The following is a 105,678-nucleotide window of genomic DNA, read 5'->3' as shown; positions in this document are numbered from 1 at the left end:
TCATTCTCATCGACTTGTATCAGACACTGTGACCCAATTCACCATGCGATTATATACACAAATGAAATCATTAGTTTTTTTGAGTACTGCAGATGGTAAAAATATTAACGAAGGCTCAACAGCATGGGGTTCAAAACCAAACTTGGGCTTTATTTTACTAAAACAAATTTGATATTAGACATGAAGTCTTTCCCGTAATAAACGTAAATATTAGATTTAGATAAAAAAGCTTTAAAGCCTGGAACTGGAGAAAAAAATAAGGGGATACCCATTTGCATCATGATATTAAGTTGTAGCTTAGATAATATGAGACATGTGGCCGAATACCGCAGACCCTTGACACTTATTCTTATTTATATATTTAAAAAAAACACCAAAATTACATAACCATATTTTATTATTCATCCACGTTTTTTCATCAGTCGGGGTTTAAAAAATTCATGGAACCTATACTTTAAAACACAATATTTTAAAAAGCTATAAAAATTAAAAATAAATGTAATGTTAATCAAATATCACCCAGAATTCTTCAAAATTAAGCGGAAAGGTGGATTGATCCTTTCCTCATGTTCCTAAACACTAAGACAATTTTGGCTAATTCAGGTCTTGATTGATACCCATATAAAATTAGAATATTCCTGCAAAACTTCTTTTGATATAGAAAGAGGTATCCTATTTTGAACAAATAATTAATTTCAATATTATTTTTAAATATAAATATATATAATTTTATAATAATAATGGCCATCTTGCGGATTAATATTCATGAAGTTAATTTAAAATATTTTTGATTGAAGTTTTATTTATTTTAACAGGCAAAAATTGTTTACACTAACAAATTTTATAGTATTTTTTATAAAAATATATTAATAATAATGAAAATATAAATTTATAAAATAATCAAAAATTCGATTTGTTAAATAACACACCATAATTTAGGTATCAATTGATCACTATAAATAATCTTTTGATATGCTAACATTTTTATCATAATGTAACATTTTCCCAATAGGGTTGCATGAATTAGTTCAATTTTCAACGCTCAAGGCAACCTGGGGAAAAAAAAAATTTAGACCATCAACTGTATTCTAAATAGATTACATAACGTTTTCTTTTTAAATAGTATATACATTTTATTCATTCTATCCTAACACAGTTAAAAACCATTAAAAAACTAATTTGACAATTCTTATATAAAGGATTGGAAAACAAAATTTTCTATACCACGTGCACCTTTAACTTCTGAGTTCAAGCTCACTCTCAATTGAAACTACTTACAACACATTATCTAAAAAATACACCACTCACATTCACTATGCATAATTAATTATTCTGATTCCATCTACAATAAAACCCTTATATACCAACTTACCAGCAAATAACCCTACTCCAATGTTTTGGTCTTAGACTCAAAGTAACAAACTTAGGTATTAAACCATCTTCTCGTCATTAGCATGAAAGGAATCTGCCAACCTGTCATAAACTTATTAATTTAAAAAGAGATGACCATCTATAAAAACATGGCCCCCAAGCCCTCCCTTGCTCAGGTTCTTACACTTTTTACAAAACTAATAGAACCCCCAATTAATACCAAACACATACATGTAAATAACAAATCACTAGAAGAATTTATCTTTATTAAAAAAAATATCAACAATAAAACACATCCTATCTTGTGTTAATTACCAGATCACTGACCATCTTACTAAATTATATGATAATATTAACAAAATTTGTCAAATTTAAAACATTGGAATAATCTCTTCACATTCCCTCAAATGCCTCTCAATCCCAAAAGATAACAAATATATCTAACTACCTAACCTAATAAAAGACAGACTTAAAAATTTGGAAAATTTGAATACTATTAGAATACGTTAAAAATCCCAATAATTCTAATGAAAGTTTCAGTAATACCTGCAACAAAATATCCAAAAAAATAAATGAAGGCGACATATGTGGTGCACAAAAATTAATCTCTTCACAAACAAAACTCGTCCCATCTAACGACGTGACCCTTGACAACCTAAAATCCCTTCATCCACATGCCTCTTATACTAGTTTACCAAACCCACCGCTCAATATCCCCCCCCTTTTATAATTACAAACCAAGATATTCGCGGAACAATAAGTGAATTTAATAAATTTCAGCAGCAGGCCCGGGGCTATAGACCATCTTACTTCCAAACATTTCTAAAATCTCATAATTCCAATAATTTTTTTAACTCACTTACCACCTTCCTTAATAATATAACTACTAAAGATATTCCAACATTAGCTCATCAAATTATATTTGAAGCTAACTTGATTGCTTTTGAAAAACCTAATGGAGGCATCTCTCAATAGCAATCGGTACATTTTTCAGACGCCTGATAGCTAAAATTATTGCAAAAATAATAAAATCCGATATTCATTCCCTGCTTGGCAAATACCAATTAGGATGCAAGGAGGCTTAGATATAGCCTCCAGCCTACGAATCTACCTTCAACATCCACCGATAAACTCCGTTTTATGCAAAATCGATTTTAAAAATGCCTTCAATACAATATCACGATCCTCGAAAATCTTTTTACGATAATTTCCCCAAATACTCGTGCTTCGTAGACATTTGCTATAGCAATAGCACGCCCCACATTTTTAAGTAGAGTTATACCTACCCCCTCGGCCCTATTCTTTTCTGCTTAGCTATCTACAATATGATGAAAGATTTTAAATATGATTTTGGCCTAGACCTTAACCTATGGTACCTAGATGATGGCACCCTTTGCGGTAATCCACATTAAATTATCAAAGCCCTTAACCACCTCGAGAGAGAATGCTCTTCTAAAATTGGTTTAGAATTAAACAGAACTAAAATTGAAATATGCTTCATCAACCTTGAGAATTCCTAAGATTTATTTAAAGGTTACACTATTATCGAAAAAGAAGAGATCCACTCAATAATAATATATCCGAAAAAATTATCGATCTTTTCTGAGATGCAAAACTCGGAAAAGTTCATCAACCACATTCCATCGCACCAGCTTTTTTACTTATTAAAAAATGTTTATATCTTCCTAAAATCTCGCATCTCTTCCACTCATCCTCCTCCTCAAAATTATTCAACACAATATTCGCTTAAAGACCTTTATAGAAAGGATTCTCAATCTTTAATTATCAGACTTTAATTGGCACCTAGCCCAATTAACCGCATAACTAGGTGGTATCGACTTCTATCTCTTTTTATATCAAATCGCCTATCGCTCAATTCTGCGATATTATCATTCATAACTCCCAATGATGATCTTCTAACGGCAGCAATTGAAAGATGGAATCTACTTACTCCAGACGGTTATATATTTCTAACCGAAATTTATAATAAATCTATCATCGAAGCCCTAATAAAGAAATTACAAGGTCTTAACCCTACCGATATTAGCGATATACAACTATTACAATTCAACGATAAATACGGCGGGCATGAATGGCTCGAAGCACTTCTAAGCTAAACCTTAGATAATCTCTTAACCAATGAACAACTAGGTTACTATAAAAATTAGACTTGGATGTTTGCCTACACAGTCACACACTTGCCAACACAGCTTATCCGTTCTAACTAACGCCATACACGGCCTAAACTGCGCTCGCAGCCAAGGTCACCATCTCCGCCATAAAGCAATTAATAAAATCATCCATAACGCTTTAAAAAGACTTAACCAACATCCTTGAACCTACCAACCTCTCATTACAGGACGGCCTCAGACCCGACGGTTTAACCTGCATCCCCTAGTCCAATGGGAAATCCCTTATTTGGGACGCAACCTGCGTCTCCCCTTTTCCTTCATCAATTAATTCAAACCCTCTTGTGAAAAAAATAAAAAAATTAATAAATATTCAAAATTAAATAACTTTATATTTCAGCCAATAATCATATCAACTAACGGCAATTTTTCACAGTCTACATATTTTTTTTTAAAAACTTACGAAAAATTTTAACATAACAAACGAAAATCGATCCTTATTTCTTAAACAAAAACTTCAACTAGAAATTTTTAAACACAATTATACTTGTTTTTTAGGTATATATTCCGTGATCCGTGATATCTTTGACGTTGAATAAACAACAGAGCTACGCTAGGGTTTCCTCATTTCCATCTAATTGTAACATAAGTTAATTGGGGTGTAAAGTTAAAAAAATATGAGGGGCCCTCTAGACGTTTGTGGACAAGCCGCACGTACTTGTACGCGCAACATTTCGAAAAATGTTACAGACATACATAGGCTTTAAGAAAAAGAGAGGGGCAGAAAAAGAGCCTATGCCCAAGAACTGCAGTATAAGTTAATTACTTTAAAGGTGGGTGGTGGCTGATTTTAAGTTTAAATTATTTAATGTAAGTCTTTATGATTGCTATCAATATTGAGGTTTAAGGTTCATAGAATCTGAAATAAAGATGAGTAAATAAAAAAAAATTGCCTGGTCAATATGAAATAGTATAATTTTTTTTTGATGACTATTCAAAACAATATTATTACTTATACTTCCAAATCTTCCAAAAATTAATTTTCCAATACATTCATTATTAAATTAAGCTCTTTTTAGAACCTTCAATATATTTATTTTTATTTAGTAATTTTACATATTTTTATATACTTGTTTTAATATTTTAGTGTTTTGTCATTTTTTTAAATAAATAAAGTATCAATAAAAAAACAGAAATGGGATAAAGATAACAAAGTTCCCCTAAAACAAGAATTATTTTTACCTCCATTTTTTCTAAAAAATCTGTAAGTTCCGCTTGACATCTATCTAATGGAAGAGAATACGACTAGTATAACACAATGAGTTAATTTAGAGAATTTTTCGGCAATATCAACTGGATTCAAATAAAACATAACATCTGACTTCAGGTCATTATCTAATTATAAATTATCAGGTATTAGTGTTCTAGTCCTCGTAAGATAACTTTTATTATTTTTAGAACTTAAATATTTTACATCTCGTGTGTTAATAAAGTACGAATTCTTATGAATTCTCGATAATATTGCACTAATTTAAACATGAATATAAAATCATGTTTAGCTCTTCAAGCTGATTCGGAAAATGTTAATATCACTTTTAAAATATTGGTTATTAAAATATAGAAAAAAAAGATTTTAACGAATCAACTAAGAATATAGAATAATATTTAGATTTTCAAAGGTATCAGAAAATGGTGACACCGTCGGCGAATCGCGGGCCTCTCATAAGCTGGAATGTCATTCCACTGTTTAATCTATGTTTTAATATTTTGGCCCAAATAATGAAAAATTCTTCTACTCTAATTTTATCTTTAAGGAAAGATATTAACTCTTTTTTAATTTCTATTGAATTTAGAAGATATGCCAAGAGCATCATAGTATTGGTAACAATAAAAGAAAACCTATTTTCAAATAATAATTTTACTCTCTCATTTGTGCTCGAGTTGTTAAAATTAGTGACTTAGATTTTTGAAATGAGCGCTTTCTTAGATTCCATCAGGGATTTTATACATCAAATAAACAGTTCCCCATAGGGCGGTTTATATTTTTTTAGAGAGATGAATTTGCCATATCGCCGTTTCTGTTGAATCTCTAATTAAAAAAGTTTACCAGTTTCTTACCTTTGGTACAGATTTCTTCAATCCAATTTTGTAACATAGTATATGCAGATAATAATTATACGTTGGCAGCATTCGCTGTTATTTTGTTTAGACGCAGTTCTTCGATTACTTCTAACTTTTTTTACTGATAAACTCTACAGCATGGGAATTACCAGTTGCATTTGAGTGTAGAGTTGCCATAAAATATTTGCTCTTTAGCATATTAAAGGAATATTTGTTGCATATCTGAGATCTGTTTAATACTCATGACAACAACGAATTTTAATTAAATTCCGTTGCAAAAATTTATTTGACGATGTAGAGGAGTAAAAAGAATTAATTGGTTTATTGAATTTTGTAAACAAGATTGCAAAGAGTCAGTGGATTTTTGTGATGTTAGAAGTAAAATATCATTTTATGCCTCGAGCATCTCTTATTTTAAAAAAGGTTTATATATTTCTTTAGTCTGTTGCTACTTGAAGAAGAAACGTATTTTGAACATAATATAGTGTTGATAAAGTAATTAGTTACATTTATACAAAATAACAGTAACTAATAATATTTGAAAAATTGTAACTATTAACAGTGTTATATTTTTTAAATATTTGATTCTGTATGTGGACCTTTTTTGTATAGTTAATTAATATTGATAAGTAAATCAGACAGATATAGAATCATAGCCGTAGCCTAGATTTTTCTAGAGGAAAAGCATTATTACGTGGGTTTTAGCTCCTAAATTTTATTGGTAGGCTTTGTAGGGCATCGGCTAGGTTATATCTGTATAAAAATAATTTTGGTTTATCACTTTTTTTAAAAAATTTTGAATTATAGTCTTTATTTAAAAAAATTATTGCTTTCACTTATTTTTCTTTCAAATTCTTGTTTTTGTCTTTTAATGAGGATGATGAAATAGAAATTGTACCATGTCTTTCTAAAAGTCTATTACCCATATAAGATGTTAAAATATCTTAGCCAAACTTCAAAAATTATTTTAAATTTCACATAGAGGAGACTGGTAATACAGACAATATTAACATTGTTTCCTATGTATTTATTAAATGCATCGATTTTTAAAATGAACCCGATTAAGATTTTGCTCATAGATGACAGAAAGGATTAGACCACTAGTTCAAATCCCATGGCTTACATAATATTATTTTGACTAAAATCATAATCGGACCGTTTTTAAAAGTCGATCCATATCACACTTTTAACAACACTACTCATATGCTTCCAAAAAATATATATTCCGCATCTAAGTCATCCTGTGAACACATCTCAGTAAGATTATTTTCACATACTATGTCTTAAATAATTGTACTAAATTTTAGTTAGATGTACATGTAACAAAATTTTTGTTTAACTAAATATTATATAGAATTATCAATTAAATTAAACTAACTTAATAATTAAAATTACGACTACCTTCCGAGGGAATGTAATTTCTTGTTACAAATTATACTCAGTAGTACCATACGATGTCAATAAGATCTTTTTATATAATTATAAGAAATAACATCGCGATATGAAAATGCCAACCTTTGCGGACTTTACAAAATAAATCTGGTCATCATCTGAACTAATTTAAAAAAAATTAAATTATTACTTCTTATATTAAATATAATGTTGTCCTAACATCAAGTCTCCCAGCCCTAATAGTAATGAATATTTATTAAAAAATAGTTATTCATATAAATTTAAAGAGGGAAAATTCATAGGGAAACATTACGAAGTTTTTGGGCGTTTTCATCTCTATCTTTCTATCAAACAATATTGGTGGAGGGTTGGAGGACTAACACCTACATAGAGAAGTTACCATGATATATTAGTCCATATTTTTAAGTTACAAACAATTATATAAAGTCCATTTCCCTAAAAGTTAGAAGATATAGGTAAACCTACAGAGCCGGGGTACCTTATCTATCTCCTCTTAAAAATATTTCCTCAAACTCTATCATATCAAAGTTAGAGTTGTAAACTGCTAATCATCGAAAATTACCTGTCAATGTTTTGGTAAGAGTCCATACGTAAGGCACCCATTTTTTAAAATTATAAAATAATACTAAGCTTTATGTCAAGCTACTTTCCCAAGTTATACTCTAGGTAGTTGGTTTTGGCAAAGGTTTGATAATTTACTCATGTGTTTTTAGATATTTTATGAAAAACATATTTAAAAAAAGACATCGTACTTATAGATCTGTTACTATATTATACTTAAATTTTAATATTTTATCTTGCACGTTGGTCACAAACCTGCCCAGAGAATGTGAATCATATGAAGGCCCATCCTCCATATAATTATTCCGAGTTTTTTTTATCAAGGATAACACAGATGCAGAGTAATAAATGGAACTGCACCACAATTTGATGAGGTCAATAAGAAGCCATCCTTATAAGCTAACTAATTATAATACATGTATTTATTAATTAAATTATTATTGCAACTCAAATTAATAATACCGTTAGTGAATAAAATAAAGTATATAGTTAAAAAAAATGTCAATAAATTCTTAACACTTTGATTTTTAAATTAAATATTAAATCGAATAATGAGTTTCAAAATTATTTGTGCAACATCTGATACCGGACACTGCCGATTACTGGGAAGAGTTTAAAATTCTGCCCAGTTTCGGTTAAAATTTGAATCTAGTGTACATCTTTAATTTTTAGGCTTTAAATTGTAATTTTGCTATAAGATTTTTTTAAACTTTATTTATAATATAATTTATTTACAAATAATAATTCACAATATAAAATATGTACATAATTGCAAATAAATTATATACATAAATAATAACAATAGTATGCTTGATTAGACATGATACTCTGACAGCCCTGAATAAAATTTTGAAAAAAAGTTAAGGTACAATAATAATATATATAACGCGATAATTATTATGTAAATTATAATTTTTTACCTAAGAAATCATCCATTAGTGAACCAATGGCGAACTAGAGGTTATTTTTTTTATAAAACACAAAAATTGATGGTTAGAAGTTTTAAAGAAAATGAAGATATAATAATAAAAGATTATTTTTGGCAAATACTAAACTTTTATAATACCCTCAATATATTCATCACATAGATGTAAAAAAATATATTTAAAATAATTCAATTACAATATCAGATGCATTTATTCGGGTGCCGACTATTTTGACCCTTATCTCATTATGCTCTTTGATGGATATGCCCTAAAAATAAATAATTTAAAGTGTATCAGATTATAGGTCTTACATCGTCTACTGTTTTATAGCATGGTTGACCTAAATTGGGATCAAATTCCATGTTGGAAGGAATACTCTGATGTGTTAAGTTTTAATAAAATATACATATACAATATATAAAGTAATTTCAATAAAAGTTTGTTTTATGTTTGAAAAATGGAATTGAAGATACTCAGACAACCCCCCCCCCCCCAAGGAATATTTTTCAGAAGTATTATTAATCCTGTTTACTTATCTTTTTACACGAGAAATTATTTTTACGGAAATTCCCAAATAAGATATAATTATATTTTGTTGCTAAATTTACCACAATTAAGTGGAGTGGTATATAACATACGTTTAACAGATGGTGATATTAATATTTTTTTGTATCAGAACGAGTTCAATTCTGATTTGTAAGGCCTAGCCAATGACATCGAATACTTGCTTAGACTGATTAATGTTGTTAAACGGCTCAATTTGAGTCATCCTGAGGATACATTCATTAAAATGCTCTCTGAAGCGTGGTTGAATACAGATCATCAGCTGGTAACACGCCAATTTTGGTATCTTTTATAATTTTTTTTATATTAGAAGACCGATTATTTTAAAAAAAATTTAATATGGGGAAACCAAAATGACGTGAAATCAGCTGATTTGTATTGAGACATGTTTAAAACGGCCGAATCTTCAGTCTATGCATTATATGTCATTAGTTCATAACTAGGAGATAAAAAACCCATTTTTGCAGGGGAAAATATTTTCCTCCCTAACTTTAACTCACTAATATTGGTATTTACAAACCGATATCATTTAGCATACCATTGGCTGATACCCTTAAAAATTTTTTTTAAATGGCCTACATTGAGTCAAGAATTGATTTTTGAAAAATATTCTAAGCCAATAAAATGATATATTCTTTTAATTGTTGACAAAATTAACTTTATTACGAAGAAAATATTTTTTTTTTCAATTTAAAGGTATTTAACCAGCCTATATCCATATGATATTAAAATTTTAGCATGCCGCCCAAGCTCGTTCAAAATATGGGTGGGCATGATAAACATCCGCCCATTGCAAACCTCTAATCAAAGGTAGTGTGATGTAAAAAATGTATGCTGAAGATTTGTAAAATATTAGATTGTATGCAAATGTTAGAAATTTATAAATGAATACATTTTGTTTTTGATATTAAGTTGCAAATGTTAAAAGATATTTTTTAAACGAATCTAGCTAAAAGATACATTGTCTAAAAACGTATCTCGATAGATACAATTTTTATCATACTTATATATATGGTTCGGCGTCTTTCTCGAACATAAACTTTTACTATGAGAGTATAATACGTAAGCAACATTTTATATTTTATTCTATTCGAACACCATATAAAAAAATAATAAAAAAATGCTAATACCCTTATTTTATCGTTTTTTCGAGCAAATTCTCATTTAAAACGAGCATTTATTAAAAAAAATTTTTTTTTTATACAAACTTATAATTTATACATTAAAAGTTAGCGATCTATAAAATTATTGTGTGCACCAATGATATTGTTTTTAATAATTAATGAGCGTCATGGCTAAGCAAGGATTTATATATTTCTTCACATGATAAAAATATCCTTCACAAGATTTATGTGGGAAAAAGTATTATTTAATGAATATTTATATATTTTTTTATATATAAATTTAAATATTTCATATATATATCAGAGACCTGCAAACTCTAAATTTTTAAAAAATCCGAGCCAGGCCGTGCAAATGGTACAAATGCTGGTCTTCTCAGAAATAAATATTTATATTAATATATTAGTCTAAATATTTTTATTTTTAAGATAAAAAAGCGTTAAATAAAGGTATATCAAAATGTATCTTTAAGCAGATAGAGATACGTCTAAAATATTATCTATTTTGTATCTAGATACTTCAACACCTGTTAAATTGTGTATGAAATGTAACCAATGATCATACATTTTATAAAATAGAGACAATAAAAATTATGGAGAAAACATTTACGGTGCTGCAAGTGGAATTCTCAGGAGGTGCATATTAAAATTAAATAGGGGAAAATATATATATAATTAATTATATTAATACCTACTATTAAAATCTGCTAAACAAAAATAAATACTCATGGAGTTATGTGATTTTCAATATTATAGTATACATTTTTATAATGGCAAACAGTGAGGGAGAATTGAGGGATAAAGTTATTAAATGGAAGATGACTATGGAAGCAAACAAAGGTGATGATTGGTGGGGAAAATCTAAAGATGGAGGAATCCGGTAAGTGGCCTTGTCATGTGTGGGAAAGGAGTTGCTAGAAATTCTATCCAATGCACCAGATGCCAGAAATGGGTATATAAAAGATGTAGCGGGAAAAAAGGCAGTTTGATGTTAGAAAGAATGACCTTTATTTGTAGAACATGCATGAAAGGGATACATAATAATGATAACCTAAAAAATGGTGGTCTGGATATTGGCAATGGGTTAACCCTAGAAAAAGTGGATAAGTTTTGTTATTTAGGTGATATGCTAAACGCAGATGGTGGTGTAGATTTTGCCGTTGTTGCAAGGATCAGACAAGCTTGGAAGAAGTTCAGAGAGATGTCGTCTATTCTTACAAATAAAAAAGTTTCTCTGAAGTTAAAGGGGAAAGTTTACGTAAGCTGTGTGAGGAGTTGTTTAGTTTATGACGGAGAAACATGGGCAATGAAAGCGACTTACGAAGCCTAATTAGAAAGAACAGAGATGAGGATGGTTAGATGGATGTGTGGGGTAACTCTGAGAGAGAGAACAACTAGCAAGGAATTGCGAGCAAGATTAGGTATAGAAATGATTGGAATGGTAATGCGACGAAATAGACTAAGATGGTTTGGGCATGTTGAACGTATGACAAAAGATGACTGGGTAAAGAGATGTACAATGATGAAAGTAGGAGGATCAAGACCTAGAGGAAGACCCAAGATGACATGGACAAATGTGATAGCGGCGGATATGAGAAGCATGAATCTTACAAGTATTGATGCTCAGGATCGTCAAAAATGGAAAAGAAAAATCAGAGGGAAAACTGGCCTACCTGGGTAAACCTGGAAATCGCCATAAAACGGAGAAGAAGAATAGTATACATTTTTATGATTATTTCATATTTTTTATTAAGTGATATTAGTGGAAGATTATATGTTATTTGGTGACAATTAGCTGTTATTTAGTTATATATATTTTAATACCACAGTTTTTATTTAATTATGATACTGGTGTAATAATAGGGTTGGCCAAAAAAATAAAAAATAAGATTTATTGCTCGTTACGTTTATTATTACCCCACCCTCCGACTTAGTTGTGCATTATTGGCGAACATTTTTTGGAATTTAAAAAATGATTTTAATGGGTATAGTTTTTTTTAGAAATCGGAACAAATGATAAGGTATTGATGCTGAAAAAGATTTTCAAAATTTGGTGGAAAAAATAATTTTTTCTATGGGAGGATTGAAATTTTTTCAAAAAAAATTATTGGGAAAGAATCTTAGAAAATTTTAAAAATTGTGAGAGAAATTAAAGAATTATTATTGGGAGTTCTCCCCGGCAATGGATGAGACCTGAGAACCTTGGATGTTAGTCTACAAACATAAAATAAAGAAGGTAATACAAAGTTGCGGAAAAGATGAATATAATTCTCAGATATTTGCTGGGGAGGGGGGGGTTGTTGAAATGAATAAATTGCCAGACTTCTCCGTTTTATGGCGATTTCCAGGTTTACCCGGGTAGGTCAGTTTTCATTTTGATTTTTCTTTTCCATTTTTGACAGTCCTGAGCATCAATACTTGTAAGATTCATGCGTCTCATATCTGCCGCTATCACATTTGTCCATGTCATCTTGGGTCTTCCTCTAGGTCTTGATCCTCCTACTTTCATCATTGTACATCTCTTTACCCAGTCATCTTTTGTCATACGTTCAACATGCCCAAACCATCTTAGTCTATTTCGTCGCATTACCATTCCAATCATTTCTATACCTAATTTTGTTCGCAATTCCTTGCTAGTTTTTCTCTCTCTTAGAGATACCCCACACATCAATCTAATCATCCTCATCCCTGTTCTTTCTAATCTGGCTTCGTGAGTAGCTTTCATTGCCCAGCCACCATAAACTAAACAACTCCTCACACAGCTTACGTAAACTTTCCCCTTTAACTTCAGAGAAACTTTAATATTTGTAAGAATAGACGACATCTCTCTGAACTTTTCCAAGCTTGTCTGATCCTTGCAACAACGGCAGAATCTACACCACCATCTGCATTTAGCATATCACCTAAATACCAAAACTTATCCACTTTTTCTAGGGTTAACCCATTGCCAATATCCAGACCACCATTTTCTAGGTTATCATTATTATGTATCTTTCATGCATGTTCTACAAATAAAGGTCATTCTTTCTAACATCAAACTTCCTTTTTTCCCGCTACATATTTTATATACCCATTTCTGGCATCTGGTGCATTGGATAGAATTTCTAGCAACTCCTTTCCCACATACACCACAAGGCCACTTACCGGATTCCTCCATCTTTAGATTTTCCCCACCAATCATCACCTTTGTTTTTGATGCATTCATTTTCAGGCCCTTTGCTTCCATAGTCATCTTACATTTACTAATTTTATCCCTCATTTCTTCTTCACTGTTTGCCATTAATACATGGTCATCTGCATATAATAGCTCCCAGGGAAGTCCTTCACACATTTCTCTAGCCAACACATCCATTACTAAGTAATCAGCATGGATCCTTGATGAAGGTCCTACCTTCACCTCAAAGCTGTCACTATCACCATAATCCGTCCGTACTGCTGTTTCTGCTCCAACATACATTGCCATCACTGCGATAACCAACCATTCCTCCACACCTGATTTTCTCAAAGCCCATCTAGTAACCTCACACGGCACCCTATCAAATGCTTTCTCCAAATCAACAAACACATAATAGAGTTTCTTTCCTTCGCAAGATACTTCTCCTACATTTGTTTCAACACAAAAATTGCATCTGTCATGCTTTTCTCGATGTAAAGTTAAACTGCATTTCATCAATTTTAATTTGTTATTTTTTAAAAAAATTTCAGGCTGGGCTGTGCTTAAAAAATTAGGCCCAATGCAGATCACTACATTCAATTTCTTTAGCAAACTCGTGTCTTTTTTCTTCTTGAGCCTTTGGTATTAATTCTTAGCATTTCTTTAAGCCATCTTGTAAATATCATTATCACTATTTTCTTTGCTATTATACCATACTGTCATTGAATTTAATTAACACTACTATAAGTATACAAATTATTTCTATATTTGAATAAATGTATAATTGAGATTATGAGAATAAAATAAGTTTAAAAAAACAAAGAAAAAAAACTAATTGATAATATAGTGAAATTGTGGTCTACATGGGGGAAGGGGGGGGGTAGAATTGAAGAATATTTGTCGATTTAGATATCAAAATTCTTGTAAATTCTAATAACTACTAATATAAATGTTTTTAATGTTTAATTAATTTCGTTTTTATAATAATTTATTTGAGATAATCAATTTATTTATTTGAAATAACATATATATATATAATACACTTTTATTTATTTATATAACATAAAATATATATTATATTTTTTAATAAAATAATAAAAATGGCAAATAGAAGCCAGATCATTTCTGTTAGCTATGAGCAAAATCTTTAGGCTTACATTATGTTATTTTGGTTATAATCTTAATCGGGCCATTTTTTTAAATTGACCCAAATTGGCTTTTTTACAACACTAGTGCCTACAAGACCCTTAAATTTTTTTATGATAGTTTTTTTCTTAATTTGATTATAAACTTAAAAATTAAAGTAAAACATGTTTTTATTTTATTATTTTAAATTGATGCCATGGCCTAGGATAAAAGTAATTAAGAACAGTAAATATTATATTATAAATGATTTTTAATTTTCTTTGATCATTCCCTATCCAGTGACTTAAATTAGTATATTATTTTTTTAAAACACTATGTAAAAAATCAATAAAAATTTATACAAATTATTTTAGTTAGAGGTCTACATTGCCCAAAAATTTTGTTTTATAATTATTCTTTTGCTTCATAAACAATTAAAAAGGCTCAGGCAGGCATGTTGTAGTGTTAATAGGGCATGATAAAATACGTGCCCCCTATGAAAGAAGCTTAATTTAAATTATATTATGTATATCTCTTATATTTAATTATATTTTCATACTTACATGCTTGGAAATGAAACAAGTTAATGGACCAATTTCACAAAAGATACCCACCTAAATATAATATTAAATAGTTATAAATTCTTTCACAATAATTAAGTATAAAATTAAATAGATGAATAATACTAACTTTGTTTATCTGAGTAACAATTGCATCTAAAATTTCTCCTTTAAAGGGCATAAAAACAATTGCATTATACTTAACTTTATAAGTGCCATATCCTCTGCCTGGCTTAATCATGCCTGACCCTATGCTATCTATTGATGTTACTGCTATTATAAATCCATATCTATAATTATTTAAAAAACATATAGAGGTAATTTAAAAAACATATAGAGGTAATTTAAAAAAATATTACTGTCCAGAACATGTGCCCTCAACTTCAGAAAATAATTTTTGCTTAACAGTATTTAGTAAATTAGGTCCAAAATATCGAGGATGCAATATAATTTCCTGTTCTAATGGCATCTATAAAATAATATAATATCATTAAAATTTAGAAATAATTACATGATAAAACATAATTTTCGTAGAAACCACAAGTAAAATGCCTGTGAATATACACACTACATTACGATCTAAAATTAAAAATGACAGTTGATTGAGTATGATTTGAAGGCTTGACAATTTATATATCAACACTTACTAACGAACGATACTTTTTAAACATATCGAAATATACTGACACAAATTTTAACAAAGCACATCGATACAGATACAAATAAATTTCTTAATACATTTTTCTTAAATGCATTTAGTACCGATACATAAAATATAGATGTTTTTGATACTTTTATTATAAATAAATATTAAAATTAACAAATGCATACATATAAAAAAATATAATAGATATCAAAGAAATGAATACTTTTTTTTAAATGATAGTTTTATTTTTCAATATTTATTTTTGTTTAATTAATCAATCCAAGTTATTTTTCATCATATTATATGTTATCCTACATTATAATTCATTCTTACTTTTTAATATAGATATATGAAAAATATTTTATTTTCACAAGATTAATAAAATTGTCTATTTATTTTTTTTATGGATATGACTCTTTATTAAATTGATAAATACTAGCTATTTTAATTTTATATTTAATAAATATTAAATTAATGTCATTGATTAAATACATAATTTAAATATAAAACAAAACTTTTATATTTTTTGAAAAGGATTTTGCCATTTTGAATAATTTTCTTGTTAATAAATAAAACACTATTATTCCTTCCAGCGCATCAGTTGAACGCTTATTCAGTCGGTTAAAATCTTTTTTTTACCTACTTGATAAAACTTTGAAAATGTTTTATTGTTAAAATCTAATACTAACGGAAGAGACCGCTGATAGGCGCAATTTTTGTCAAATTTTTAGTATCTCTAAAAATAATTATTGTATTTAAAATAAATATTAATCGATATCTTAAATCTTTCCCTATAATTATACATTATTATGTTTCAGAAATTTATTAAGTAAAAGTGGATTTACTCTACAAGTCCAGAACTCATGGGGTATTCGATCCTCGTAAGGCTTGCCGAATAAATGGTTTATAAGATTTTCTATACAACACAAAAAAATTAATTCAGATTAGATACATTGTTTATTATTTCATACAATACTAGATCTTATAAACAATAACATTTGATATAAAATAATAACACACAAAATAACAGAATTTTTGTTATCACTCAAAATTTTTTATAATCCCTTTTACACATAATACTTTTAAATACCTTTCTAATAGATAAGCCATCAAAGGTCTTAAAAATTGAGATTAAATATTCAAATAATCTATTTTCCCAATCATCATCAAATATTTTTTATTGTTATTTTGCTCTACATTGGACATAGGGCTAGTCTAGTCTCTTTAAGTTTTAATAATATCAGAGCTTAAAATTTATATTTCCATTGCCTATTATTATTTTAAATATTTCCGGTTTGAATACAAAGTCCTCTTTCAAATCTTTTGCTATCAAATTTTACTTCTTTAATTCGAATAACAAAATTTGAATTTGTAAAAAAAATATGGAATTTTTTTAAAATAGTATTAGGATTTAAGATAAAAGGTATCAAAGATATATCAATCTTTTAATTACAATTTTAATCTTAATGTATTAAGAGTAAAATAAAAAAATCAATTTTGTACTAGTGTTGTCAAAAAGTCGAGTTTTACGACTCCTATTTTAAATTGAGAGGACCAATGAGCCACATTAGCTCCTTTAAATTCGGATCTAATTCATTTTGAATCGCATTGCTATTATTATTAATCCACGAGAAATATTTTTAAAAATTATAAGTCGACTTATCGAGTTAACTCATACGACTCATTGAGCCCCCCCCCCCAATTTGATTGAGTTTTATGACTCAAAACTTAAATAGAATTTTGGCATTCGACCCCGCTAAGCCGATTAACAACACTAGTTTAGATCAATGATGTATATAAATATTATTAGATTGATATTCATTAAAAGCATTTAGAAAATCATATTAATGTGCGTTCATATAAAAATAAAATAATTAGACAATTTTAAAACCATAAAATGTGCTACAACTGTCTGCTATGCATGTACACTTTTAATTAATGAATTGATAATCTAGTAGTATATTATATACATAATTGGTTTGAACTTATCCTTTAAAATATAGAAATTTTTTTGTTCTACGTTTTCTACATTTGAAGAAAAGATTGAAAAAGTTTTTGTTTTTAAAAATCTACTTTCTTTTCCCTCTTCTGACTCATTCTTATAAAAAAATAGAATAAAAAATTAATAAAAATTTTAAAAAATGGGTTTGCTACAAAAATAAAAAATAGTTTATTTCGATTATTATATAATTTGTAAAAAATTTTTTTAGATTGGATCTGTTTCTTGAAATGATATCGGCCGATCCATTATTTCTCGAATCTCCCACTATAAGTGACGATTCCGATTTGATATATCCAACTGATTTAGAGGAGTGTAGTACTGGAATATGGTTCCGGGCACAATTAGGTTTTTTGGAATATAAACGGCTTGCCATAAAGAAAATTAGTTATTGCCCTAAAATATTATCTTTTATCCTATCGGCATTATAGGAATAATGTTTTTGGTTATATTTTTACACCGACCCTTAAAAGTAATAATATATAAATGTAATATATATTTATTATAGACTCCTGCTTGAGATCTGCTAAATTAATTTTTTGGCTGAAGATCACCTGACGTTCAGTTTTTTAAAGTTTAGACTAGGCCCTAGGTTTGACTTACTCTAAAATATTTTATTGTATGCAATAAGTTATTCTATTTTATAAAATGCGATATGAGCATGAAATTATTTCCCACTTCTCTGGTTTTTGTAATTTTTCTCATTTTATTCTTAAAATTATTTATCTTATAATAAGATATTCAATTAGGTAAAAAAAAGAAGGTAAGAATAGGAAAGAAATATCACATAAATATTTTTTTTTTCGGGACCCAGTCTATATTTTATTAATGGTGTTGCCAAGCTCCTGCCAAAGTCTACAACTTAACGCAATATTACTATACAAATGTAACAAATAATTATTGATGTATAGTAGAAATAAAAATAAATAAATAAGGAATCTTAGAGTAGAGGAAAGGCTGCAAACCAGACGACCAGACAATAATTAGTGTTGTTAAACGGCTCGATTATCGATTTTTAAAAACGGCCGGTTTAATATTTTGGCCAATATAATATTATGCAAGCTTCAAGATTCGGCGAATAATGGGCAAAATCTTCAGGCTTAGTATTGTTAAACTGCTCTATTTGAGTTGATTTATAAAAACGGCAAACTCGATATTTTATCCAGAAATTACGCAGGCCTAGAGATTATGCTCATAGATGGTACAAAGATTTGAACATCTATTAGTGAAATCTCGAGGCTTAGGCAATATTTTTATGAGATATTGAATTAGCTGTTACTAAAAATCGGTTCAAATCGAGCAGTTTAACAAATTTAACATGCTTAAATAGAATTAAATTTGAAGAAAATATATAACATACTTTTTTTTCGTCATTAAAATATAAATTGGATAATCAATTCATTTCTGCCTCAATTGGTAGTTTATACTTTATAGTTAGTACTGTAAATATTTCTAAAAAAAATTGAACGCGTTTGCTTTCAACGTACAATGACCTAAGCGTTCATGTACTTCAACGTTTATCTTCAATAAAAAGGTGTTCGTTCAAAATTTTAAGAATAAATTATTTTTTAAAATTTTATTTAATATAAATAAATGCCATATATTTTTTAACACAATATATTAGATGTTTAAAATTACTAATTTTAAGTGAATAAAAATATATTTTTATTTATTAAAGAAATTTCTTATTAATTTTTAATATATACAAACTTATATATATATATTATATATAATATAATTATTTATAACGTATATTAAATTTTGTTCAACTAATATAAAACCCTTGTAAAACAAAATTTAAATAATCACACTAAAAATAAATAAATTATAAAAGTTACTATTTTATATCTATGAATACAATATATATTATGTATCTATAATAATACATAAAAATTTAATAACCCTGTTATTAACAGGAAGCTTATAGTTTATTATGTAAAATAATAAATATTACAATCAAGTATCTTAAAATTAGAACTTGAAGATTTTGAACCTGATATTATACTTTTTGGACGCATTTTACATTTGGTAAGGATCAAATTAAATTATTGAATATATGATATTACTGTAAAGTATTTATTTTGGGCCATAATTCAGAATTAGATGATGATAAAATAACAACATCTAAGCTTAGGCTTATTATATATAAAATATAAATAATAATATTCAAATTAATTAACTATACTATAGGGCAGAAATAATGGCTGGTTTTGGATTAATATTAATATTTTTTATTTTCATATGAATAAAAATTAGGATTTTCTAAAATTGAACGAAAGTAAAAAACGAAAGCTTTCACGTTCAAAGTTCGATAAGGAACTCATCATTTTTTCAAAGGAAAACATTCTTGGTTCACCAACGCTACATTACAACATTACTTTATAGCGATTATTAGTGCTGCAATTTTAGGCCATGAGCATTTTTGTATAAATTTTACTTAAAAATTGAAATAACTATTAAAGAAGATAAGATTGGTGAGACAAAAATAAAATTTTCATTAAAAATATCTTCATTATTTTGCTATCAATACTTTTGATTTTGAGGAGCTTGCGAAAACCATAAAATACCTTTACAATTTTTCTAAGGCCGTAACCAAACCGGAGTCTTTCAAAATTTAAGCAGCTGAACTTATAACACTATAACTAGCCAAGATCCATTTGATTTATTAACTGTGACCCTAACCAATCCGATAATTTTATAGAAAACGGTTGGGGTACTTTAAATACAATCACATCAATGAATATATAGCTACACTACAATTTATGCCATATTTATATTTTTTTGTGTTAAATAAATAAAATATTTTATATAATTAATTGTGAAATCGATAGACTTTAAAAATATATACATGAAAGTAATAATTAAAATTTAGCGTGAGTGATAAACAAATAAATTAGATATAACTCTACAATATCACAGTTTCTTTAATATAGGCAATTATAAAACAAAGAAAGAATGGCTATTAAATATTCACTTTACTACATTTGTTGCTTATTGTAAAAGTGTAGATATATATCAACTTCTATAATTAATTCAGATAATTTTTTTTATAAATGCTTATACGACTATAAGTAAAAACTTTTAGACATTTGGAATAAAGAAATTACTTAAAGTGAAGCTAAAACAAAATTCGCTAAAAATTGAGAATCTCGCTTATATCTCCTTGAAAATTTTAAAAGCAATATTGAAAAATAATGTCAATAGATGTTAGGGAAGTAAATCTTTGTATTAAAATTGAGTTTTTTTAAAAAAAATGTAGGAAATGGAACAACTTTTGGGAATGTTATTAATATTTCCATGCGATTTTTTAAAAAACTCAATTTAAATACAAGTGTTTACTTCCAGTAATATACATTTTCAAATTGATTTTAAAATTTTTCTAGGAGATATTAAGCGGAGATCCTTATAATTTGTTTTTAGCGATTAGAAAAGGGAGCCATAATAACTCTAGTAGAATATTTTATTTATAACAAACATATATAAAAAATTTTAAAGTGCATTCAAGATAATCATCAAATAAGAAAATCGAAGCTATTTTTTACAAGATATCAAAGTTTGGAAAAACGGAATCAGATGATCATAATTTCTTAAACAGGTTGAAGATGGCCGCGCGATCAGTGAAATAATGTTTTTATTATTTTTCATCCTCCAAAAAAATCCTTTCAAAACATGTTAAAAAAAATTTTCAACCGTTTTGCACAAATTTTTCATTTTAAAATTTCAGTTTTTTTGTCATGATCCTTTATTAATTTTGATCTAAATTAGAAAAATGGATCTCATTTTGCTTTTGAAATATAAATTTATTAATTCTATAAAAAAGAAAAAATTGCTGTTTCTTTATGGGAACATCAATCAAGAATTTCATTTCAACATGAGAAAACGGTAAAAATAAATTCTTTTAAATAAATTTCATCTCAATAGAAAAGAAACAGTGTAAATTTTATCATTTTCCCATTATATTAAATTTGGCATATTTTTTAAAATAATTATATATTAAATCAAAAGATATATTGGTAAAAAATCATTTAAATAAATGAGTTTAAATAGTTATTCTTATCCATCAAAGGAGAATATGATGATGTAGTTAGATCTAATTGAATTAATTACTATTCTTTGTATAAGTTAAAAGTCTTCATTTTCATTTTCGGTCTTTGATGTAATGGTGAAGAAGGCTAGGACGTGAATGTCCAAAAGAAGTTAGCATTGTAGCAATTATTGGTATAAAGATATAGGTGTAAGGTAAAACAGAAGAATATTTGGCAGATTTAATATATTCTGCGTCGAAAATATCCTCATGGATTAAGTGGGAGTGGATATACACAGAAATAATTATAGGTTAAGCTTACCACTCTTCTATGGAATCTTTTATAAACCATCAGGAGGTTTACCAACTGCGTTATATAACTAGTCGGGTCAATGGTTAAAGAAATTCCAGCAGATTTCATGGCACGAGATAGTGTCATAACATTTTGTATGTCGTAGAAATTTACTACTACATAGTTGCAATGCAGGGAGTAACGACTATAGTTTTTAATATCTTATTCACATTGAATAATTTTAATATGAAATCTTTTATAAGTATTAAGGTTTCCATACTGCTTTAAAAATAGGATTTCAAAGATTTATAAAAATTTATGTTTTTTTTAGTGAAAATAGATGAATAAATAAAATATATGATCAGTCATCTCAACAAAGGAGTTTTATATTAATTAAAATATTGAGTAGAAAATTTTCCACATCTCCATTCCGATATCGGAACACCAGGGTAAAACGAGTCAAACATGTTTTGTAGGTTTATTGGAATAAAAAAAGCCAAATTATCAAAAAAAAACTTTTTCGAGAAGTGGAGAGAGGGTCAGTCTCAAGCTCTCAAGTGTAAAAATCTTATTCTTTTTCTTATTAAATCATTATCCAGCTTTTAATTATTATCATATAAGATTTTTTTTTCTTCTTTTCTTCTTTTTGGAATTTAAATCTGGGCTTACACATTTGACCTCAGATTTGATATTTATATTTATTATTCATATAAAATTGATGGAATAATTATTTTTCACTCAAATAATAAATGAATAATTATGAAATATCGAAATACAAAACAATTTACCAAAATAAAATTATAAGAAAAAGAGTATATAATTTTTTTTTAGTAAAAAGGAGAAAGGAAAAGGTAAGATTAGAAAATTATTTGATGGTAATAGGGATAAAAAGTCAATTGCTTTTCCCAACTCTTTTTATTATACCCTACAGAAGGCGTATATTAAACAAAAGTTTAAGTATATATTGTTTGCCCACAAACTTGTAGAAAGCTCCCCATTTTCAATTTTTCCACCCAACTTAAATTATTTCCAGTTGGATGAAAATAAGGATTACCTAACGTAGATCTGTTCAAACCTTTAGCGATAGAGGGCAAATGCGCCATAAATCACATATAACGATTATTTATTTATCATATTTAATTTTTCAAAAAAAGAAGAAGAGAATTAGTAAATTTTACGACAAAAAAATGCAACATTAGATCCATCCTTTTTTCCCTATTTCCATGTTACATTATGACCAAACGATTAATAGTTTGAAATATTTATTAGTTTTTTTAAACAGGTATAATTGATCAAAAATTTTTATCATGGTTTGGTTGCCAATAATTTTAATGTGATTTTATATATTTTTTTTAAAAAAATAATATTTTAATACACCTATCTCACCCAGTGAAATCTATCTAAAAAAAATATGCATTATTTATAAAGGGGATTATAATCTATTATAAACGTGATTCAAAAAAAAAATATGATCCATAAAAAGTTGTCCAATTTAAACTTCATAAATTTAAATAGCCATAAAATCATATAATTTGTACAGCTTCTTTTTTTAAAAAATAAATAATATGATGATTATATTATATTACGTCAAGATTTTGCTATGCCTGAGCATCATAATGACAAAGTCAGAAGCCGGTAATCTCTCCCTTTACCATAACAACGAAACTTACGCATGCTCAATTAGATTTTGGGATCCGAACACTACTAATCAACCTAAACTAATGGACCCGACAAAGAACACCTGGTCATATCTTTATGTCATCGCGATGTCTTACTCTCAGGGGTTGGCAACGATTTTCAATGAAGGCAAGATTAAAACATTGATAAAGACCGTTGACTCGTACCGAGCAAAGATGACACTCCCGAATGTTGGACAAATTTGTTTTTGGTCCATTCAAATTACGAACCAAACTCAGAACCCCTCGAAATTTTTCAACCCTTTTACTTTGCTAGATGCTCAAATCACGGATGGATCTTATGTGGAAAACTGGCCCGCCAATGATAAAAATGTGTGCTTAAACGCACTAAATGGCTATGAATTAAGCTCCTCATCTTATAATAAGGATAATATATTTTTCACGTTCGTATGGGACGTTAACGTAACTGAGCAAGTAATGCGAGACATTTCGGGTTATGATTTTAATGAATACCCTAATTTGGGCTTGATTGATAATGTCTGCTCTAACTTACCCATCGTCCAACATTCGATTTATTCTCGAATTCCAGCCGTGATTATTTATCCGTTCGGTGATTCGGGGTGTGAAACTCTAAAGCCTGAAAAAATGCTATCGGTTAATTACTATTCGCTTACCAATATCTATACCACCATTTATAAGTTTGTTAGGCTTACTAATCAGAGAAGTGTTGTCATCATATACAACCTCAATATACCAGGGACTTTGACCTTAGTAGAATTATTTCATGAAGAAATTATGAAAATTAGGCAAGACATAGATGATACAAAGCAAGATGATAAAGTCTACAGAAAAGGTAAGCCTAACGTTTATTTGATTCCCTACACTCGCATTGGAATAAGTTCGTCATCTTTGTATGCAGAATTTGTTAACACATTGGTGTTTGTCAAAGAAATCACACGATGTAAGATAAATTAAAATTCAAATATTTATATATTATTTATATATATGTCGTATGGCATTTCATTGAACATTTAAGCAGGGACCCGAACATTTATAACGGTTCAGTTTGGTTACGGTTTAGTATATAAAAAATTATAATGGTTTATTTTTCTGGATGTAATATTGAGTTAGCCGTTTTTAAAAATCAATTATGAATAAGGAAAAATACTATGTATCTTTAGGTTGAGCCAAATAGGGTCAGACTCATTTAGAGATTGTAAAACTAAATTATTTATAACAACGAACAAATTTTAAGTTGAAATTATCAAAATGTTTTTTAAAAAAAAGGCTAAGGATCAATATATATTTTTATTTAGTAATTCCATATATTTTTACATATTTTTATATAGTTTTAATATTTTAGTGTTTTATCTTCTTTTTTTAAAAATTATACCAATATCAATATTATCAAAATTAAATTTTAAAAAATAAAACAAATAACAATGGCAATATTTTTAAGTTTTGGAAGCAGGAAAATTTATTTCCTTTTTTGAAAAAATTAGAGAGTAAAATTTTGTCAGCCCTGGCAAATTCGGCTTCTAGTGAAAGGTTATTTTCTGTAGCCAATCGCCTATTAGAGGAAAGGCGTACACAATTGAAATAAAAAAAATAGACATTCTTCTTTTTCTAAGTAAAAATTTGGATTTATAATATGTATTTATTTTTTGTTATTATGGATTATGGAATTAAAGAAATAAATAGAATAAATTCAAAAAAATGTAAAAAAAATATAGCATTAAAGTTTTGAAAAATTTAAAAATACCGTGAATTTTCGGGCGTGAAACAAAATATTGCCTACGAGTATTTAATGATTTAAAGCATAAAAGTAATACATATTAATTATCTCTAAAAAATAAATTCTGGTGCCAGCCAGGCGGCAAAAAAATATAATTTAATTGTTTTTTTAAAAAAAAGATTCCAAATCCCCTTAAATATTTTTTTTTAAAAAAATTTATTTTTGTTATAAACCGATATAATTATTTTTTGAAGGAGTAAAAAGAATCTTTATAAAAAACGATTAAACCGGTTCAGTTTTTATATTTTAGAAATGGAAATAATTTGAATATCCAGAATTATATAAACGTGCTCTTAGTACTGGCGGTTCCCACAACACAAGTTTCTGTAGAAAGGGCTTTTTGTGTTATCGTCAAAACGAACAAAAATAGACCATTTATACTTGAAAATATATTACTTATAAGTTCAAATAATATATTTAAAAATGAGTTATTTTGAATCTTGTATATTTTTTTTATATATAATTCATAGGTGCTTATAATAAAAATAAATTAGAAGATGGTGTTGCTTCAATAAAAAAAAAATTTCTAACAGTAATGAACTTTTATAATTAGCTGAACCAAACGGAACCTTAATATAAATTTCTTCTCAAGAACCGTAACCAAAACGTAACCATTATAATTTTTTATACACTGAACCGTACCGTAACCAAACAGTTATAAATAACGGTTCGGGTCCCTGCAAAGATCCCGAATAAAACCGTGGGAATTCCGAATCCCACATGATTCCATATCCCAATACGACATATATATTATAATATATGTTAATCTTAGGCTCAAATAATATTTATATGGTATAATCATAATCTTTGTATATTTATCATTAATAATTATGGATATAATTGTTAGGTATAACATATATGTTATTGGATCATCTTTTATTAATGGAGCCTAATTGCAATTGTAATATTACATAAATTATATGTTCGGCGACCTTGAAGAGAGAATTACTCTGTGTTCACAGTTAGTGCGAATTCGCGGGGTGTGTATACAAAATATGAAAATAAAATAATTCTACATTCATTTTTGCATGTTTCACTGCGAATTTGCGTTAACTATGAATGCAGATTTAGGCTTCATTAATACATACATAAAACATTTTTGAAAAATTTCTTAATCATTTTTCATTAAAAAATAAAATTTGTCATATAAAAAATATATAATATAAAATGCTATCAATTTAAAAAAAAAAACAAGTATATTATCAATTATTAAAATATTAAATAATTAATTGGTAACATAGTAATTAATAAATATTATTTATAATTCCGAAAAAAATAAATTGCAAATGAAAACTGACATTTTTATCCTAATTTGATTGATGATTCGTATTCCCTACATGGCCTTTTTTTAAAAAAATCTCTCAATAAAGATTTATAAGTTTTAAAGTTATTGAAAGAGTTTAGGTATAGTTGGGTAATAGTTAAATGTCGGCTAAAATCCGTTAACATTAAGGCGCTTTAATTTATTTTAGTTTTCTAAATTTGAGCTGCTATCTTTTCAAGAAAAACCCCGAGGTCAAAGTGATAGTTTTCGTCAAAAAACCTGGTTGGCTAAAAATATAGTAAATACCCAAATAAACTTAGAAAGTGGTTAAAGTGGAGATCAAAAACGTTGAATGAAGATTGTTAAGTTAGATTTGAGTATTTTTCTTCAAAATAAAAGGGATTTTGATTTCTAAAGATTTTTTTTCAGAGACCTGGAGATGTACTATTTGCATAGCCCTGCTTAAATTTTTTTTAAAAAAAAATCTTTTTTGGTTCGGCCATCAGGTTTTATATTTTCAAGTAAACCCGGATTTTTTTAAAAATATTTTTCGGCCCGGCCTGGATTTTTTAAAAATATATTACATTTCTTCTAATAATGGCGTTTAAAATATTCGCTTTTAAAATATATGGCCTAGCCTGGATATATTTTTCTAAAAATTTTTTAGGCTCCGCTTGGGCATATTTAAAAAATTAACACGCGGGTCTCTTTTTTTAGATGAAGATTTTTTTAAATGAAGATTTATTTAATAGAAGATTTTTTTGAATAAAGATTTTTTTTTTAGATGAAAGTTTTATTTGAATGAAGATTTATTTTAGATGAAAGTTTTATATGAAAGAAGATTTTTTTGAAAATCTGCGTTATTAAAAAGCCGATTTTTAAAATGGGCTGGATTAGATTTTTAACCTCATGCAAGTTTTATGATCAAATTTTTCATGATGAAACAATTTTTTTTAGAAAAATATTTTGATCTTCTTATAAAAAAATCTTTCATTTTGTGATTTTCAAAAATTTTTGATCAAAATTTTGGACAAAAATCTTCAGAAAATCTTTGAAGATTTTTTTTTTATCAAACTCTGTTTTTCAAAGTTACATTTATTTCTTTAGTATAAATGGTACAAACCTAACCCTTTATGTTAGAACTTGGAAGTGAAAAAGGATCAATATAACATTGTAGAGGTACCAACTTCAAGGCTTGGCCTGGATTTCTAAAAAATAAATTCGGCCCTGCTGTGTTTTATATTTTTAGATCCGGCCCGTATTATTTTTTTAATTTTTTTTTAAGACACGGGGTTTAAAAATAAATACGGCTCGAAAAAAATATATCAATTCGGCATGGTATCTTAATAACTTTTAAAATTTCTTGATTTTAAAAAAAGAAGATTACCTTTTATTTATAATTAAAGAAAAGGAGTCCATTTGTTTTCATTTTTGTCGAAATTTATTCTATTTTTGTAATATTGAATGTTTGATTGACTAAAAATCAAATTATGATAGTATCTAAATTAAATTATTTAATACTTAATGAAGTAAAGTATATATATAAGGACAAATTAAAAGGATGTGGTTGGCTATTTTGTAAGTTATTTTCTAATAATTTATAAAATTTGATAATCTATATAAAAAAAATTACTTGTATGTCATATTAGTTGAATTTGGATATTATATTTGTAATTTAAATAGTAACTATTTCTTTCTATATTATAGTTTATGTAATTTTTGATTAAAAATAAAAATTATAAAATTAGTCTCAAATTAATATAATATATTTTATAAAATTGTGAGATTTTGACTAAAAATTATATAGTGGAAAAAAAAACAGATTTACCTTTCTCTCATTAATTAAGTATTTATTTAACGAGAGATAAATAGTTTTGAAATGGTAAAGTGAATGAATGTATATCATTCTATAATTTTTTTAATATATTACATTTGAAATAGGCCCGAGATTGTAAAAAATTAATTTGTTCGGCCCGGCCCAGGTTATAGGAATAAATATTTTTAAGTCCAAGGTTTATTTTAGAAAATAATTTATATGGACCAGCCTGTATAACTGGGCCGGGTTTTGATCCGGGCAAGCAAGTCTTTGATATAAGTCCTTATTTATGAATTGACTAATTTTCAAGGAATTTTGATCAATCTGAGGACTATAATAGATTCCTAATGTACTAGAAATGCAGATTTTCAATATTTGAGGAAGATTAATACATCTAAGGTTGATATTTATAAGTACATAATAAAGGGTATATCAGTAAAAAACAATTAATTTTTAAATATGCAACAGGTATAATATTTTTGGGGATTGATCAGGATATAATCGATTTTATAGACGCGTCGCAAAAAATTACGATGGAAACCCAATCAAATTTTTCATTCTATGTTTATAATTTCAATGTAACGCCTTGGAATATTGAAAAAGATGGCATCCTGTTTGGTCTTAGTAAAATATATCAATTTAAATATTATATTTTAAATTATAGTGTATGAAGAGTGTAATCTAAAAATATTCCATCGATATAATTTATTTATAAATGTTAATATTTTAAAGTGACTATCTTAAAAACAGCTACTTCTACACCCCTCCCCCTCCCCAAGCTAATGACGATATTACCTTAGGAAATTTTAATAACTATCTTACATCATATCATTCACTGTGTGTAAGCGAAAGCTCTCCAATCTAATGACATATAATATTATCTTGCCTTATGATACATTCATTTAAATAACGCTTTCGCGGCTAATTATACAAAACATGTTATATTTTTGAATTCTTCGCCCACTAATTCGCGCTAATTGTGAAATCAAGGTTAGGCATTTATAAATTAGATTTTTATGAAAACTTAGAAAAAAAATTTATTCAAAGATTCTCATTTATTTTTTAAAAAATCAAGTTTTTACATGAGCAACAAAAATGGCGTCACCAGTTGATTTTTATTTTATTCAACGACGCTTCAAATACAAATTTATTTTAATTTAGGAAACTTTAATCTAGTTGATGTTATATGTCATTGGCAACACGACAGGAAAAAATATTTTGTTTTCTTAATTCATTTCATAAATTGTGGTTCTTGAAGAGGGAAAATTTTTTTATCTTTCTTGAGTGCATATAATTTTTCTTTAAATAAATCGTAAGGTTTTCCTAAAACAATTCTATTTTTATTTTTGTTTTCTAAATCTGGCAAGATCAGATCTGAGAAATAGGGCAGGGCTCTAGTTTACAAGCTCTAAATAGAAACTAGGAATGTCAATTATTGTGAATTAAAAAAATTTTAATTTGTAGAACGTTAAAAAAAATTAAATTTATTATCAATTTTTATGTTTTATAGACCGTTCAAAAAAATCATACGATAATCTCCTCATCAAGTTTTATTGGATAGATTTGTATTGGGATTTATATGCAAAGAGATCAACCCAGAATAATGTCAAGATTGGAGCAATCAAAAATAACACAAACTACTTGGGAGATGTACATTATATGTTCCCCACGATGTGCGTAGGCGATACGTGAGTATTGACTGGTAATATTTCGGTCAATCAGTGTATTGCTAGTATATACAAATAAAATGACTCTATAGTTTATGAACATATTTTCTGAAACATACAGGATAGGTCTTTTACAGTATACTCCAATTGAAGCCGTGCGCCGGCAGTCCTTTTTTTTTAAAAATTTTGATTTTTTATTTTAAAAAATAATTTACATTTTAATGGAAAAATATTTTTATTCGCTGAAAATAATATTTACGAGAACAGGCAATCCAAAGGGGGAAATTTAACCCTTGTCTTACCCCTCCCGGTTACGCCTATTGGCATTATACGATAGAGAAAGAAATCACTTTTATGGTAAAAAATATTGAGAAAATAAAATATAAAGAAATCCGGACTACACAAATTTTTTTAATTCAACACCGTGTTCCCCAGAGTGAAAAAAATTAGTCCATCCAAGATATTTTAAATCGTCTAAAAGTAATTTGTCGAGCATGCTGTTTCAAGACAACGATTAGCGGAAGAATAGGGAACCAGTTTATTCTGAGTGTTGATTAAATTAAAAGTTATAACCAGATGGCTGGCTTTACATTGAAAGCGAAGATAAAAAAATCTAATGACATTTCAAGATATCGTAACATTAGTAATCTAATAAATAGAGCCCATAAAGAAATAAATGATATTGTAGGGATTTTAAGGATCGAAGTTAGACAATAATTAAAGATATTTATTTAAGTGGTAATAAATTCATCACAATTTATCATTATAGATCTTAGGGTCAATTTGTAGATAATTTTAAGGATAACTTTAGAGTCATTTATAATTTAAGTTTAATAGTTCTGGAAAAATTGTCTCAAATTCATAGGGTAGGTATTCAACATGATGTCATGCATTTTCGGTAAATTATATTTTTAAATTTTAAAAAACGCGCTCAAAAAATGATTTAAAGATGCAAAAATAACAAATTGTCGGAAAAAAAACATATTGAAGCTAACATATATATCTTTTGGTAAAGGTTAAATGTATATAAAGAACATTTGAATATTATTTCAACAAGAAAATAAATTAACTTTTACAATTATCGATAGTTTAAATATTTGAATTATAACCGCAAAACAATTTACAAACAAATATAAAATTATAAATAAAAGACCATAAAAATATCATGCATCGAATAAAATTTTAAAAAAATGTATGTTACATGGGGAGAGGATCAAATAACAATAATTAATATGTCAACAATTCTTAAACTATATGGGGCGAATTGATATTAAAATTGTAATATAATAATATTTCCCAATAATGGGTTATCTTTAAATATTATTTAAATTATAAAAAGCTTTAATAAACTAATTTAAAATTAATCATATAATTTCCTATTATGAATTAAAATTATAAATTACATTTTAAACTTACATTATAATACAATGAAATACTAACAATTGTTAGGGGTATAGGATCGAATTAGACAATTTTTTTAGCGCAAGAATTATACGGAAATTGTTTTCATGTCTCTAAACATCAATTTTTTTTTAATAAGGGGCTTTTCGTATTTGGTAATATACTATGCGAGTTCAGGAATAAATAGTCTATTTCCCCACCAGCTTGCACTAAGAAGATATATATTTAAGGGAAAATAAAATAATGAGCTCTATCACAATTATCAGTATATATATATATATATGTGTTAGCGTCAATGTGTTTTTCCCCGGCAATGTGTTATTTTTTCAACTTTAAATCATTTTTTGAGTGTTTTTAAAAATTTAGAACAGCACTTTTAGCATACATAACTTATGAATTGTAAATAATTTATTTTACAGATAACTTTTGAGTCATTTATAATTTATATAAAAAAAATGGAAAAATAAATTATATTGAGTTTAATAGTTCTCGGAAAAATTATCTACAATTCATAAGATAGGTATTCCAAATATGATAGAATATATTTCCGGTAAAATCAGATTTTTAAATTTTGAAAAACGCGCTCAAAAAATGATTTAAAGTAAAATTGACGCTAACATATATCTTTCGGTAAAAGTTAATTGTATATATAAAAAACATTTGAATATTATTTCAACAAGAAAATAAATTAACTTTTACAATTATCGATACTTTAAATATTTAATTTATAGCCGCAAAACTATAAACAAATAATATGCAATGTTGTGCAGATTTGATTTAAAATATTTCCAAATAACATATTTATATATTCTTATCAATTTTTACAAGTTAAATAATTTATTTATAAACGAATTAAAGAAATATGTTAAATCTGCACAACACTGTAACTATATATATAATCACCGTAATCAAGAAATGAACGTTTTCGTATAATTTTTATTTTTCCTATCAACTTTCCTATCATCTAAATGTTAATTTTTATTTTTTCTATCAACTTTCCTATCCTCTTATTGTTAAATAAATCGATGGAGACTATCTCTAATGTTAAATTTTAAGAAAATTTTTTGTATATCACGGGATTCGAACCTATAACTTAACGTTTTAAAGGCAAACGTTCTTCAACTCAGCCACCTTCGATATATGGTAAGAATGAATATTATTAAATTTAAAATAGCAAATTAAATTATATTTAGCCAATTGAAAAATAAACATTTATCTCATATTAATTTTAGCGTAGGCCTATTCAAAAACGAATTCGAATCGAATAATTTACTATTTGAATTCGTACGAATAATAAAATCTACTATTTGTATTCGATTCAAATTATTCGAATATTTCGAATTAATTTTTTTAATAAAATAAATCATACTCAAATATATTGACAAATTTTTTTATTACAAATTTGATTTTAAACAGAAAAAATTATAATAATATGTAATCAATAATCTGATAATAAATAATATATAATCAAGTTATAAACAAAATTAAAATATATATTATTAATCTAATTTAAAATTTAAGCCAATTTTTAAGGCAAAGAGTTTTTCTTATATTTTCTTCCTTATATGACATGCGGTTTTTTGACAATAAATTAGTTCCAACTGAGAAAAGCCTTTCACAAGCAGTTGATGTTCCTTGTATAGATAGATAATCCCTTGCCATTTTCGATAGTATGGGGATCCGATATGCATTTGCCTTCCACCACATTAACGGGTCAGTATCACTCTTTGCTCTTGGTTCACTCAGATAAAAATCTATTTCACACAGTTGAATATTATTTTGTTTAAAAACAATGTATAGCCTGTTTTGTTGAATTTTATCCTTATTTGTTTGACAGTTATAATTATGAGCTTATAAAATAAAATCATATTTAAATGGGGGTAAATTAAATACCTGTATATCTTTTGTAAATCTCTTTAAATTTGTCCATTAACTTGGATATATCAATATCATAATCAACAGATATTGATTTAAAATATTCTACTTTAAGCCTGGGATCTAATATTGTGGTTATTATTGCATCATCGGCAGTTAAATTATAATAGCCCAACAATTTATCACTGCTACTTTGGAACTATTGTTAAAGGATTTATGGAAACCAGGTTTTTCATTTTTTAGATGTTCAAGAATTAAAATATAATAAGGTATAACCAAATTATAAGTAGGATAATTCTCCCCACATACCATATTTGTAGTTTCATTTAAAGGCAATAGTATAGCTTTAATTTTTATAAGATCCTCCCATTCTTCCTATGACAAATGTTAGATTTATTAAACAATTTATTAAATATTACGAATAATTCGTTTTATTCGAATCGAATAAATGATTATTCGTATTCAGATAAAACAAATAATTTATTATTCGTATTCGTAATTATTTGAATCGAATCGAATCGAATATTCGAATTATTTTTGAATAGGCCTATTTTAGCGTGTAAGTATTTATATTCAATTAAAGTAAAATTTATTTAATTTTTATAAAATTATTTTTATACAATTTAGATTTAACAAATAAATTTAAATTATTTACCACCCCAAAATATGGCAGTAAAATTTTTTTTTATCTTAACCACAATATGGGGGCTCTGCAAATAGTATAAAATACCTATATATCTTTCTATGCCAGAAAATTAACCTCCCTCACTATCCTAAGTACTTATTATAATTTAGATTTAACAAATAAATTTAAATTATATTTAGCCAATTGAAAAATAAACATTTTTCTCATATTACCACCCCAAAATATGCTAATATATATCTCAACAACAATATTTGAACTCTGGAAAATACAATACCAATTTATCAATATCTACCCTACATTTTTAATTACAATTTCATATATTTTACGCTAAATTTAATAAAATAAATAAATAATCACTAAAATTTGTCATTTATTTTATTTTAAAAAGTGTATTTTAAAAAAAGTTTCATCTAATAGTTTAAGATTTTATTATTCCCATCATTCTTGACGGGTTATCAACTAGTATTATAAATAAAAGACTAGGCGCGTACGCAGCGGGGGGGGGGCAGGGAGACAAATCCCCCCCCCCCTCCAAGCCAAAAAATGCAGATGCCGGATTATATTTTTCAAAAATATTATTGTTTATATTAATTTATATTTTTTAATATTTATTTATATTTGTTAATATTTATTCCTATCTCATATATATATATTTAATTATATTTATTTATCACATTCATCTACTAAGTTATTTTATCAATTAATTTCGATTTCAAGTTTTCCTTGGCGTAATTTACATATTATTTTCAAATTTTAGTGCCGTATTATTTATCTAAATTTCTAGTCAAATATTGATTATTTCTAAAACTCCTTGTCCAACAGGGAGAAAGAAATTGCAAGCTTGTCCAACGAGATCGAGTCTCCGCCATCATGCATAACACTTTTATGGAGTTAGAGGAGCCGATTATTAATGCTATTACTAAAATATCACAATGGCTTGAAAGAAATATTTCCTCAGAGCAAGAAAATTATTGGATTCATACTTATTCCAAATTTTTTTTCTCATTAGAATGTATTATTAAATTAGACAACTATTTTATGTAATAATTTTCAAAAACATGACATTGACTTGATTAAGAAGATGAGAATAGCGGAGAGCATTTTATTAAAACTCAAGGAAATTAGAGCTAATGGTGATGAAGAACATATTTTATATGTTATTGTTGAGTCAAAAGCAGAGCTATACATGTTTAATATTTGTCTCCCTCGACTTGCAGCAAGCAAGCTCATCGTCAAAACATTAATATAGGATCAATAGAAGAGTATTATAAAACAAATGCCCCCTCTCTTAGATACATTTATAACCCAAATAAATGAATGGTTTTTAATTCATCATGCAGCATTTACAAATCCGCTGATATTACTTTCACAAAAGCCTTTCCAACCTTTTTGATGATGATAGAAAAAAAATATATTTGTTAGATTTTTATCATGAAGATGTTAAAGTATCTTATGATGCCTTATTAGCTGAATAACTATGATTAAAAGATTAACTATGGTTGATACAGTCCCAAAAATACTATGGATGCTTTGCATTATTTCAAATATACATTTTAGAATATATTCCCAATGTATTAAAATTATATATATTAGCAACTCTTCCCATTGAGAGAACATTCTCTTTTTTAAGAAGAATAACAGAGCCCTGCTCAGGTACCATTTGCAGGGCACGGCCCGGATTTTTTTAAAAAAAATTTTCGGCCCGGCCCAAATTTTTTTAGAATAAATTTAATTTATTTTTGATTTTTATAGCTAAAAATGGCGATTTCAAATATTTGGTTTTAAAATATACAGCTCAGGGCCCGGGTATGTTTAAAAAAAATAAAATACGGTCCGGCCCAGGGGCCGGGCCGCAAGTCTTTGAAAAACATACCTATGAAATACAACTTCTAAAAGTAGATTGAATGATTTGGATCTTTTGAATATTCATAGGCATTTAGCGCCAAGCAAGGATTGATAATTATAAAATTAGCTCAAACATACAAAATACAATTATTCCTAAGAAACTTTTTGTGTATTAATTTATATTTCCACATTTAAATTTTTTATACTTTATATATAAATTTTAAAGGCTCAAAAAATTCAAATTTCAATTTTGGGTCATAAATTTATGCTTGATATTTTTAAATAACAATAATATTTCTTAAAAAATTTTATTCCCCCCCTCCTTGCCCCCAGACCAAATTCCTGCGTACGCGCCTGTAAAAGACCATAAAAATATAAAGTAGAATATATATAATATTACTATAGATATAAAGAATGTTAAGCTAAAATTTAATAAAAAAAGGAAAAAACAATTATGATAAAATAATTATAAAATTAGTTATAATGATATAAACTTCGACTATAATTACAGAAACAATTATAATGTTACCGGTAGAAACACACCAATATAATTGTAATAATAGTTATAGAATATAAATTCAAAACATGTATTTTATTTCACTTAATTTCGATTTATATACATAACCAAAATCATTTCTTCCAGAGTCCAATATCACGATTCTTTTTTTTTACTACTTTGTATATTTAGTTATACCATGTAGTTTTTTTTAAAATAAATTTTTCGACCAACGTTTCCATAAATTCTGACTCTGGCATCCTTCTTTTTCAGTTAAAGTACCCATTCAATTGGAATGGTCTTTGGGTCAATAGCTTCTGGGACTTTATTCTTCGATAACCGATGTATTTATTGTTCCGTCAGTTTTCCTAATGTGAAAGACGAGTGTGTAACTTGGAAAGTTTGTAGGCTCGGTATTTTCTTTTAGGTGGATTTTGACCATTTCATTATTTATCCTGTTGTTGGATATTATGGTATGACATATAATTGTTACAAGAATTTATCCATTAATTAATGTATTATCTATCAACCGAGAATATGAAATGGATATAGTTATTTATAGTAATTTCCTTGTAGAAGGTAGGTAATAGCGCCTTTTTTTGGATTATTGGTTAAAAAGAAGTTAGCATTGTAACTATGATTGGCATAATTAAATGGGTGGGAAGGCATTGCAAAAGAATATTAGAATTTGCTTCTCGTTCTATAAATTGGAAATTTATTTGAATTTATTAGTTTTTTTTTCAATAAAGAATAAAATACAGTATTACTAATTAGTGTATATTATATTTTTAGCTTCCTGAAAAAAAATCAATAGCTTATATAAAAAGTAATAGTTTATATAAAAAGTAATATTTTATTGTGTATGTTATCAAAAAAATATGTAGTCAGATTCACGCTGCCCTTAATGACGGCGGCTGATTAGATTTTACATCGCTCCGGTCGCCGATAGTTCCATCGGGGGAAAAAGTCACATTTTTGCAAACGCACACTTAGTGATATATTTTGATCGTTTGATGTTTTAAGGGTATCTAATAAGCAAGTGAGTGCCTTGTTTGAAACATGCTGCTACATTATTTCCTACAAAAAAAACGAAATAAATTAAATTTGAAGTTTAATAATTTAATGAATGTGATATTTTTCAACATAACACTTATTTAGCGCGTTAGGCCTTCTATTCCAGACCGTGTAGAATACCCCACCCTATAAATTTGAAAAAGAGTTTCTAAAAATATTACGCACATCGCCTAGGAGCAATCCATGTATTGCCTATTTAGATTAAACGCATCGTCGGTAACGAAAACATATATAATTATAAAGTTTATGCTCGTTATAAATAATAATAGAATAGTGTCATATTTCCCAAATTCTTATTTTAGGCGGATTTATACATTTTGCAGGAACTAAGGAAAAATAAAAAAAAATTTTCCCTGGCTCTAATAAAAGAACAAGTTATTCCAATTCTGTGTCTTTTATAAAATTTAGAATTTTATTATTTGTAACGCGAGCTTTATTTAATAAGGTGCCAAATTATACAAATTATCAAAACTAAACTATAAACTTTGATATTAGACGATTTTAGCGGATATGATGAGTAGAGCTTTGGATATCCTGTTCCACAAATACGATCGTGACAATTTCAGATGCGATTTAAAAGCGAATAAATGTATCGTGAAGAAAAATAAAATAACCATCGTCAATAAAAGTAAGATTTTTTTATTATAAGAATTTATCGGAGATCTGCACAAGGCTCAAGCATTATTTTTTTTACATTATATCATTTAATCAGTTAGAAAAATGTTTGGAAAATTATATAATGGAGCATTAGTGTTGCTAAACAGCCCGCTGTTTAAGATTTTAACCAAATTAATATTACCTAAGCCTGGAGATTTTGCTCATAGGGGAGCAGAAAGGTTAGACCTCTATTTGACAAATCTCGAGGCTTAAATTATATTTACCCGCAATGAAGTATTTAGTTTAGCAATACATTTATACTTATTGCCAAACAGAGTCAAAATTATTTATAATATGTGAGTTTAAGTAATCCGGGCCAGGCCGTAAATCAAAAATAACAAATTCGGAACTGGGTACGAAAATAAATTTTAAAAATTAAAACCGGCCGTGTTCGAAAATAAAAGGCTTTTAGGCCGGCTCGGGCCGGTTTCGAAAATTAAATTTTTTAAATCCTGGTTGGGGATGTAAATAAATTTTCTTCCAATCCGGGTATGGCCTAAAATTTTGACCTGTTTAATTCTCAGATAGTTAAATTATTTTTTTTTTTTGAAATAAATAAAATGAATAATAATTTATCATCACATTTATGAATAATAATTATTAAAAAAATAGTTAATTTTTTTAAATCTAACAAAAAAAATTCTCCTTTTATTTTAGTCTGAAGTTGAACCCGTTGTCATTTTTTTTTTTAAAAAGTTTTATTTCTATAAACATTTCAGCCATGAAATTATGAAAGCAATTATTAGGCTCGATTATTAAAAAATTCTGATACTTCATAGAAATGATAATCCATAAAATGTAGTGTTTTTAATTTAAAAACTCTCCAATAATAATTGTTTATTTTGGTTTTCAACTTCTATAATTTGGGTTCCACTTAAGCCGAGCCTGGCAACCTTAGTAAAATAAATTGGAAATGAACTGGGCCAAGCAAAATTAACCCAAAGGGGCCTAAAAATTTTGCCATTTTCAGACCTCTAGAAGAAACTTATTCCTCCAAATTTCAAACCTAACATTTTTTTTTGATTATTTTTTTTAAGAAATAAATATTAAAATGAAAAAATAAAATTGACGAGAAAAAAAATAGAAAGGGTAGCAATCTCCATTTGTAAGGTTTTTTCAAAGATAAATGAGAAAACGGGGTATGTTCCCGAATTGCAATTCCCATTTGTAAGGTTCATGTTTTCAAAGATAAATCAAAACCGGGTTATATTATCGATTTGCTATAAAACCGCCAAAAGGCAAAATTTGGAAAATCATTCATTACCGATTTCTTTTTTAAAATATATATAGCTTATTATTCAACCCATTCATTTAAATGAATTACAAGCAGCTCATTACATATTTCGAGATTTCGTGATAAGAACGTTGGATCCTATAACGCGAAACTTGAAAGATATACTGTTATATCAGGACGATACCCAAGATTTAACTATATTAGACTCTAACATGATAAACCTTAGGTTTTCCGCCGCCTTTAATAATGATAAGGAGTTGGTGACTGGAGATAAAACTGCCAGAGTTCTCACGAATGGCAAGGGCCGAAATAGTTCGAATATCTTGTATAAGATTTTTATCGGATTCGCAGTTTCTATCGCTATAATCACTATACCATTTTTATATAGGTAATTTCAATTATAATGTATTTTTTTTAAAATAAATAAATAAATAACGCATTATTTTTTAAAGTTTAAAAATCACACTGGAGTTAATAGCAAAATTGTAAGATCGTCTCACGATTTATGTTTTTGGTTTACCACTCTGCCTATATAAAAAAAACGACCACCTTCTATCTTTCTCATGATAAATAATATTTTAAATTTAAAATAAAAAACAATTTTAAACGAGCTTTTTAGGAAATATTATGGTAATCCTTCAATTATATTATATATAAAAAACTAGAAATATTTTATTTTCTTTAGCCATATCATAATTACAAGGAAATTAAAAATTGCGTAAGTGTTGTTTAACGGCTTAACTCAAAATTTTAGCCAGAAAAGTATTGCCTAAGCCTCGAGATTTTGATAATATATGTTGAGCATAATCTTTAGGCTTGCCTCATATTTTTCTGGAGGTAATATTGAGTTGGCCGTTTTTAAAAATAGCTCAAAACGAGACGATTTTCAACACTATATATTTCAATAAAAAAAAATGATATCACATAAATTCATACATTTAAAAACTATGTTCATCCTTTTCTTAACTGATCCCAAATATTATGATCGTAAGTGTCATTTTATTCTACATACAAGGACTATGCGTTTGCAGCTAACTGTTCATAATTTCTCATATATTTCCGATTTGATGAAGATCGAGACTACCCTTTCCGTTGCATATAAATTTTGAGGAAATTAAATCACGTTATATGAGATGTCTCACAGTACTTTTAAACATTTTTTTTTAAATCAAAATTTTATCTCGATTTTTCTAGTAACTATTCCAAACAATGTATAACTACTACTATTTGATCTTAAATATTTTTAGATCTAGCGATTTTTATTCATCTTTCTAGGGTTTTCGTAAGTCATTAAAGATCACCAAAAGAATAAACAAATTAGGAAAAATTAATTGAATCACGTCCCAATTTTTAATCTTGCCATAATCCTAAAATGATTTGAGGACATCAAATGCTTCAAATTATATACTCGTAAAAGATTGTAATTGTGTTCATTACTATAACTATAATGATCCAAAAGCTCATTTAATAAATTTAACCTTTTTATATATTATATGAATTTTTAAAAATAATGATGTACGAAGAGTGGTTGTCCTATATTGAGGCAGAGTAGTAAAATGTGACATATTTGATAGTCTAAAATGCCACATGAAATTAAAATGGCAGTCAAATTATACGTAACATATAATATATAATTATAACAAATAAAAATTTGTTTTGTGAAAAATATGGAACGTTAAACGTACCAAGGAGATACAAAAACCGGTTCAACGCAGAATCCTGGTTCATCAACATGAAGGAGATCGTGGCTAACAAGGATGAAATGGAATCCAAAAATTCTTTGTTGAATTTATCATATTATAACTCTGTATATATTTATAAATAACATGTATACCGACACCGTACAAAATCAGGCAATAATTGTATCGCTAGTATAGTTGGGTAATGGCTATATCTTTAGCCGTTTAAGCCAATTTTTAGCCGAGTTGAAAACTATCACTTTGGTCTCCGAGTTCACCTCAAAAATATAGCCGATCTAATTTGAAAGAAACTAATATAAATTAAAACGCATTAGTTCTAACGTATTTTATCCGACATGTGCCTGTAGATTGAACCGATTTAGCCGACATTTAGCCCTTACCTAACTATTGCCAGTAACCTAAAAAAAATGACTCAAAGGTTTATGGCGAAAAAATTCTGTGATATTTATAGTGATATAGATAATCTACAAATAATGGAATAGATGTTTTTGGAAAGTGAGATTTTTTTAAAATCAAAAATAAACGTATTCAACAAATGATCAGTTATATTTTCCAACTTTAAATAATTTATTTTAGCCCTTTTTTTAAAATCTGATTTTAACCGAAATATATTCAATAACTCAGGGCTCTATAAAACCATTTTCATTATTAGAATCTTGGGGGAGGCGGGGGGGGGGTGGGTATAGTTTAATTTTATGATAATTTTGGACATAATTATTTTTGGAAGCAAACATAACCCCAAAAACGATTCCTCCCCCCCCCCTCCTTCTTAAAAAAGCATTTACATTTTAATAATTAAAACAATTCAGAATATTATTTATAAAATTTATTCAAATTAATTGAGCCACTATTTAACACACATTTAATAAAAACCTAATCATAATTATTTCGTGTATCATAATTTAGGATAGGAATAACAAAATAAAAATAGATGATAATCAACTGCTTGACGTAATCTAAAAATTAGTCCCACATGTGTAACATTTTTTCTTCTTAATTAATCTCATCTTTTCACTAAAACAATTTGCTATAAACTTAAATATTTTGAAATAATATATAAAATTATGAATTTTTTCCAAAATTAAATCTAATAATTTTTTTTGCATCATGTAAGCAAATCGTACTGTTGAGTTATATATTTTTTTTATAAAATTTAAAGATTTTCAATCTAGTTGAGATAAGAATAAATTTTATAGAAGGTAAAAGGGTAATTTTCCACTTCATTGAGCCTCATGGGGATACCCTGCAAATAGTGTTGTTAAACGGCTCGTTTTGAGCCGATATTTAAAAACGGCTATCGCGATACTTCCTCAAGAAAAATATTACCCAAGCCTGAAGATTTTGCTCATAGAAGGAACAAAGGTCCAGACATATATTGCGAAATCTTGAGGCTTAGGTAATATTTTTCTGGCTAAAATATTGAGTTAGCCGTTTTTAAAAACCGGCTCAAAACTAATCGTTTAACAACACTACTGCAGAGGGTAACCTATAATTTAGAGATACTTTGTTTAAATGATGTAACATGTATATTACCTGATTACAAATATAACTATTAACATTATACCTTTCTTTTAATATATAGATTGATAAATATTAATTTTGTTTAATATGATTACTTAAATTAGTAATAGTTTTGTGATAAATACAAATTAAAGGGTATAACAATATCCTCTGGACCTCACCACTAAAGAAAATTTTTTTACGATGCAAACTTAGTGTAAACATTAGGCTTTTCTACCCCCTAGGTTCCCCTTAACATGTTGAGTCAGCGGGGAACCTTTCATTATGCCTTATACGAATGTTAATTAGGAATATTATTTATATATACGAGTTTTGAATTTTGTTTCGCGTCCTAAATAAAAAAATAATAACCCCTAATAGATAATTTCGGGGTCCAGATTATCACCAGCTAGCTTGAACGATGTGATCCATGGTAAAATTGTTAAAAAATATGGGCTATATAAAGGACAGAAGGTTTACGTTAAATATATAAGGACTAACGAAATCAAAATAACCAAAGCTCTGCTTAAGGAGATCGCTATAATAACCAAATACAGCAACGAGAATTTGATCAAATTCGTGGGGGTATGTTTTGAAATCACAGAATTAGCTATCGTCACTGAATACATGGACAAAGGAAATTTGCAGACTATTTTATTAAGCGATTTGTCATTGGACTGGGATTTAAAATTCTCGTTGATTTATGACATAATAAAGGTATACCTAACTTGCTTATTTATCAAGGGAAAATGAGTCCGCTTAGATTTAATGAGTTGCGCTACGCTGCATTAATAGTAAGTGCGATTAGCTTGAGTGATGCTAAATTAATCGCTAGCAAAATCACAAGTTGATTTATTAGCCATAATACACTTTGCTGAATAATCGCTCAGCATTTTTCAGAGACCTGCAGGCCCGGCCCGTCCCTAAGCCCGGCCCGTTCCAGTCCTATACTGGCCGGGCCGTATTTTAATTTTTTAAATATACCCGGGGCGGGCCTAAATTTTTTTTTAAATACCCGGGCCGGGCCTAAAATTGTTTTTTTTAAATTATCTGAACCCGGCCGGGCTGTATATTTTATAACCAAATATTTTAAATCACCATTATTATCTACAAAAATTATATAAAAATCCGGGCCTGACCGTGCAAATGGTACCTCTGCAGGTCTCTGGTATTTATTTCACATTGCTTGAGTAAATCGTGCTTACAATAATGCAACGTTTAAAAAGAAATAAATTAAGATAACCTTGGTAAAAAAAATATTTAAAACTATATCCAAAATCATTTTTAAAAAATTCGAAAAGTTTCAAAACTTTCGCACATTTTAAAATTTTAATGAAATCGAAGGTTAAATTTTTGAAATTTATTTTACTTAGAATTATGTTTTTGGACTGTGTATGTTTTTGTTTTTATATTTAAATAAAATGGGTTATATATTTATTTTCATTAAAGTATCAAAAGTTTGTGAATTTAATTTCTCGATATCTTGGACACAGCCAAAAATAAAAATGCGATTTTAAATCGTTTTAATGGCTATTCCTGATTATTATAATTGAAAATATTCAATAATGGTGATTCTCTAAAGCTCTTCCAATAATTCAGTCCAATTAGATTGAGCTTAAAATTTAATATTAAAAAAAAATGTTATTTAAATAGGTTAGGATGTAAATTAAATTTTACTTACTTTGAATATTTGGCTATTATAAAGTTAAATGTAAAGGTTGGGGAATGTGGCTTAGTTTAGTGAAAGTCAAAGACGAGACTGAAGAGTGGTAAGACCGATATCAAAAGACTTGCAAACCGTCATGATCAAAACAAATCCTTAAACTATTAAATATTTTATCTTAATTTTTGTTTTAGTTGTTGTTTTTAATATTTATAAGAATTTTTTTATTGACTCTAAAAAAAAAATTCTTATTTTTTATAAAATGGGGTAGAAAAAGGATATTTTTTGTTTTTTATATTAGTTTTTGTTTTTATGCTGTTTTTTTTCCCCAGCTCTACCAATAAGTGACCACTTTATGTAGGTTATGATTTGGTCAATCAATTGCATTTTGCCGGTATTTTAAATAGGAGAGCAAACCACCTTAATAAGTCAATACAAAATAATAAGGAGAAGTGGTCATTATTATTAAAAAAATATTTAAGACATTTTGTTTTTATTAATTATTTTTATTATATTACCAATAATTTACCCAGGGTATGGTTTTCATTCATAACACTGCCATAAAAGTTCATGGTCATTTGAGGTCCGATAAATGCCTTTTAGATGATAGATTTGTGCTCAAAATAACCGATTTTGGACTCCCTACAATTCATTCCTTACACAGTCAGGAGATTTTGCGAATGGACAAAGGCATGGAGATGGAATTAGAAGAAGAGAGAAACACCAACTCTCAAAGTCGTAAATACCATAAGCTTTACGAGGTCAGAAAACTATGGGTCGCTCCAGAAGTGCTAAGATCTTCCATTGATTTGTTTCACAGTTTGTTATATTAAATACCATTTATATTTATTCCAATTTTAATATTTGGTAAATGGGACACAAATTTTATTCATTCAATCATTTTGCCCTTTTAACCCAATATTTTTATTCATATATATTGTTTGTTTATACTAGAATATGTTGATTAAAATTAAAATGGACAATGTTTTTACCTTATTGTGACGCACGTCAGAGGGGAGGGAGCAAAAATGGAATCTATTAAATATTTTTTTGAAATTTGTTCTATTCGGGTAAAAGATTTATTACAAATTAAAAAATATTTTATCGTTACGCTTTTATTGGTAAACATTTTATTTTTTATTTTAAAACCGATTTTATGTTTTACCCCATTCTCCCCCTCCCTTCCATCCACTCGGGCTTTTTTTAAAGTTTAATTTCTCCACTGCCTTAGAAAAATTTTAAAATATCATTAATCCATGCCTACCATTAAAATTTTGATAAGCTTATTAAAAAAAATTTTTTTTTTAAAAAAAAAAATTTTGTTAAAAGGTTTACCAAAGGCTGATGTTTATAGCTTCGCCATAATACTCCAAGAAATTATTTTAAGGAAACCGCCGTATTCTATCAATAGAAAAGAAATAGATAAAGCCGCCAATATAACGGATATAATTACGAAGGTAAAAGCAAGTTTAATTCCGCCTTTCAGACCCATAGTAGCGAGTCATGATTGTCCGGAAGAAGTTAGGGAATTGTTGAAAATGTGTTGGAGTGAAGATCCGGAAAGCCGACCCAATTTTAATTACATACTTTCCGCCTTTAAAAGATGCCTCAAAAAGAATAATATGGGGGAGAACTTCGTGGACAATATAATGATCAGGATGGAGAGATACGCGGAAAATCTGGACGTGATACTTAAAAGAAGAAATCAGCATTTGAACGAGGCTCAGGAAAAATCTCAAAAGTTGTTGTACAAGATTTTGCCCAAGTTATCGTTTAATTTTTTTTTTAATTGCATGATATATTAAGTTTGCAGTTTTTAAAGAGGGCGGCGGCTCTTTAAGAAATATAATTCCAGAATGTTCTAGAGAAAAGCTCTAATAAAAAGTTGAAATTAAAATGTATAGATTTTTAATAATATTTAGCTAAATCCGTCATATTTTATTTATAGACCCATAGCGGAAAATTTAATTTCCGGAAGGACGATAGATTCTGAAGCGTTTGATTGCGTTACCATATATTTTAATGATATAGTGAAATTTACTGATTTATGTTCCAAATTATCACCTATAGAGGTTTAAAGCAAAAATAATTAAATTTATATTATAAGCTATTTTTAGAAAACATCGTGTCTCTTTTTTTTTCAAAGTCGTAGGATGACATGTAACACTCAACTAAACTGACGGTTTATTCGTTAAAATGCTCTTTGAATAAAAAATCAGCTAGTCACATGCTATTTTGATTTCCCATATATTTTTGAAAAAAAATGAAAATGGGAAACCAAAATGGCGTAACACCAGCTGATTCTTTGATTCATATTTAAATAAATAAATCATCAGTCTAGGTATTACTATATGTCATTAAAAAATCACTATTCTGAAAGAGGACAATATATGAAAACACAAGCTTTATAAAAACTTAACTTACTCCATTTCTTGTTAATCTGTAAAAACAACATCGTTATGTTTACTTAATCTTTTTAAAATAACGCCGTTATGTCAAAGCCTTAAGATTATGTTGATAGATTTCCAAACCTCTCTGCCATCTATGAGCAAAATCTCCAGGCTTGAGTGATATTTTTTTGGCTAAAATATTGGGTTAGTCGTTTTTATAAAGCGTTTAGCAACAATAATTTCAAATTTAAACCTACCTATTAGTCCTTTCTTTAAATTATATTTGTAATAATCAAAATTTTAAGATCATAACTTTGCTAAACAATCTTTACACGATGTTTGACAAGTTGATAGAGCCAATGGATGTTTATAAAGTAAAACACTATCATTATTTTTTGTTGTTAAACAGTTATGCATAATTGGAGGTCCGTAGGCCCGACCCGTACCCGAACCTAACTTTGCCGGACTGGGTCAGGCTTAAATTTTGAAATAAACCTGATATATACTTTTTTTAAATTTGTAAGAAGGAAAAGGGTCAATATTTTTTAGAAAAAAACTCGATTATTTAGTGAAAAAATTTAAAAATATATTGAAAAATCGGGCCGTAAAATTAGGCCCGACATAGGTCACTAATAACTTCAATATCATGTAAGATATACATTATCTTTGAATAAATTCTTGATATTATTTTAAATATATAATACATATAAAATGATAGATTGAAACAATCGGAGATGCTTACATGATTGCCTCAGGTGTTCCCATTAGGAATAAAGATAATCATGCCAATGAAATATGTAAAATGGCATTCAAAATTTTAGACTTGGTGCGGGAATTTAAAATTAATCCAAATGGATCTGACACTAAAGAGAATCACATTGAGATTCGAATAGGTGTACATTCGGGTATTGTTTATATAATACTAAATTAATTTTATTTAAATATTATAGCTCAATATTTTAAAATAAAATCATTATTATTTTCAAATAATTTTTTAAAAAAAATAAATATATATAAAATGAATAATTAATTTTAACCTCCGCCTCGCCTCTATCACAAATAAGGTCCTTGCGCAGCTGGTGTTGTAGGAACAAAAATGCCTCGATATTGTTTATTTGGTGAGAGTGTCAGAATAGCTTCATTGATGGAATCAACGGGAAAAGGTTTATTTGTACTTTGTTAGAAATACACACTGGAAGATTTTCCAGAACAAAAATACCCCTGGAACAACCAGACAAAATTATCTTTAAATTAAAATAAAATGGGGGTACATAATGGTGCGAGATGTATGGAAATGTGAGGGTTTTAGAAAATCTGGGATTGGAGCATATTTTTAAAAAATAATTTATAGTAATAACGCCTTTTTTTTCCTTCAATATTTTAAGGTATGATTATGCCGGAATAGTATTCTGGTTGTATAAAGTACCTACCCTTGTGAATTTCTGACAATTTTGCTGTAATACTCTTGATACTTTTAATTTATGTATATTTATATTTTACAAAAATTAACTGAAATTGTCTGGAATGCTCTGGCATAGCCTAATAATCTTTTATATTTTTTTATACAAACATGTCCATGTCTTTTTTTTGTTTAATCTTAAAAATTATTATAATTACTAAAAAAAATACACCCTTTTTTGGTATATTTCGGTCCATAGGTAATTTTTCCAGTGTCATTTTTTCCGGGGGTATTTGCCTGATGTCTTTTGACCAGACTTTTGTTTGGGACATTTATGGCCGATTACCACACTTGAGTTAGTATGAATGGAGCACATACTGAAAAATACATATTGATAAACAACGACTTAAATTTTATAATGCATGCCAAGGTCGGTTATGAATAATTGAAAATACATGGTAATTATGACAGAAAAATTATTATTTAATTATCCCATGTTATTTTATTTATTATCTCATAAATATCAAATGAAATCCTAAACCCTGTTCTATCATCCGTGTGAATTTGTTGCTATAAAAATTGTAACTATATTTTTAGTTTCAATATTTATCAAAGTAAGGGACTAGGGACAAGTCGGGCAGAGGTATGCAAGGCCATTCATGTCAATCTAATCATTATTTATAAGTAATTTATATGGTGCTAACTTATACCCAAGAAAAGGGTTGAATTAAATTATGATGCAAATAAAATTAGATTAGCAATTTAATTATAACGAATCTAAAGTAAGGGTTTTTGATTAAATACATTTCATTTTGTTATTTATTCTGTCTATTATCTAAGTATCCGCCAATAATTTTATTTATACACAGATATTACATTAGTCATTATAAAGAAACAAATGAAAATAAGTTAAAATATTAGTTACAGCTAATAGAAAGTAGTTATATATTTACACTTGATAATTTTAAATAAATTATTAGGTAAATAAGTTAGCTACAAATAAAGTCATATATCAGTATTTTTTGTTAATAGGGGAGATTTGGTATGACTGCTCATGATTTTGCTTTTTCCAAAATTAGGGATTAATTTGAGTTCAAATTTAATATCAATGTATAGCCAATTCTTAATCTTTATAATAACTTTAAATCAAAGCTCTATCTATAATCATTTTTGAGGTAGGTGAGGTTATGTGAAAGTTGTTTTTCTGGCTAGACAATACATGGCATGCTTTATCTGGCCATATAACTGGTCATAATATATTCTTTAATATATTTATTATAAATATGAAATATTACAATATAAAATATACTTGTAATAGGACCTATGTTAATTTTTTTCCATTTTTTAAGTATTTACATCCCATAGGGTTAGGGTTGGGATTAGATGATTTGTTTTTAAACATTTCCTTTTATTGTTTGACTTACTGTAATTATATATAATTACAGCAAGTTAAACAATTTTTTAAGAAGTTATTAAAAATATACACATTTTGACCAATTTAGACAGATTCGTTCAATGGATAAAAAAGTTAAAAGGTGGTGACTTACAAAATTCTGTCTAATTTTCCCTGGTTTCCCTATATTTCCTTAAGGAATTCTCACATGTGAAGCCTATCCTTTTTATATATTTTTGCAAAAAAGTTACATCTATAAAAAATTGGCCGGCCCAATATAATTCCCAACCAAATTACTTAAAAACATAATCTCACTAACTCAAACCTCTTCTTTCCCTGCTCAGAAATCTATACTAAAATTAATTTATCACAACATTTAACTCTTTAATTATCTATCTTGAATTTCAAACCACCGAAATCCTTAAGGAAATAATTAAAATTAATTAGAAAATGTTAGAAACTTTAATTTCTTTATTAGATACCCTAAACCACCTTCTAAAAATTGAGAGTTGAAGGCCCATTTTTTACATTCACTCCCAAGGCTTTATTATTTATTCGCTACGATATCAAAACATTTTCAGCTATTCTTACATGATTTTATCCAACAAAAATTTATTTATATAGCTATTTTTGTTAAAAGGAAGTACATATTCCGTTAATGCCAAGGTTGGCAAGTCGGTCAATTGACTTGTCAAATTCAGACAAATAACCGGTCAAATTCAGTTAATTGACAGGAGCAGTATTTGATTTGGTCAAATACGGTCAAATACTCTAAAAAAATCTAAAGAAAAAAAAATTTAAAATATGTTTAAAAAAGGAAAAAACGATATAATACATGTGATCACAATGTTGCTTATTTTTTGGGTTCCCAATATCAAGAGGAGCATCTCACTAGTAGTGAATTCTATATGATATAATCCAAGAATTAGCCAATTTACAAGGTGGTGATGACCAAAATATTTTAAGTGACCTAATTAATTTCAGAAGCAAATGCAGCATGTTTAATAACAAATTATGTGGAAAACAGTAATTTCCATAAGAAACAATCAATTCCAACATCAAGTTAATATATTAAACTTTTACCAACCATGACCCTTAAGAGAATAACAATTCCTAGTTCTAATTCTTCTTTAGAAAGAAATAGGTCGATTTGGATTAACATTCTTATGAAAATAGAAATCGAAAGATCTCTACATCAGAAAAATTGATTAAAAAATATTAAAGAAAATTATCATTGAATATGAATCAGAACAAGACTCTGTTACAGAGAGCTAAACGTCAGTTATTGAATGACAATGAATTTAAAAAATTAATATTATAGATTCATTTTAATTATATTCATAATAATGTTAATATTGACTTAGAAAAACATATATTTAAATTTGACCATATTTGACCTTTCAAATATCGGTCAATTGACCGAAACGTATTTGACGGCTCAAATGCACAACCCTGGCTAATGCTAAATAAAATTCTGGTCAATAATATTTTTTAAATGGATCTATCTTGGTTATTATAAATGTATAAAATTGTATAAACTAATCAAATTATAGTTCGTTGTTTATCAAGTTGCATTATTTAGTTGGCGTGTTTATACTATCTACTTGTATATGTAGGTCGATTCAGGTAACTTTTAGCACCAGCCTTTGAGTAGTTATAAATAATTCTGTATCTGATCGAAAATTTTTAATTTATTATAACAATACTAAGCTATGAAAATTCAAATATCGGAGATGACAAAGACAGTTTTGGAAAATTTCCCGGGTTACATATTTATCGAAAACACTTTGTGGAACGAGGAAAAATTAGTAAAATAGTTTCGTTAAAAGTTACTTTTAGAAAATAATAATAAACAGTTATGTTACAATTTTCAAATAGCTAATTAGAAAAGTTACATTTCTTCACACTTTGAATCATATTTATCAAATGCAAATTTTTTAATATAAATTATATTGTTAGAAATTCTTCTAAAAAATTTGATGCATTGCGAATGATAAAATTTAACTAAGAAAAAAATAAGATAATACATAAAATATGAATAGATTGAGCCAAGACTAACTATAACGCAAATGTCAGATAAGAAACTCAAACTTTTATTTATAATTTAGCATGGTTTTCTTAAGACACATTATTAAATTTCGAAAAAAAATTTATAGATAACCTTCCATGTAAGACAATTAATTTATAAGATGCAAGTGTATTGAATTATAGTAGAGCCTGTCCTGGGTCACTTCTTTTACGCGTCGCCTCAAAATTTAACAATATTTTATATAACAAATAGAGGCGGCGTTTTAGGCCCGATCTTCCTATTTTAATTAAAATTTAGCATGGTTTTTTTTGGACAAGTTATTAAATGCAAAAGAAAACTTATATAGATAAGCTTTCATAAATTGGTGAATGATTTAGAATTCTTTTACAAAACACTCGAGATCTTTGATATATTATGAGATATACAACAGCCGCTTTAAAACGCTACGCTTAAATTAATTTTTCAGAATAATAAGCTGTTTTAAACGCTACATTATTCTAGAATGTACACATTTTCAATAAGCAATCTTAAATTATGTCTTATAAAAATCACTCGTGAAGGTTTCCTTTTATGTTTGGTTTTATTAAAAATTAAGATTATATCATTTGTTAATAGCCTATTAAATTGATAAATATTTATTAGGCCACTTAAAATTATTTTGGTGCCATTTATAAAATCTACAGAACTTTATATATATTTTAAAAAACAAATCAGCGTGTTAAATGATGGGGTGGGGGGGGGGACTGTTTGCGTTTTAAGCGCAGCGTAAAAGAGGTAACCCAGAACGGTCTCTGAGAGGCATTTAGGCTGCATTCAGTGGAGACAGTTCCGTTTTTTACATCCGTTCCGTAAATGTAAAAAAAGAGAACTATTTTTAAAGTTAGAGAAATTAATAAAATTTAAGTAATTTTAGCTTAACGTTGATAAAGTTGTAAGATTTTTACAAAAAGTAAGCAATATTAATGTATATTTTTCAAATTATGCTAAGAAATGGGCAGTTATATTAATCAAAATGGGAAGTATTTAGATTAAATGGGAAGTATAAATAATTTAGTAAAAATTATCTATCTCAAAATTTACAAAACTTTAAAAATAATTTAATGGAAGATTTTGAATGTTTCATAATTTTATAAAGTTATGATGGTTTTGAAATTTTGAGGTTTCTTTAAATGTATTTGGTCATAGCCTCATATAATATATTTTTTTATATGTGCCCTTCTGTGCATTGCAAGTCTTCTCCCAGGGGATTAATAGGGGAGAAATTCAATCAATTTGTTGCAAAAAGGAAGGGGGGGGTCAAGAAGTCTCAAATTATTGGGAGGTCCCCAAATTTATTGTATTTTTTGCAGGGAATAGGGTGAGGTAAAATATTTACGTTTCTTACCTGTCTCTCCTCACTAACCCTGAATATAATCTATAGTTTATATATATAATTTTAATAGATTTATGAGAAAAAACCATAGATTATTGAATGTTATTAATGATATAATATAATATTATATAATTTTATTAATATAGGAAGATCGAAATTTTAAGACATATTGGTTGGAAAGGGATGATAGCGATATACCAACTACTTCAAATTATGATAATGATATCAATTAGAAAATTTCAATGCTATTACCTATTTTTTTTTTATAATATTCAATTTATCTTAATGTTTGATGTTAATGCACATGTATTACGATATTATTATATTTTATCAATAATTTATTATAATTTTAAAAATATTTATATAAAAATCACCACAAATTGAAAATATTCAAATGTAATTTAAATTAAGATGTTTCCTTAAAAAAATGAGCTTATTTTAATAAAAAATTAATATATTCGTATTAAATGAATAATAAGATGGGTATAATTATTCGTTGAATATTTTTGTAAATATACGTTTGTAGTTTGCACTTGTTATGTTTTAGTAAGTTTTAATTCACAATTTGAGGCATCTTTCTTTCTTTCTTTCTGTAATTTTCAACGGCAAATTGAATATTTTTAAAAACAATTATTAGACTAAAGATATGACTACAGGTCATTTTTGTTAATTCTGAAATGACACTAAAGGAAAGTAAGTATTTTCGTTTTTTTTTTGTATTCATAAAGGATTGGCCCCATAATCTCATTTTTAAAAAAAATAATAACTCTCCCATGAGTATATTTTTTTTCACCTTCATAAATTATATATATTGAAAAATTTTAAGTTGCTTATGTTTATTGAATTAAAGAGGTATGGTATAAACTTATGTAGAATGTGTAAAAAATTACCTTAATAACACCATGTTAGATATAGATCATGAATATGAATAATATAATTAAACTAATGTTGTAAAGGAACGCGTTTGGAACGAAGTTCGTATTTTTGAAAAAAAATTATGAACGGTGGTGTTCCTTTTATTTTTGATGAACTTTGAACATGAACGCGTTTCTTTTTTATATAATAAACGCGTTCGTTCTTCTTATTTTTATTCATTTGAAAATAAAAAAATATTAATTTACTATTAAATTTTTTAAGAAAATAGGGTTATCACATTTGAATTTTTTAACTAGCTACTATTTTTGTCCTATGGCATAGTTTATTCATTTAAATATTATTTATAGATTAGCGTATACATGGATGTTGTCATTTCATTGTCATCAACTGATTCTGAAAATTCAGAATCATATGAATTAACATTACCATATGGCCAAAATATAATAAATACTTTACAGTAACATTCTATATTCATTAAACTAATACCATCCTTACCATATGTAAAATGTGTCCATAAAGGATAAATCTTAAAGTTCTTATTTAAGGAGTACTTGTTTGTAATATTGATTATTTTATATAATATAACTATAAGTATCCTGTTAATAATTGATACATAAAGGATAAATCTTAAAGTTCTTATTTAAGGAGTACTTGTTTGTAATATTGATTATTTTATATAATATAACTATAAGTATCCTGTTAATAATTGATACATAAAGTAAAAATCATCTAGTTATATTATATAAAATAATCTATTATATAAATAGATATAAAATAATTAATATCTTTTAGAATTTATTTACATTTGGTGATTATTTAATATTTCGCTATTATTTTTAAGTTTTTATCAAGGGTTTCATATTTTAATAGTTGAACACTAATTAAAATATTATGAATTTATATATATTAATATGTAAAAGTTTTTATACATTAAAAATTAATATAAAAAGTTTTAATAAATAAAAATAATTTTTTATTATCTAAAAACTATTAATTTTAAACATGACTAATATATTTTATTAAAAAATATTATGTATTTATTTATATTAAATTAAATTTTTTTTAAAATAATTTATTCATAAAGTTTTTAACGAACGTAATGGCGTTGCTATTTGTGGAGGTTAACATGAATGTGAACGCGTTAGATTTTTGTCACTGAACGTTGAATGAGAACGTGTTCGATTTTTAAAGAAATGTTCACAGCACTAAGTGAAACGATATGGCATGATGCATGACTACATTAAACAAAAATTAGCTTCTCAGTTCTGTAGAACTTATAAGATAGATCATAATCTACTGAAATTATAATCTTATACTTCCATGATTAAGTATCAGGAATAGTATCTACCCTCATATATCAATAATGAAAAAGCATAATGTCTTGTGTTAATTTTAAAAATTTAAATTCTTCCAAGTTTGAAAAGAAACATAATATGAGTTTATATATAAATAAAGATTAAAACATAACTAAGGAGCAACAATCTTACAATAATAATTTTACCCCAATTCTATACGTTTTTAATTTAAGAAATTTTCATAACGCCAAGACCTATTTGAAAAACACGTATTTTTATTTTTATTATAATAAGTTTTATTTTTATCTATATAAATCAGAGACCTGCAGGCTTGGTCCTAAACCAGGGTCAGGTACATTGGCTGAGCCGTTTAATTTTTTAAATAAACCCGGGCCAGGCCTAAAATTTTTTTAAATACCCGGGCCGAGCCATGTATTTTAAATCGCCTATTAGCTATAAAAATCAATATTAAAAAATATATTATTAGACTGAGCCTAAAAATTTTTTCTAAAAAAAATCTGGGCCAGCCGGGCCGAAAATTTTCGCTGTGCAAATGGTACCTCTGCAGGTCTCTGATATAAATAAAATAATTTTTTATTAATATTTAAAAAAAATAAGTGGTATCATGTCATGTGCATACCACCACCCACCAGCCATATCAGGAGCATTGAAATTTTAAATAAATTTTGATAAAGATATTGCATTGATTAAACCTCCATCTTATTAAATCTGTTTTAATCGTCAAAATTAGTAAATTTATAGCTTTAAAAACATAAAATCTTATTTTTATAAAATTTTAACACTGATTAAATTTAAAAAATAAATTTCATATTTGATTAACCCCTATTTTTAAATATAAATTTCATATAACTTGTAGTATACTAAATTGAAATGATTAAAAAAATATTTTAATTATAATATTTTTTAATAGAGATGTTCTAAGCATTAAGTTTAAAATTTAATATTTTTTAAGTGGCTTCCAATTCAGATTATCAAAGGGTTAACTAGTAATAGATAAGTTAGAGAAGAGGTTCACTAACATTTCACATCTTATTGTTTTAATGCAGAGAAGTAGCTAGGAATTTACTTTGGTGGATGACAGTCTTTTTAAAAATATTCTATATAAATATTAATTTATTTATGCACAGATTCTGTTATAAAATAATTAAATTTATATGAACCAGCGGTTCACTGTTTTTGAATCGGGTAAAATGGCTAAAATTTATTTTACGGCTAGGTCAGGCTTTTTCTATATGCTCCCATTTAATGGTTCGTCATGGGTTTTTTGAAATTTAGTGAGTCTAAATAATTATGGCTATATCCTTTTTATTTTTAGAATGTTTGCCAAATATGAGAAGCGAATGTTTAATTCGTATCCATCATACGATTTTTCAACTGGTTATATTTAATATCATTTAAATTTATTTCAAAATATCTTGGCCTGGCCTGATTTGTAATCATACCAATTTCTGAGATGACAATTTTATAGTTGGTTTCGGCCTGCAGATCTTTTTTTTAAAAAGCAAAGATTAATCTTTTCCGGGAAAATAAATTTATATAAATCCCCATGATTATGACATGTTATTCATTTTTTAAAAAAACTCAAAAAATTTTTTAAATTTAGTTTAAAAAATATATATTTAATTTTCTAACTTTATAAAAGCAAAAAATGAATTTTTTGTCTCAAATTTTTATTAATACTTATTAAAATTATTCTTACATTTAAAATGAAAATTATTCAAAAATATTGATTTATTTTGAAAATAAATTTAGTAAGTATTTTAATTGTAGAATTTATTTTAAATCTTAACATGACAAAATTATAAATAATTGAACAATAAATAAAAAAAGGGCTCGTCCGGGATTTGAACCCGGGACCTCTCGCACCCAAAGCGAGAATCATACCCCTAGACCAACGAGCCAGTTGTTTGATTTGCCATTTTTACTAATTTTATATTATTAGATGATATTTCTAGAATAAGACAATGATCATAAAATTTATATAAAAAACCGTAATTAAACTTAGTTTTATGAAAAATCAGCGATTTATATGCTACAAAAAGGCTCTTATATCTTTAAAGGTTTAATTTAACTCAGAATCTTTAGCTTTATGAATTTAAAAAATGAACATCATGAAAACATTTTTAACATTTACTATAAATGGTTAAGTTAATAAAGGTTCTAAACTAACCTTTTTATTTGAAATTGAATAAGTTATAGTTTAAATTCATGATTGACATTTTACGACACCCACGTTTTAGAAGGAAATTGTATCGTTATCTAGGTACTTTATTAATTAGGAGCATTATTTAATTAAATTTACTAGTAAAAAAAATTCATTATTATAAGTCATTATATCATTTTTTAAGATTTTTAATATAAAATAAAATGTCTAATTTTGGTGGTACTTGAGTTTTGCTGAAATCATTTAACAGCTATATGAATGCTAGAAATATTTTTGTCGATTTATCAAAAATTTTAAAAAATTATTGTAAAAATAAAATTAGTTAAATCAAAATGTCATTATATAAATTATAGGATTTTGTAACTTTTCTTTATTAGCCTATAGACGTTTAATTGTGCATACAAGTACATGCGGCTTGCTCACAAACATGTAGAAGGGCTCCTCATTCTTATTTTTTCATCCAAAGTAATTAAATTCCAGTTAGATGAAAATGAGGAATACCTAGCGTAGCTTTTTTAGCCTTCAATATCAGAGAGTTTAAGCGCCTTAAATCATTTTTGAAATTCTTGTAACCAAATTTTGTATTATTGCATAAAACAAATAAAAAGGTAAAGAATGTTTATTAGATATAAATTCCTAAATTATATAAGTAAATTCTAATATCAATTTCGATGATATAAATATTACTTGTGATTTTTAACATGTTATATCATAATCTTAACTAATTGACTATTTTTATTTTATCATAAAGAAATTAAAAAAATTAAAATATGTGTAAATTTTTAATATTAGTTTCGTTTTACATTTAGAATATTAAATATTTGAATAGAATCAGCTGCTATTTTTCTACTATGTCAAAAATTGAAATAGAAAATAAAATTTCATGTCTAGCAAGTGGTGATTAAAGTGGAATTTGTTTTAATTTAGATTTGGCCTATCTAAGTTTTTATTTTTCGCTATTTTAAATTTTGATTTAAATCATTGATTATTTTTTAAAAATTGGGGTGATTTACATCAAATCCTTAGTTTAATATTATTACTATTAGTTCAAAATATAAGATTATAAAAATGAAAATTAACTGTTCAGTTTTCTGGATTGCTAAAAATTTTAGAATTTATTCAATTGAACAATTATTTTCTTAAGTAGGTTACTTGGTAACTAAGAAAGAGAAATAGATTACCAAACAACACAAAGGAATATTTATTGGAGAAAATTTTCAATCAAATCTTAATGAAGATAAAAATAATATTGTTACAGTTGTATATTATATTTATAATATTTTATTATTAATATTTGCAAATAAATTAAATTTTTTAATTTTATATAATAATATATTGTTTTATAAAGATATTCAAAACAATTTTTATAATCAGTTTTACAGCTTGTTTCATTCTTAAACAGGGCCAAATTGTTGCCTACCTTGACTAAGATAAAATATAACTTTTTTTGATGAAGTGTGATAAGTTTGCAGTGTTGACAGAATTGCAGGAAGATAAAAGTAATGGAATATAATCTAAATTGTAAATAATTAAATTTTTATAAATATAGGAATAGGAGAGAGGGGGGCAAGCAATAAGTGATAGAATGTTTGGTGCTAGTTAATATTTTTTGAAAAATATTCCTAAGCTGGGCCATTTTTTTTTTACAAATCTGGGCTGGAAAATTGGTACTTCTGCAGGACACTGATATATATTATAATCTAAAATTTAAATATCAATAGATTTGTAGGATGAGAATATTTGTAAATTTATATGAATCAATTTTGAAATAATATGGCAACTCTCGATTATTTGGTCTAATAACTTAGAAAATGTCAAGTCTTTTCTAAAGATGAATGAAAGAGAGGTATGGCTCAGAAAAGATTAGAATAAAAGAGAAGTAATATGTAAAATTTTAAATCTAATATGCTTATAATTTTATATATTTTAAAGGAAATAATATTTTTCATTAAGATTTAAATATTTGGAAAATCTTCAAGAATTTTTGAAATAAAAATTGAGTTTAAAAAGAGACACTATATGGCTAAAGATGCTGTACATAATCTTTGTAATCTATCACAATATTTTCATATAAACTCCTAAATTTTAGAAAAATTTAAAATTATTGAATATAATGATCATTTATATTGAAACTTTATTAAAAATTAAAGAAATAAACAAGCTATTTATATACAATCATAGTAACAAAACATATTTATAAACATAATTGTAGAATACATATCTTCAAAAAAAATTGTTATTTTTCCTTAATAGAATCTTCTTCATCACATCCTCTTATATACATAACATTATTACACCTAAAAACATTGAATTATAATTTATAAATATTATTACCTAATTAAAACTTCACCCAAGTTTCCACTTAGTAGACCATCAATATATTCTTCGGTATTAGCCAACTTGTAAAAAGATAAAATAAGTTGGAAAATTAATAAAACCTGTAAATTCATGTAACCATCAAGAGATACTAAAAAACCTTTATATTCCATACCCCATTTTAATTTAGCTATAACTTTTTTGCCAGTCAAACTATTTAAAAAAGGTTTAGGGTTAAGAGGTAGCTAAAAGATATATAAGATCATTAAAATAGAATTAAATTTACCGTTGATGACATTTTTTTACAAGTCTACTAGATAAGCTAAGGTAATCGCAAAATGTAAAATGTCACGTGACTGTTTTGAATGAAGGGTTAATTTATATTTGACATGTCTCCATTGCTTATCTCATAAGGGGAATCACATAAAATGGAAATGTTGCAAAATATAGTGATTAAATTAAGGGATAAATAGGAAATAAATTTAAAAATAGGACGTTTAGTGGGCTTATTAAATCGATATACCTTTAAAGGAGGGGTATTTACCACAGTATTAGTTCGCAGGATGCCATTCTAATGGAGAGGCGAAATTGAAAATGAATTAAATATATGTTAACATGATAGAATTATTTGCCCTTTGGGCAGCATAAATTTAATTAGGGGGGGGGGGAATTAACATATTTTATTAGGTGAAAGGAGAAAGTGTCATTGATGAAATTAATTATTTATGGTGGTATCATTTAGGTCAAAGATATGAAATAAATATAAATATTTCTGAAGAAAACAAGAAATAACAAATTATAATTTTGTGTTTTGGATTAAATTTTATTTCTACTTTTAAAAAATCAAATAATAATAATCATATGTATAATAATCAACTGGTATATATACTAAAACATTTCAAACAACTGGTATATGCAACAAAACATTTAAATTAATACTCAATAAATTATTTCACAAATTTGAATAAACAACACAATATGTAACAAAACATTTAAATTAATGCTCAATAAATTATTTCACAAATTTGAATAAACAACACAATTAACATTCCCCTCCTCGACAAAGCATCAAGTTGCTGCTCGGTGGGCGCATAAGTCTGTCTCAGTCGCGTGAGTCCATACGTTTTCGTAGGTTTGTTAAAATTGTTGTACGTTATCATTATCATAAGGAATAATTGATCAAATTTGAATATATGGAATATGGAATAAAATTTTAAATTTGGAAAAAAGAATTTGGAATAAAAATTTTGGAGTATGGAATGCTAAATATGTAGATATCCGTAAGAATGATAAATCAAAAAAGATTATATAAAATTTCGCGTTTTTTTTTTAAATTTTGCGTTTTATTTTGATAATTTAAGTAGCGTTTTAATATTTTAATTGTAGCGTTTTAATATTTTATTTTAATAATTTAAGTTGCGTTTTAATATTTAATTTATTTTTTTTATATTCAATCTCCGAGGTTTAAATATGCAAATAAAATATTATTTACATTTGCCTCTCTTTAAATAAAAAATTTAATTTCACACCACATTATTTAAATACTTATCTAAAATGAAGATGTTACATAACTTGTCTTCAAAAGCTTTATTTCAAAAACATTTTTATCATATTAAGTATTACTTATTAGAGTTATTTAAATCAATCATTGACGTACGCAGCGGGGGAGGGGGCAGGGGGATAACCCCCCCCCCCCAAAAGCCAAAAAATGCAGATGCCGGATATATTTTTCAAAAATATTTTTGTTTAGAGTGTTGTCCAGATTTAATTTAAAACATTTCCATATTTTATAATTCGTTTGTAAATAAAAATTTTAACTTGTAAAAATTGTTAAGAATATATAAATATGTTATTTTAACAACTTTTTATAAGTCAAATAATTTTATTTTCAAATAAATTAATAAATATGGAAATGTTTTGAATTAAATTTACACTATACTATATTAATTTATATTTGTTAATATTTATTCCTATCTCATATTAAATATATATTTAATTACATCTATTATCACATTCATCACTAAGTTAATCAATTAATTTAAAATTCAAGTTTTCCAGCGTAATATTAACTTATTATTTTCAAATTTTTAGTGGCATAATATTTATCTACCATATATAAATTTCTAGTCAAATAATAATTATTCTGAAATTGTCCAACAGGGAGAAAGAAATTGCAACCTTGTCCTACGAGATAGAGTCTCCGCCATCAAGCAGTAACAGCTATTATGGAGTTAGAAGAGCCGATTATTTGCTATTACAGACATATCACAATGGCCTGAAAGGAATTTTTCCTTAGAAGCAGGAAAATTATTGGATTTAATGCTTATTCCAAAAAATTTTTCTCATTAGAATGTACAATTATTTTATGGATGACATTTCAAAAACATGATGACTTGATTAAGAAGATGAGAATAGCGGAGAGCATTTTATTAAAATTGAAGGAAATTAGGGCTAATGTTTATGAATAATTTCATATTTTATATGTTATTGTTAAGTCAAAAGCAGAGCTATACGTGTTTAATATTTGTCTCACTCGACTTGCAGCAAGGCAAGCTCATAGTTAAAACATTAATATAGGATCAGTAGATGAGTATATCTTAGATACAAATTTATAAACCAAATAAATGAATGGTTTTTAATTCATTATGCAGCACTTACCAATCTGCAAATATTATTTCCATAAAAGCCTTCCCAACTTTTTTCAGATGGTGATAGAAAAAAAAATATTTGTTGGATTTTTATCATGAAGATGTTAAAGTATCTTATGATGCCTTATTAGCTGAATAACTATGTTTATAAGATTAACTATGGTTGATACAGTCCCAAAAAATGCTATGGATGCTCTGCATTATTTTAAACACATTTTAGATTATATTCCTAATGTATTAAAAGAGTTTATATTTATATTAGCAACTCTTCCCAATAATTAACTAATGAGAGAACATTCTCTTTTTTAAGAAGAATAACAGAGCCCTGCAGAGGTACCATTTGCAGGGCACGACCCGGATTATTTTAAAGATTTTTACGGCTAAGCTCAATTTTCAGGCCAGGCCCGGTCTTTTTTAAAATAAAATTTTCAGGCCCGACGCGGATTTTTTTAAAATAAATTTTATTTATTTTTGATTTTTATAGCTAATAATAACGATTTCAAATATCGGCTGTTTTAAAATATACAATCCGGCCCGGATATTTTTTAAAAAAAATTTCCCGGCCTAGATGTTTTTTTTTAAAATTCAGGCTCAGCCCTGGTGTTTTTTTTTAAAATTTCGGGCCCGGCCATACGGTTCGGCCCGGGGGCCGGGCCTGCAGGTCTCTGAAAAACATACCAAGAAGTACAACTTTTGAAAGTAGATTGAAAGGTTTGGATCTTTTGAATATTCATAGGCATTTGACAACAAGCAAGGATGAGATAATTGAAAAATTAACTTAATCCCAACGAAGATTGGATTTTACATTGTAAATAATATAACATACAAAATACAATTATTCCCTAAGATTTTTGTTTATTAATTTATATTTCTAACATTTAAATTTTTTATACTTTATATAAATTTTAAAGCTCAAAAAATTCAAATCTATTTTTGGTCATTTAAGTGATTCTTTACATATAATTTTTTTATAATTCACATTAATTTAAAATTGTGTATTAGAAATAGTTATTAGTCCTAATAAATTTATGCTTGATATTTTTAAAAAACAATAATATTTCTTAAAAAATTTTATTATCCCCCCCCCCCCCAGACTAAATTCCTGCGTACGCGCCTGAAATCAATCATGTGATTTAAACATTTTAATTCATGTTTTAATTACATTTTAATATATTTAAAATTAAAGTTTTATCTTCTAGTTTAGGATTTTTAATGGTTTATTTTTAATTATATCTAAAAATTCATCTTTAGGTTTAGTTAATTTACAACAATTGGTCATCATACAAGAAATCAAAAAAATATCAATATTTCACTAAGAAATTAAGTAAATAATTTTTTTAAGGCTTTTTATGTATTCAAATATGTCCATTATTGATTTACATTTATGTTATTTTAATAAGTAAATTTACAACATGCCTTTATCTCGGCATAAAATTAATTTTTAATAACTTTTCTTCTTACGTGGATTAGAATAATAAGTAATAATCATTGGTCTCACAATATAGAATTCATAACCTAACGTCCAACTTCCATATTGGTTCTTTCTAGGTTGTCACATTAGGTTAGGTGCTGGTTATCATATTCCAGTCCAACATCCATAGCCAGGACGTCATGAAGAAAGAAGCTTTTTGCATGAAAGAACGTGCTAAGGTATGATTCTTGGTCATATATATAGATAAGGTAGTCATCTCAATAGATTAGGTAGTCATCTTAATAGGTAGTCATCTCAATAGGTTAAGCAGTCGTCTCAATAGGTAGTCATCACAATAGGTAGTCAAATCAATAGATAAGGTAGTCATCTCAATAGGTAGTCATCTCAATAGGTTAAGTATCACAATAGGTAGTCATCACAATAGGTAGTCATATCAATAGATAAGGTAGTCATCTCAATAGGTAGTCATCTCCATAGGTTAAGCAGTCATCACAATAGGTAGTCATATCAATAGATAAGGTAGTCATCTCAATAGATTAAGCAATCATCACAATAGGTAGTCATCACGATAGGTAGTCATTTTTTTTAATTTTAGGTAAATTTTATATATTTTCTTCTTTTTTTTACACAAAAACGTAACGGGGCGCCATGAAGAAAACAAGAATAAAAAAAGTTATATTTTGTGTTTTGGATTAAATTTTATTTCTACTTTTAAAAATCAAATAATAATAATCATATGTATAATAATCAACTGGTATATATACTAAAACATTTCAAACAACTGGTATATGTTACAAAACATTTAAATTGTTGCTCATTAAATTATTTCACAAATTTGAATAAACAACACAATATGTAACAAAACATTTAAATTAATGCTCAATAAATTATTTCACAAATTTGAATAAACAACACAATTAACAATTTCGCATATAAATCAAAGTTTAGAGAAAATCCAAAAATAAAAATTGGAAATATTTTCGAGGCTTAATGATTTATTGTATTTTTTTTTAAAAAAATAATTAAGTAGGTTAATCATTAGTATTGTTAAATAGTCGAATTTTTACGACTCTGAACTCAAGTTGGAGTCTCAAAAACTTATTTCAAATTAAGCGACTCAATGAGCCGCATGAGTATGCTCGATGAGTAGGCTTCAGAGTCAGCAGGTTTATTTTGAATAGGCGTGCTATTATTTTTACTCAAGATGAAATATCAAAAAATTTTAACCATCTTGTTTGTGAATTTAAATATTTTTAAATTCGAAATGACATGTGTATTATTTTAAGAATATGACCATACTATTAATAATATTTTTTATCGACATTTCGCTGATAAATGTCCAAATTTTGTGTCATCTATGACCACAATTTTAAGCCTTGCATAATAGCTTTCTGGGTAAAATGTTGAGTTAGCCTTTTTTTAAATAGGCTCAAATCGAGCCAGTTAACAAGACTACCTATTAATATTAGTGTTGTTAATCGGCTAAGACGAGTCGACTTAGCCTGAATTCTTGTCAAATTTTGAGTCGCAAAACTCAGGGTTTCCTTAAGCTAACGTTAATCATTTAAAATATTATAAAATTTCTCTTTTCACTACTTATTTGGAAATATATTTACATAAAATCGGTCAAATATAATTTCATTTGTATGGCATAATTGCTTTAATATAATAATATATATTTTAAATCTCCCTTTTTGATGCAGTTATACCTCACAATTTGCTAAATAGATAAAATGTATCTTTTTTTAAGGGCTGCAGAATTGCTTTTCCTGGACACATAAAACCCTATGCAAGGCCCTGATTCTATAGATATTCAACAAATTAAAGAATATTTTCAATCGTATAAGTAATATATTTTTTCTCAAGTTAACAAATTTTTTACATCATTATAATGTTATTATCTCATATATGAATTTAATTAATTTTCCAATAATTTCTGTTACCTCATATACCTTTATAAATTCTGCATGATCAAATTTGTATGATAGATTAATTTGTCACAACAATTTGATTTTTATTTATATAATTATGAATATTATAATTTTTATAAATAATGTAAAAAATATTATATAAATAGTATGATAATAAATAATTATTGCCAAATATTATCACAAATAGTTAAAAAACCCAAATATTTTAGAATATCTTTCTGATATCAAAAACGCTACAACTGAACTAGTTTAATTTTCTATATATTTTGTTGGCCCAGCTCAATATTCCCAATGGGTCGGGTAGGGTCTTGGTCTATTTTTCAACCCTGACTTAGGGTTGGGCCGATTTATAACTACTACTCGGGTTCTGGATTGAAAAAACTAACAATTTAAAATTACTATTTTATACTGACATGCCTCTTCTATCTGAATTTTATTTTCTCAACCTCATCATTTCAATAATAGGCTTTTGTTCCCTTGGCGATACTAACATAAATGAAAGTTACTATTGACATGTTTCACCTAATTCATTTAGGTCCTACTACTTAATGGTTAAAGTAATTCCTTGTATCCCAAGCGTTAGCTGTCCCACCGAATCTTGTAACCTCCGTAGTTTCAACGTTACATATTCTACTCGATCCTTTAATAATCTAGGCCTGAACCATTTATTTTACCTGAAGCTGAAACATCATTAGATTTAATACGACATTAGTATTAGTATATATATTAATAAATTATTTAATCTCTCAATAATTTTATGAAATATTTCAAAAATATGATATAATTTTGGCTGAAGTTATGAGAATCGCTAATATTATCATATAGCAAAGAGCTAAGATATCGACCAGGAATTTCGCGAGGTTATATGATAGTTGAGGCCAAAGTAAGATTATATAATTTGAGATTCGCAACTCGGGCTTCACCTAGGCAAAAAATATGTTAATTTATTATTTTAAATTTAATATTTAAGCTTAATTGATTTCCCTATATTTTCCAATATATGTTTATAAATTAATATAAAATTATTAATTATGTTGTATATTTAATAATGACACATATTTCTAAGTAATCAAACAGGGGCATCGCTAGTTTACAATCTCAGGGGGCTCAACTAAAAAAAATCTTCTAATTTGCGGGGCTTCGGCCTGTTTATATATTAATATATTTGAAAATTGCTACTCTGAATTATTCTGAATTTCATATTTGCCATTTATTATATTATGCACACAAAATAAACTAGCATATAAATAATGAAAACATTACAAGACATTTCTAAAAATAATATTTTTTTTAATACAAAATCTATTCATTACAATATAAAATAATTTGGTTTGCTGATATAAAAAATTTTGCGTCTAAAGAATTAAAAGTAATAAAAAAGGTTATTAATTCATATATATGTCTCAATTGATAATGGTTTTTAAAAACCTAATATATTCTAATTCTTAGCAACTTGCATTGAGAAAAGGTCATGAAACTAATATAAATCTATGTTCCCATTTTATACAATGTTTTATAGAATGGACTAACAAGGAAAAATTTATAGATCTAACCAAATCAACAATTCTCGAAGAAGAGAATATAAACGACCAATCCAAATCATAAAACTATATGATGGTTTGAGCTTCCTCTAAGTAGACATGGAAGCTAGATATAATCGAGAAAAATTTTGTGAGATATTAAATTTCCAAAGGATTTTCTTCCATTTTTAATGATATATAAACGATAACACAGTTGACAATTATTGCTTATCTAAAATATGCAATCATATGCTCTCAGCTGTATTAATAATTTAAAATTATAGTCACCCAAATAATAGATTCTGGTTAAGTTAAGTCCTAGCCATGACACCCACGATGTTAACTCATATCAGAATTTAGTATGTTAGATAAATAACACTTAAAATTTTAGAATAAATTATGCCAATATATTGAAGCGTTAAGTTATTTACACGGCAAGGATGCCACATTAGAAATGAAACATTTTTTAATTATAAAATAAGAATGAGAGTAATATGATAAAAGCAATTTAAATTTTATATATTATTGTCGCACCGCCTCTAGTTGGTATATTATATCTAATAATAGTAGTTTGTAATATCAAAAATATACTCGTATTAAAAATTTAACTCGATGGATGAATAATAAGATGTTTTATTTTTAATAATATCAAATAATAATAGATGACGTTAATAGATTGAATGCAAATTGTTACTTATATTAATTATCAAAAGCATTTATTGGTAAAATTTATTAAAATATAAACTGTAATATATTATATAACTGTCAAATAAGTCTGGAAAAGTGGCATCTTACCTATTTACCAATTATATATAATAGAGGATTATAACAAATGACTTTCATCTGTTAGTAAATTTTGCCATTCATACATTTATATCGAAATGCAAAATTTTGTAAAACTAGCGGCGAAAGCTAAATCTTTTAGTAAATTAAGTATTAGAACATTTGTTTTTAATGTACAAGATAATGAAGACTTTGAAAAGCGTATCATAAAAAGTGATAACCCTGTTCTTGTTGATTTCTATGCAGAGTAAATTTTAATGAATGTTTAAATTTTATATTAAACTAGTTGGTGTGGGCCATGTAAAATACTAACACCACGATTAGAAAAAGAGATTAGTAAAAATTCTAAAAATATAAGTTTAGCAAAAATAAATGTAGATAATTTGACGGATCTGGCTGATAAATATGAGGTGAACAAGTTTACATACATTTTTAGTGTATAATGACTCATTATTTTAGATATCTGGACTTCCAACTGTTATGGCCTTTAAAAATGGAAAAGAAGTTGATAAATTTATGGGCGTTAAAGAAGAAGATTTTATTAGAAGTTTTATAAAAAAAATTATTGATGGCCCTTTATAATATTTCATATTGATAATTTTACTAGATTGTTATTTATAGTAAATTTTATTAAAAAATTGTAAAATTCAATTTGGTAATTAGCAAATGGCTCAACAAATTGTAAAATTATTGGTTCATTATGGTATATTTTATTTATTTGTAAAAATTTATTTATAATTGTTTCTGATTAGATTTATAAATTATATATAATTAAATGGATATAACATGATTTATATAAAGTCAATAATTTAATTGAAATTTATTTACATTACATCTTGAAATTTAAATAATTTAATGAATAATTTTTTAAATTATGGTTTTATCAATATCTCAATTTTTTAAGTAATATTTTTATCAATTATTTTATTCAATTTTTTCTTTGTCATGATTATATTCGAATTTTGCCTTTGATTGATTTTGCTGAGATAGCTGAGTTCTCCATAACCTATAATAAAAATTATCGAATTTCGCATTTAGACTGGATCTTAAAAGATTTTCGTGAGTGCCCTTCTGCACAATTTTTCCACCCTCCATAACCAATATTTCATCACTGTCCATAACAGTAGCTAGTCTATGAGCTATAACTATGGAGGTCCTTCCAGCTGTGGCGATTTTTAATGAATCTTGAATATGCTATATAAATAGCACCAAATTTAAATTTTATTATGAAACATTTTTAGTTTAAAGTAAGATAAAGGAAAGAGGTAAGATGACTTGAGTATGCATACTTTTTAAATAAGGTAAAAAAAATAAATGCTGAACCTGATTATTAAAAAATTGTGTATAGCATAGCTATGATTATTCTGTTGATTTATGTCTAGCTGTAACTAGTTTTCACAGAAATGAATTATCCATTATCAAATTACTCTTTTTTTAAAAAATTCATAATAGATTATTGAAAGTAATTCTTGAAATATATAATAACAATTAGACTTAATGACGATTGTAAATATTAATATGAAATAAAAATAATTGAACGTCATTTTGATTTGTTATTAAGTTATAAGGTAAATTTAAATGCCGTTCAATTTAGCCCCGTTTTTAATGCATAGAATCTATATATATAATATCCAGGTCAATGGCCATAACTCCATATATTTTCGGAGCTCTCAATTTTATTTCGTATCGAATTTAAATCTTACATCTATTAATAAAGTTACAATTTGTTCCCCACAATTGTTTAAAAAGTTTATAAAGAAAGTATTAAGTTATTAAAGTGAAGGTACACGTTAGTTTGTCGTTAAATGACTGCAAATAAAGTTATATTATATGAAATAACACTATCCCACATGAAAGTCACGTGATCCTTAATTCTACCCATATATCTATAAATTAAATGAATAAACTTTTTCTGTGATGGCGTCTAACGATGACGTGGCTTCGTCGAAAAGAAAAATGGCCGGATTTTTTAGTATAACTCTAGCTATCGCTATTCTCTGCTTTTCACCTCCTAAAATAATGTTGATTAATATCTCTTTTAGAAACATATGGAGGTAACCAGATAAAAGGCTTGATTCGGGTTTATAATTCTTTTTAAAGTCCAGTCCGTTCCTCAAAAAAAAATAATTTTATCTGCAATTCGTTAGTAGTAAAAATTATTTTATCCCCTTTCAAACTAGACCTACGCAATTCGGATCTGAATGAATGTGTGCTACTTAACCCATTAATGGTCAAGATTTTTCTAGTGGATAAAAATGCTCAATTTTTTCAAATTATATTGATTAATGCTCAAATATGATATTCTAAAAAAATCAGCCAAAAAAAATAATCCTAAATAGAAAATCTAGCCTGGTGCATATATGCACCGTTAACCATTAAGAGGTTAAAAAAGATAAAAATTATATAAAATACTATAAGATCAAAAAACAACAAATATCTTTATTCTTTTTTTGTAATTTATAATAAAAACGAGAAAATGTTTATATATTATGAAAATCCTTGAAACATATGGAGTGCGATTTGACATGTTTGGCACATATATCTTGAGTGCGTATGGCAATATCTGCATCTTCGTCTTTTTCCATCTATAATTTTGGATAAATAATGTCCAGATGAATCAATAGGGTTTTCACACTGTAATGCAAACTGGCTGGCGTGACCTGTACTTGAATTTTTTTCTATTTTACTGGCGATCGAAGGAGGTAATTAGTAACTTCTCATCTAAATGCAAGAAACTCTTCTTGTCATCTCGATTCGCGAATTTCCAGATTTTCCATGAATTTACCAAAGCTACATCAATAAAATTGGTGAATATTGGCCACCACCATTTTTTTCCTCTTATTTTTATTCTATAAGTAGATATTAGATTATCACATAGATCAACTCCACCCATGTGTTTGTTATAAGCAGTTACCATATTTGGCTGAGGAATTTTTATTTTAGAAGATATTTTCTTAGAATACCTTGAAACATTAGAAAGCAAAGAGATAGTGTGGCATGTCGATGCAACGGTCACCACCGAATTATCATTCCAACGAACTACAAATATTTCGTTTAATTTTTCAAACCTATAATCATAATATCCTCTTTCTTTTTTTGCTACAACCTTTATAGATTCAACTGGGCAATGCTCTATTCTATTGTCCCTCACAGTTCCAGTTGCAAAATATCCCATTTGTTTTAAGTATGACAAGAGTTTAAATGATGTAAAGAAATTATCAAAATATATTTTATGATAATTTGGTTTTTGCAATTTAATAATTTTATGATTACATTTCCACCTAATCCATATTCATATTTATTTTCGCTTTTTCCTTGATATATATCAAATGAGAATACGCAACCGTCGGAAGAAGCCAATATCCAAGACTTGTATCCGAATCTAATTGGTTTTCCTTTTATGAACATTTTGCAAGAATGTCTTCCTCGATATGGTATCATCTGTTCATCTATTGATAAATGATGTTTGAAAATTCCGAATTGCTGAAATTTATTATTCAATATATTAATGTAAGGCCTAACTTTATAAAATCTATCATGTATATCTGTTTTAGTATTGTCTGTGGATATTATATTTCAAATTTCGAAATTGTAATTGGGTCATTGTATCCCGGATTATTGGAATAGAAATATCGCTATCATTAGACCAGTACATTCTTTCTTGTGGGAGAGAATGATATCCAGTAAATAATAGAATTTCAATAAATCTCTGAATATCTTGGATGGTTATGCATATGTTAGGTCTATTCATTTGTTTAGCATAAATATTACTTTGTTTTACAATTAGTGAATATAAGTCTTCGTCGAAAATTAAAGAAAATATATCTGATGGACTTTTACCATGTAAATCATTTTCAACATCCGTTTTTCTCCATTTTAAATTGTGAGAAATTCGAGAATAGCTTCTTGTAGAATATGGTTCTGGAAGGTCGTCATCAACTGAATTATGAATCTCCAATTCTCCAGCTGTATCTGAAGGCAAAACTCCGACATTTGTTAAGTCATTTTCATCGAAATCTTCTTCATCACTAACTGCAGAGGGGTTTGGCGGAATTATAACCATATCTCTTTCTTCAATTGGTTCCTCTTCAAAAAGTTGAGCAAGCGTTTGTTCAATTGTTAGAAAACGTTTCATTAAAAAAATTGATTAAAAATTAAATATCTAGACAAATTATTTTCGTAGAATCTTGATTTTTTTATTAGTCATCTATTATTTTGATAATTTTGATTGAATTGACAAAACAGGTGCATAATATTTTATATAAATAAAATAAAATCTTCAGAAAGGAAGAGGCTAAAAATAATTTTAAACTTTTGAATATTTATGAACCTAATAATTTCATATAATTTGATAGGGATAAAAAATTATAATAGGAACAATATATTATTCGATTTAATCTCAGGGGGTTAAAAAAAATTTTTTAATTATTTTCAAAAGGTCTTTTTTTGGGTATAAAATTTTTTTAAAAAAATTCTTAGGGGGCTCGAGCTACCCACCCCTCCTCCCCTCACCCTTAGTGACAATAGTGGTTTTAATATAAAAAATTATAATTCATTATGTTAAATTTCATTTGTTTGAATTATTTAAATAATTTATACTGCTAGATGGTTAACGGTGCATATATGCACCAGTCAACTTTATGTGGTTACCTATTAAAATTTTAATTATTTAAAAATTCAAAAATGATTGATAAATATTGATATATCTATAAAGAATATATACACACTAGTTTTTATCGAAATAATTTTATAATATGCTTGTGAGATCACTTAAAAAATTTTGCATTTTAGACCTCATAAATTCGCAAAGTTTGAGGGTTTCTTAGGGACATAAAAAAATATTTTTTTCATATTTTTCTTTTCCAGTTTTGAAGTACAATGTCTGAACTATATAAAAATCTTTTTTATTATTTTTTAAAATAAAAACTACTATGTTAAAATAAGGTATATAGGAGGTGGTGCATATATGCACCGTTAACCAGTAACGGGTTAAGCGAGTAAGAAACTGATCATTCGGGAAATTTATTTTTTAAATAATCCGATTCGATATATCGAAAATGGCGGATAAAAAATTATTAAATTTTAAACTCCCAAGTATATACTAAAATTTGATTAATATTTAAATTAGAAGGACCGTAGTTTAATTTTTTTCAATTTACCTAGGTCGGGCCTAATTTTTTTTAAAATACACGGGGCCAGGCGGTATCTTTTAAATCGTAATTATAATCTAGAAAAATTAAAGATAAAATAATTTTTAAATAAATCCAGAACGGGCTGGGCCGGGTCGTGCAAATGGTAAATCCGCAGGTCTATAATTTAAATTATTTATTATATAAAAGGCTATATCAAATTATTAATAAATTAATAAAAAAAAATTTTAAGTTATACAATTATTAAATATGCGATATCGGTTATCGGGTCAAATCCTAAAAAATTCATAAGCTATTTTGATTTTTAATAGAAGTTAGCTCATTTACTTGTTTTAATACTATCATAGTTTGCTGGTCAACATCCTTCTGCTTATCGGGACAACTGCCAGGCTCCAGAATATCTTACTACCTCTATTAATTTTTTAGCGTCCATCAACAAATCACACATTCCTTTGATTCTAATTATATTTCTCTAAATTCACATAGCATGAATAGCATCAGTCGTTGACTTACCAGAAATAAGAATCAAATAGGTTATACTTATAGTTATAATCAATTTTTATAATCCTTCGCAATCGAATCTAATTCAAGATATTTACGAAGGATACACTAAAGATAAAGACATAGGCGACTTTTGAATAAGTGTAGGAGTCCATTGGGGATTAGCATTAAGGCCGTTCTTATTTATTATATAAGATGCCATTTAAAGATCTCGGAGGAAAGGTATAAGTGGAGATATTATTTGAAGATGATAGACATTAAGTTAAGTTTAAATATTAAGAGAATATATAATTGTATTATAATTTAAAAAAAATAGGTAATTTAATAAAAAGGGTTGATTGAAAAAGATTATCAAACAAATAAAAAGTAAACTTGTAAAATAGAACCCAACAAGTCGGCCCAAAATCAGGACGGGTTTGGGTTTAAAAAACGGGACGGGATGGAATTTTAAAAATGTATAGTAGAAAATAATGTTTTCGCACCTTCATCAAAATAAAATTATGACAAAGGCAATTTAGTAATTTTTTTTTAAATTTTAATCCACTTTATAAAAATGCGTTTAAATTATATTATTTATTTTTTTTAATTAAAAATTTTAACCAAAACGACAACCGGCTTATAAAATTTTTATAAATTTTGTATGGGTTAAAAAAAATAATTAATTAAAATTAAAAAAGCATTCAACTAACCAGAAAGTTTAAGACCTCTTTCCCCTACCATGGTATCGTATTGTTTGGGCATAAGCATTATAGCCTGGTGTACCTGGGCCAATTTAGACGCCTCATATACCTTTTCCAGTGGAGCTTTAAGGTTTCCGTACCAGATGTTGTGTAATATGGTATCGTGAAATAAAACTGTATCCTTTTGATTTTAAAAGATTTGAAAGAAGAAAGCGCTCATAATAACATTTCAATTTGTCTTTATTTAATATATTTCGTGAAAAATATTTTTTTACTAAAGAGAAACATAAAACCTTTACTTTTCATATTTAAAAAAATTAGCGGTTTTCTCTATTTTCTATCTTTTTCTAAAGTCCTGCACTCAAGTTTGGATCTAAAATAATTTCGGGAATTTTATCAATTTTTTTTATGGTAATCAATTTTGCAAAATAGTTTTGAGCCATCCCCTGCCTATATTACCCCGGGTTCAAATGGTTGTCCAAAAATTGGTTCCTGTTTTCACGATCGCAGTGGCCAACTGAACAATTTTAAACAAAACGTCTCTATAACTCTCTTTTTCTTGCATAACATAGAAACGAATACAGACAGGCAATATAAATAATCTTATATTTTCTAAACTAGAAATCTTTTTAAATAGATATTCAAATACTTTTAAATTTGAGCACGAATTTTTTTTTAAAAAAAAGAAAAAAAAATTGTTATATTCATTTCAAATAATTAATTTGATTTTTTAAAAGAAAGTATATATATTATTAATATAAACTTGAGGCACTACACCGACGCATTCCCTTAAACTTTCCAAAGTAACATTTTTGATATTCTGCCCATTGATGCTTATGATACCAAATTTAGGATCGTAAAAACGGTATAGTAAACGTATTATAGTGGATTTTCTATGATAATGATAATTTAAAATGAGTATAAATATTAATTTTTATTCCTTCGGGGCATTCCATCAAAATAAAAACAATATGACACATAAACAGCACACTAATGGTCTGTGGCAATATCTTCGGGTAAGGTGGAGGAGGTACAGTTCTGTAAACAGGCTTCTGGACCCGAATTACGGTAGAGAAAATTTAAAATTTATCCAGCGGAAATTTTGACAAAAGAAACTTAATCGGGATCGATGTCCTCAAAAGGGGTCAGAACCCATCTCTATTTCATATTATCCTTGGTTGGATAGGTCGTCCATAAATCAATCTCTATTTAATGCATGTTCTTAAAATGTCCAATCAAACAATTTAAAATTTATGAACAAAAATGTCGGATTTAATAAGTCTACCAAAAATTTAAAATTGTGAGAGGTCGCCAAAAATTAAATATTTGCAAGGTTTTTAGTGGCGTTGTTAGCTTTTTCGTGGACTTCGACCAATAGTGATTTGTAATTTTGGGAAATTAAGGTTAAAAAAGCTAGTTTAAAAACATAATTTAAGAATATTTAATATTTTCAAACCCGCATCCGCTTCCCCCAACTATGGCTACTTTCTTACCGGAGGGAACGTGGAAGGATAGGCCTTGAATTATGTCCCTCTCTCGGGTGTACCCAAAATTAACGTTCGAAAATTCGATAGTGGCGTTAAAAGGGTGTTCCCTATTGAAATCAATGTCGTTATTGTGAAGTGCATAATTAGGAAACAAGGGAGGGTACGTCTGGATATCCTATTTAATTTAATAAAAATATAAAGGGCGATAAAAATGAGTTGCCAAAATTTACACATCTTTATGTCTTTATTATATAGTAGAGAGAGACCTGCATCCGATTGAATCAAATTTGGATCGATAATATTTGCCCGGATTCGGTATTTACATTTTAATTAAGATCGGGCCAAATTCTGATAAAATTTTCTTGGATTTAAAACTCGACAAAATTTTAAATAATTTTGTTTTCTTAATACCTTAAGAAAGGAAAAAGAAGAAGAAATAAATCAATTTTTATTAAAACTAATGGTATCATGTTCTAATACTTATATTTTTATATATTTCATTTTTTCTTAAAATACTCCATGATTAGCTAAAATTCTTAAGTGACTCGATATTTAGTTTTTAACCAATACTTTTAATAAGATATTAACATTTTCCGAATGAGCTTGAAGAGCTAAACATGATTTTAAATTAAATTGATATTTTTAAATTAGTGCATTATTATAGAGGATTCATAAGGATTCGTATTTAAGTCATACCCGTGATGTAAAAAATATTTAATTTCTAAAAACAAATATTCAATAAATAGGCGTAATTTTACGAGGACTAGAATACCGAACTACCTACAAATTTATGATCAGATAATGTGAGACCAGATGGTATGTTTTATTCGAAGATATTGCCAAGACAAAATAAATCCTTTAAACTAACTCATTGTATTATACCAATCCTACTCTCTTCCCTTAGACATATGTCAAGAGGAACAAAAATTATAAAAATTATTCCGCCAATTTTATAATATTTATTAAATTCAAGTTTCTTTTTAGAAAATGGAGGCTAAAATAATGCTTGTTTTGTGGGGAACTTTGTTATCCTTATCCCACTTCTGTTATTAAAGAATATCTGTTTTAATGTACAATAAAATATATATTATTTAAAAAAGAAACATTTACATTTGATTTTCTTAAGACATATACTAATGTCTTACATTAATCGATCGTCTAAATTATTTTTTTTTATTTTTCCCCAGGTTGCTTTGAGGAGGCTCAAAAATGAACTATTTCAAACAACCCTATTGGGAAAATAGTATTGCTATATTATGATAAAATTATTAGTATATCAAGAGATTATTTATAATAATAAGTTGATTCCTATATTATGGTGTTTATTTATCAAATCGAATTTTTATTTTTTTTATAAATTTATATATATTAACATTATTATTAATTTCATTATAAAAAATATTTAAAAATTTATTCGTATGAAACAATTTTTACCTGCTGTTGTGTTTCAACACTGTTTATAATTTATATAATCCATTGTTTTTACTATAACTTGTTTATCATTTATATTTTTCTCTTTGTTTGTACAATATACGTATATTACCAATTATATTTTTCCTTGTTCACTTATACCGAGCCTGTTTTGATTTCGTCCTCAAAACTGGTTCTAGCGAGTTTTCGTGATGGACAAGAATGAAATTAATATTTGTTTATACTCGTTTAATTAAAAAAAAGGGAGAACTATATAGACCTCGGAAAAATAAATTGCGATAATTAAATATTTAATGATTTTTTTTTCTGTTTATAACATAATATGAAATTTTACTGTTTGATTAGAAAATAAAGTAAATTCGTGTTACATTTATTTCTCGACGTAGTACCAGGGATACCATGACAAAAACGATACCCAAACCCGATCCCCAGGATCCCATCATCGACCATCCTGGACCCCCGAACACTAACAATATCATCCTCTCCGTGGGACCCGTCAGTCAAAACCCAACACCTGCTAATTTAAATAAAACTTAAATCAAAAATAATTAAACTTAATTTCATGAATATTAGTCCACAAGCTGGCGCCTTATTATAAAATTATTTTTTTTACAAATAATACTGAAATTAGGTATTTGTTAAAATATAGGATAATCTCTTTCTATAGCAAAAGAAGTTTTGCGGGAATATTTAAATTTTATATGGGTTTCAAAGATCTGAATTAGCCAAAATTGTATCAGGTTAAGGAGCATAATAGCGGATCCATCTATCTTTCCTTTAATTTTGAAAAGATTTGAGGTAGATCTATTGACTAATATTACATTTATTTTTAATTTTTATAGCTAATGGCGATTTAAATTTTAAAATATATAGCCGCCCCTGCAGCTCTGATATATTAAAAAAACGAGTTTATGGAATAAATGTAATATTTCCAAATGATAACTAAAATATTTTTGAAAAAAACAACTAAAAAAATGAAATTTTATAAAAAGAATAAAATATAAGCAAAAGTGAAATGTTAGCTTGAGAAGAAAAGGGGCGGGGGATTTCGACCGGGAATCTAGCAAAAGGCAAATTTATGTCTTTACTGGGCAACTTGTATAAAATTATTGTACGAGTGTCAAAGCTTGTTAAAAAAAATTCTATATATTAAATTTATTTAAAATTTTACCAAATTTATTATCACCTTTAGGCTCACTTGCCGACGTCCCTTTCAAAGTTAAAGATCTCCCCCCACCAACCCCCTCCCCGGCCGATAAAGTTTTTCCCCCAACCTAAAGGCCACCTCCATCCTTCCCCAGCTTATTATATTTTTTTTGAAAATGGATTAATAATTATGTAATTTCAGTGTTTTTTAATATATAAATAAGGTTAAGTGCCAGATAATTGTGGTATTCGGCACATCGGTGAAAAGAATGCTATTGGTGTGTCTCTGGTTTTGGTTTTCATATCGATTATATAATTAAATTGTTAATTTGTTAGATACAACTTAAAATCGTAATGCAAATATGTATACCCCCTTATTTTTTTCTCCAGTCCCAGTCTTTAAAGCATTTTTTTTTTAAATTTACGTTTATTAGGGGAGAGACTCCATGTCAAATATCACATTTGTTTTAGTTAAATGATGCCATTGGGTTTGAACTCCATGCTGTTGAGCCAACACAACAATATATATATAATATAAAAATTCTCATGAGAAAGAAAGAAAGAATATATATTCATTTAAAGAAATTTTTTCTATAGTTTATGATCTTTCCGATTTACTAGAAAAATCGTATTTTTTTTATATTTTCATATTAATGTAATCTTTATTATAAAAAATAAAATAATTTTAATATATATAATATAAACGAATTCTATATTAACAAATTAAGTTTTCTGAATTATTATTTTTTTAAATATAGGCGGCAAAATTAGAACCCTTACATTAGAACCCTTACATTAGAACTTAAGGAATTTTATTTTTTATAAACTAAAAAATTTTAATTGCTATTTTAAAATATAAATACTCCTGTTTTTTTGGGAACTTATTCTCCAAATTCCGCTTTCATAGAATAAGCCTTTTTTATTTTTATTATATCATAGTTTATGATTGAAATACAGTTATATATAATGAATTAAAAAAAATTACCTAACCTAAAAAGAAATATATATAAACGAAATAGGTATCTATGTAGTATCAAAAATAAAAAATTGTTTATTTTTCTTAAAAAAAAACCTTGATACGAGGCTGTATTTTCATCAAGGTAAACATGGCCTGCATATCGATCATGCTCTGTCTTATTTCCCTGTAAACAGTGCCCAAAAAATTTAAGGGTAAAGAGAGTTGGAATATGAGCCCGTTTACCAAAACAAGATCGCCAACCGTCATTTCACCTAAAAAAAATGGTTATATTTATTAAATAATATGTTAATACATGTCACAAACTATGAAAGAGCTAGAGTTCTAATCCCAGATTTTATTTTGTTCGAAACCCGAGCTAGACACAATTTTTTTTTAAATTTCATGCCCCAAGTTCGTTAGGGCCCAAGCTGGGATTTGAGGCCCATTTTAAAGGGACGCTCCGACTCGATCCAATAAATTTTTTAAAATTTTTCTTCTAAAGAAAGTTTTTTTAAAATAAGAAAATGCAATAATCAAAAAAAATTTCCATGCTTACAGACAAATTTAAATTTAAATAAGAAGTCAAGTATATTATAGTGAACTCATTTTTTTGTTCTCAAAAATTTTATCTATATTAAGATAAGGAAAATGGATATTTGATTTATTTATATAATTTTATTTTTAAATTTAAAAGATATTTTGTTTTGGGAATATGGTTATGGATGGCATTAGTTTTGTTTGATATATATGAGAGCAAGTTAGTTTTGTTAGTTTTTTGCTGTAATTGAAATAAACTACACAGAATTAGAATTGAATTACTGTTTTTATTTAAATTTTAATCTGCTTTTATATGTATAAAATTTATCCACTTCAAACAAATATTCAAATTATAATGCGTATGTACAATAATATACTTAGATCAAACAAAAGTCATATATAAAATATTTCGTTAAGACAAAATTATAATACGAAACGTAATATTCAAATTACATATATTTATAAATATTGGTCTTAACAAAAATTGGCTTTTCAGATTATGAATATACTTTTTCAAGTATACTTTATTCTAATATAACAGTTAGCTAGCTTAATGGTAGCCCCTTACTGGTCTAGGTACTATTATTATAGTTGGGTAATGACTAAATGTCAACTAATCCGGTTCATTGCACAGGCGCATTCCGGAGAAAATCCGTTAACATAAGGCGTTTTAATTCATAATTCCATTCAAATTTGAGCTACTATATTGTGATAGTTTTTGTCTGGCAACTGGGTTAGCTGATTTTTTAGCCGGTTAAAAATGGGCTTAAATATAAATTCAACTATAGCTCTTATGCTTTAATTTATTAACCATCAGCATCAACAAATAGAGATGCCTTGATGAAATTTGTATATAAAAATGTTAACTTTTATAGTGCTTAGCTTATATTAGACTGGGCGGGATCGGACTGATGGTCTGGTCACATCCGACTTAACAGCCCAGTCCTGTCGTAGAAAAAAGACCAGACCAGACGAAACGGCTGTAAACATTAGCTTAAATATAACTTTATGGTAAACTCGCATAACAACATTTATCAAATATTTTTTAATGGAAGAATATCATATTTGCAATTGGAATAGAATCCAATTTTTCATTATAATAAATTTTAAATAACCAAATACCCCCACCCCATTTTTCCTTCTGTAAAAAAAAATACTGTGAGCTAATGAAAAAATAAAAATGAAGGCGGGTGAAAAACCTTTCAATATTTCCTGGCTAACGAGTATCATGGTAAAAGCCAATGCCCCGCTAAATACGATGTTCTGCCCGAAATTGAGAACGGATAAACTAAGAGCCGTCTTGATGGAAGCGGTCTCGTAATTCGCTTGCAATTTATCGTATTGGTTCGCCTCGTAGGCTTCGTTGTTAAAATACTTAACGAAGAGGGGGATGAAAAAATATATATAGTTTAGTCAGTGTTGTTAAATAATCGAGTTCATTCGACTCCGACTCAGAGTGGACTAACTTAGTTCAAGTTATAAACTCGAGGACGAGTAGTTTATAATTACTTTAATTAATAATAATCATTAATTTTTATTTTCATTTTTTTTTATAAAAATAATACGGGAAGACTCACCCTAGCTAATTTTTTGGAAAAACCCATTTTTCTGTATAAATCACGTTTTTTCGGTAAAAACCTTGATTTTTATTGTGAACTCGTGTCGTTTAATTCAGAATTAAAATCAAATAAAAATATCTAAATATTTTAGATTTGGCACCTTTTTTAACCAATCACTTTACTTTGCCCAAATGTAAAATATTGTTTATATCTACTTTACCCTTTATAAATATTGGAAGCAATTATAGATTGTCCAGACTAGTGTAAAACTGCTAACTCAATATTTTAGCCAGAAAAGTATTGCATAAGTCTCGAGATTTCGCTAATAGATGGCCAAACCTTTGTGCCATGCCATCTACGAGCAAAATTATGGAGAGTGCATAATATTTTTCTGATTCAAATATTGAGTTACCCGGGGCACAGACCCATATATTCTAAGTTGTTTTTTATTGACCTTATAAAAGTGTATACGGTTATTATAGATATCGTATCAAAAGATCTATTGAAAAGGGAACAAGCCAAGCACCTCCTCTCGATGGGCCAAGGGATTACTAGAGGGGTCAGGAATAATTTAATCGCACCAAATATTGATATGATGATTGATGGGTATCAAATAATAGTTAATTAAAATATCTTCTGATTAGGATACTATAATAGTATTCAGAATTATAACATAGCCTTACCTTAATCTCGTGTACAAGTACGACCTGGAGAGGGAAGGGGGTAATAAAAAAATAAAAAATTTAATATGGTTACTCAAATATATGATCATGAAAAAATATTTTCAAGCGCATGGCTCTAAATGGGCTGGTCTAGATCTCAAGGACAGGAATAATTTTAACTTTTTGATTACATATAAATTCAATATGGGTATTATCGTCAATGCTAATGGACGAAGATTTTCAACTATTTATTACGTATAAAATATTATTAAAGCAAATATTCAGGTTTGCATAATATTTTTTGGTTTAAATATTGGGTTAGCCGTTTTTAAAAATTGAGCCTGTTATATTTCATATATTTTAAAAGGTTCGTTTAATATATTTGTTATACAATAATATAGCGTATTTATTAATATTAAATAAAAGGTCAGTTAAATTGAATCATTATAGATTAGTGTATATAAGAATTGAGAATAAAAAGTTACCATTGAGATTGACCATATATTATGAGGTTTATTCAAGTTATAAAATTGGCGATACAATACAATATATAAAACCTTCACAAAAATGAGGGCTGGGAGTTTTATTATTCTTTTTATTTTTATAGACAATAATTTTTAATTATAAACTTTTATATTTTTTTGAGTTTTAGAAAAAATGTCATTTTAAATATTAAGTTATTTATTTTTAATTTTATTATTTATTATCCCGGAGAAAAATTTACTATTTTATTTTAAAAATATATAAAATGTAATGAAAAGAGAAGAGTAGAGAAAATTAATTTAATATTAAAAATAAAGTATACAAAAAATATATAGGCCTTATTAGGTAGGATAACAATTAATAAATTTAAAAGCCCTCACCTCTACTTTGAATTTTACTTCAGGGTTACTAATACTGGGAAACAGTGACGACGCGTCAGGTTCACTACTAGGGAAGCAATCAAAAAAAATTTTTTGGTCAAACTCAAACTATGATAACATTAAGATTTATAAATAAGTGGTATTCGTCTTTGTTTGAGTAAAATGATGATAGTAGTAGTACTGCATCATAAAAATTATTGCTAGATTTTAAATTTTTTTTCAATCGAAATCAAAGATAGAAATCGATTTTGGCTCATCCTGTTTCTGCAATAAGATTTGATTCTTTTTAAAGATGAAAAACTCTGTTCTGCACTTGATTTTGTTGAAGCTAAAGTTAAGATGAATTTGCATAATTTAAAAAACTCTTTAAAACTTTTCATCAAATTGGTGCATATGAAAAATTCAAGTTTTTCATTAACATTCTTTTTCTTTCTAAATTCAACATCCCGAAATACTGCCTTTAATTCGGTTTCCAGCTTGTGCAAGTTAAAAAATTGAAAATATGCAAGTTTTGATTTCTTTTTTTAAGTTTTGTAAAATTGGGGTTGGTCTTCCTTTTTCAATAATCAATTTTTTAGCATCAAAATTTCTTGAACTAAATGATAATGTTAATAAATTTTCAATAATACAATTACAATTATTAAACACTAATTAAGGATTTTAAAAAAGAAAAATTTTTTATTTTAAAAAAATAAGGAAAAAAATATTATATAAAATAATTTATTTCTCTTTTATTTATTAAAAAAAATTAGCATTTTTTTATTTGCCTTCCCAATGCTTATTTTTTAATGGTAAAATTACACAATACCATGGCATGATTTTCTCTTTATTTATTAAAAAAATAAGCAATATTAAATTTGCTTCCCTCATGTATATTTTTTTTAACGTAGTAAAAATAATAGTTAATTTTTTAACGTACTAAAAATAATAGTTAATTTTTTAACGTAGTAAAAATAATAGTATTTCTTAATATAGTAAAATAATATTAATTTTTAACGTTACAAAAATTATATTAATCTTTTTAACGTTACAAAAATTATATTAATCTTTTTAACGTTACAAAAATTATATTAATCTTTTTAACGTTATAAAAATTATATTAATTTTTTTACAAAGATTATATTAAGTTTATTTAAAAATTTTGTACAAAAAATTTCAAGGGAAGCAATGCTTCCCTTGCTTCTATGGAATGCTGGGAAAATATATACATTACATGAGAGATCTAAAAGGACTGTTGAGAATTTAAAAATTTGCCCAACAAATCCCATCCCGTTAAATTTTTATTGTTAGATTAAGTATTTTAAGTTAGGCAGTGCAGTTTTTAAAATACAAAGAAATTAAGATATTGTAATTTAATTTCAAATAGTAAATAATAATCAATATGCTTCAAAATTAAAAAATACATTATTATAATGACCAGTGCGGCGAACTGCATTAAAATTTTACGAAAAATCTGAAATTTACAATACCTTACTTGATTTTTATATAAAAATTGTCAGGCTCGTAAAGAAATTTTTAATCTAATTATTAATGATTAACAGATATAAAAAAATTCCTATTCTAAGAAAAATCGATGACGTAGCATGGGCAGATTTTTATAAAATTGCAAAACAACTTTTTAAAGATGAAAGAACTCTTAGTATGAAGAATTGATTTATTTAGATTAGGTTGCGGACCAACAGAATCAGTAATAAGTTATTTAAAAAATTATAAAGGAACTAGCCCTTAGATGTGAACTTTAGTACTAAACAATTCATACCTGTTAAAATAAATAAAATTTCTATCAATAATCTTATAAAAAACTTAATTACATGAATATTAATCCGCAAGATGGCATTTTATTTATAATATAAAAAGAATTGTTTTTTTTTGATATTTGAAATAAAATACATATAACATAAATTAATCATTTGTTAGATTTTAATAAAACATTTTCAAAATTTTTATTACATGAAAAATTGGGGGTTTTTACCAAAAATTAGATAGGCAAGTCTTCCCAGATTCTTAATTTTATTTCTAAAAAAACGAAAATAAAAATTATTTTTTAATTTTAGGTAATTATAAAATACTCATCCTCGAAGTTCACGACTAGAATATAGATTTTTTAAAACCAAAACTTGGAGTTTCCGGCTAAGTCGATTAGCAACTACATATGTTAAATGTTAGAACCATTTTACCCCTTCCTTATTTTGGCATTAGCATATTTATTGTTTAACCTTAACGGTCTCGTAATTGATCATAGAATCGATAGCTCTGTTACCAGCCTCATTCTCGGCCTTATTCATTTGTATCCTGTACTTTGTTCTGGGGAATAGAATAAAGAATTCGAAAATACTATCATCTATTCATTTATTATTAATAATTTTATAATGATTTATATTTAACATTCGGCAGTTGAATTATTATAACCTTCCTAACTATTTTGCTATTCGTCCCTATTTTTTTCTAAAATATTTTATTTAAGGCCCAATTTTTTTTTTTTGGGGGGGGGGGACCGCTCGAGTGATAATCTTAAATCACGCCTCTCATTAACTCCTTACATCTCCTGCTTTAAATAACCAGTCTTAGCTCAATAAAAATTGGCTACCAATTTTCTGACCTAATTTGATAATTAAATTGCTAGTTAACCGAAAACTGGTTAAATTTTGGTAATTTTTCTCGGACAGGCAGTTTCATTTTCGGTACTAGGCCTCTTCAAAAAAAAGAATACGAATATAATGAATTATTCGATATACATCTGTATATAGAATTTACTATTCATATTTAATTGATGTATCTACAATTAGCAAATTATTAGATACGTTTTCAAAAATCGTATATGAACAATTGACTATTCGATTTGTATTCGTTTCTGAATAGGCCTCTTCGGTATCAAATAGCTGAAGAACGAAAAAGCGATAATAGGGAATCCGCTTAGAGAAAATTCGCATTGTCGAAAATTTAATTCCCAAATTCGGCGAGAAAATTTGCAACTTATTTTATTAAATTAAGATAGGGGTTTTATAAGTACGTATTCGCACAATAAGATACATAAATAAAAACCTCCAAGCGGTGATGGATAAAGTCCACGCGGTGTACGCTGACATGCAGGTCAAAACGACTAAAGCGTATTCTACACCGCATTTGTACCACTTGTAAATGTAATATAATTTAAAAAAATGAAATTGATAAATAAGCATTAGAATAAATAATTTACAAGCCAAGGTTATAAAAAAATGGAGAAATTTAAAAGAAATTTAGCTGTGGGTCCTTAAAAATAAAATTGATAAATATAGCAAAACCAATCTAAAATTGAAATAGTTTTTTAAAAATTTTATAAGCCTTTTTGCATTCATTTAGCGAATTGGTGCAACTATGAATGCATGTAGTGTTGTTAAATGGCTCGTTTGCCGATTTTTAAAAATCGCTAACTTAATATTTCATTCTAAAATAATATTACGCAGGCCTGAAAATTTTGTTCGTATAAGGAACAAAAGTTTGGACATCTATTTAGCGAATCTCGAGGCTTAGGCAATATTTTTCTAGCCAAAATAAACGAACCGTTTAACAATACTAAATGCATGGTTATTTTCTAGATAGTAAATCGACAAATATAAAGAAGTCTAGTTTTAAAAAGAGATCACAAAGGTGACACTGACAGCTCTGTTAGTATCACGAGCTAAAAAAAAATTGAAAATTTTTACCAAAAAAAATAACACACCAAAAATTAATTATATTTATAAATTCCAAAGACAAAAAAAATAATCTAATTCAAAAAATATATATCCATAACGACGTCGTTGGTATTTAAGATATAAGTGTTTAAACTTTTTTGATTTTGCGTTATTTCAAATCAAAATATTTTAATGGTAATGTGGAAATTAATAAACTCTTTTTTTGCGTTAAAAAACATGAATCAATATAGTTTGCGTTTTTTGCTCCAATTCAAAACAGCGTTTTTTTAAAAAAAAATATAAAAACACAACGCTAAACGCTTCTTACAATCTGTAAGCACTATATTGCGTATAAAATTTGTCATTATGTTATACTCACTAAAATTCCGGTAACGAATAACACCTCTAGGATGGTAGGTACCAAATTGAAGACCAAGGCACTCAACACGAAATTTATACCCCTAGTATTCATTTATATATTTTGTTATTAATAAAATATATTAACTTCCGCATTATTATTACAAATCTGATCTAATAACAAATAGTTAAAAAAAAATTTTGATATTTTATAATCACAATTAAAGATTGCCAAAAAAACCTAGTTCCGCGATCTATGGCTTTGGCCAATGCTCCGGTCTGCCTGGCTAAATGGAAATCGAGGTCCAACGAATGCAAGTGTAAAAATAGACTCTTAGCTACGCGTCTGATAGAATTTTGGGCTACTTTGGCAAAAATAGCCGTTCGGAGCTCGTTGAATAAGGAGGCACCGGTTCTGGCTATACCGTCTATTGTATTTTAATAACACAATTAATAAATAACATATAATTTTAGCATATAACGGGATTAGGAATCCCCCTTCTTCGAAAATCTTTTAAAAGCCATGAGCATTTGGAATAATTATAAATCAGATGTTTTTTTTATATAAGCCTTATTTAACTACTTTTTTTTAAATAGTGCGCACAAATAGAGCGTTTGCGCTGCGCAGTACCTTTTTCAATAAAAAAAAGTAACGTATCCCTTGTTTAAATTGAGGTTGCCTTTTTTTTATTAGTTTCGTCGATCCAATATTTAACTAAAGACTCTTTTATAGTAAACGCGTTTTGTTTAAGCGACGCTGTATTTAACGCTGAGTTATTTACAAAATCAAGCCAATAAATTGGTATACATAAATATGAAGCAAAACGTTGAAAACGTTATGATAAATTTTGAAAAACATATGTTGCAACGTATATTTCAAAAAGTTTATAATAATCCGCAGGCGATTATTAGAAAATGCCCAAAATTTGTGATCGATTTTCTGAGGATGACACATTGCTATAGTCTTTATATTAATCAATAATATTTGGAAGAAATTAAATTCATCCAGGAAATTATTCCAGGATATCATAATTTTTGCTGAGATATGCTTAATCATGTTTCTATAGTATTTAATTATATTATTCGCAAGAAAATCTTATTAAAATAACTACCAAAATAACTAATAACAATAATCACAAAATTTCAATTTTATTTATTAGATGTTTTCTATAAGTTTCATAGAAAGAAAAATAATAATCATATAATCTCTTCTATATTTTTACTCTCATAAGATATTATATTTAAAAACATTGCAATACGGTTATGCATTAATAATTTATTGCCTTTGTCAATTCTGGAATATTAGAAATTTATAACCAGTCATTTAAGTACTGTCACAGCCCCAATAATTATGCATATTAAATTGGTCATTTAGTAGAAAAATTCATTATCATGTGCTGAATTTACTTAATTCATATTGTATATTGATATATTAAACTAATCTATTACTTTTAAACTTATCTTAAGGTTTTTAATGGCTTAATATACCACCTATCCATCTAACATGAAATATAGTTACAATGTGATTAAGTAATAACATTTAGTATAGTATAGTATCTTATTTACAGGCAATGATAATAAACATCACATATTGAAGAGTTGATTGGAAAGGTTCAAACTTTTCAGGGATGTTTAGCATACCATTTGTGCATTGATTTAAATAATCTATTGCATATTTAAATATAAAGGGAACTTGAACATTTAAAACCTAATAGAATAAAGTTACAATAAAATATTTAATATATAAACTTTTGATCCAACTAACAGTGATAAAGCAATGATAACTCTATATCTAATGTCTGGAGATTCTTTCGGCCAAACATAGGTAAACATTTTTTTAACTATCTCCCAACCACTAATTTGAGGATTAGTGCTAAATATATTATTGTTTTCATTATTATCTTTAACTGAAGCATTAATTACGGTAACTTTTGATTTACTTTCATTAAAAATTTTCTGATTGCAATAATATTTGCAATTTATCTGTTTTAAAAATAAGTGTTACTAAACAACGTTATAGTTTCTTACATTGGAATGAAAAGTAAATTTTAATCTAACAAATAAATTGTGTCGATGAATAAATTTGGGAGAAACATAATTGAAATTCTTCCGATAGAGTAAAAAATTTAAAGTTTTACACATTTTGCATTTAAACATATGTTTATAAAAATTGATAAAGTTCACCTAGGAACAATAATATTTGGTACAGGCTAACAACAAATTAGAAATCAAAATCTTACTTTCTATATTTATTTGTTTTTTCTAAGAAGTGAATAAATATTTTTTAAATCTTTTGCTTAAATTATTTATGATTAGTTTAATTTTAGGAGCTGCTATAATTTTTATCAAGTTAAAATTTCTAGACTGAAAAAAAATAAATATTTATTGATATTTTACGAATATAGTTCAACAAAATATTATAATTTATTTTCAAATTATGTAATAAATATTTATATAATCTATAGCCTACATTATTTATTATTTGTTTGATTTTAGAATTTACTATAATTATCAAGTAAAGACTTCTGGAAAAATTTATTCTTCAATTTATGAAATAAATATTTTTAAAATCTTTTGCTTAAATTATCTATGATAAATTTAATTTTGGGATATGCTATAATAATTATCAGTTTAATATTTATAAATTGAAGAAAATAAATAATTAATGATATATCAGGAAAATTGTTTAACAGAAGAATATAATTTATTCTAAAATTTTTTATTAGAAAAACTTATATTTTTTTATAAAAATCATATAATTAAAAATACATTTTGTAATAGTTTTAATATAGTAAAGATTTACAAACTTAATATTTGTTTTCTGTGCTGCATGCCTCTCTATTTTTCAAAACTAAGTGGTTAATAGTGTTGTTAAAAGCCCGATTCGGGTCGATTTTTTAAAACTGCCCGATTAAGATTAAAGCTAAAATAATATTCTATAAGCATCAAGATTTGGCAAATAGATGTCCAAGCATTTCTGCCAGCTATGTGGAAAATCTTTTGGATTACATAATATTATTTTGATTTTAAATTGACTCGAATAGGGCTTTTTAACAACACTAATGGTTAAAGCCAAAAACTTATGTGAGTCATCATTATTATAGGTATATTAGGCTTTTTAGCAATTAATGTAAAAAGCTTACCATTTAAATCTAAATTCAATCCTGGCTTAGTATATTTTTTGGGTTAGGTTTAATTCTAATTGCATGATATTATTTTAATAATTAATGCATTAAGCTATAAAATTTAGCCTGAAGCATAGGCGTAGCCGGGAAATGGGGGGGGGGGTGAAAGGGAAATTTCCTCCCTTCCGAAATTTATCACTTTTTGTGAATATCATTTAAAGCTAATAAAAAATATCCCGCATAATCCTCCCACCACTCCCTGACCCCCAAAAATGTATGCATATATATTAAACAATAATTTGAAAGAAAGAATTTAAAAGTTGATATTTTTTTTATAAAACTATTCATCATAATTTATACATTTTTGGAAAAAAGCATTTATATATTAAAAAAGTAAACCAAAAATATTTTCTAAGAAATGGAATATAAGCCAAATATCAGTCTTAAGACAAAAGTGAAATGTATTATAATTATTAATAATATATCCATAAAATTACTAAATAATATAATATATCAAATATAATTTTTTATAAAGTGAGTAATTTTAAGTTATTTATCTTAATAAAAGTAAAATATAATTATAAAACTATTGATAAAATTAAATCAAAAATTAAATAAAAAAATTAAAGCACAATACAAACAGTGGAATATTATAAGTCGTAGATTTACAGTATATCTAATTTTATCAATTATCATAGGACAATCAAATAATTTTTACCAATATAGCGAATTATATATTTTACAGAAAATCATAAAATATAGAAGGACATCAGAAAATATCTTTTAAAGACATTGTGGGATAAATAATATGAAAATTAATTTTTAATATCATTTTTTATTTAAAATAAATTGAATGAAAATTATTACTGATTTTATTATCAAGAGCATTGATTAGTAAAATTTGTTAAAATATTAACTGTAATATATTCTCTAACTGTCAAATATGTCTGTAAAAGTGGAATTACCTAGTATTTTGTAACCAATTCTATATAATAGAGGAATCTCAACTATATGTCTACTTACTTTTTATAAATAAATTTCTTATACTTGTTTGGAATAAATTATTACCATGCTTTTATATTTGTATACAAGTAATTTATTATATTTTATATAAACTAATAAATATATATTTCATATTTATTCCAGGCTTATTTTTTTATATAAACTAAGATAACCCGGCCGAAGGCCGGGCAAAAGCGGGCCGAAGGCTCGCACAAAAATGTTTTTACCCCCCCCCCCCCCCTTAAAAAAATTCTGGCTACGCCTATGGATTGAAGTCATAAAACTAAAATGGTACAGTGTGTTGGTGGTTAGTTTATGGCTTGCTATAAAGATTTATATTTACGATAAATCAGTGACGAAGCGTCATTTTACAACTAGGGAAACAATCGGAAATTTTATTTTATTTTTTAGTCAAACCATAAAAATTAAAATATATAAATAAGTAGAATTCGTCTTTCTTTTTGAGTAAATGGATCAAGTACTGAATTATAAAGGTTATTTCTAGATTTTAAATTTTTTAATAAGATTAATTTTAAAAAAAAAATTTTACATTAAACTTATAATTTTTTCATCAAAAGTTAGCGGAATATCTATAAAATTATTTTACAAAATTCTAAATAAATTTTTTTGCTTCAAATAATTTTGTGCATCAATAGTTTATTTATGGGCGTTATGGCTAAGCAAGTACCATAAATTCCTTTGCATAATAAAATCATTCACAATCTTGAATTGATTCTATAGATATAAATGGGAAAAAAATAATATTTATACCTTTTTTTATATAAATTTTAATATTACATATAAATATTAGTCTTAATATTTTTATTATATATATCTTTAAATTATATGCTCATAGATGATTTGATTTATTTCTTATTATGCAAGTCGTTTTACCCAGGTCTCTTCTATAAAAAAACATTTGAAAAATAATTTTTATCTAAAAAATAAAAATTAAATTAATAAAGAGAGGTAAAGGGAAAAAATTAATCACATATAGATTTTAATATATTAAAAAAAAACTAATTTGCTCAAAATCATAAAGATTTTTTTACAAAAAAACATTTTTTATTACAAAATTTTTTTAACGAAAAATCTTCAATTTATTTGATTTTCAAAGATTTTTTAGCTAAAAATTCTGAGCGAAAAAAAACTTCAAATCTTCACTTGACGATTTTTGTTTCTGCCATAATCCAATCTCTATTGCAACTAAGAGTGCAGTAAAAGTTGAAAATGATAAAAATTTAAAAGGGTATCAAGTTTCACCATTTTTAAATGTTTAGTCAGCAAACAGAATATGCCTCCTAAAATATTGCTTTTTTTAAAAAAAATTATAATCTAGGAAGATATCTTATATTATAACCCCCAGGGTTAGGCAAATTTTCAGAAAATTGTATTCGGATACAGATACAGATACTTTATAAAATTTTGTATTTAAGATACAAGATACTAGATACTTTAGAAAAATTTCAATAAGATATAAGATACAAGATACTTGTATTTTTTTAAAAAAAAGTATCTAAGATGCAAGATATTTTTTTAAAAAAACTTTAAATAGTCAAAATAAAAATGTATAAAGCTTTATTTTCTTATCTATAATATAAATTTATAAAAAAATATTTAAAATAATATGTAGAAAATAACAAATTTATTATAAAAGATAATGCGATATTCCATTTAGTAATTATATAATTAGTAAATATTAATAAATCAGCATCATAAATCAGCATTATTTTTTAATATTATTAATTTTTCGTTCAATCTTTGACGATTTGGTCTATTAACCATATTAGCAAAGCTAATTAATCTTTCAATGGGGCTGAGGAGGGTAATATTGTGTTATATTTAATAAATATTTCTTTTATATATTTATAAGTATTTAACATATTTATACTCCGTCTGTCATCTCATATAATTTAGGACCTCTATTTCAATATCATTTATTAAATTATTAGAATTGGATGTGGTACTTTTAAGGCAAAAGTAATCATCATCTTCATCAATTGAAGATTTTGTTGAAGTATTAATTTCAATATTATTTTTAAAAACAATTAAAACTTCATGTAATGACAAATCCTGAAGGTATTTTTTTTCTTTTTAACCATCAATCCAACGATTTTTAAAATAGGGATGAGAAATAGTTGCCAAAAATGCACTCTTAAAATTGTTATCAAAATCATATATATTTTTATTTTTATTTAAATAATTTTCTATGGCAACAGCTAATGGTTTGCAAAATTGTAGATTGGTTTGAATTAAATTTGTAATTTTTTTAACGACATTTAAAATTGGAGCTGATTCTCCATAATAGCAGTTGAGTTCTCTCTGTATTTTGTCAATCGCTATAGCCAATGGGGCCATTATATTGCAATATTCTTCTAAATATTGAATTTCAATATCTCTTAATTTAGGAAATTCTAATTTTTGACATAATTTAGGAAGTTCGCCTTTAAATTTTAATAAACTATGAAGACTATCATACTAACTATTCCATCTAGTGCAACAAGGTGTAACTAATTGTTTTCCTAAAACTGCTTTGATAAGTTCTGCAGTTTTAGGCCTATTATTTGCATTCCATAGCTTAGTACATTTAGCTATTGCAGGATGATGAATTTTAGAAATGTTAGGATAATAGCTCTCTCGACATCTGTTGTGGCAATTAGACTTATCGTATGGCACAAACAACGAATGTGTTGAGGCAATGTTATTGAGGCTTCTTTAGACCCTTAAATAAACAAATAAATAATTTTATTTGAATAAATTTTTTTTACTAAATTTACAATATCATAATAAATTTTAAAGAAGTATTAAATAATACTTTCAATGATTTCGAATTCTATACATTCATCATCATTGATGTCAAAGTCATTCTCTACTTCCATAGAATATCCAAACTCCTTGAAAGCTTTCTTAAAGTTAGAGCCGTTTTCTGTAACAGTTGCTATAACTTTTTCGTCAATACCAAAGTCACGATGAATTTTTTTATTATGATCATCTTGAAGTACTTCAAAAAATTTGCCATTAAGTATGCTAAGTTTAAATTTATTGTTATAATTTTCGGTTGAAGAATCATCTGAAGACGAAGATAAACATATTATTCTATTTTCTTCTTCCATAATTTTAAAATAGACATAAAACGATTCAAATATGGTAGTTCTATTGTTAGCAAATTGCTATCTGACGACCAACGTCAGATATCAAAAATTATCTTAAAATATCTAAATTTTGATTAAATTTTTCATTTAAATCTTAAAACAATATCATTTTAAATTTTAATACTATTTAAATTAACCAATATAAATTTTTTTTAAAGTATCTGTATCTTTTTGAATACAAATACTTTTAAATAATATGTATCTTAGATACTGGATACAATATTCCAAAATTTTAAAAAAGATACAAGATACAAAATTATCTTGTATCTTAGATACAAATATCCGCGATACTGCCCAACCCTGATAACCCCTAATAAAAAAATTCTTATAACCGTCCATAAAATTAATGGATAAGATGCTTACTGGAAAGTGTTATGTGGAGGAAGTTGGTAATGAGATTGGATTTACGATGGTTAAGCAAAAAGAGATTTATCAAGGATATTCGTTGGCAAAAAATTTGTAGAATTATTATTAATCGAAAATTACCTAAATCGTTTTATATTCATATTATTTAATTCAAATTATTATTATTATATTGTTATTCGCCAGTTGACCTTATAGTGATATTTAGATAAAAGGATATATTAAATAAATAATTGTATTTTTTTTACAGATAATATTATATTAATATCAGATTATACTTGAAGAATATTTTTATGTAGAGCTTGATTTTGATGCCACATATAGCCTATTCTTCATTTGGAAAACCAACTTGATACCATATCAATGTCCTAATTCCAAAATGGATGAAATTAAAATTCTTTTTAAGACACATTTATCGCAATACATTAATTCACTTGCGGAATAATCGGTTAACATTTTTGATAATTATTTAAATTAAAAAAAATATTTGTAGAAACTTAATACAATTATGCAAGCCCTCAAGTGGAGCGCTTGTTTATAACAAGATATGTTCTTGTAGGGTTGGGTGAGCATTAATTTGGAATTTTTTGTATTTAAAGGCTAATTTATAAAATTACAAATAAGTATATTATAATATTATTTAGCAAAATAACGTTTAGATTTTAAATAATGTTATTACTCAACAAGTGTTTCTATACACAAAATATTGTTTGAAGTTATTAGGTTAATAGAATAACTATTCTTTAAGATAAATCAAAAATTATCAATAAACAAGTATATGAATTCGATTTTAACATTGGCTTTTTTAATATTTTGCTTCGTAGGTTCTCTTCAGGATTTTATAAAATAAGCAATCTATAGAAAAAATGTCATACGGGTATTTGTCCGTTATCAATAAAGGGTTGATTCGATGCTTTAATTTAACACTTTTTTAACAAGCCTAAAGTTCAATTAAACAAATGTCTCGAGTTCATAATCCCGATTGGTGTAAATAAAAAAAATTATGTTAAATTAATTTCAACAGAGAAAAAGGCATAATCAAGAAATAAGGAAATAAATTAATTTGGGTGCCTAAGACAGATTTTTAGGAAACCAACCTGTTGGATGGATGCTTATGATAATTAAAAGGTTATAGATATGGGTTACAGTGAATTTAAAATAAAAAATGGAAAATTTCATCATTTATTTTACTAACAAGTTTTTTAAATGTAGGGAAATTCTGATATGGGATAACGATTCTTATATTGAATATGGGTAAATCTAATTTAGGCCAGAGAGAATTTGTATAAACAAATAGCTACCCCACCCAATTCTAATTTTTATGCAAATTTGAAAATGTGGTTTGGTGTATAGGAAACAATAAAAGAATATATTATGTGAAATAATTTAGTATGTAAATCTGGTATATTGCAAATTTGTTAATACCAACTTGTAATTTTTTTTTATAAAATTCAAATAATTCCAAAAGTATATTAATAATACAATAAATAAATTTATTATTAATATAAAACAGCTTCGTATTTTTTATCACTGGCATAATATAAAGGGTCTAAGTGCTTTAAAATAAGATGGTTTCATATTGTTTTTCATGTCATCTATATTAAACCATTTATATGAGGCATTTGTATCGTTATGCACGAAATATTTTTGATATTTTGGAGTCAGGTAGGCCATGAAGAAGAACATCTATATATCAAATAAAAATGTTTGTAAGATCAAAAACTTAAAACTTAGTATTACAAAGTTTATTTATATCTAAATATAGAATATTAAATATGTGATCATCTCGTCTTTTGATCACATAATGTGTCAATTATTAGAATTGTCGTATATATTAGCCACCGTTACTACCCTGTCTCAATAAAATATCGTCACTTTAACAATTTTCAAATTAAAAATAAAGAATCTTAATATTTCTCATTAGATTTTAAACTCTATATAATATCAGAGATCTACTGAGGTACCATAACAGCCTGGCCCAGATTCTTTTAAAAAATATTCAATTTATTTTTAATTTTTATATCTAATAAGGGCGATTTAAAATATTTGGTTTTAAAATATATTGCCCATATTTTTTAAAAAAAAATTAAATTAATATATAGCAAAGCCGTGTAACGAGGCCTTCTGGTCTCTAATATAGAAAGTTAGTTGTGAAATTTTTTTTAAAAAACATCAAAACAAGAGAGGACCTTTGATCGTAGGAACTTGATCGTATTTTTCAGAGTAAATAAGGTATCTAATAGTGTTGTTGAAAATTCCAATTTGAGTGGATTTTTAAAAACAGCCCAAATAAGATTTTAGACAATTTTGCTAAAATCTATCATGGACTTAAAAATCAATACAAATCGGTCTTTTTAACACTTGGTCCTAGATATAAGAATGTGGTATCTTATCTATTAAATCGATTATGCTTTAAAAACAATAATGAATTTTATTTGTAATTCTTTTGTATATATACATTTATATAATTATCCAATTTAACTTCTAATAATATGCAATTTGATTAACCTCGATAATATAATATTACATGTCGGAAAGTTATAATAATATAATACACAAATAAGGTCCTTTTAAAATATATAACTAACATTTTGAATATATACGATATTCAAATATAACAATATCTATGTACAATTTCATAGAAAGTCAGGTACATAAATACATTTGTTTAGAGAACATTGGTATCAAGATACTATCTTAAAGGGTGTGTTAGATACTTTTCTATTTGATATAATAATATTTGAACTAAATTCATTAAATATTATGTCTTAATTTATTTTATGAGTAACTGACCCATCAAGAATGATGGACCAATCAGATATTTTTTTGTTTGATGATGAATCAGATATTTGACTTTTGGCCTAGTTTTCTTCTTTATTTGTAAAATATTGTTAGATAATTTTGCAAATCTCCTTTTAAATTGCATAGGTTGTTGAAGATTTTTTATTGTCCATCACAATTATTTCTTCATATTGAAGGTACTATATTACTGTATTAACAATTTTTTTAAATAATGGAAAATTTAGGAACCACCTTTCATCAAAACAAAACTAAATTTTTGTTTCACCTCATAATATAGACAAATTTCTAATTCATTTATTATCATATAGGAGAAATCTTAGATTCACCCATATTTCTATGGGTTAACTGCTAGTATAGATATAAAAAAACAAGTCAATAAATATTACCCTAAATTACCATACCTTACAAAAATAAGAAAAATTTGCCCTACACAATTATCTCTTCATATTGAAGTAGTGTTGTTAAATGACTCATTGAGCCGATTCTTAAAAATGGCTAACTCAATATTTTAGTAAGAAAAATATTCCATATGCCTCGAGATTTTGCCAGTAGATGTCCAAAATCATTGTGCCATCTATGAACAAGATCTTTAGACTTGCTGACTCAAATTGAGCCATTTAACAATAATATATTGAAGGTATTAAAATAATATTATAGATTTTTTTTAAATAATGGAAAATTTAGATAGCTCATCAAAATAAATTGAAAATTTTGGTTCATATCCCATAAGATAGACAAATTTCAAATTCATTTATTATTACATGAAGAGGAAATCTCAGATTCATTCATCATTATGGTTAGTTACTCAAATTATTAGATATATGCAATAATAATTTTTAAAGAAAATACTTTTGCTCCTATATGTTGAGTCATTTCTGAGACAGGCTTTGGATATTTATATTTATAAAAACCAATAGGTGCATAACTTAAAAATAATGGTTGCACTTTAGGATTCTTGATTAAGCAATTCAGTGCTTTTTCTGATGTCTAATATGTCAAGGAATATAAAATAATTAAAAATTGTAATACTTCTTTTAAAGTTTCACCCTTCTCCCAAAGTTGTGTAGGAAATATGAGATTTGTGCTTTGTCCTAGTTGTTGGTGAGTAACTAAATACAATTTACTATCCATATATGAGTCTATAGTATTTTTTTCTGGATTTAAATAGATTAATACATAATTATAAGAAAAATACTTTGATTTGTTCTTAAATTTGTTTTAAACATGTTAAATTCTTCCACATATCTGTCTTCTAATTCTTGAGGAGTTAGTAAATCTCCTTTGGCTTTAGATTTTTCATCTTTTTTATTTTTTCTAAAAAAAATATAATATTTTCTCAACAAATTAGATTGTTATTACATCTCTTTAACACTTTTTAGCTCAAAATCTGATTTCACACTATGCTCATATTCTATTTGATATAATAAATTTTGATATCTGGTTTCAAGCTCAGTTTTTTCTTTTGATATAATTGGAGGTCTTTGAAGACAACATGCCGAGAAAATTTGCCATTTATTTTGTATTTTTGTAGATTGTAAAATGCTTTTCATGAATATTATGCGGTGTAACTAAACTGAGAATTAACAGGTAAACTGAGAATTGACAGGTAAACTGAGAATTGACAGGTAAAATTTATTTTTGTTTTATTGCCTATCAATTATTTTTTAATATATAAATAAAATGTTTTTAAAGTAAAAATCAAATCTATCCAAAATTAAAATTATTTAAATATATAAATTAGAATATAGAAGATATTGTAGTCCATAAATTTATAATATGTATAGAACAGATCTATTATATAGAAAATATAACACAAATAATATATTTTGTATATCATAAAAAATATTCCGCTAGATGGCGTAATTTATTAAATTTTTGTTTTTAATTAAAAATAATATGAATTATAGGAGCATAATTCTACTCTCTGGATTAATTAATTTTGTACCGACTTATATAAACATAAAATGAAAAAAATTTTAAGTTTCCATCATTATTTTTGGAGTTATGATGTGGATTCTCAGTTTAGTCAATTTTTTAATTTTGTTTTATATTTTTGGGATTTTAAAAATATTTTATTTTTTTAACTCATTTGGTGTAAACTAACTTATATTAACATAAAATGAAAAAATTTTTAAGTTTCCATCATTATTTTTGGAGTTATGATGTGGATTCTCAGTTTAGTCAATTTTTTAATTTTTTTTTAGATTTTTGGGATTTTAAAAATATTTTATTTTTTTTGACTCATTTGGTGTAAACTAAATTATATTAACATAAAATGAAAAAAATTTTAAGTTTCCATCATTATTTTTGGAGTTATGATGTGGATTCTCAGTTTAGTCAATTTTTTAATTTTTTTTTAGATTTTTGGGATTTTAAAAATATTTTATTTTTTTAACTCATTTGGTGTAAACTAACTTATATTAACATAAAATGAAAAAATTTTTAAGTTTCCATCATTATTTTTGGAGTTATGATGTGGATTCTCAGTTTAGTCAATTTTTTAATTTTTTTTTAGATTTTTGGGATTTTAAAAATATTTTATTTTTTTGACTCATTTGGTGTAAACTAACTTATATTAACATAAAACGAAAAAAATTTTAAGTTTCCATCATTATTTTTGGAGTTATGATGTGGATTCTCAGTTTAGTCAATTTTTTAATTTTTTTTTAGATTTTTGGGATTTTAAAAATATTTTATTTTTTTGACTCATTTGGTGTAAACTAACTTATATTAACATAAAATGAAAAAAAATTTAAGTTTCCATCATTATTTTTGGAGTTATGATGTGGATTCTCAATTTAGTCAATTTTTTAATTTTTTTTTAGATTTTTGGGATTTTAAAAATATTTTATTTTTTTTGACTCATTTGGTGTAAACTAACTTATATTAACATAAAATGAAAAAAATTTTAAGTTTCCATCATTATTTTTGGAGTTATGATGTGGATTCTCAGTTTAGTCAATTTTTTAATTTTTTTTTAGATTTTTGGGATTTTAAAAATATTTTATTTTTTTGACTCATTTGGTGTAAACTAACTTATATTAACATAAAATGAAAAAAATTTTAAGTTTCCATCATTATTTTTGGAGTTACGATGTGGATTCTCAGTTTAGTCAATTTTTTAATTTTTTTTTAGATTTTTGGGATTTTAAAAATATTTTATTTTTTTAACTCATTTGGTGTAAACTAACTTATATTAACATAAAATGAAAAAAATTTTAAGTTTCCATTATTATTTTTGGAGTTATGATGTGGATTCTCAGTTTAGTCAATTTTTTAATTTTTTTTTAGATTTTTGGGATTTTAAAAATATTTTATTTTTTTGACTCATTTGGTGTAAACTAACTTATATTAACATAAAATGAAAAAAATTTTAAGTTTCCATCATTATTTTTGGAGTTATGATGTGGATTCTCAGTTTAGTCAATTTTTTAATTTTTTTTTAGATTTTTGGGATTTTAAAAATATTTTATTTTTTTAACTCATTTGGTGTAAACTAACTTATATTAACATAAAATGAAAAAAATTTTAAGTTTCCATCATTATTTTTGGAGTTATGATGTGGATTCTCAGTTTAGTCAATTTTTTAATTTTTTTTTAGATTTTTGGGATTTTAAAAATATTTTATTTTTTTGACTCATTTGGTGTAAACTAACTTATATTAACATAAAATGAAAAAAAATTTAAGTTTCCATCATTATTTTTGGAGTTATGATGTGGATTCTCAATTTAGTCAATTTTTTAATTTTTTTTTAGATTTTTGGGATTTTAAAAATATTTTATTTTTTTTGACTCATTTGGTGTAAACTAACTTATATTAACATAAAATGAAAAAAATTTTAAGTTTCCATCATTATTTTTGGAGTTATGATGTGGATTCTCAGTTTAGTCAATTTTTTAATTTTTTTTTAGATTTTTGGGATTTTAAAAATATTTTATTTTTTTAACTCATTTGGTGTAAACTAACTTATATTAACATAAAATGAAAAAAATTTTAAGTTTCCATCATTATTTTTGGAGTTATGATGTGGATTCTCAGTTTAGTCAATTTTTTAATTTTTTTTTAGATTTTTGGGATTTTAAAAATATTTTATTTTTTTGACTCATTTGGTGTAAACTAACTTATATTAACATAAAATGAAAAAAATTTTAAGTTTCCATCATTATTTTTGGAGTTATGATGTGGATTCTCAGTTTAGTCAATTTTTTAATTTTTTTTTAGATTTTTGGGATTTTAAAAATATTTTATTTTTTTAACTCATTTGGTGTAAACTAACTTATATTAACATAAAATGAAAAAAATTTTAAGTTTCCATCATTATTTTTGGAGTTATGATGTGGATTCTCAGTTTAGTCAATTTTTTAATTTTTTTTTAGATTTTTGGGATTTTAAAAATATTTTATTTTTTTGACTCATTTGGTGTAAACTAACTTATATTAACATAAAATGAAAAAAAATTTAAGTTTCCATCATTATTTTTGGAGTTATGATGTGGATTCTCAATTTAGTCAATTTTTTAATTTTTTTTTAGATTTTTGGGATTTTAAAAATATTTTATTTTTTTTGACTCATTTGGTGTAAACTAACTTATATTAACATAAAATGAAAAAAATTTTAAGTTTCCATCATTATTTTTGGAGTTATGATGTGGATTCTCAGTTTAGTCAATTTTTTAATTTTTTTTTAGATTTTTGGGATTTTAAAAATATTTAATTTTTTTGACTCATTTGATGTAAACTAACTTATAATAACATAAAATGAAAAAAATTTTAAGTTTCCATCATTATTTTTGGAGTTATGACATATATTGTAAAACTAGTTTACTTCAATTAAAATTTATAGGCCCTTAAAAGGGCCGTTGGGTATTGGTCTTAAAAAAGACTGTTGGGTATTGGTCTTAAAAAAACTGTTAGGTGTTGGTCTTAAAAAAGACTGTTGGGCATTGGTGTTAAAAAAACTGTTGGGTGTTGGTCTTAAAAAAGACTGTTGGGCATTGGTCTTAAAAAAAGATAGCTGGGTATTGGTCTTAAAAAAGACCGTTGGGTATTTATGTCATAAATAATCTAACAATCGTTTTAATAAAAGACTAAGGCAACGAATTTTTTTCTTATTCACTCATTTTTTTCTTATTTATTCATTTTTTTATTATTTTGTATCTCTATAAATTTATATACAAAGTGTCGAACAATTCATTTTTTCTTCATACCTTCAAATGTTTTTGTATGAATCTTCCGGTCAAATTTAATTATTAATTTAGTTTAGATTAAACGACTTACATAATTATGTTGCACACCTGTGGTTATTAAATAAATTTAGTTGATAAATTTAACGTAAGTAGGACTTCAAGTTCAAATTTCAAAGTTTTAAAAAGATAATTATTTTTATAAAATTAGTAAATATGTAATGTATATTACATAAAACGGTACTCGAAATATCTTACATAATATTTTATTCACCAATGTAAAAATGTTGTTTACAGTTATGGAAAGGTTAATATATTATTATAATTATTTATGTCAATAGAATATATATAAAGGTAAAAAAACTATTATTTATTCATATATAAATTCTCAAATACAAAGTAAAAATTTTTTTTAATATTACAATTTATATAAGAGACCTGCAGGCCAGGCCCTAAGCCCGGCCCAGGTACCAGGGCCGGACAGTATTTTAAATTTTTAAAATATACCATGGACGAGCTGGGCTGAGCAGGGCCTTATATTCTTAAACCCAGGCCGGGTCGTAAAAATTTTTAAATTCTAACCGGGCCGCTAAAATTTTTTAATCTGGGTTGTGTGGGCCGTACAAATGATCCCTCTACAGGTCTCTTATTTATATTAAATTTTGTAAAATATTATTCATAGCTTATAGATCTATTTTTTATTTTGAATTATTTATTAATTTCTTTATAGAAAGATTTGAGACCGGTCAGAATTTTAAAAAAATTAGGGAATATTTTTAATTTTTTAATTTATATTAAATTTTGTAAAATATTATTCATAGCTTATAGATCTATTTTTTATTTTGAATTATTTATTAATTTCTATATAGAAAGATTTGAGACTGGCCTGCAAACAATTTTAAAAAAATTAGGGAATATTTTTAATTTTATAATTTATATTAAATTTTGTAAAATATTATTCATAGCTTATAGATCTATTTTTTATTTTGAATTATTTATTAATTTCTATATAGAAAGATTTGAGACTGGCCTGCAAACAATTTTAAAAAAATTAGGGAATATTTTTAATTTTATAATTTATATTAAATTTTGTAAAATATTATTCATAGTTTATAGTTCTATTTTTTTTTCTTCCTATTTTATTAATTTATCAATACATTTAAATTCATATAGGGGAAAGTTAAACCATAGAACATGTCATACTTAAAATTATGAATCTATAATATTACAACCTTATCATTTAAAGATGTCTTAATCGGGCCTAATTTTTTTTTTTTAAATTTTGGCCTGGTCGGGTCGGGCCTTGGAATTTTTTAAAATATATTTAAATTTATTAAATTTATGCTGAATTATTTATGTAAAATAAAAATATTTTATTTGTAGAAATAGACGACATATAAGATAATATATATTATTTTGAGTATAATTATAAAATTTAATTTCTATATTTAAATAAATTCGCGTAGGGCTGGCAAAACTCTTTTTAAAAAAATTTCGGGCCGTGCCTAGCTTGAAAAATTAGACCAGTTGCAGATCACTACTATAAATATCAAGCTAAAATCTTTGTCGCCTTAAAAAAATAAAATTATACAATTTAAATTTAATAAATATTTATATTTATAATTCTGCACAATTTATATTAGTTATTATCCATGTCAGATATGTGTAATAGTTGCAATGTGATTGTAGGAATGGACCAATCTGGGATTTTTTGCGATTTTTGTCGGAGATGGATTCATGCTAAATGCATCCCGAAATTAACTTCAAAGATGATGAAAGATTGGTCAGATTCTAATGATAATTATATATGTTCATTGTGTTATTTAATTGATGATGCTTTACCTAGGCTAATTAAGAATAGCAATATCAAAAACGCATTAAATGAGCTTAGATTTTTAGAAATTCATTATAAAGTTTCTGATAAATATTTAAAAAACAATTTAATAGGTAAGGAAGACATTATTTCATCTAAAATAATAAAAAATTTTCAACCCCAAATTTTAAATAATTACTCCCCGAGATTAGCCATTGGCGATGGTAACTGTTTCTATCGCTCAATGCCTTTAGCTCTTTATGGACACGAAGATGAACATTTATATATTCGTCTTCTAACAGCCATTGAAATCATAATAAATAAAAAAATTTATGATATAAATTCAAAATTTTATAATAATAATAAGACTATTATTGAAGAGCAAATTATATCTGGCAATTATGCAAAAATTTTGCGTGATGTTCTAAATATAAATGGATTTTCCCAGCTCTTGCATCTTTATGCAACGAGTGCAGCTTTAAAACTACCTTTCATGTCTTATTGCCCCCCAGGTGTTGGGATAGGATATAGTCCATACACCAAATTTATAAAAGGACATGATGTTAAACCATCTTCGAAGACTGATATTAATATCATGTGGACATGCATGATATACCCTAATAATTTAGCAGCCTTTTTTCCAAATCATTTTTGTTATTTACAAAAGAAAACATCATCATCCAAATTTGAATATATAGATTTGGAAAGTCCAGTAAAATCTATAAATCTATCCTCTTCTAGAACACGTCATTCTTTAACACTTTCACATTCTCCACCTTCAAATCATATTTATAAACTAGAAAATAAAAACAAATCTCCCTCTAGAGCATTTCGTCTTTCTAGAACACCCTCTCCATCTAGAGTAATTTCTTTTTCTAGAAAATCTTCGCCATCTAGAGCAATTTCTTTTTCTAGAAAATCTTCTCCCTCTAGAGCAATTTCTCTGTCTAGAACACCTTCTCCCTTTAAAACAAGTCCTCTGTCTAGAACACCTTCTCCCTCTAGAGAATTTCCTCTTTCTAGAACACCCTCTCCATCTAGAGTAATTTCTTTTTCTAGAAAATCTTCGCCATCTAGAGAAATTTATCTTTCTAGAACACCTTCTCCCTCTAGAGCAATTTCTCTGTCTAGAACACCTTCTCCCTTTAGAGAGTTTCCTCTTTCTAGAACACCCTCTCCCTCTAGAGAATTTCCTCTTTCTAGAACACCCTCTCCATCTAAAGTAATTTCTCTTTCTGGAACACCATCTCCATCTAGAGTAATTTCTTTTTCTAGAAAATCTTCTCCATCTAGAGTATTTCCTCTTTCTAGAACATCTTCTCCGTCTAGTGTATTTTCACCTACTAATTTTGTATATGAAGAGTTAAAAAATCCAATCGAAGCCCAATCTAAAAATTCTGACGAATATT

General features: G+C 26.5%; 6 protein-coding genes and 1 non-coding gene across 10 annotated transcripts; 2 read left to right on the top strand and 5 right to left on the bottom strand.

Moving 5' to 3' along the window:
* Positions 1-8,281: 8,281 nt before the first annotated feature.
* On the bottom strand, positions 8,282-15,635 carry LOC135931401 (DNA-directed RNA polymerase II subunit RPB7-like). 2 transcript variants are annotated; one of them, XM_065468473.1, is made up of 8 exons: positions 15,557-15,635; positions 15,405-15,514; positions 15,176-15,335; positions 15,049-15,099; positions 8,833-8,898; positions 8,718-8,789; positions 8,516-8,549; positions 8,282-8,432 (listed from the first exon to the last, which is right to left on the bottom strand). In XM_065468473.1, the coding sequence occupies exons 1-8, from the start codon at positions 15,566-15,568 to the stop codon at positions 8,410-8,412; spliced, it is 528 nt and encodes a 175-aa protein (XP_065324545.1). In that variant the 5' UTR covers positions 15,569-15,635; the 3' UTR covers positions 8,282-8,409. The 2 variants fall into 2 exon arrangements, with proteins under 2 accessions (XP_065324545.1, XP_065324546.1); XM_065468474.1 differs by having other exon boundaries at positions 15,251-15,335.
* Positions 15,636-44,791: 29,156 nt separating this feature from the next.
* On the top strand, positions 44,792-53,227 carry LOC135931332 (atrial natriuretic peptide receptor 1-like). Of its 2 annotated transcripts, XM_065468370.1 has the most exons (8): positions 44,792-45,095; positions 45,606-46,041; positions 46,225-46,348; positions 46,972-47,040; positions 47,385-47,571; positions 47,731-47,829; positions 51,169-51,266; positions 53,006-53,227. In XM_065468370.1, the coding sequence occupies exons 1-8, from the start codon at positions 44,813-44,815 to the stop codon at positions 53,090-53,092; spliced, it is 1,383 nt and encodes a 460-aa protein (XP_065324442.1). In that variant the 5' UTR covers positions 44,792-44,812; the 3' UTR covers positions 53,093-53,227. The 2 variants fall into 2 exon arrangements, with proteins under 2 accessions (XP_065324442.1, XP_065324444.1); XM_065468372.1 differs by lacking the exon at positions 46,972-47,040.
* Positions 53,228-56,880: 3,653 nt separating this feature from the next.
* Trnap-ugg (transfer RNA proline (anticodon UGG)) lies at positions 56,881-56,952 on the bottom strand. The gene has a single exon. It is a non-coding gene; the product is annotated as a tRNA-Pro (tRNA).
* Positions 56,953-59,322: 2,370 nt separating this feature from the next.
* On the bottom strand, positions 59,323-59,899 carry LOC135931612 (small nuclear ribonucleoprotein F-like). Its single transcript, XM_065468846.1, has 4 exons — positions 59,818-59,899; positions 59,654-59,776; positions 59,550-59,614; positions 59,323-59,512 (listed from the first exon to the last, which is right to left on the bottom strand). Exons 1-4 carry the CDS (start codon positions 59,827-59,829, stop codon positions 59,452-59,454), a joined length of 261 nt encoding a protein of 86 aa, XP_065324918.1. The 5' UTR covers positions 59,830-59,899; the 3' UTR covers positions 59,323-59,451.
* Positions 59,900-67,938: 8,039 nt separating this feature from the next.
* Positions 67,939-68,563, top strand: LOC135924261 (thioredoxin, mitochondrial-like). Of its 2 annotated transcripts, XM_065459335.1 has the most exons (4): positions 67,939-67,986; positions 68,035-68,092; positions 68,132-68,255; positions 68,305-68,563. In XM_065459335.1, exons 1-4 carry the CDS (start codon positions 67,944-67,946, stop codon positions 68,425-68,427), a joined length of 348 nt encoding a protein of 115 aa, XP_065315407.1. In that variant the 5' UTR covers positions 67,939-67,943; the 3' UTR covers positions 68,428-68,563. The 2 variants fall into 2 exon arrangements, with proteins under 2 accessions (XP_065315407.1, XP_065315447.1); XM_065459375.1 differs by having other exon boundaries at positions 67,939-68,092; positions 68,305-68,442.
* An 84-nt stretch (positions 68,564-68,647) lies between these two features.
* LOC135924208 (iron-sulfur clusters transporter ABCB7, mitochondrial-like) lies at positions 68,648-88,982 on the bottom strand. Its single transcript, XM_065459267.1, has 14 exons — positions 88,858-88,982; positions 88,579-88,812; positions 88,396-88,537; positions 87,071-87,257; positions 86,852-86,933; positions 85,862-85,950; positions 85,036-85,123; positions 80,935-81,109; positions 79,313-79,470; positions 75,633-75,838; positions 74,940-75,069; positions 74,186-74,357; positions 69,753-69,856; positions 68,648-69,039 (listed from the first exon to the last, which is right to left on the bottom strand). The coding sequence occupies exons 1-14, from the start codon at positions 88,969-88,971 to the stop codon at positions 68,770-68,772; spliced, it is 2,151 nt and encodes a 716-aa protein (XP_065315339.1). The 5' UTR covers positions 88,972-88,982; the 3' UTR covers positions 68,648-68,769.
* Positions 88,983-95,939: 6,957 nt separating this feature from the next.
* On the bottom strand, positions 95,940-98,853 carry LOC135922145 (large ribosomal subunit protein mL46-like). Its single transcript, XM_065456561.1, has 5 exons — positions 98,633-98,853; positions 98,469-98,587; positions 98,303-98,427; positions 98,123-98,260; positions 95,940-96,157 (listed from the first exon to the last, which is right to left on the bottom strand). The coding sequence occupies exons 1-5, from the start codon at positions 98,821-98,823 to the stop codon at positions 95,999-96,001; spliced, it is 732 nt and encodes a 243-aa protein (XP_065312633.1). The 5' UTR covers positions 98,824-98,853; the 3' UTR covers positions 95,940-95,998.
* Positions 98,854-105,678: the final 6,825 nt, after the last annotated feature.

This window comes from Gordionus sp. m RMFG-2023, chromosome 1, assembly GCF_954871325.1.
Source record: "Gordionus sp. m RMFG-2023 chromosome 1, tfGorSpeb1-WG-v2, whole genome shotgun sequence".
Classification (NCBI taxonomy): domain Eukaryota; kingdom Metazoa; phylum Nematomorpha; class Gordioida; order Chordodea; family Parachordodidae; genus Gordionus; species Gordionus sp. m RMFG-2023.
The sequence above is the reverse complement of the archived record's forward strand: the minus strand, read 5'-3'. Positions and strand labels throughout refer to the sequence as shown.

Coding starts and splice junctions, on each gene's coding strand:
- LOC135931401 (XM_065468473.1), bottom strand. Junction 15,100..15,175: donor TTGTTACTCAGATAAACAAA/GTTAGTATTATT, acceptor TATTATATTTAG/GTGGGTATCTTTTGTGAAAT. Junction 8,790..8,832: donor GCTATAAAACAGTAGACGAT/GTAAGACCTATA, acceptor ATTTATTTTTAG/GGCATATCCATCAAAGAGCA.
- LOC135931332 (XM_065468370.1), top strand. CDS start 44,813: ATGGTTTTCATTCATAACACTGCCATAAAAGTTCATGGTCATTTGAGG. Junction 46,042..46,224: donor TTGTACAAGATTTTGCCCAA/GTTATCGTTTAA, acceptor TTTTATTTATAG/ACCCATAGCGGAAAATTTAA. Junction 46,349..46,971: donor CCAAATTATCACCTATAGAG/GTTTAAAGCAAA, acceptor CAAAATTTTAAG/ATCATAACTTTGCTAAACAA.
- LOC135931612 (XM_065468846.1), bottom strand. Junction 59,615..59,653: donor ATGGTTACATGAATTTACAG/GTTTTATTAATT, acceptor TCTTTTTACAAG/TTGGCTAATACCGAAGAATA. Junction 59,513..59,549: donor TTGGGTGAAGTTTTAATTAG/GTAATAATATTT, acceptor CAATGTTTTTAG/GTGTAATAATGTTATGTATA.
- LOC135924261 (XM_065459375.1), top strand. CDS start 67,944: ATGCAAAATTTTGTAAAACTAGCGGCGAAAGCTAAATCTTTTAGTAAA. Junction 68,093..68,131: donor CTTGTTGATTTCTATGCAGA/GTAAATTTTAAT, acceptor ATATTAAACTAG/TTGGTGTGGGCCATGTAAAA. Junction 68,256..68,304: donor ATCTGGCTGATAAATATGAG/GTGAACAAGTTT, acceptor TCATTATTTTAG/ATATCTGGACTTCCAACTGT.
- LOC135924208 (XM_065459267.1), bottom strand. CDS start 88,971: ATGTGTAAAACTTTAAATTTTTTACTCTATCGGAAGAATTTCAATTAT. Junction 88,538..88,578: donor CACTGTTAGTTGGATCAAAA/GTTTATATATTA, acceptor TTATTCTATTAG/GTTTTAAATGTTCAAGTTCC. Junction 87,258..88,395: donor GATGTTTATTATCATTGCCT/GTAAATAAGATA, acceptor AAAATACAATAG/ACGGTATAGCCAGAACCGGT.
- LOC135922145 (XM_065456561.1), bottom strand. CDS start 98,823: ATGAAAAGCATTTTACAATCTACAAAAATACAAAATAAATGGCAAATT. Junction 98,588..98,632: donor CTAAAAAGTGTTAAAGAGAT/GTAATAACAATC, acceptor TATTTTTTTTAG/AAAAAATAAAAAAGATGAAA. Junction 98,261..98,302: donor AGGGTGAAACTTTAAAAGAA/GTATTACAATTT, acceptor TTGACATATTAG/ACATCAGAAAAAGCACTGAA.